The sequence below is a fragment of the Eretmochelys imbricata genome, chromosome 28 (genome assembly GCF_965152235.1).
Source record: "Eretmochelys imbricata isolate rEreImb1 chromosome 28, rEreImb1.hap1, whole genome shotgun sequence".
Lineage (NCBI taxonomy): Eukaryota > Metazoa > Chordata > Testudines > Cheloniidae > Eretmochelys > Eretmochelys imbricata.
Window position 1 is genome coordinate 2,311,253 of NC_135599.1, and position 116,379 is coordinate 2,427,631.

At 47.5% G+C, this 116,379-nt stretch overlaps 13 non-coding genes across 13 annotated transcripts; 8 read left to right on the top strand and 5 right to left on the bottom strand.

The window, feature by feature from the left end:
• The first annotated feature begins 8,596 nt into the window (after positions 1-8,596).
• Positions 8,597-8,678, top strand: TRNAS-GCU (transfer RNA serine (anticodon GCU)). The gene has a single exon. It is a non-coding gene; the product is annotated as a tRNA-Ser (tRNA).
• A 2,908-nt stretch (positions 8,679-11,586) lies between these two features.
• Positions 11,587-11,659, top strand: TRNAK-CUU (transfer RNA lysine (anticodon CUU)). Its single transcript has one exon. It is a non-coding gene; the product is annotated as a tRNA-Lys (tRNA).
• Positions 11,660-27,217: 15,558 nt separating this feature from the next.
• TRNAL-UAA (transfer RNA leucine (anticodon UAA)) lies at positions 27,218-27,303 on the top strand. Its single transcript has one exon. It is a non-coding gene; the product is annotated as a tRNA-Leu (tRNA).
• Positions 27,304-29,093: 1,790 nt separating this feature from the next.
• On the bottom strand, positions 29,094-29,167 carry TRNAT-UGU (transfer RNA threonine (anticodon UGU)). The gene has a single exon. It is a non-coding gene; the product is annotated as a tRNA-Thr (tRNA).
• Positions 29,168-33,790: 4,623 nt separating this feature from the next.
• Positions 33,791-33,863, top strand: TRNAV-CAC (transfer RNA valine (anticodon CAC)). The gene has a single exon. It is a non-coding gene; the product is annotated as a tRNA-Val (tRNA).
• A 10,482-nt stretch (positions 33,864-44,345) lies between these two features.
• Positions 44,346-44,427, top strand: TRNAS-GCU (transfer RNA serine (anticodon GCU)). The gene has a single exon. It is a non-coding gene; the product is annotated as a tRNA-Ser (tRNA).
• Positions 44,428-50,867: 6,440 nt separating this feature from the next.
• TRNAV-AAC (transfer RNA valine (anticodon AAC)) lies at positions 50,868-50,940 on the bottom strand. Its single transcript has one exon. It is a non-coding gene; the product is annotated as a tRNA-Val (tRNA).
• Positions 50,941-64,433: 13,493 nt separating this feature from the next.
• TRNAL-UAA (transfer RNA leucine (anticodon UAA)) lies at positions 64,434-64,519 on the top strand. The gene has a single exon. It is a non-coding gene; the product is annotated as a tRNA-Leu (tRNA).
• A 1,789-nt stretch (positions 64,520-66,308) lies between these two features.
• TRNAT-UGU (transfer RNA threonine (anticodon UGU)) lies at positions 66,309-66,382 on the bottom strand. Its single transcript has one exon. It is a non-coding gene; the product is annotated as a tRNA-Thr (tRNA).
• Positions 66,383-71,134: 4,752 nt separating this feature from the next.
• TRNAV-CAC (transfer RNA valine (anticodon CAC)) lies at positions 71,135-71,207 on the top strand. Its single transcript has one exon. It is a non-coding gene; the product is annotated as a tRNA-Val (tRNA).
• A 3,270-nt stretch (positions 71,208-74,477) lies between these two features.
• TRNAC-GCA (transfer RNA cysteine (anticodon GCA)) lies at positions 74,478-74,549 on the bottom strand. Its single transcript has one exon. It is a non-coding gene; the product is annotated as a tRNA-Cys (tRNA).
• Positions 74,550-85,170: 10,621 nt separating this feature from the next.
• TRNAS-GCU (transfer RNA serine (anticodon GCU)) lies at positions 85,171-85,252 on the top strand. Its single transcript has one exon. It is a non-coding gene; the product is annotated as a tRNA-Ser (tRNA).
• A 6,856-nt stretch (positions 85,253-92,108) lies between these two features.
• On the bottom strand, positions 92,109-92,181 carry TRNAV-AAC (transfer RNA valine (anticodon AAC)). The gene has a single exon. It is a non-coding gene; the product is annotated as a tRNA-Val (tRNA).
• Between the last annotated feature and the right edge of the window lie 24,198 nt (positions 92,182-116,379).

Genomic DNA, 116,379 nt, shown 5'->3' on the forward strand with positions numbered 1-116,379 from the left:
CAGCTCTGACACCACCGAGCCTTACACTTGTGTCCCTGTTCCCATTTCCCCCTTTAGCTAAATATGATTCCAATTTCCCCACCCGGGAGTTCTGCTTAGCTATACCTTAACCAATCATTTTCCTGAAATTTAACTAACCAATCCTAACATATTGTAACATGATTATGGAACCAATTATATCCCACCACCTTCATTAGTTTACACCCAGCAAAATTAATTATACAGCAGACAGAAACAATCACAGAACTAGACAGAGATGATACAGACAAACAATAGGGAAATGGGGACTACAGTGATAGAACAAAGACAGAAATGAGGATTTCACATCCCAGCTATTGATAAGTGAGCTCTTGCCAGACAGGATGCTATCAAACTAAGTTTCCTTTTACATCTTCTAGGCACTTCCCTTTCTCTGGAGGCGATAGGCATTATCAGGACAGGATTGTATTCCTATCAGCCCAATAGCACCTGATTTCAATGTGACTAGGTTGGAATGTGAGGAGCTGACCTTTCACTTCCCAGCTTATGGCTGCCTCTGCTGCTTAGCCAAAGGCCTTAGCCTGAAGCACAGGGCCTCAGACTGTCACAGTAAGAGAAGGCCCTTACACCGGCAGACAGTGATTTTGATTCTTTCTTTTATACCTCTAGAACTAGCCAAGTGATAAGAATACACCGAAATTCTTAGAGTACAGGCCTTTACAGACAGGCCTGAATATCTATATCCTAACAATAGCCCCTGGAGAACACGGATCTGCAAATGTGTATTCATATTATACCTTTCTTTAATTTATGAAAACATAAACTAGACACAGAAGACTGGAATGATTTCAGTTGATAGCCAGGTTTGCTATGTTTTTATGCATTTGCACAGTGAAACATTGAGGGTTTACATTCATTTCAAGAATCCTCATACAGTGGAATTCATGAACATAATGGAGAATGGAAATGAAAATGTTTTCCTTTTTTTTTAAAAAAAAGCGCTTATAAGAGGGCACTTGAATTTGAACCACAGACCACTTGATTTGCAGTCAAACACTACCACTGAGCTATACCCCCATAACAACAGTGGGCTGGAGTCATGATCTCCAGGACTTTCATAGAAGCACAGAATCATAGAATATCAGGGTTGGAAGGGACCTCAGGAGGTCATCTAGTCCAACCCCCTGCTCAAAGCAGGACCAATCCCCACTTTGAAGGACAGACCCTGCTTCAGTGAGCTCCTTTTCTACTCCCAGACCACAGGTGGTTTTAATAATGGGGTTTGATTAAACTTCATAAATGTAGTAAACACCACAACTTGCACACCCAATGACATAGCTTCTCCCACTGACATTGCTCCCACCTCCTGGGGAAGTGAATTAACTACACTGACAGGAAAACTCTCTCGCATGGTAAGGAAAAGTTAGCACATGTGACTCCATTTTGGTTTGGGGCCCACCATTGTCTAAAAGCAAGCACATCATGCACCAGGAGGAGTGTTCCTTAGATACTGCATTCCTGTGAAAATCCTCCTCCTTGTCTCCAGCCTGTCTTGACTCCTGGTATCTGTTCTTTGTCTGTCCCTAACTCCCTATCTCCTGGTCTTTGATGTGAGTCCTCCCATCCTGATAATAAAAGTTACTGATGCATGGCTTTAGGACCATGCTGTGTAATTAACATACTAGTTTAGCACGAGGAATGCACCAAGCAGGGATAGGTGGGAGATAAGAAAAGGGTTTGTTTATTGGCTAAGGTTTCCGATGCACGAGGGCAACATGCTTTGCTAAAAAGTATATAACCTTTGTACAATCTGTATTCGGGATCCCCTCCAGGCACCACGCTCGAGCGTAATAAACTTCGTGTTTTTTGGGAACTCTGCAGTTGTGGACTTTGTTTACGTGCCTCAGTCTAGATTCAAACTGTGCGTGTCCTATCAGGTGTAATTCGTAGCAGTTGTGTGCGTGTCCTATCAGGTGTAATTCGTAGCAGTTTTGTGCGTGTCCTGTCAGGTGTAATTTGTAACACCCATCAGCACAGAGCAGTGGTTTTCAAACTGTGGGACAAGATCCCAAGGTGTGTCGTGACCCTGTTTTAATGGGGTCACCAGGGCTGGCGTTAGACTTGTTGGGACTTGGGTCTGAAGCCAAAGGTCTGATTACCCGCCACCCAGAGCTGAATCCCTTAAGCTTTGCTTTTGCCCTCCCCTCAGTGGGGCAGGGCTTGGGCTTCAGCTTTAGCTCCCCCAGGCCCAGTGTGGAGGGGCTTGGTGTTTGGTCCCCCTTCCCGGGGTTATTTAGTAAGTTTCTTTGGCAGCAGGGGGTTACAGTGAAATGAAGTTTGAGAAACCCTGGCACAGAGCATCTTCATTACCGAGCTGCAGCAGTGTAGATTCAATGTTTGAAATGTAGACTTGTCCTTGGCCTGAGAGGAAGACTAGACTTGGCTCCCTGGGTGCTCAGGCACTGAAGGTACAGCCATGAAGATACCACACACTAGCCTTCCCTAGTTGGCAAGAACCAAACCTCCACAGAAAGACCCCCATGGTTTCCTAGGCCAGCTCCCTAAGCACTCAGCCACAACCACTTAATACAGGGGCTTTTCTACACTATGGTTCTGTTCTCATTGAAAGGTCATTTCCAATTGTTTGCTCAGACCAGCTTACCCAGCACACTCGCCGCTGTGCAGTTCTGTAAGTGTGGCCATGGCTGAACAGCGAGAATTTCTGCCCATTTCCCTTCTGGCTGGAGCAGGGTTAGAGTGTGATTTTGCTGTAGATTGTTCATTCCCTGCTTTGACAATTCAGACAGTCCCTTTTCCTTTTGTATCTCCAATAGCAGGGGTGGGTTTTCTTTGGGTCACTGAGATTTTTTGGGGAGTTGGTGGCTCCTTTCTTTCCTCAGCCTGGAGTAAACCTAGCTTTTTATTCCATCGGTCATGTTTCATGGAATAATAGCAGCAGCATGAAGAAAGAGGAGAGGGAATATCTCACTGTCAGGGCTGAAGGTGGCCACGTCCCCTCTGTCCGACAGTTGCCATTGCAGGAGAGAAGGTTTCAATGCAATTGAATGCCCTCGCTCAGACTAGAGACACAGAAAGGTTTGGTGTTCATGGATCTGTGCAAAGGAAATTGTGTCTCTGGGTGAAACTGAGGAGGGAAGTGAAATGGCCACGTGGTGACGCAATGCCCTACGGCATGACTGGAGTGGACTCACCTGGGATTGACATGACATTTCTTTCTGTCAAGTAGTGAGAAATGTGACATTAATTCAGATGCGGAATTGCGGCTTCTTTAGCTCCTTGTAAAAACGTGAACTTGATTTGCCAGAAGGGAGAGAGGGAAAGTCTGGAGCTGCCTTTAATCCCAGTCTGAAATACAAGGGAGAATTCTGGAATTAAAGGAATGGGAAAAAATGGAGAGGAAAGAGAGAGAGAAAACACCTCTTTTCTCTTCTTCCCCCTCCCAGCAAGAAATGTTACCAGTGGTGAAACTCCCTCCCAGGACCAGCCTTAGGGAAAATGGCACCATGGGCAAAACTTGTACTTTGGCACACCCATTGCCCCAGGCCCCTGTGAGCTCCCCACTCTCCCTTTGCCCCTAGTTCCTGCACTCCTAACCCTTGCACCTCCTTCACCCCAACCCCTGCCCCCTCCTGTGCCCGAACCCCTACACTGTGTCCCCTTTGCCCTTAACTCCCATACTCCCCTTCTACACCCCCTTCACCCCTAATTGCTGTACCCCTCCTGCACCCATGTGGGGAAACTGACCTGTGTGCATGGGGCAGCTGGCATTGCTGCCTTCTTCTCTCTGGAATGCTGCTCTTCTGGGTACCCCTAGGGGCTGCGGGGGTTGAGGGGGTGAGGAGTGACTTCAGAGCTCCCTGCACCCAGGTCACTTTCCTCCCCTGGGCTGTATAAGGGGAGGGCAGAGAGAAGCAGCTTCTGATGCTCGCCTCTGAGCACAGCCCAGGTGGGTAAAGTAACCAGGATGCATGGAACACTTCGTGTTGCTCCTCGCTCCCCCGCAACCCTCTATGGGGCCACGGAGGAACATTGTGGAAGGGGTTGAGCTGGGAAGAAGCAGGGAGAAATCTGGGAGCCCCCCCTAGGAAGCAGTTTCTGACACTACGCTGGCAGAGTGCAAAGCCTTCCCAAAGCTGTGTTGCCAAGGGGGCAGTGGCGGGTTGCCACATGGGCCAATGGGGCCCATGATTAGGGCCCCTGGCCAAATTAGGCCCCCTGGAAAAGTCTCCCCTATGTCAGCCCCAGGGCTGGAGGTGCTCTCGCTCCCTGCTATGGCCGGGGGCCTGCAGCCGGGGCACAGAGCTTCTCTGGTCTTAGGGCCACGGGGGGGTTAAGGAGCGAGCAGGGTGGGGCAGTGGGGGAAGGGGTGAAACAGAGATGAAGTAGTTGATGGGGCCATGGGTGGAAGGCGTGAAGAGGGTGGGGCTTCAGGCCGAAGGGGGGGCAGGGCCATGGTTCCAGTGCCGGGGTTCCTGTACTTGTTTTACCTTTCCCTGGGCTTTGGCATCATTAGTCCCTGCTTAGCGAGTTGGGTCAGTGGTCCCCAAAATGTGGGGTGTGCCTCCTAGGGAGGCACAGAGGTATGTTCATGGGGGCACCTCAGGGCCTGAGCAAGCCCCCATGGAGGGCAGGGAGGGAGCACCACTCAGCTCCACTCTGCCCCTGCTCTTCAGATTCGTGATGTGACGGAGAGACTGCTGAGACTCATCAAGCCCTCGGATCGCTACCCCTTCCTACTTCTCCATGTGGGCACCCATGATACTGCCAAGAATGACCTTGAGCAGATCACTGCGGACTACGTGGCTCTGGGAAGAAGGATGAAGGAGTTTGAGGAGCAAGTGGTCTTCTCGTCCATCCTCCCTGTGGAAGGTAAAGGCCTGGGTAGAGACGGTCGAATCGTGGAAGTCAACGAAGAGCTAAGCAGGTGGTGTCGGAGAGAAGGCTTTGGATTCTTTGACCATGGGATGATGTTCCATGAAGGAGGAGTGCTGGGCAGAGACGGGCTCCACCTAACGAAGAGAGGGAAGAGCATCTTTGCGAGCAGGCTGGCTAATCTAGTGAGGAGGGCTTTAAACTAGGTTCACCGGGGGAAGGAGACCAAAGCCCTGAGGTAAGTGGGCAAGCAGGATAGCGGGAGGAAGCACAGGCAGGAACGTCTGTCAGGGGAGGGCTCCTACCTCATACTGAGAATGAGGGACGATCAGCAGGTTATCTCAAGTGCCTATATACAAATGCACAAAGCCTTGGAAACAAGCAGGGAGAACTGGAGGTCCTGATGATGTTAAGGAATTATGACGTGATTGGAATAACAGAGACTTGGTGGGATAACTCACATGACTGGAGTACTGTCATGGATGGTTATAAACTGTTCAGGAAGGACAGGCAGGGCAGAAAAGGTGGGGGAATAGCACTGTATGTAAGGGAGCAGCATGACTGCTCAGAGCTCCGGTATGAAACTGCAGAGAAACCTGAGAGTCTCTGGATTAAGTTTAGAAGTGTGAGCAACAAGGGTGATGTCATAGTGGGAGTCTGTTATAGACCACCGGACCAGGGGGATGAGGTGGACGAGGCTTTTTTCCGGCAACTCGCAGAAGATACTAGATCTCATGCCCTGGTTCTCATGGGCGACTTTAATCATCCTGATATCTGCTGGGAGAGCACTACAGCGGTGCATAAACAATCCAAAAAGTTTTTGGAAACCGTAGGGGACAATTTCCTGGTGCAAGTGCTGGAGGAGCCAACTGGCGGGGAGCTTTTCTTGACCTGCTGCTCACAAACCGGGAAGAATTAGTAGAGGAAGCAAAAGTGGATGGGAATCTGGGAGGCACTGACCATGAGTTGGTCGAGTTCAGGATCCTGACACAGGGAAGAAAGGTAAGCAGCAGAATATGGACCCTGGACTTCAGGAAAGCAGACTTTGACTCCCTCAGAGAACTGATGGGTAGGATCCCCTGGGGGACTAACATGAAGGGGAAAGGAGTCCAGGAGAGCTGGATGTATTTCAAGGAATCCCTATTGAGGTTACAGGGACAAACCATCCCGATGTGTCGAAAGAATAGTAAATATGGCAGGCGACCAGCTTGGCTTAACGGTGAAATCCTTGCGGATCTTAAACATAAAAAGAAGCTGACAAGAAGTGGAAGATTGGACAGATGACCAGGGAAGAGTATAAAAATATTGCTCGGGCATGTAGGAATGAAATCAGGAGGGCCAAATCACACCTGGAGCTGCAGCTAGCACGAGATGTTAAGAGTAACAAGAAGGGTTTCATCAGGTATATTGGCAACAAGAAGAAAGCCAAGGAAAGTGTGGGCCCCTTACTGAATGAGGGAGGCAACCTAGTGAGAGAGGATGTGGAAAAACCTAATGTACTCAAGGCTTTCTTTGCCTCTGTCTTCACGAACAAGGTCAGCTCCCAGACTGCTGCGCTGGGCAACACAGCATGGGGAGTAGGTGCCCAGCCCTCTGTGGAGAAAGAGGTGGTTAGGGACTGTTTAGAAAAGCTGGACGTGCACAAGTCCATGGGGCCGGAGGAGTTGCATCCAAGAGTGCTAAAGGAATTGGCGGCTGTGATTGCAGAGCCATTGGCCATTATCTTTGAAAACTCGTGGTAAACGGGGGAAGTCCCGGATGACTGGAAAAAGGCTAATGTAGTTCCCATCTTTAAAAAAGGGAAGAAGGAGGATAATGGGAACTACAGGCCAGTCAGCCTCACCTCAGTCCCCGGAAAAATCATGGAGCAGGTCCTCAAGGAATCTATCCTGAACCACTTACATGAGAGGAAAGTGATCAGGAACACTCAGCATGGATTCACCAAGGGAAGGTCATGCCTGACTAATCGAATCGCCTTCTATGATGAGATTACTGGTTCTGTGGATGAAGGGAAAGCAGTGGATGTATTGTATCTTGACTTCAGCAAAGCTTTTGACACGGTCTCCCACAGTATTCTTGTCAGCAAGTTAAAGAAGTATGGGCTGGATGAATGCACTATAAGCTGGGTAGAAAGTTGGCTAGATTGTTGGGCTCAACGGGTAGTGATCAATGGCTCCATGTCTAGTTGGCAGGCGGTATCAAGTGGAGTGCCCCAAGGCTCGGTCCTGGAGCCTGTTTTGTTCAATATCTTCATAAATGATCTGGAGGATGGTGTGGATTGCACTCTCAGGAAATTTGCAGATGATATTAAACTAGGAGGAGTGGTAGATACGGTGGCAGGTAGGGATAGGATACAGAGGGACCTAGACAAATTGGAGGATTGGGCCACAAGAAATCTGATGAGGTTCAACAAGGATAAATGCAGGGTCCTGCACTTAGGACGGAAGAATCCAATGCACCGCTACAGACTAGGGAACGAATGGCTAGGCAGCAGTTCTGTGGAAAAGGACCTAGGGTTGAGAGTGGACGAGAAGCTGGATATGAGTCAACAGTGTGCCCTTGTTGCCAAGAAGGCCAATGGCATTTTGGGATGTATAAGTAGGGGCATAGCCAGCTGATCGAGGGAAGTGATTGTTCCCCTCTATTCCACATTGGTGAGGCCTCATCTGGAGTACTGTGTCCAGTTTTGGGCCCCACACTACAAGAAGGATGTGGATAAATTGGAGAGAGTCCAGCGAAGGGCAACAAAAACGATTAGGGGTCTGGAACACATGACTTATGAGGAGAGGCTGAGGGAACTGGGATTGTTTAGTCTGCAGAAGAGAAGAATGAGGGGGGATTTGACAGCTGCTTTCAACTACCTGAGAGGTGGTTCCAAAGAGGATGGTTCTAGACTATTCTCAGTGGTAGAAGAGGACAGGACAAGGAGTAATGGTCTCAAGTTGCAGTGGGGGAAGTTTAGGTTGGATATTAGGAAAAACTTTTTCACTAGGAGGGTGGTGAAACACTGGAATGCGCTAACTAGGGAGGTGGTGGAATCTCCTTCCTTAGAAGTTTTAAGGTCAGCCTTGACAAAGCCCTGGCTGGGATGATTTAATTGGGGATTGGTCCTGCTTTGAGCAGGGGGTTGGACTAGATGACCTCCTGAGGTCCCTTCCAACCCTGATATTCTATTCCCCAACCCCACCCTCAGCCTGGGCCCCTGGCTTCTGGCCCAGCCTTGTCGCCCTTACCCCCGTCCGCACCCCACTTCCCAGGAAACAAGAGCCCCACTCCCAGCCCTGGTTCTCGACTGCAGATTCCGAGGGGCCACAGACACGGATAAGAGGGCACAAGTTTGGGGACAACTGGTTTAGGTGAAGTCCTCAATCACTTCTATGCAGTCCAATAAAAAGTATTCCTCACCCACCTAGCCCCTCCATCAGGATAGACTAGGTATGTTTTGCTGCCTTTCACTCATACAGGAAGGATAATAACATTTCATTTCACTGAATGCAGCCAAAACGGGTGATTCTGGCAAAGCGGCTCCATCAAGCTGTGTACCTAGGCAGAGTAGGCGTGTCTATGCAAACAGTCTGTTCCTGAAGTCTTTCCTCCCAGCTCCTCACTAGATGTGAGGGGGGAGCTCATTCAGACCCTGCTTACGCTTAGTATTTAAAAACTCCTTATTGGCCCTATCTCTGCTGGCCTTAGATTTCTCCTCGTGCCCTTTCCTGACAGCTCAGATGAGGTGGCCGAGTGGTTAAGGTGATGGACTGCTAATCCATTGTGCTCTGCACGCATGGGTTCAAATCCCATCCTCATCGAAGGTGTTCAGTCTTCTCTCTTCCTTTACAAACAACCATATCCCCCTTTGGTACAATGACAGACCAAACCATGGTGCTTCCTGCAAACAAAAACCTTCTTAGGAACTCAGATCCCCCGCTTTAAATGAAATGTGGTGCTGAAAGAATTGTCTAGCTCGCTATATCTTATCTCAAAAGGTAATATGCTCATAATCTCCCCCAAACACCCTGGGACCTCCCCAAATTATTAAAATGCCCCCGTCCACAGCAAGACCACAACAGTGACCCACACCTAGAGTGTCCAGGCCAAGCTGTTCTGAAGGAGGCAACTCAAACATTTTCTCTCTGCTTCCCTTGGCAAGGTCTGACTGGGAAAACAAAATACCCCAAATTGAAAATTTTCTTCTGAAAAACCAATACTAGTCTTTTTGGGGACTTTGATTTGAATGAATTATTATTATTCTCTTCTGATCTCTGAATTATTTCAGTTCAGTCTTTGTCCTCCTGATGTGTTTCCAGGAGTTGAGTTGTGGGGGAGTGAGGCCAAGTCATGATGTCTCTTCCCCTCTTTCATAGTTTCTTCCAACTTTCTAGAAAGCTCCTTTGCTAGGATTTGAGTCAAGCAGTGTCCATTGTCTCTGTGCTATCTTGGAGAAGTCTGCATTATACACAGTTCCTGGGATAGACCTTGCGAGTGTGGATACCTTTAATGGGCCAGCAGCGAGCCTAGCTTTTCCATTGTCGCACCTGAAAGGCTGGTGGTGGGCACTTCCCAACCCCAGAACATATTTCAATAACGCACCCAGAGGAAAACTTCATCACTTCCCAGAAAAAAAGGATAGCACACACCATCCAACCAGGTATTAACATTCAACAGATCACAACTTTTACAATGAAACCTCACAAGACACGTGTTGTACAAACCATATCATTATATGACAGTGGTGACTATGGGGCTTCCTTCTGACACAATCGTTGTCTTCTACCTGAGAAACGGACTCATTTCTATCGTTTCTATGATTCTATGATTTCAACCTCTCCAGTAACATTACAAAACCAACTGCTTAGCATTTTATGGTAGAAGTTGGAGGGAATTCAAAGATCCTCCAAAGCTGTGCATTCAGGCCACCTAGTTGGGTAAATTCCATGCTCCTTATCCAGAAGAGACTTGACATGGCTTGAGGGGAGGCAGGCTTAGCTGTTCAATATACAGGTGGAGGGAGAAGGGCGCAGTACATTGACAATGTAGAACGTGAGACTCATAATCGGTGGGTTTGAGTCGTAAGTGGGTGCCCTACCTATTCTGGTTGTGTGCTCTGAGAGTCATCTCCTTGCTTTCCATTTAAGGTCAGGGTGGGATATTATAACCAAGTGTTCTGGCAAAACTTTTTCCCTGGCCTGCTCAGTGAACCCTTTGCTGAGAAACTTTCCATGTATTTGACTGCATGTCGGTTTCCTATATTGTTGGATGAGGCCCAAGGTGCTGGAAGGGAAATGTCCATGGAAAACTCAGATATTCCTGTTCTCCGAAAAAAAGGCAGGTATTAGTTAGACACCATTGCTTCTAGTATTCCTGTGGAATCCAAGGCTAGCTGAGGAATTTCTGTCTATACTAGAAAGAATCATTCCATTGTAAATACAAATGAAATCAGATCTGCAGCTCGAGTCAGTGCCCTTTAAAAATATTTGCTAAGAAAAAAGCCATTCTCTCCCTTGTTGATAAGGACAAGGAGCCCTCTTTTGCTCCCAATTTCAAACGCGGAATGAATGGAGATTTTTGTTTAAAAACTTTCATTGCCCTGTGGGAATCGAACCCACGACTCAGCTGTTAAAACCCCAGAGGCCACCACTTAAAGGACCAGGTAGCGCCATTTCTTTCTGACAACCAGCTTTGGCTTTCTCAGGCTCCTACTTCGCCAATCTCAGACGCTGCTCCAGTCTCCATTGCCCTGAAGGGACAAGAACAGAGAGTGAAGGATCCCCTGTGCTCAGTGTCACAAACCGAGCCCCAAAAATGGACGACATGGTCTCACAATCTCAAATTATACTTCCAGTTCCTCCATCAGCTTCACAGGAGCAAAACAAAGAAATCACCAGAGGAGCAATTTTCCTCTGCTTTCATTGACTCCAGTGCACTCCTCTCTGCTTCTTCTTCTGCTGAAAATCTGGAGCCTCTGTCAGGGGAAAAAAATATTGAGCTGAAAGTATTTCTGGGATAGAAACCGAGAGAGGGGAGTTGATGCCATCTGATGGAAGGCTGATTCATTTTCACAGGTCTCATGGCTTTAGCTGCCCCTTAGTGTAGCTCTCATTTTGTCAGCGCTGCGCTCTCAGGAAGATCACAAAGTGCTGAACCCTGCTTCTTTTGGGCCACTGGGAGCATGGGGATTGCACACCAGTTGCAAGCCCTTCTGTCCTCTCCTTGTCCTGCTCAGCTACCCCAGACTCTTTCCCACAAATGGTTTCATCAGATGCTGGAGGGGCCTAAGGACCTACAGGTTTCCCTCACCCACCTCGTAAGGCAAACTGTGATTCCCTTCTCTGACACTCCTGGGGCCACATATTCTTTGAGAAGCTTCTCCGCAGGAGGTCTGATGTCCTGCAAAAATGTGTGTGTGGCTTGGGGGGAACCTACTTGTCTACCCCCTCTCTGGGAGCTGAGAAGCTTTTTCTGACTCTCCCCCACTATGTGAGTCAAAGAGCATCTCCCCATGGTGGGAGAACACTAAATTCCCCCCTCCCGTGCTTGTTTCTCTGACCAGCGGGTAAATCAACCCCAGCTCTTTGATGTAGACACCAGCATCTAACCAGCCTTGTAATAGCCCCTGCTTGCTAGCTGGAGAGTGAAGGAATGAAGACAGAAGGCAAATGTCAGAAAAGGAATCTCAACTCACACTGTGACTGTGCCTTTGAAGAAGTGCTACAGACAGCCTGGCTAGCTCAGATGGTAGAACATGAGACTCTTAGTCTCAGGGTCATGGGTTTGAGCCCCATGTTGGGTACTTGATCTTACTACCTTAAGTGTACTTTTTTGTTTATATGGTGAGCCCAAAATGAAATGCACTTTCTTGCCTCTCAACAATCTTATGCAGGAAATGTCTCTTCCTCTTAGCTTAGATAGCACAGGAAGAGAGAACAAACTGACATTTCCACATATTCAAGGGACACCATCATAGGACCTAACCATATCAGCCACACCATCAGGGGCTTGTTCACTTGCACATCTACCAACATGATCATAGAATATCAGGGTTGGAAGGGACCTCAGGGAGGTCATCTAGCCCACCCCCCTGCTCAAAGCAGGACCCATCCCCAGTTTTGGCCCCAGATCCCTAAATGGCCCCCTCAAGAAGTGAACTCACAACCCTGGGTTTAGCAGGCCAATGCTCAAACTCTGACTTAACCCTCCCCATGAGAGATACCATCATGTGCCAGCAATGCCCCTCTGCCATGTACATTGGACAAACGAGACAGTCTCGATGCAAAAGAGTAAATGGACACAAATCAGACATCAAAAATTGTAACATTAAAAAACCAGGAGGAGAGCACTTCAATCTCCCTGGACACTCAATAATAGACTTAAAAGTGGCCATTCTTTAACAAAACAACCCTTCAAAAACAGAGTTCAATGAGAAACTGCAGAACTGGAATTAATTTGCAAACTTTACACCATCAAGTTAGGCCTGAATAAAGACTGGGAGTGGCCAAGTCACTACAAAAAATAATTTTCCCTCTGTTGATACTCACACCTCCTTGTCAACCATTGGAAATGGGCCACATCCACCCTAATTGAATTGGACTCGTTAGCATTGACCCCCCCCCACACACACACTCTGAAAGATAACTCCCAACTTTTCATGTGTTGTGTATTTATACCTGCCTACTGTATTTTCCACTCCATGCATCTGATGAAGTGGGTTATAGCCCACAAAATTTTATGCCCAAATAAATTTGCTAGTCTTTAAGGTGCCACAAGGACTCCTTGTTGTTTTTAAAAATATTAAGGGCGCAGTAAGGAAATTAGTATCTCAGAGCTTGTGGTAACATCGTTTGAAGAAGAACAAGAGGTTGATGTGAAAAAGGGCTAAGGAAATAATGGTATTTCAAAAGGGAAAAGTGTGTTGTGTGTGTTGAAAGGCTGGCTTAGAAATTTCCAATTGTTATTTTCTGATCCATCCTACCCTTCAGCAGCTAGACTTCACGAATGGAAGAGGCTACTGATCCTTCTCTCCAGCTGCTTAATTCTGAAGACTAGTCTATGGAGCTGGGTGAATAGTTTTTGGATGAATATTTTATTTACTGAAATATTTTGGTGGACCAAAAATGACTTTTTTAAATTTTGTTTCAATAGGAAAACTGAAAAAAATTAATCTTGGCTCAACCTGGATGATTATTAATTAGTATTATTATTATATAGGTTAGGCTAGCTAGCAAGCAAGGAAATAAATGATTTGCACAGCTCTACTTGTATGAAAGGTCCACAATCAGAACATGCCTAGGCCCTATTCTGAGGCCGTTTGAGTTTCACGTAGTATCCAAAACCCATCTGAGCATGATGAAGTACCAGTTGAGGGAACAACAAGTGAAGATATGTGTTGAAAAGCTTCATTTCCTGGCTGGAAATCAAACTCAGGTCTCGGTGGTGAAAGCACTGAAATTTAACCACTAGATTAGACCACCAGGGAGGGTGGTTTTTTATCACCTGTACTAGGCTTTCGCCGACTGCTCTGACTAATTTTGGAACCTGGTCCGTTCTCAATTTCCCTGAGGGGACAAGAACAGAGGGTGAAGGATCCACTGTGCTCAGGGTCACAAACTGAGCCTAACCAAAGGCATTGACACAAACTCAAATGATGCTTCAGCTTCCTCCACCAGGATCACAAGAGCAACACAAACAAACCCCAAGAAGTACACTCCTTGTCTGTTTCATTTAGGCCCATCGCAACCCTCTCTGCTTCTTCTTCCTCCTACCTCGAGGCTCTTCCAGGAAAACACATGGAGCCAATCCTAACTCTATCCTAGAAGCCCAGGGAGGGGTTTTGATAGCACCTCACACGAGCTGATAGGAGGTTCCGTGTAATGGGGCCCTTAGCTTTGCCTGCTCCCTAGCCTTGCTCTCTCAAGGCTCTGAGGCAGGAAATGTCTCCTCCCGTCTCTGAGCTTTAGTGGAACAGAAAGAGAGGACAAATTGACATTGCCATCATCCTCCGAGAGTGAGAGAGAATTTTCTCCTCTTCTATTCTAGCCTAGCTAAGAGAGGGAAACATAACCCTTCAGGGGCTCACTGTCCCCTTCAGCGATCTGTAGCTTCTCTACTTCTTCCTACATTGGTGCCAGCTCTGCATTGGGCATACAAGTACTTCCGTGTCAGATCCTTCCCAGCCCTCTTTATTGTCACAGAGATTGTTTCAGGCTGCGGATGGAGTCAGCTCTCTGTCTATCGACTGGGTCACACTGTATCCATTCCTTGTATATTTCTGTAACTCCTCATTACTGCATTTGTGATGATTTACAAAAAGCGGCCAGAGAGTAAAACGAGATGGCATTAAAACTTAAAAAAAAAAAAAAAAAAGACCTGTCGTCAATGTATAATATTGGAGATTGTTTTGTTTTCTGTTTCTTTTATATCAATTTACTGTACTAAAAATATCAAGGGAACAGGGAGGAAATTTGTAGCTCAGAGCTTGCGTTAACATGGTTTGAAGATGAGCAAGTTGTTGTGTGTTAAAAAATATTATGGGAAAAATGTTATTTAGAAAGGGAAAAGTGATGTTGTATAGCCAGCAGCTGTGAAGTTATCCTTATAGCGATCCATTTTAATGGCTTGGAGCCAATCCCCCATGTTAGGATATAGATAATCAGGCCTGTCTGCAAAGGTCTGTACTTTAAGAATTTAGTTGTGTTCTTATCACTTGGCTAGTTCCAGAGGTATAATAGAAAGAATCAAAATCACTGTCTGCTGGTGTAAGGGCCTTCTCTTACTGTGACAGTCTGAGGCCCTGTTCTTAGGCTAAGGCCTTTGGCTAAGCAGCAGAGGCAGCCATAAGCTGGGAAGCGACCAGTCACATCCTCACATTCCAAACTAGTCACACTGAAATAAGGTGCTATTCGGCTGTTAGGAATACAATCCTGTCCTGATAGTTCCTATCACCTCCAGAGAAAGGGAAGTGCCTAGAAAATGTAAAAGGAAACTTAGTTTGATAGCATCCTGTCTGGCAAGAACTCACTTATCAATAGCTGGGATGTGAAATCCTCACTTCTGTATTGTCTTGTCATTATAGTTCCCACTTCGCTGTTGTTTGTCTGTATAATCTCTGTCTGGTTCTGTGATTGTTCCTGTCTGCTGTATAATTAATTTTGCTGGGTGTAAACTAATTAAGGTGGTAGGATATAATTGGTTACATAATCATGTTACAATATGTTAGGATTGGTTAGTTAAATTTCAGGAAAATGATTGGTTAAGGTATAGCTAAGCAGAACTCAAGTTTTACTATATAATCTGTAGTCAATGAGGAAGTGAGGGGGCGTGGGTGGGGGTGAGCATGGGCATGTGGGTAAGGGAGATGGGAACAGGGAATGGGGGTAAGGAAATTGCAATCATGTTTTGCTAAAGGGGGAGATGGGAACAGGGAATGGGGGTAAGAAAACTGGAATCATGTTTTGCTAAAGGGGGAATGGGAACAGGGAATGGGAGTAAGGAAGTTGGAATCATGTTTGGCTAAGGGTAGGAATGGGAACAGGGACACAAGTGTAAGGCTCTGTGGTGTCAGAGCTGGGAAGGAGGATACTAAGGAAGGAAACTGGAATCATGCTTGCTGGAAGTTCACCCCAATAAACACCGAATTGTTTGCACCTTTGGACTTCGGGTATTGTTGCTCTCTGTTCATGTGAGAAGTACCAGGGAAGTAAGTGGGTGAAGGAATAAGCCCTCTAACACCCCACAGAAACAACGGCTGAGAATTCTGGAGAACTCGGATCCAACAGGGCAGTGTTTGGACTAGGAACAGAAAATACATGGGCAGATAACAGATATTAGCTGGATTACAGAACAAAGTTTAAGCTCCACAATGATTACGCTGTGACTACGCTAGCAATTTCCAAGTATTATGTTCTGAGTCCTCACACCACAATCCTGCCTAGCCAGGAAAGGAGGGGAAATGTGATCATCAGGAAATAGATTTTTCTGACATGGAAAGGGTACACGAGGCTGTTTGTGGCTAGCTCAAAATAAACAAAAGCGAGGGGGAACACTGCTGGCTGGGAGGTAACTAGGCAGGACAAAGGGTTGGGATTCTTCTATGCTCAGACTTGATATGTAGCTGGCAATCTCCCAAATGATGGTCTATTCTGCCCCTCAACATGCAGGCTAACGTTCTCCTTTGGAACTTCAAGTTTCATGAAAGAAAAAAAACAACGAGGAAGAAAGCATAGAAGCTATGGATGTATTTGAGAAAGGAGTTGGATGGAAAGAAGACAACAGGAGCCACAAGAGAGAAAGCAGCACTGTTTCTGCCTGGTTTTCAACCAGGGACCTTTTGTGCGTTAGGCAAATGTTATAACCACTACACTACAGAAACCGGTTACTGTCACTTTTGGGGCCCTTTTTGAAGGCTCTCTCAGTAGCCACTGCATCAGCTGGTGTCACTTTGAAGAACAGGGAAGCAAACGGCACCAAGAACTTCTGTTTTAACTCAAACAATCATCACAAATGCTGCAAGGGCACCTCCAATTTGCGCATCTCACAATGACACAAAACACAGACAAATCTCACAACCAACAAAGCTCACATCCACTCTACTTTTTCATGGACGTTTCCCTGACAGCTTCCAGTGACAACCATACAAAACACTGAAATGCAGTATAATAAAGATGAGTGAGGGAAACCTGCAGGTCCTTGGGTCACTACAGTTTCTGATCGAAGTATCTGTGGGAAAGGGCTCGCCTTACTGAGGAGGACAAGGAGGTGGAAGATGGACATGCAGATGCTGTACAAACACCATGATCCCGTAACCAATGCGCCGGGAAATCAGCACTTTGGCTGCTTCCTGCTTCAACAGAGTTGACAAACGGGGCAGCCAAAGCTGAGAAACCTGTTACAATGAATTGGGGGGGAAAGCAGATCTAGTTCTATAAAAGGGCATAGAGCCTGGGCTTTAAGGTACAGAGTTTTCCAGCAGCATTAAGAAGGATGGGGAGTTGGAGTGGGGGGAAGGGCCAGTTTTCCCATCACTTCACACCTTTTACATCCAAACATCATGAGTTTCTGAATGAACAGAATGGGGTGGCGGGAGGTATTTTTTCATGCTTTGTGTGCATAAAAAGATCTTCTACACTTTCCACAGTATGCATCCGATGAAGTCAGCTGTAGCTCACGAAAGCTTATGCTCAAATAAATGGGTTAGTCTCTAAGGTGCCACAAGTCCTCCTTCTCTTTTTGCAAATACAGACTAACACGGCTGTTACTCTGAAACCTTTCCCTCCTTTCTGTGCAAAGCGCTGGTATTTTGCACAGTAAAGGTATTTCCTGAGGAGGGAAAGGGAGCTGCATTCACTTAATGAGCAATCACTAGAAAATGAACATAATAACAGCCACGCTATATCAGATCAATGGTCCAGCTAACCAGTATCCTGTCTTCTGACAGTGGCCAATGCTAGGTACTTCTGAGGGAATGAACAGAACAGGGACTCATCAAGTGATCCATCCCCTGTTGCCCATTCCCAGCTTCTGGTGACAGATTAAACCCATTAGATGAGGCCTCCATCCCTCACAGAAATCATCTCCCTTCTTCAGGTAAAGGACATCCTGGATCTTTCCTTATCCTTGAAGAGACCAAGGGTTGGAATCTGCTGTATCCAGCCACTTCTGTACAAAGCAGGAATGAACACAAAGAGTTCCTTTAGAAGGAGCTGTCTCCTTCCTTCGCAGGTTAGATTTTTCTATGATTTTTCTTCCTCCCACACTTTTCATCACGCTTGGAGCCTGACTCAATTCAGAGCTGAAATGCTGCCTCCTTGAACACATTCAAGAAAATGTCTGTGCTATGGACAGAAATGGGATTCAGACCCCCTTCTCTACAGGAAGCTATAGCTTGAATACATTGAAATACATTGTGCGACCCTCTGGGTAGGTGGGAAAAGAGAAGCCAGCTCAGCACATGATGAAACTGGAGCCTAATTCCTCCGGGGAGAGGAAGACCTCTTTCTTCTCTTTGTCCTAAACAGCCCCCTTCCTTGGATAACCCTTTGCCGGGATCAGAATGGATGGGGAATAGCCGTTTCTGAGGATTAATTTCACATCATATTTGGTGTTGATTCATAGATTTTACTGCCAGACTAGATCACTATGTACATCCGGTCTAACCTCATTCGTAACAGAGTCCAGAGAATTTTCCCCAGTGACTCCTACATCCACCCCAACATCTTCTGTTTGAATGAGCACTGTTGTTTTGCAAATTGTATACAATTAACTTAGGCTTGAATAGAGATTGGGAGTGGCTAAGTCATTATACAAGGTAACGTATTTCCCCTTGTTTTTTCATTCCCCTGCCCCCCCACCCCAGACGTTCTTGTTAAACCCTGGATTTGTGCTGGAAATGGCCAAACTTGATTATCATACACATTGTAAGGAGATAAGCTATTACCAGCAGGAGAGTGGGTTTGTGTGTGGGAGGGGTTTTCATGCTTTGTGTGTATAAAAAGATCTTCTACACTTTCCACAGTATGCATCCGATGAAGTGAGCTGTAGCTCACGAAAGCTTATGCTCAGATAAAATGATTCGTCTCTAAGGTGCCAAAGGAGGGAAAGGAAATGGACACATGATGGTGCTGTAAACTAAGAAATGAAACACAACAGGATTGTGTGTACATTGATTCTGAACAGCAAACGAATCTGATTCCCATATCATGAAAATCCAAAAAGCCATTTCTTTCTATGGCCGGGAACACTAAGAGAAAAGAGTTCCAATAATTCCTGCCCGTTTACTTATGAATTCTTTTATGTTCTAAATAAATTTGCCACAAAATTTGTCTGAACGTGAGCTGCCTGTTATTAAAAGCTGGTTCCCCAATTCAGTGCCAACTCCTCTGCTAGAAACACCCCCAGGTCCCTGTTCACCCCAGTAGGGGCAAAAAGAGAAACTCCCACTGGGTGCTGCCCTTAACTCCAGGCTGCTGTCCCAGGGTGCGGGTGGGGACTGATTCTTTGCTGCTGGGGAGGGAGGCAGTATAGGCCTCTGGTGCTGAGCTCCTAGCACTTGCCAAGCCCAGGCTGTCCTCTGCGTCAGTGGCTGCTCCCCGTATGCTCTCGAGTCAGACATGCAGGGCCCGCAGGGGGACAGAGACTGGGACAGGGCAACAGCCTGGCTTGGGCTGGGATGATGCTGGGAGTTCTCATTCCCTGAGAACTGGCCTGGCTCCCTTCTCAACAGCAAACAAATCAGTTCCACGTCCCCTCCCAGGAATAATCAACCTGGAGCCAAGGGCAGCACTGGACAATTCCCTTTACTTCCCATCGAGGCGTGAGGGAACCCAGGGCGTTTCTAGAAGAACTTTTGGAACTGATGTGGGGAAACCAGCCTTTAATAACAGGCAGCTCTAATTTAAGCTAACTTGGTTTGTTTGTGTTTTACAATTCACTATCGCACTAAATAATCCTTCAATCCTAGCGTCACCACCAGGGCCATCCTTACCCATACACAAAGTACGCAGCTGCAAATTTCCTGGCACCCTGTGCAGCTGGGTGCTGCTCCAGCCTCTGCTCCACGTCCTCTCCATAGCCCCCACCCCACTCCACCCCTTCCCCAAATCCCCACCCCTTATCTGCCCACCCCGCCTCTTCCCAACCCCTGCTCCGTCCCAGGCCCTCCCCGACTCCCCTGAGGACTGTCGGGGTTACCAATCCCCCTTCAAGTCTGGCCTCCAGAGCCTCCTGGCTGAGGCATCTCCCTGTGCTGGGCCCACTGCCCAGGGTCCCACCTCGCTCTCCCCAGCTGCTCACCGCACCCGGCTCCGGACTGCTCCAGCTCCAGCTTCACTCTGCCTCAGCACAGCTGCTGCTCTGCCTCCAGCTCCCTGGGCTGCTTCTCTGGCCCCTCTGGCTCTGGTTGCTGCAGCTCTGCTCCCAGGACAGGTGTCACGGAGTCCCCGGGCGATGCTCTGGAACTGCTCCCCATGAAGCCAGTCAGGACTCTGGGGCAGTCACCTTCTTGTGAGCAGCCTGTCTTCAGGACACACAGCTCACACAGCTTCCACCTTGCAGGGGGGAAGGGCCAGGCCATCAGTTGCCAGGAAACAGGGTGTCGGCCATTGTCTGTGTCCAGACCCCTGCACACACCTGCCCTGTAGGGCTCTGTAATGATCATACACCCTTACCCCCCACCTAGAGACTTAAGAATTGCATAGGGGAAACTGAGGCACCCCCACAATAATCAGAGAAAACATTAAGAACAGTCCCACTTCGTCACAACAGGGTCTCCTCTCTCTGGGCTGTGCCTCTGGCTTTGGGGCTGCAGCTCTGCTCCAAGGACAGCGGCTGCTCTCTCTGGGCTGCTTTTCTGGTCCCTCTGGATCTGCCCCAGCTCTGCTCCCCACCTTAGCTTGGGCCCCTGCTTTCTCCTTAGCTCGGCCCCACTCTGTCTAACCCAGGCAATTCCAGCTCACATGGAGGATGGGACCTCCCTGGCCTCCTGATTCCCTGATTAGCCTGCCCGCCCTGCCACTCAGGCTGACCTGGAGTATTGGCCTCTCCCCATGGATCCTGGGGGCTGTCAGTCTCAGGGTCCTGATTCCCCATCGACCCTTCCCCTTTGAGTACTGGGAGCTAGCAACTAAAACACACCCACTGAATGTTAGTAAGGGGGCAACAGTCCCCTTACAGTAGGGTTGAATCATAGAATCATAGAATATCAGGGTTGGAAGGGACATCAGGAGATCATCTAGTCCAACCCCCTGCTCAAAGCAGGACCAATCCCCAACTAAATCATCCAAGCCAGGGCTTTGTCAAGCCTGACCTTAAAAACTTCTAAGGAAGGAGATTCCACCACCTCCCTAGCTAACGCATTCCAGTGTTTCACCACCCTCCTAGTGAAAAAGTTTTTCCTAATATGCAACCTAAACCTCCCCCACTGCAACTTGAGACCATTACTCCTTGTTCTGTCATCTGCTACCACTGAGAACAGTCTAGATCCATGCTCTTTGGAACCCCCTTTCAGGTAGTTGAAAGCAGCTATCAAATCCCCCTCATTCTTCCCTTCTGTAGACTAAACATCCCCACTTCTCTCAGCCTCTCCTCATAAGTCATGTGTTCCACTCCCCTAATCATTGGGTTTGGATTGGGCTGAAGGGGAAAAGGTTTTGTGTGACAGTGTGTGGGAATGGGGAGGGTGTGATTCTCTAGGATATAAATGATGGAACACACAGGGGTAGTGACAGTGAAGCCCCATGTCTGAGTGTTATGACCCTGTGTGGTGCTGCCATTCACCTTCCCCTCCTATGGTCTCATCTTTCATTGAATCCAGCATTTTTCAACCGATCATCATCACAGAGGTGTCCCACAGGCCTCAAATACAGTGTCCCTCTCTGAGATGCCGAGGACTGGAACGGACTTCAGCTGATGGACAGGTTTGCTAGGTTTTTATACATTTGCCTAGTAAAATGCTGAGTTTTTAAATTTATTACAAGCATCATTCCTGATCATACTGGAGAGGGGTAAGGAAATCAATTTTCATTCAAAAAAGTTTATAAACAGAAGCACTGGGATTTGAAGGAGGAACCCATTGCCAGGCAGGCAAAAGTTCGATCACTGAGCTACAGACTCAACAAAGAGCGACTTGGATAGCCCAGACAAGGGATGGGTTGGAACCTGGAGATTTAGTACACTTTATATATATAGAAACACCACGGCTTACAAAATCACCACACCTGCCCTCTGTTACCAGAGGACAACAACAACTTTCCTTGGAGCACACACTGCTCCCGAGCTCCACACTCTTCAATCTCTCCAGCGTTGCCCCAATCCCTTAGCGGTACAGGGCACAGGTAACTAGAACCCCTTCCTCCCGATAGAATTAATGGCCAAATAATTCCATTTAGACCAGAAACGCAGAGCTCCTTTGTCAGAGCAGATGTACATAGTGATCTAGTCTGGCTGTAAAATCTATATATCAACACCATATATGGTGTTAGATGAATCCTCAGAAACGGCTGTTCCCCATCCAGATCCCAGCAAAGGGTAATCCAAGGAAAGGGGCTGTTTAGGAAGGAAAGAAGAAAGATTTCCCTCTCTCCCTGGAGGAACTGAGCTCTGCACTTTGGACAGAAAGGAGGGGAAGGAAATGGCCACACGATGGCAGCAGAAATGAAATGAAACACAAGAAATGAAACACAAAAGGCTTCTTCTGTGCACATTGATTCTGAACAGTGAGGGAACCTGACTCCCACATCATGAAAAGTCACAAAGCCGTTTCATCCTATGGCAGGGAACACTAGCACAGAAGAGTTCCAATAATTGTTGCCCTTTTAGTTTTGATTTTTTTTACGTCATAAAGAAAATTATAACAAAATTAGTCTGAACCTGAGCTGCCCGTTATTAAAAGCTGGTTCCCCAATTCAGTTCCAACTGCTCTGCTAGAAACCCCCCCAGGTGCCTGCTCACTCCAGGAAGAGAAAAAAGAGAAACCCCCACTCGGCACTGCCCTTAGCTCCTGGCTGCTGTCCTGGGGTGGGGACGGGGACTGATTGTTTTCTCCTGAGCAGGGAGCCTCTGGTGCTGAGCTCCTAGCACTTGCTCTGTGTCAGCTGCTGCTCCCCGCATGCTCTCGAGTCAGACATGCAGGGCCCCCAGGGGAACAGAGGCTGGGACAGGGCAGCAGCCTGGGTTGGGCTGGGAATCATAGAATCATAGAATATCAGGGTTGGAAGGGACCTCAGGAGGTCATCTAGTCCAACCCCCTGCTCAAAGCAGGTCCAATCCCCAATTAAATCATCCCAGCCAGAGCTTTGTCAAGCCTGACCTTAAAAACTTCTAAGGAAGGCGATTCCACCACCTCCCTAGGAAATGCATTCCAGTGTTTCACCACCCTCCTAGTGAAAAAGTTTTTCCTAATATCCAACCTAAACCTCCCCCACTGAAACTTGAGACCATTACTCCTTCTCCTGCCATCTTCTGCCACTGAGAATAGTCTAGAACCATCCTCTTTGGAACCCCCTTTCAGGTAGTTGAAAGCAGCTATCAAATCCCACCTCATTCTTCCCTTCTGCATACTAAACAATCCCAGTTCCCTCAGCCTCTCCTCATAACTCATGTGTTCCAGATCCCTAATAATTTTTGTTGCCCTTCGCTGGACTCTCTCCAATTTATCCACATCCTTCTTGTAGTGTGGGGCCCAAAACTGGACACAGTACTCCAGATGAGGCCTCACCAATGTCCAATAGAGGGGAACGATCACATCCCTCCATCTGCTGGCTATGCCCCTACTTATACATCCCAAAATGCCATTGGCCTTCTTGGCAACAAGGGCACGCTGTTGACTCATATCCAGCTTCTCGTCCACTGTCACCCCTAGGTCCATTTCCGCAGAACTGCTGCCTAGCCATTCGGTCCCTAGTCTGTAGCGGTGCATTGGATTCTTCCATCCTAAGTGCAGAACCCTGCACTTATCCTTGTTGAACCTCATCAGATTTCTTGTGGCCCAATCCTCCAATTTGTCTAGGTCCCTCTGTATCCTATCCCTACCTGCCACCATATCTACCACTCCTCCTAGTTTAGTATCATCCGCGAATTTGCTGAGAGTGCAATCCACACCATCCTCCAGATCATTTCTGAAGATATTGAACAAAACCGGCTCCAGGACCGACCCTTGGGGTACTCCACTTGATACCAGCTGCCAAATAGACATGGAGCCATTGATCACTACCTGTTGAGCCCGACAATCTAGCCAACTTTCTACCCACCTTATAGTGCAATCATCCAGCCCATACTGCTTTAACTTGCTGACAAGAATACTGTGGGAGACCGTGTCGAAAGCTTTGCTAAAGATGCTGGGAGTTCTCGTTCCCTGAGAACTGGCCTGGCTCCCTTCTCAACAGCAAACAAATCAATTCCACATCCCCTTCCCGGATAAATCAGCCTGGAGCCAAGGGCAGCATGGGATGATTCCCTTTACTTCCCACCGAGGCATGAGACAACCCAGGGCAATACTAGAAGAGCTGATGGAACTGACGTGGGGAAATCAGTCTTTAATAACAGGCAGCTCAAGTTTAAGCTAAGTGTTTTTACCAATTTTTACAACATTAAATAACCCTTCAATCATGGTGTCACCATCCATAAAATTGCTTCAGCTTTGTAGTCTACCAAGTGCAAAACTAAACATCTCTTCAAATCCAAGGGCATGGAGATCAGTCAGTGTTCAGAGTCATCCCACGTGAAAGAACCATATTGTGGTTCAGACCGGCCCCATCATGTGGCCATCACCTTTCCCTCCTCTACCTTAAAAGTTTTAGTATTTTACATCAAAACTTTCTTCCCTCAAGAGAGACCTGGGAACCAGGGCTGCCAGCCAGACAAACACCTTTCAGAGGAGGCATCCCTCTCCCTGTCAAAAAATGATCTCCCTCCTTCAGTTTAGTGACAGCCTGAATTGTTCCTTGTCCCGGAAGAGCTGGAGGATTGAAAGCAGCAACATCAAACCCTTGTGTAGCTCGCAGGAATGAACACAAACACTCCCTTGTGTCTGAAGAGATGTTTAGTTTTTACCCTTGGTAAACGACAGGACTAAAGGGAAAGGCGGTGGCACAAGATATAGAGTGAAACACGACACAATCATCACAGGTTTCAGAGTAACAGCTGAACTTTGTGACTTTGTCCTTACCCATAACTATTTTACATTTGGGGACAATGTATACCTTCAGATCAGCGGCACTGCTATGGGTACCCGCATGGCCCCACAGTACGCCAACATTTTTATGGCTGATTTAGAACAACGCTTCCTCAGCTCTCATCCCCTAACGCCACTACTCTACTTGTGCTATATTGATGACATCTTCATCATCTGGACCCATGGAAAAGAAGCCCTTGAGGATCTCCACCATGATTTCAACAATTTCCATCCCACCATCAACCTCAGTCTGGTCCAGTCCACAAAAGAGATCCACTTCCTGGACACTACAGTGCTAATAAACGATGGTCATATAAACACCACCCTATACCGGAAACCTACTGACCGCTATTCCTACCTACATGCCTCCAGCTTTCACCCTGACCACACCACACGATCCATGGTCTACAGCCAAGCTCTGCGATACAACCGCATTTGCTCCAACCCCTCAGACAGAGACAGACACCTACAAGATTTCTATCAAGCATTCTTACACCTACAATACCCAACTGCGGAAGTAAAGAAACAGATTGATAGAGCCAGAAGAGTTCCTGGAAGTCACCTACTACAGGACAGGCCTAAAAAAGAAAATAACAGAACGCCACTAGCCGTCACCTTCAGCCCCCAACTAAAACCGCTCCTGAAGGATGACCCAACACTCTCACAAATCTTGGGAGACAGGCCAGTCCTTGCCTACAGACAGCCCCCCAACCTGAAGCAAATACTCACCAGCAACCACATACCACACAACAGAACCACTAACCCAGGAACCTATCCTTGCAACAAAGCCTGTTGCCAACTGTGCCCACATATCTATTCAGGGGACACCATCACAGGGCCTAAGAACATCAGCCACACTATCAGAGGCTCCTTCACCTGCACATCCACCAATGTGATATATGCCATCATGTGCCAGCAATGCCCCTCTGCCATGTACATTGGTCAAACTGGACAGTCTCTACGTAAAAGAGTAAATGGACACAAATCAGATGTCAAGAATTATAACATTCATAAACCAGTCGGAAAACACTTCAATCTCTCTGGTCACACGATTACAGACATTAAAATCGCTATTTTACAACAAAAAAACTTCAAATCCAAACTCGAGCGAGAAACTGCTGAATTGGAATTAATTTGCAAATTGGATACAATTAACTTAGGCTTGACTAGAGACTGGGAGTGGCTTCGTCATTATGCAAGGTAGCCTATTTCCCCTTGTTTTTTCCTACCCCCCCCTCAGACATTCTTGTTAAACCCTGGATTTGCGCTGGAAATGGCCCACCTTGATTATCATACACAATGTAAGGAGAGTGGTCGCTTTGGATAAGCTATTACCATCAGGAGAGTGAGTTTTTGTGTGTGGGGGGGTGAGAAAACCTGGATTTGTGTTGGAAATGGCCCACCTTGATTATCATACACATTGTAAGGAGAGTGGTCACTTTAGATAAGCTATTACCAGCAAGAGAGTGAGTTTTTGTGTTTGTGTGGGTGGGGGGGCGGGGCTGAGAAAACCTGGATTTGTGCTGGAAATGGCCCAACTTAATTATCATACACATTGTAAGGAGAGTGATCACTTTAGATAAGCTATTACCAGCAGGAGAGTGGGGTTGGAGGAGGTATTTTTTTATGCTTTGTGTGTATATAAGATCTTCTAAACTTTCCACAGTATGCATCCGATGAAGTGAGCTGTAGATCACGAAAGCTTATGCTCAGATAAATTGGTTAGTCTCTAAGGTGCCACAAGTACTCCTTTTCTTTTTACAATCATCACAGTTATGCCCATAGTGATTGCAAAATTTTTTCTATACTTATTATCATCAGTGTATTATTTTCTCTGGAATCTAGACCATGACTATACCTTGACCAAGAAATTTGGACCTTGATAAAATAATCGACTACCCCTGGTTAAGGCCATGGACTTGACACCCACCCGGGTGTCCCTACACAGGTAGCAGTACTAACAACAAAGGCTGCCTTTTAGCCATAGTTTTTAATCAGGGCAAGAAATTGATACAAACCCGTTAAATCATTTCTCAGCCCGAGTCCTTCACCCACATTCCTTTGGGCATTGGGCCGCCACGTGAATGTTTTATTTCCCTCCTCAATTTCACACAGAAACACAATTTCCTTTGCACAGATCCATGAACAGTTTCCACGGTATGTATCTGATGAAGTGAGCTGTAGCTCACGAAAGCTCATGCTCAAATAAATTGGTTAGTCTCTAAGGTGCCACAAGTACTCCTTTTCTTTTTGCGAATACAGACTAACACGGCTGTTACTCTGAAACCAGTAAAACCTCCCTGTGTCTCTTGTCTGAGCCAGGGCATTCAATTCCTTTGAAACCTTCTCTCTTGCAATGGCAGTGGTCAGACAGAGGGGATGTAGCTACCTGCATCCCTGACAGTGCCCCACAGAAATCCTGACCCCTGCTATTGAAGCGATGTGCTGGAGATTTGAATAGGAAAGGGACTGTCTGACTTGTCGAAGTGGGGAATGAACAACAATCTATTGCAAAGTCATAACCACAAACATACTCCGATCATGCTCCAGCCGGAAGAGAAATGGGCAGAAATTCTCTCTGTTTCGCCATGGACACACTTGTGCTGGGGAAGCTGGTCTGAGCAAGCAATTTGAACGGATAATTCTGTGAGAACAGAATCATAGTGTAGCTAAGCAGCTGTCCATCAAATAGTTGTGGCCGAGTGGTTAAGGTGATGGATTTAAAATCCCTTGTGGGGGTCCCCCCCACGCAGGTTCAAATCCTGTCAACTACAGAAACGTTAGCGTGTTGTCTTGCTGTTGTTTTTGTGTGTGAGCATCCACAGTGCGAACCGGAGCCAGCTCTGGCCTCGCTCCATCTACATGTGAGACTGCTATAGCACTTAGGTGTATTTTTATCACTTAACTAGTTACAGGGATATAAAAATGAATAATCAAAACCACAGTCCACCTGTGTATGGGCCTGCTCTCACTAGGATAGTCGGAGACCCTGTTCTTAGGCTAAGCTCTTTGGCTAAGCAGCAGGGGCAGCCATAAGCTGGGAAGCGTACGGTCACATTGTCACATCCCAAACCAGACACACTGAAATAAGGTGGTATTGAGCGGTTAGGAAGAAGATCCTGTCCAGAGAGTGCCCATCACCACTAGATAAAGGAACGGATCTTAAGATGGTTAAAGAAAACGTAGTTTGCCAGCATCCTGTCTGGCAAGAAATCACTTATCAATGGTTGTGGTTGTGAAACCCTCATTTCTGTATGTTTTATCTTTATGCCCCCCAGTTTTCTATTGTTAATCTGTCTGGTTCGCGAATTGTTTCTCTCTGCTGTATAATTAATTTGGTAGACGTAAGTTAATTAAGGTAGTGGGATATAGTTGGTTAGAGAATTATGTTACAGTATGTTAGGATTGGTGAGTTAAATTTCAGTAAAATGATTGGTTAAGGTATAGCTGAGAATATTATTATATAAACTGGGGTCAAACAGGAAGTGGAGGGGAAATTGGAATCATGCTTGCTAAGGGGGGAACGGGAAACAGGGAAAGAGACAAGGCTCTGCGGCGTCAGAGCTGGGAAGGGGGATACAGGGTAAATGCTCTGTGGCATGAGACCTTGGAAGGGAAAACTGGGGAACAGACTCTGTTGGCGTATAGAGATAAGCCCAACTGGTGTGAAGGGCTCCGAAATATGATTGCTTGGAAACTAACCCCAATAAACATTGCATTGTCTGTGCTTTGGACTTCTGGCCTTTTGCTGCTTGCCCGAAAAGAACCTGGGAAGCGGGAGGGTTGAGGGAAAGCTCTTTAACATGGACCATAGTGTGTCCATAGTGTGTCACGGCATGTTGTTGGCCAAGTGATCACAGCACCTGGAGGGGTTTTGCTACTTGTCACTAGCACAGTATTGTAAGAGGCAGCCCAGATTCAACAGCCGTGACTGCAAGATGAGTTACAGCAACCTGTACGTTGTTTCCATGTTCATCCGATGCCTCCTTTCAACACTTGTCAGCAAAAAGACCTGTTCCTTTTGCAAGCATGGGTATGGCTAGTCAAAGGTGGGTTTCTCTGTTAACAAAAAGGATTGACCAAAAGGTGACAAGAGGAGGCACGTTCAGCAAGGCAGCACTGGATGCTGGATCCTGAATTTGCTCTTTATCCAGCAGGTTTATTGGCAAGCTCTGCCACAGTGCCACTCTCTGGGACTTCTCCCGTAACTGCTCCATCTTTCATCAACAATAAAATGAAAGGTGAAAGGACAGTAATTCTCCATTTCCTGCAAGCCCTACAGGGAACCCTCTAGAAGGGTCTCTGTGCATAGACATTTCTAGTGAATTGCATGGGCATGGGACACAGGCTGTGGTGTCATAGCAATTGCAGTCAAAGCAACCTCCTTCCCAACACCAATAGCCTTTTCATCAACTCCAGGCTGGTGATTTGATTCTCTCCAACGCTCCTCTGCAAAGAAGCCTTTTCCTTAGGAAGCAATTACTTACATTGCCAAGGGAGGTCTCTTCTGTTTCCTAGGAAGACAGAGGAAAACATGAGCAGAGGAGACAAAAGCTGTACAACAAGGCACTACTGGGAGTTGAACCCAGGATCTCCTGTTTACAAGACAGGTGCTGTAACCTACTAAGCCATGGTGCCTTCCTCGACTATTTATTTGCAACTGTTCCCCTTGATGGTCCAAGACAACACCTTCCTATGCCAAAGTACAGACGTTCCCCATTTCCCACAAAACTTGCAGACCTTGAGTGGGCTGGCTTTCTGTGCATGGAAAGCCACAGCTGAGTTGACAGAAGGCTTCTAACATGCACTTCTCCCACAAGCTGCTGTGATCCTAGAGTGTTGAGTGCTCTGGGTTTCAGTCACAGCAACTTCAATTCAACTCTGAGTCATGGTAACTTTCCATCAGCTCCAGACTTACCATTTGCCACTTTCCAAGGCTTCGCCACAAGGAAGCTCTCTCCGTCCTGAACGAGCACTTACAAGGATTGTGCTGTGAGGTCTTTTCTTTTTATGAGAAGAGATACAAAAAGAGGAGCCTAGCAGACAAGCCAGGTTCAGCAAGGAAGAACTGGCAGGCCAAGCCATGATCTCCTGGTTCGTAGGAAGGCTCTTCAGCCAGCTCTTCCCAAAGATTATTATCTGGAGGCCACTTCCCACAGAGAATGATTATGGTTACAGACCCATCCTGAAATTAGAGCAGGATATTTTCAAGCTTTATCTCATCATAAAGTAACATAATTCAAACATGGCATCACAGAGGGGAAAGCAGTCCTTCATTTCATATTTATTGCTACTGATCTCACTGACAAACTTCCTTTTCTCGGTGCTGCTTTGAGCACTTCAGGGAGTTTTTCCTCTTCTCCCTTCCAGCTGTGGTTATGGGACTGCAGCAGCTCCCCAGGTGGCCAACTTTCTTCTTTTGCTTACATCCTTCACTTCTTTGGATGAAGCTGTGTGTGCCACCAGCTTACTTCATAGCTGAGACCTCAGGTACAAGCAGCTAGTTACAAAGGCTAAATTCCCGTTGCCATCAGTGGGAGGTTATCCTGGGCTGCCAGGGCTGCAGGATGTGGCCCATGATCAGTCAAGGTGCTATAGCAGCTGCACTCTTATGTGGTGAGTCCGGCAGCCTATTACCAAACTGCTCTGCCATCGCCTGCAGGGTGGCCGCACTGGCCAAGAATCTGGCAGAAGAGAGACCCAGGAGGAGAGAAGGAAAATGTCCTCAGCAGTCACAGCCGGCAGGAGCAGCAAAGGCTGAGTATCAGACACACTTTTTCACCAGGACAATAAATGTGTACAACCTCCTGATATGTTCTCAGTTTACTCCCCCTGCCAAGGAAACCCTATTCTGCTCTATTACGCTGTCATGGGATGAAAGGGGAGGTCCTCTCATGGATCAATAACTGGTTAAAAGGTAGGAATAAATGGTCAGTTTTCAAAATGGAGAAAGGTAAATAGTGGTGTCCCCCAGGGGGTCAGTACTGGGATCAGTACTCTTCAACATATTCAGAAATGATCTGGAAAAAGGGAGTAAACAGTGAGGGGGCAAAATTTGCAGATGATCCAAAATTACTCAAAGTCCAAAGCAGAATGCAAAGAGTTACAAAAAAACCTCACAAAACGGCGTGAAAGGGCAACAAAATGGCAGAGGAAACTCAATGTTGATAAATGCAAAGTCATGCACATTGGAAACCGTAATCCCAATTATACATATAAAATGATGAGGTCTAAAATAGCTGTTGCCACTCAAGAGAGGGATCTTGGAGTCACGGTGGATAGTTCTCTGAAAACATCCACTCAATGTGCAGCGGCCGTCAAAAAAGGAAAGAGAATCTTGGGAATCATTAAGAAAGGGATAGATAGTAAGACAGAAAAGATCATATTGCCTCTATATAAATCCATGGTACACCTACATCTTGAATACTGCATGCAGATGTGGTTGTCCCACCTCAAAGACATATGGGATTGGAAAAAGTTCAGAAAAGGGCAACAAAAATGATTAGGGGTATGGAGCATCTGCCATAGGAGGAGAGATTAATAAGACTGGGACTTTTTAGCTTGGAAAAAAGACGACCAAGCGGGGATATTCTAGAGGTCTATAAAATCATGACTGGTGTGAGTAAGTAAATAAGGCAGTGTTATTGACTCCCTCTCCTAAGACAAGAACTAGGGGCCACCAAATGAAATTAATAGGCAGCACGTTTAAAACAAACAAAAAGAAGTATTTTTTCACACAACCCACAGTCTACATGTGGAACTCCTTGCCAAAGGATATTGTGAAGGCCAAGACTATAACAAGGTTCAAAAAATGAACCAGATATATTCATGGAGGATAGGCCTACCAATGGGTATTAGCCAAGATGGATAGGGATGGTGTTCTTTCTCTCTGTTTGCCAGGAGCTGTGAATGGGCTACAAGGGATAGATCACTTGATGATTACATGTTCTCTTCATTCTTTCTGAAGCACTTGACATTGGCCACTATGGGAAGACAGGATACTGGGCTATTGGGACCTTTGGTCTGACCCAGTATGGCTGTTCTTACGTCCTTATGGTCCTATGCTCCTTTCATATATATTCCTGGGATTCTGCCTTACAATGTGTCCCTGAGATCTCACTCAAAATGCCCCAGACAGGCAAACACTCTGGGATCCTGTAGCCTCTGCCACCCATGTTGTACCTTGTCGCTCATCACTAACCCTTTATGCTGCTCCTTTCTATAGACTGTGAAAAGGGGAGAGGCAGTGCAGGAGCCTTCTGGGGATGCAGATCCAACACTTTGGGAGAGACAGATTGTTTGAGGCATCAGATTGCTGTAAGCCAGGGGCAGGCAACCTGTGGCTCCGGAACCACGTGCGGCTCTTCAGAAGTTAATATGCGGCTCCTTCTATAGGTGCTGACTCCGGGGTGGAGCTACAGATGCCAACTTTCCAATGTGCCGGGGGTGCTCACTGCTCAACCTCTGGCTCTTCCATAGGCCCTGCCTCCACTCCAACCCTTCCAGCCCACTCCCCTGAGCCTGCCGTGCCCTCGCTCCTCTCCCCTCCGCCCAGAGCCTCCTGCATGCCACGAAACAGCTGATCGGGCGGTGCGGGGAGGGAGGAGGAGACATTGATCGGCGGGGCACTCGGTGGGCGGGAGGCAGTGAGAGCTGGGGGAGTGGAGTTGATGCAGGGCTGCTGACATATTACTGTGGCTCTTTGGCAATGTACACTGCTGAATTCTGGCTCCTTCTCAGGCTCAGGTTGCCCACCCCTGCTCTAAACCATGCAGCCTCCCCCTAAAACAGGGGCTTGTTCCAGCCCTGAGTCTGGGCTACTGGCATCCCTCCCACAGGGCAGGGTGCCCACAGATTACAGCCTGAAAATAGGTATGTGAAACTAACTCCTGTTCTCCCTGACAGGCTTCCCCTAGATCAAAAGGCACACCAGGCAAGAAGCGTCTGCGGTGCCCCCCCTCACATGTTAAACTTCTGAATATTTTATTTTTATTGCATTTGCAACTCATTTCATGATTTTGATGCAGAATTTGTATGCATTATTTTCTCTGTCATATAAGGTAATATATTTGCAGGCTAGGATCTGTACATCTGTTTTTATTCATGCCAGAAATAATCAAATACAAAAGTTTATTTCCTTGAAGGATATAGAATTTTTTTTTTAATTTTAACAGTAACTGAAATGTACTAAGATCTAGAAATTGAATGGCGACCAACACAGGGTGGACCAGTCTTAACTAGTGTTACAGTGAGAAACAGCGTTTGACTGTTAACCCGAGTCCTTTAGTTCAAAGGTCACTTTCTCGACTTTGTCCTCATGAACTGAAGCGCAGCATTAGAGAGATCCAAAGACTGGCCAATGGCATTTTCAAGTGATAAAATAACAAGTGATGTCGGTCTCTCATTGGCCATCATAGACTGAACATATGTTTTAATGATCCTGAGCTTCAAGGCGAGGGTAGCTCTGTCCACCTCCTTCCTCTGTGCTGCTGGGCACCAAGTCCCTGGTGGCCAGTAGGTAAAGCCGGGAATACAGTTTGGGGTGCCAAGTGGCAGCAGGATTCTTGCCAGCAGGGTTCAGCTGCCCAACTTCCTCCCAGTGCCGCTAGGCCCCAGTCGCCTTCAGCCACTAAGTAACCCAGGAACTAAGACAGGAATGGGGTGAGAAAGCAAGTCAAGCTGAGCAAGGCAGGCAAAAATTCATCTTGCCTTCGTGGGCCACTCACAGTGAGGTTCTTTTTGTGTGCCATGGCTGACAAAAACATCCCAGACAGAGAAACAGCAGGCCAAACAGAAACCTAGTAACTCTCAAAGTAGCTCAGCCAGGAGCGCATTAGACTGAAGATTTAAAGGTCCCTGCTTCAATCCCAGGCTTTGGCATGTTGTTTTGTCCCTTTGTGTGCAGGGGTGGGCTGTTTTCTGGAAGTGCAGCGGTGCCTTTACCCACCATGAGTCCCTCATTTCGGGCTCTGCAGCAGGAAAAGACAGCGTGGGCTTGTGCACCCAGGTGGCCCACCTGAGCTTTCTTTCTTCTCTTGCTCTTTCTCATCAAGGGGAAGAAAAAGAAGCTCTCCTTCAAGCTGGAGTCACAAGGGAGACATAAAGACGACTTCCTGAGTGCCGGCTCCAGTCCTTTGCTCTCCCAGCTGACCTACCGAAGGGCTGCCGCCACTTTCTCCAGGTCTGCCCATCAGTGTGTGCCAGGGTGAGAGCCAGCCAAGTGGATGGAATTTGAAGGGAGGGGCAGAGCTCTGTGACAGAGTTTCTGTAGTGTAGTGGTTATCACGTTTGCCTCACACGCAAAAGGCCCCTGGTTCGAAACCAGGCAGAAACATGATGGCTTACTTTTTCTAGCTTCCAGCAAGGCGCTCCTACTTCTACCACTGGCCTGTCCCTGGGGTAACCCCGACCCCCGCAGGACAGAGGGTGGTGAAATGAGCTGAGAAATCTAGAGGGTCTGGGCCAGTCACCTTTTGGAGCCTTGTGGCTTGGTCTCGTCTGCCCTTGGTCGTTGGGCTATGGAGGCCGGCTCTTCCGGCTGCCCTCCTTTGCGTGACTTGCCAAAAGAGGGAGTGAGACAGGAATAGGACAAAAGAGGAAAGTCATGCTGAGGAAGACAGGGCAGAACCTAAGTGTCTCAGTGGGGTTAGCAGAGCGTCACCGTTCGTTCTACCAAAGCCAGGGGTGGTGCGGTTGGCTGCTGGGAGGTAGAATCCTGTGCCTGCCTCTTGGCATCCCAGGGATGGCTACTTGTAGCCCAGAAAAAGAAGCAGGGTTCTAGGTGGAAGGAAAAGAAGCAATGGTTAAGCCGAGTGGGATCCTTTCTCATCAAGATAGTGTGCTGTGATGGGCCTGGGAATTGCCTGTGAGCAGTGGGTGGACATGTTCCAGTGAGAACCGCTGCTCCTTTCTGGCCTTCACTGCTGTGCCAGTATACAGGGTGAATAAGCCTGGAGTTTTTTGAGCAGATGGTGTCGTTTCTTCTGGTAATCCTCAGTGGGATCAGAGGATAATGGCTTGTAGAATGTGGAGTTAGAGAGCTGCCTAGCAGCCTCTTGTTCATATTCCAACTTAGTCGTGATGACGACAGCACATCCTTTGTTAGCCTTTTTTAGTATGATGTCAGAGTTGTTCCAGAGGCTGTTGATTTCTATTTTGTGTATAGAGGAAGGTTTGAATGTGTAACAGGTACGTTTGGTAAAGCTTAGCTATTTTATGTTTGTAACAGGCTCTTGCCCACCTCCAGCAGAGTTTTCAATCACCTACTATGGCAACTTACCAAATGTCATGCAAACTAGTCCATTCCTCCCCATAGTCAATCTCTGACCAGAATGTTAGAATGAGGCAGAGAACTGGGAAAGTATCACAATAGGAATACATTAAAAAGTGGGATTAATCAAAGATGGGATGCAGACAGAGCCTGTTCTCTAGCTGGTGAAGTGACAGGGACACACTCCCACTCGTGCTGGTTCTGAAATAACAAGAGAAGCAGGTCAAAGAGAATGAGCTCATGTGGGAGCTCTAGGCAGCTGCCTTGTCAATGCATCACACACCTGGGAGGTGTTACACAAAACACAGCACTTCCCCTCTGGAAGAGAAACCCTTCCCCCCGCTGCCACCACTTCATGATACTATCCATGGGGCTGTTTGTTCTGCAGGACTTTGATCTCTCTGGGTGGTCCATGGTGAATCATAAAAGAGCCATTGGGGAGCAGGAGTCATCCCAATAGAAATCTCTTCAGTTCTTTCTCAGTGCACCTTCTTAGCCCTGGCTTTGGGTGCTTCGAAGTTGGCTCTCCAGTCTTGATGTTAGGTGCGATCTTGACCACCTTCTAGGGCTTGGCAGATAACACCTTTTGAGGGCTTTTCTCTGCCTTTTTGGTCCCCCCTGCAGTCACCGCATTCTGACGATTATTCCTAGACATGGGCGTGGTGGTCTTCCTGGGGATCTTGGCAGCTTTAGCCAGCGTCTTGGTGGCTATATTCCTGCTCAGAACCACTGTCTTCTTCTCATGCCATGTCCTTGTCCTAGCTGCTGGTTGAATGTGAAGGAGCCAAGGTTCTGGTGACTTTAGCCTGCACCAACTTGCCTTTGCTCATCAGACTCCTGAACCCCAACTGGATGTGGTTCTTCTTCTTCTGCACAGCATAGCTGTTAGGGGGCTTATTCCTTCCCCCACTTCCTTCCCTGGTCCTTCTCGCATGAACAGAGAGCAACAATACCCAAAGTCCAAAGGTGCAAACAATTCGATGTTTATTGGGGTGAACTTCGAGCATGCAGGATTCCAGTTTCCTTCCTTAGTGTCCCCCTTCCCAGCTCTGACACCACCGAGCCTTACACCTGTGTCCCTGTTCCCATTTCCCCCTTTAGCTAAATATGATTCCAATTTCCCCACCCGGGAGTTCGGCTTAGCTGTACCTCAACCAATCATTTTCCTGAAATTTAACTAACCAATCCTAACATATTGTCAGATGATTATTTAACCAATTATATCCCACCACCTTAATTAGTTTACACCCAGCAAAATTAATTATACAGCAGACAGAAACAATCACAGAACTAGACAGAGATGATAGAGACAAACAATAGGGAAATGGGGACTACAGTGATAGAACAAAGACAGAAATGAGGATTTCACAACCCAGCTATTGATAAGTGAGTTCTTGCCAGACAGGATGCTATCAAACTAAGTTTCCTTTTATATCTTCTAGGCACTTCCGTTTCTCTGGAGGCGATAGGCATTATCAGGACAGGATTGTATTACTATCAGCCCAATAGCACCTGGTTTCAATGTGACTAGGTTGGAATGTGAGGAGGTGACCTTTCACTTCCCAGCTTATGGCTGCCTCTGCTGCTTAGCCAAAGGCCTTAGCCCTAAGCACAGGGGCCTCAGACTGTCACAGTAAGAGAAGGCCCTTACACCGGCAGACAGTGATTTTGATTCTTTCTTTAATACCACTAGAACAAGCCAAGTGATAAGAATACACCTAAATTCTTAGAGTACAGGCCTTTACAGACAGGCCTGAATATCTATATCCTAACAATAGCCCCTGGAGAACAGGGATCTGCAAATGTGTATTCATATTATACCTTTGTTTAATTTATGAAAACATAAACTAGACACAGAGGACTGGAATGATTTCAGTTGATAGCCAGGTTTGCTACGTTTTTATGCATTTGCACAGTGAAACATTGAGGGTTTACATTCATTTCAAGAATCCTCATACAGTGGAATTCATGAACATAATGGAGAATGGAAATGAAAATGTTTTCCTTTTTTTTAAAAAAAAGCGCTTATAAGAGGGCACTTGAATTTGAACCACAGACCACTTGATTTGCAGTCAAACACTACCACTGAGCTATACCCCCATAACAACAGTGGGCTGGAGTCATGATCTCCAGGACTTTGAAGGACAGACCCTGCTTCAGGGAGCTCCTTTTCTACTCCCAGACCACAGGTGCTTTTAATAATGGGGTTTGATTAAACTTCATAAATGTGGTAAACACCACAACTTGCACACCCAATGACCCAGCTTCTCCCACTGACATTGCTCCCACCTCCTGGGGAAGTGAATTAACTACACTGACAGGAAAACTCTCTCGCATGGTAAGGAAAAGTTAGCACATGTGACTCCATTTTGGTTTGGGACCCACCATTGTGTAAAAGCAAGCACATCATTCACCAGAAGGAGTGTTCCTTAGATACTGCATTCCTGTGAAAATCCTCCTCCTTGTCTCCAGCCTGCCTTGACTGCCGGTATCTGTTCTTTGTCTGTCCCTAACTCCCTATCTCCTGGCCTTTGATGTGAGGCCTCCCATTCTGATAATAAAAGTTACTGATGCATGCTTTAGGACCATGCTGTGTAATTAACATACTACTTAGCACGAGGAATGCACCAAGCAGGTATAGGTGGTAGATAAGAAAAGGGTCTGTTTATTGGCTAAGGTTTCTGATGCACGAGGGCAACATGCTTTGATAAAAAGTATATAACCTTTGTATAATCTGTATTTGGGGTCCCCTCCTGGCTAGCAGGGGGGCGCCACAGTCAAGCGTAATAACCTTGGTGTTTTTTGGGAACTCTGCAGTTGTGGACTTTGTTTATGTGCCTCAGCCTAGATTTGAACTGTGCGTGTCCAACCAGGTGTAATTCGTAGCATTGGTGTGCATGTCCTATCAGGTGTAATTTGTAACACCCATCAGCACAGAGCAGTGGTTTTCAAACTGTGGGACAAGATCCCAAGGTGGGTCGTGACCCTGTTTTAATGGGGTCACCAGGGCTGGCGTTAGACTTGCTGGGGCTTGGGTCTGAAGCCAAAGGGCTGATTACCCGCCACCCAGAGCTGAATCCCTTAAGCTTTGCTTTTGCCCTCCCCCCAGTGGGGCAGGGCTTGGGCTTCAGCTTTAGCTCCCCCCAGCCCAGTGTGGAGGGGCTTGGTGTTTGGTCCCCCTTCCCGGGGTTATGTAGTAAGTTTCTTTGGCAGCAGGGGGTTGCAATGAAATGAAGTTTGAGAAACCCTGGCACACAGCATCTTCATTACCGAGCTGCAGCGGTGTAGATTTGTCCTTTGAAATGTAGATTTGTCCTTGGCCTGAGAGGAAGACAAGACTTGGCTCCCTGGGTGCTCAGGCACTGAAAGACACCATGCCATGAAGACACCACACACCAGCCTTCCCTAGTTGGCAAGAACCAAACCTCCACGGAAAGACCCCCATGGTTTCCTAGGCCAGCTCCCTAAGCACTCAGCCACAACCACTTAATACAGGGGCTTTTCTACACTATGGTTCTGTTCTCATTGAAAGGTCATTTCCAATTGTTTGGTCAGACCAGCTTACCCAGCACACTCACTGCTGTGCAGTTCTGTAAGTGTGGCCATGGCTGAACAGCGAGAATTTCTGCCCATTTCCCTACTGGCTAGAGTGTGTTTGTGGTAAATGATTTTGCTGTAGATTGTTCACTCCCTGCTTTGATAATTCAGACAGTCCCTTTTCTTCTTGTATCTCCAATAGCAGGGGTGGGTTTTCTTTGGGTCACTGAGATTTTTTGGGGAGTTGGTGGCTCCTTTCTTTCCTCACCCTGGAGTAAACCCTAGCTTTTTATTCCATCGGTCATGTTTCATGGAATAACAGCAGCAGCATGAAGAAAGAGGAGAGGGAATATCTCACTGTCAGGGCTGAAGGTGGCCACGTCCCCTCTGTCTGACAGTTGCCATTGCAGGAGAGAAGGTTTCAAAGCAATTGAATGCCCTCGCTCAGACTAGAGACACAGAAAGGTTTGGTGTTCATGGATCTGTGCAAAGGAAATTGTGTCTCTGGGTGAAACTGAGGAGGGAAGTGAAATGCCCACGTGGTGATGCAATGCCCTACGGCATGACTGGAGTGGACTCACCTGGGATTGACATGACACTTCTTTCTGTCAAGTAGTGAGAAATGTGACATTAATTCAGATGCGGAATTGAGGCTTCTTTAGCTCCTTGTAAAAACTTGAACTTGATTTCCCAGAAGGGAGAGAGGGAAAGCCTGGAGCTCCCTTTAATCCCAGTCTGAAATACAAGGGAGAATTCTGGAACTGAAGGAATGGGAAAAAATGGAGAGGAAAGAGAGAGCGAAAACACCTCTTTTCTCTTCTTCCCCCTCCCAGCAAGAAATGTTATCAATGGGGAAACTCCTCCCCAGGACCAGCCTTAGGGAAAATGGCACCCTGGGCAAAACTTGTACTTTGGCACACCCATTGCCCCAGGCCCCTGTGGGCTCCCCACTCCCCCTTTGCCCCTAGTTCCTGCACTCCCAACCCTTGCACCTCCTTCACCCCTAACCCCTGCCCCCTCCTGTGCCCTAACCCCTACACTGTATCCCCTTTGCTCTTAATTCCCATACTCCCCTCCTTCACCCATAATTGCTGCACCCATGTGGGGAAACTGACCTGTGTGCATGGGGAAGCTGGCATTCCTGCGTTCTTCTCTCTGGAATGCTGCTCTTCCAGGCACCCCTAGGGGCTGCGGGGGTTGAAGGGGGGTGAGAAGTGACTTCAGAGCTCATTGCACCCAGGTCACTTTCCTCCCCTGGGCTGTATAAGAGGAGGCCAGAGAGAAGCAGCTTCTGATGCTCGCCTCTGAGCACAGCCCAGGAGGAGAAAGTGACCAGGATGCATGGAACACTTCGTGTTGCTCCTCACTCCCCCGCAACCCTCTATGGGGCCACGGAGGAACATTGTGGGAGGGGTTGAGCTGGGAAGAAGCAGGGAGAAATCTGGGAGCCCCCACCAGGAAGCAGTTTCTGACACTACGCTGGCAGAATGCACAGCCTCCCCAAAGCTGTGTTGCCAAGGGGGCAGTGGCGGATTGACACATGGGCTAATGGGGCCCATGATTAGGGCCCCTGGCCAAATTAGGCCCCCTGGAAAAGTCTCCCCTATGTCAGCCCCAGGGTTGGAGGTGCTCTCGCTCCCTGCTATGGCCGGGGGACTGCAGCCAGGGCACACAGCTTCTCTGGTCTCAGGGCCACGGGGGGGGGGGGTTAAGAAGCGAGCAGGGTGGGGCAGTGGGGGAAGGGGTGGAACAGAGATAATGTAGTTGTTGGGGCCCTGGGTGGAGGGCATGAAGAGGGTGGGGCTTCAGGCAGTACGGGGGGCAGGGCCATGGTACCAGTGCCAGGGTCCCTGCACTTCTTCTACCTTTCCCTGGGCTTTGGCATCACTAGTCTCTGCTCAGCGAGTTGGGTCAGTGGTCCCCAAAATGTGGGGTATGCCTCCTAGGGAGGCAAAGAGGAATGTTCATGGGGGCACCTCAGGGCCTGAGCCAGCCCCCATGGAGGGCAGGGAGGGAGCACCACTCAGCTCCACTCTGCCCCTGCTCTTCAGATTCGTGATGTGACGGAGAGACTGCCGAGACTCATCAAACCCTCGGATAGCTACCCCTTCCTGCTTCTCCACGTGGGCACCAATGATACTGACAAGAATGACCTTGAGCGGATCACTGCGGACTACGTGGCTCTGGAAAGAAGGATAAAGGAGTTTGAGGCTCAAGTGATCTTCTCGTCCATCCTCCCTGTGGAAGGAAAAGGCCCGGGTAGAGACCGTCGAATCGTGGAAGTCAACGAATGGCTAAGCAGGTGGTGTCGGAGAGAAGGCTTTGGATTCTTTGACCATGGGATGATGCTCCATGAAGGAACTGGGCAGAGACGGGTGCTGGGCAGAGACGGGCTCCACCTAACGAAGAGAGGGAAGACCATCTTTGAGAGCAGGCTGGCTAACCTAGTGAGGAGGGCTTTAAACTAGGTTCAACGGGGGAAGGAGACCAAAGCCCTGAGGTAAGTGGGCAAGTGGGATACAAGGAGGAAGCACAGGCAGGAACGTCTGTGAGGGGAGGGCTTCTACCTCATACTGAGAATGAGGGGCGATCAGAAGGTTATCTAAAGTACATATATGCAAATGCACAAAGCCTTAGAAATGAGCAGGGAGAACTGGAGGTCCTGGTGATGTTAAGGAATTATGACGTCATTGGAATAACAGAGACTTGGTGGGATAACTCACATGACTGGAGTACTGTCATGGATGGTTATAAACTGTTCAGGAAGGACAGGCAGGGCAGAAAAGGTGGAGGAGTAGCACTGTATGTAAGGGAGCAGTACGACTGCTCAGAGGTCCGGTACGAAACTGCAAAAAACCTGAGTGTATCTGGATTAAGTTTAGAAGTGTGAGCAACAAGGGTGATGTCATGGTGGGAGTCTGCTGTAGACCACCAGACCAGGGGATGAGGTGGACGAGGCTTTCTTCCAGCAACTCGCAGAAGCTACTAGATCGCACGCCCTGGTTCTCATGGGCGACTTTAATCATCCTGATATCTGCTGGGAGAGCAATACAGCGGTGCACAGATAATCCAGGAAGTTTTTGGAAAGCGTAGGGGACAATTTACTGGTGCAAGTGCTGGAGGAGCCAACTAGGGGGGGAGCTTTTCTTGACCTGCTACTCACAAACCAGGAAGAATTAGTAGGGGAAGCAAAAGTGGATGGGAATCTGGGAGGCACTGACCATGAGTTGGTCGAGTTCAGGATCCTGACACAGGGAAGAAAGGTAAGCAGCAGAATAAGGACCCTGGACTTCAGGAAAGCAGACTTCGACTCCCTCAGGGAACTGATGGGTAGGATCCCCTGGGGGAATAACATGAGGGGGAAAGGAGTCCAAGAGAGCTGGCTGTATTTCAAGGAATCCCTATTGAGGTTACAGGGACAAACCATCTTGATGTGTCGAAAGAATAATAAATATGGCAGGCGATCAGCTTGGCTTAACGATGAAATCCTTGCGGATCTTAAACGTAAAAAAGAAGCTTACAAGAAGTGGAAGATTGGACAGATGACCAGGGAAGAGTATTAAAATATTGCTCGGGCATGTAGGAATGAAATCAGGAGGGCCAAATCACACCTGGAGCTGCAGCTAGCAAGAGATGTTAAGAGTAACAAGAAGGGTTTCTTCAGGTATGTTAGCAACAAGAAGAAAGCCAAGGAAAGTGTGGGCCCCTTACTGAATGAGGGAGGCAACCTAGTGACAGAGGATGTGGAAAAAGCTAATGTACTCAATGCTTTCTTTGCCTCTGTCTTCACGAACAAGGTCAGCTCCCAGACTGCTGCGCTGGGCAACACAGCATGGGGAGTAGGTGGCCAGCCATCTGTGGAGAAAGAGGTGGTTAGGGACTAGTTAGAAAAGCTGGACGTGCATAAGTCCATGGGGCCAGACCAGTTGCATCCGAGAGTGCTGAAGGAATTGGCGGCTGTGATTGCAGAGCCATTGGCCATTATCTTTGAAAACTCGTGGCGAACGGGGGAAGTCCCGGATGACTGGAAAAAGGCTAATGTAGTGCCAATCTTTAAAAAGGGAAGAAGGAGGATCCTGGGAACTCCGGGCCAGTGAGCCTCACCTCAGTCCCCAGAAAAATCATGGAGCAGGTCCTCAAGTAATCTATCCTGAAACACTTACACGAGAGGAAAGTGATCAGGAACAGTCAGCATGGATTCACCAAGGGAAGGTCATGCCTGACTAATCTAATCACCTTCTATGATGAGATTACTGGTTCTGTGGATGAAGGGCAAGCAGTGATGGATTGTTTCTTGATTTTAGCAAAGCTTTAGACACGGTCTCCCACAGTATTCTTGTCAGCAATTTAAAGAAGTATGGGCTGGATGAATGCACTATAAGGTGGGTAGAAAGTTGGCTAGATTGTCGGGCTCAACGGGTAGTGATCAATGGCTTCATGTCTAGTTGGCAGCCGGTATCAAGTGGAGTGCCCCAAGGGTCGGTCCTGGGGCCGGTTGTGTTCAATATCTTCATAAATGATCTGGAGGATGGTGTGGATTGCACTCTCAGCAAATTTGCTGATGATACTAAACTAGGAGGAGTGGTAGATACGGTGGCAGGTAGGGATAGGATACAGAGGGACCTAGACAAATTGGAGGATTGGGCCAAAGGACATCTGATGAGGTTCAACAAGGATAAATGCAGGGTCCTGCACTTAGGATGGAAGAACCCAATGCACCGCTACAGACTAGGGACCGAATGGCTAGGCAGCAGTTCTGCGGAAAAGGACCTAGGAGTGACAGTGGACGAGAAGCTGGATATGAGTCAACAGTGTGCCCTTGTTTCCAAGAAGGCCAATGGCATTTTGGGATGTATAAGTAGGGGCATAGCGAGCAGATCGAGGGATGTGATCGTTCCCCTCCATTCCACATTGGTGAGGCCTCATCTGGAGTACTGTGTCCAGTTTTGGGCCCACACTACAAGAAGGATGTGGATAAATTGGAGAGAGTCCAGCGAAGGGCAATAAAGATGATTAGGGGACTGGAACACATGACTTATGAGGAGAGGCTGAGGGAACTGGGATTGTTTAGTCTGCAGAAGAGAAGAATGAGGGGGGATTTCATAACTGCTTTCAACTACCTAAGAGGTGGTTCCAAAGAGGATGGTTCTAGACTATTCTCAGTGGTAGAAGAGGACAGGACAAGGAGTAATGGTCTCAAGTTGCAGTGGGGGAGGTTTAGGTTGGATAGTAGGAAAAACTTTTTCACTAGGAGGGTGGTGAAACACTGGAATGCGTTACCTAGGGAGGTGGTAGAATCTCCTTCCTTAGAGGTTTTTAAGGTCAGGTTTGACAAAGCCCTGGCTGGAATTATTTAATTGGAGATTGGTCCTGCTTTGAGCAGGGGGTTGGACTAGATGACCTCCTGAGGTCCCTTCCAACCCTGATATTCTATTCCCCAACCCCACCCTCAGCCTGGGCCCCTGGCTTCTGGCCCAGCCTCGTCACCCTTACCGCCGTCCACACCCCACTTCCCAGGAAACAAGAGCCCCACTCCCAGCCCTGGTTCTCGACTGCAGCTTCCGAGGGGCCGCAGACACGGATAAGAGGGCACAAGTTTGGGGACCACTGGTTTAGGTGAAGTCCTCAATCACTTCTATGCAGTCCAATGAAAAGTATTCCTCACCCATCTAGCCCCTCCATCAGGATGGACGAGGTATGTTCTGCTGCCCTTCACTCATACAGGAAGGATAATAACATTTCATTTCACTGAATGCTAAAGTGATTTGTAACCTGACACCAGCCAAAACGGGTCATTCTGGCAAAGCGGCTCCATCAAGCTGTGTACCTAGGCAGAGTAGGCGTGTCTATGCAAACAGTCTGTTCCTGAAGTCTTTCCTCCCAGCTCCTCACTAGATGTGAGGGGGGAGCTCATTCAGACCCTGCTTAGGCTTAGTATTTAAAAACCCCTTATTGGCCCTATCTCTGCTGGCCTTAGATTTCTCCTCCTGTCTTTTGTCTGACAGCTCAGATGAGGTGGCCGAGTGGTTAAGGTGATGGAATGCTTATCCACTGTGCTCTGCACGCGTGGGTTCGAATCCCATCCTCATCGAAGGCGTTTAGTCTTCTCTCTTCCTTTACAAACAACCATATCCCCCTTTGGCACAATGACAGACCAAACCATGGTGCTTCCTGCAAACAAAAACCTTCTCAGGAACTGAGATCCCCCGCTTAAAATGAAATGTGGTGCTGAAAGAATTGTCTAGCTCTCTATATCTTATCTCAAAAGGTAACATCCTCATAACCTCCCCCAAACACCCTGGGACCTCCCCAAATTATTAAAATGCCCCCTTCCACAGCAAGGCTACGACAGTGACCCACAGCTAGAGTGTCCAGGCCAAGCTGTTCTGAAGGAGGCAACTCAAACATTTTCTCTCTGCTTCCCTTGGCAAGGTCTGACTGGGAAAACAAAATCTCCCAAATTGAAAATTTTCTTCTGAAAAACCAATACTAGTCTCTTTGGGGACTTTGATTTGAGTGAATTATTATTATTCTCTTCTGATCTCTGAATTATTTCAGTTCAGTCTTTGTCCTCCTGATGTGTTTCCAGGTGTTGAGTTGTGGGGGAGCGAGGCCAAGTCATGATGTCTCTTCCCCTCTTTCATAGTTTCTTCCAACTTTCTAGAAAGCTCCTTTGCTAGGATTTGGGGGTTGGACTAGATGACCTTCAGGGGTCCCTTCCAACCCTGATATTCTATGATTCTATGATTTGAGTCAAGCAGTGTCCATTGTCTCTGTGCTATCTTGGAGAAGTCTGCATTATACACGGTTCCTGGGATAGACCTTGCGAGTGTGGATACCTTTAATGGGCCAGCAGCGAGCCGAGCTTTTCCATTGTCACACCTGAAAGGCTGGTGGTGGGCACTTCCCAACCTCAGAACATATTTCAATAACGCACCCAGAGGAAAACTTCATCACTTCCCAGACAAAAAGGATAGCACACACGATCCAACCAGGTATTAACGTTCAACAGATCACAACTTCTACAATGATACCTCACAAGACACATGTTGTACAAACGATATCATCATCATATGACAGTGGTAACAATGGGGCTTCCTCCTGACACAATTGTTGTCTTCTACCTGAGAAACGGCCTCATTTCTATCGTTTCTATGATTTAAACTCTCCAGTAACATTACAAAACCAACTGCTTAGTATTTTATGGTAGAAGTTGGAGGGAATTCAAAGATCCTCCAAAGCTGTGCATTCAGGCCACCTAGTTGGGTAAATTCCATGCTCCTTATCCAGAAGAGACTTGACATGGCTTGAGGGGAGGCAGGCTTAGCTGTTCAATATACAGGTGGAGGGAGAAGGGCATAGTACATTGACAATGTAGAACGTGAGACTCATAATTGGTGGTTTTGAGTCATAAGTGGGTGCCCTACCTACTCTGGTTGTGTGCTCTGAGAGTCATCTCCTTGCTTTCCATTTAAGGTCAGGGTGGGATATTATAACAAAGTGTTCTGGCAAAAATTTTTCCCTGGCCTACTCAGTGAACCCTTTGCTGAGAAACTTTCCATGTATTTGACTGCATGTCGGTTTCCTATATTGTTGGATGAGGCCCAAGGTGCTGGAAGGGAAATGTCCATGGAAAACTCAGATATTCCTGTTCTCCGAAAAAAAGGCAGGTATTAGTTAGACACCATTGCTTCTAGTATTCCTGTGGAATCCAAGGCTAGCTGAAGAATTTCTGTCTATACTAGAAAGAATCATTCCATTGTAAATACAAATGAAATGAGATCTGCAGCTCGAGTCAGTGCCCTTTAAAAATATTTGCTAAGAAAAAAGCCATTCTCTCCCTTGTTGATAAGGACAAGGAGCCCTCTTTTGCTCCCAATTTCAAATGCGCAATGAATGGAGATTTTTGTTGAAAAACTTTCATTGCCCTGTGGGAATCGAACCCACGACTCGGCTGTTAAAACACCAGAGCCCACCACTTAAAGGATCAGGTAGGGCCATTTCTTTCTGACAACCAGCTTTGGCTTTTTCAGGCTCCTACTTCGCCAATCTCAGACGCTGCTCCAGTCTCCACTGCCCTGAAGGGACAAGAACAGAGAGTGAAGGATCCCCTGTGCTCAGTGTCACAAACCGAGCCCCCAAAATGGACGACATCGTGTCACAACCTCAATTTATGCTTCCAGTTCCTACATCAGCATCACAGGAGCAAAACAAAGAAATCACCAGAGGAGCAATTTTCCTCTGCTTTCATTGACCCCAGTGCACTCCTCTCCGCTTCTTCTTCTGTTTATAATCTGGAGCCTCTGTCAGGGGAAAAAATCATTGAGCTGAAAGTATTTCTGGGATAGAAACCCAGAGAGGGGAGTTGACGCCACCTGATGGGAGGCTGATTCATTTTCACAGGTCTAATGGTTTTAGCTGCCCCTTAGTGTAGCTCTCATTTTGTCAGCGCTGCGCTCTCAGGAAGATGACAAAGTGCTGAACCCTGCTCCCTTTGGGCCACTGGGAGCATGGGGATTGCACACCAGTTGCAAGCCCTTCTGCCCTCTCCTTGTCCTGCTCGGCTACCCCAGACTCTTTCCCACAAATGGTTTCATCAGATGCTGGAGGGGCCTAAGGACCTACAGGTTTCCCTCACCCACCTCATAAGGCAAACTGTGATTCCCTTCTCTGACCTTCCTGGGGCCACATATTCTTTGAGAAGCTTCTCCGCAGGAGGTCTGATGTCCTGCAAAAATGTGTGTGTGGCTTGGGGGGAACCTACTTGTCTACCCCATCTCTGGGCGCTGAGAAGCTTTTGCTGACTCTCCCCCACTATGTGAGTCAAAGAGCATCTCCCCATGGTGGGAGAACACTAAATTCCCCCCTCCCGTGCTTGTTTCTCTGACCAGCTGGTAAATCAACCCCAGCTCTCTGATGTAGAAACCAGCATCTAACCAGCCTTGTAATAGCCCCTGCTTGCTAGCTGGAGAGTGAAGGAATGAAGACAGAAGGCAAATGTCAGAAAAGGAATCTCAACTCACACTGTGACTGTGCCTTTTGAAGAAGTGCTACAGACAGCCTGGCTAGCTCAGTTGTTAGAACATGAGACTCTTAGTCTCAGGGTCATGGGTTTGAGCCCCTTGTTGGGTGCTTGATCTTACTACCTTAAGAGTACTTTTTTGTTTATATGGTGAGCCCAAAATGAAATGCACTTTCTTGCCTCTCAACAATCTTATGCAGGAAATGTCTCTTCCTCTTAGCTTAGATAGCACAGGAAGAGAGAACAAACTGACATTTCCACATATTCAAGGGATACCATCATAGGACCAAACCACATCAGCCACACAATCAGGGACTTGTTCACTTGCACATCTACCAACATGGTCATAGAATATCAGGGTTGGAAGGGACCTCAGGGAGGTCATCTAGCCCACCCCCCTGCTCAAAGCAGGACCCATCCCCAATTTTGGCCCCAGATCCCTATATGGCACCCTCAAGAAGTGAACTCACAACCCTGGGTTTAGCAGGCCAATGCTCAAACCCTGACTTATCCCTCCCCCTGAGAGATACCATCATGTGCCAGCAATGCCCCTCTGCCATGTACATTGGACAAACCAGACAGTCTCGATGCAAAAGAGTAAATGGACACAAATCAGACATCAAAAATTGTAACATTAAAAAACCAGTAGGAGAGCACTTCAATCTCCCAGGACACTCAATAACAGACTTAAAAGTGGCCATTTTTAACCAAAAAACCCTTCAAAAACAGAGTTCAATGAGAAACTGCAGAACTGGAATTAATTTGCAAACTTTACATCATCAACTTAGGCCTGAATAAAGACTGGGAGTGGCCAAGTCACTACAAAAAATAATTTTCCCTCTGTTGATACTCACACCTCCTTGTCAACCATTGGAAATGGGCCACATCCACCCTAACTGAATTGGACTCGTTAGCATTGACCCCCCTCCACACACACTCTGTAAGGTACCTCCCATCTTTTCATGTGCTGTGTATTTATACCTGCCTATGGTATGTTCCACTCCATACATCTGATGAAGTGGGTTATAGCCCACAAAATTTTATGCCCAAATAAATTTGCTAGTCTTTAAGGTGCCACAAGGACTCCTTGTTGTTTTTAAAAATATTAATGGCGCAGTAAGGAAATTAGTATCTCAGAGCTTGTGGTAACATCGTTTGAAGAAGAACAAGAGGTTGATGTGAAAAAGGGCTAAGGAAATAATGGTATTTCAAAAGGGAAAAGTGTGTTGTGTGTGTTGAAAGGCTGGCTTAGAAATTTCCAATTGTTATTTTCTGATCCATCCCAGCCTTCAGCAGCTAGACTTCAGGAATGGAAGAGGCTACTGATCCTTCTCTCCAGCTGCTTAATTCTGAAGACTAGTCTATGGAGCTGGGTGAATAGTTTTTGGATGAATATTTTATTTACTGAAATATTTTGGTGGACCAAAAATGATTTTTTTAAATTTTGTTTCACCAAGACAACTGAAAAAAATTTATCTTGGGTCAAGCTGGATGATTATTAATTAGTATTATTATTATATAGGTTAGGCTAGCTAGCAAGCAAGGAAATAAATGATTTGCACAGCTCTACTTGTATGAAAGGTCCACAATCGGAACATGCCTAGGCTCTGTTCTGAGGCCGTTTGAGTTTCACGTAGTATCCAAAACCCATCTGAGCATGATGAAGTACCAGTTGAGGGAACAACAAGTGAAGATATGTGTTGAAAAGCTTCATTTCCTGGCTGGAAATCAAACTCAGGTCTCGGTGGTGAAAGCACTGAAATTTAACCACTAGATTAGACCACCAGGGAGGGTGGTTTTTTATCACCTGTACTAGGCTTTCGCCAACTGCTCTGACTAATTTTGGAACCTGGTCCGTTCTCAATTTCCCTGAGGGGACAAGAACAGAGGGTGAAGGATCCACTGTGCTCAGGGTCACAAACTGAGCCAAACCAAAGACATTGACACAAACTCAAATGATGCTTCAGCTTCCTCCACCAGGATCACAAGAACAACACAAACAAACCCCAAGAAGTACACTCCTTGTCTGTTTCATTTAGGCCCATCGCAACCCTCTCTGCTTCTTCTTCCTCCTACCTAGAGGCTCTTCCAGGAAAACACATGGAGCCAATCCTAACTCTATCCTAGAAGCCCAGGGAGGGGTTTTGATAGCACCTCACACGAGCTGATAGGAGGTTCCGTGTAATGGGGCCCTTAGCTTTGCCTGCTCCCTAGCCTTGCTCTCTCAAGGCTCTTAGGCAGGAATTGTCTCCTCCTGTCTCTGAGCTTTAGTGGAACAGAAAGAGAGGACAAATTGACATTGCCATCATCCTCCGAGAGTGAGAGAGAATTTTCTCCTCTTCTATTCTAGCCTAGCTAAGAGAGGGAAACATAACCCTTCAGGGGCTCACTGTCCCCTTCAGCGATCTGTAGCTTCTCTATTTCTTCCTACATTGGTGCCAGCTCTGCATTGGGCATATAAGTACTTCCGTGTCAGATCCTTCCCAGCCCTCTTTATTGTCACAGAGACTGTTTCAGGCTGCGGATAGAGTCAGCTCTCTGTCTATCGACTGGGTCACACTGTATCCATTCCTTGTATATTTCTGTAACTCCTCGTTACTGCATTTGTGATGATTTATAAAAACCGGACAGAGAGTAAAATGAGATGGCATTAAAACTTAAAAAAAAAAAAAAAAAAAGTCCTGTCCTCAATGTATAATATTGGAAATTGTTTTGTTTTCTGTTTCTTTTATATCAATTTACTGTGCTAAAAAAATCAAGGGAACAGGAAGGAAATTTGTAGCTCAGAGCTTGTGTTAACATGGTTTGAAGATGAGCAAGTTGTTGAGTGTTAAAAAATATTATGGGAAAAATATTATTTAGAAAGGGAAAACTGATGTTGTATACCCAGCAGCTGTGAAGTTATCCTTATAGCGATCCATTTAATGGCTTGGAGCCAATCCCCCACAGAAACAATGGCTGAGAATTCAGGAGAACTCGGATCCAACAGGGCAGTGTTTGGTCTAGGAACAGAAAATAGATGGGCAGATAACAGATATTAGCTGGATTACAGAACAAAGTTTAAGCTCCACAATGATTATGCTGTGACTATGCTAGCGATTTCCAATTATTATGTTCTGAGTCCTCACACCACAACCCTGCCTAGCCAGGAAAGGAGGGGAAATGTGATCATCAGGAAATAGATTTTTCTGACATGGAAAGGGTACATGAGGCTGTTTGTGGCTAGCTCAAAATCAACAAAAGCGAGGGGGAACACTGCTGGCTGGGAGGTAACTAGGCAGGACAAAGGGTTGGGATTCTTCTATGCTCAGATTTGATATGTAGCTGGCAATCTTCCAAATGATGGTCTATTCCGCCCCTCAACATGCAGGCTAATGTTTTCCTTTTGAACTTCAAGTTTCATGCAAGAAAAAAAACAACGAGGAAGAAAGCATAGAAGCTATGGATGTATTTGAGAAAGGAGTTGGATGAAAAGAAGACAACAGGAGCCACAAGAGAGAAAGCGGCACTGTTTCTGCCTGGTTTTGAACCAGGGACCTTTTGCGCGTTAGGCAAACGTGATAACCACTACACTACAGAAACCGGTTACTGTCACTTTTGGGGCCCTTTTTGAAGGCTCTCTCAGTAGCCACTGCATCAGCTGGTGTCACTTTGAAGAACAGGGAAGCAAACGGCACCAAGAACTTCTGTTTTAACTCAGACAATCCTCACAAATGCTGCAAGGGCACCTCCAATTTGCGCATCTCACAATGACACAAAACACAGACAAATCTCACAACCAACAAAGCTCATATCCACTCTACTTTTTCATGGACATTTCCCTGACAGCTTCCAGTGACAATCATACAAAACACTGAAATGCAGTATAATAAAGATGAGTGAGGGAAACCTGCAGGTCCTTGGGTCACTACAGTTTCTGATCGAAGTATCTATGGGAATGGGTTCGGCTTACTGAGGAGGACAAGGAGGTGAAAGATGGACATGCAGATGCTGTGCAAACACCATGATCCTGTAACCAATGTGCCGGGAAAACAGCACTTTGGCTGCTTCCTGCCTGCACAGAGTTGACAAACGGGGCAGCCAAAGCTGAGAAACCTGATACAATGAATCAGGGGGGAAAAGCAGATCTAGTTCTATAAAAGGGTGTAGAGCCTGGGCTTTAAGGTGCACAGTTTTCATGAAGAAGGATGGGGAGTTGGGGTGGGGGGAATACTGTATTTTTTGTTTGACTTGCAAGTGAAGAATGGAAAGTAAATTTTTGTTAGAAAAATCCTTCCCCAACTGGGAATTGAGAGTAAGAGCACAAAATTCTAACCACTGGGGAATGCATGCACACAGATTTTTGTCAGCCATACTAGGCTTTCTCCAGCTACTGTGTCTCCATGTGACGAAGCTGATTGAAATGAGCCAATGGAGTGTGATTTAAACAGACATCTCTATACAGAGACCAGAACACTGACTTGAGATATAGAGTCTTGTGCCTTAGACCACTCAACTGTGCTGACGGTACAGAAAAACCTCTTCGATCAACCCTAGTGAGACCTAGATGTAGGAGTTAAAGAATTTAAAGTAGGAGGAAGGGCCAGTTTTCCCATCACTTCACACCTTTTACATCCAAACCTCATGACTTTCTGAATGAACCATGCTCATTCAGCCAGAAGATCTTGGGGTGGATGTAGGAGTCACTGGGGAAAATTCTCTGGACTCTGTTACGAATGAGGTCAGATCGGATGTACATAGTGATCTAGTCTGGCTGTAAAATCTATGAATCAACATCAAATATGATGCGAAATTAATGCTCAGAAACGGCTGTTCCCCATCCATTCTGATCCCAGCAAAGGGTTATCCAAGAAAGGGGGCTGCTTAGGACAAAGAGAAGAAAGAGGTCTTCCTCTCCCCGGAGGAATTAGGCTCCAGTTTCATCATGTGCTGAGCTGGCTTCTCTTTTCTCACCTACCCAGATGGTTGCAGAATGTATTTCAATGTATTCAAGCTATAGCTTCCTGTAGAGAAGGGGGTCTGAATCCCATTTCTGTCCATAGCACAGACAGTTCCTTGAATGTGTTCAAGGAGGCAGCATTTCAGCTCTGAATTGAGTCAGGCTCCAAGCGTGATGAAAAGTGTGGGAGGAAGAAAAATCATAGAAAAATCTAACCTGGGAAGGAAGGAGACAGCTCCTTCTAAAGGAACTCTTTGTGTTCATTCCTGCTATGTACCGAAGTGGCTGGATACAGCAGATTCCAACCCTTGGTCTCTTCAAGGATAAGGAAAGATCCAGGATTTCCTTTACCTGAAGAAGGGAGTTGATTTCTGTGAGGGATGGAGGCCTCATCTAATGGGTTTAATCTGTCACCAGAAGCTGGGAATGGGCAACAGGGGATGGATCACTTGATGAGTCCCTGTTCTGTTCATTCCCTCAGAAGTACCTAGCATTGGCCACTGTCAGAAGACAGGATACTGGTTAGCTGGACCATTGGTCTGACATAGCGTGGCTGTTCTGATGTTCATTTTCTAGTGATTGTTCATTAAGTGAATGCAGCTCCCTTTCCCTTCACAGGAAATACCTTTACTGTGCAAAATACCAGTGCTTTGCACAGAAAGGAGGGAAAGGTTTCAGAGTAACAGCCGTGTTAGTCTGTATTTGAAAAAGAAAAAGATGGACTTGTGGCACCTTAGAGACTAACCAATTTATTTGAGCATAAGCTTTCGTGAGCTACAGCTCACTTCATCGGATGCATATTGTGGAAAGTGTAGAAGATCTTTTTATACACACAAAGCATGAAAAAATACCTCCCCCCACCCCACTCTCCTGCTGGTAATAGCTTATCTAAAGTGTTCACTCTCCTTACAATGTGTATGATAATCAAGTTGGGCCCTTTGGAGCACAAATCCAGGGTTTAACAAGAACGTCTGCGGGGGCGGGGGGGGAAGGGGGTAGGAAAAAAGAAGGGGCAATAGGTTACCTTGCATAATGACTTAGCCACTCCCAGTCTCTATTCAAGCTTAAGTTAATTGTATCCAATTTGCAAATGAATTCCAATTCAACAGTCTCTAGCAGGAGTCTGATTTGAAGTTTTTTTGTTGTTATATAGCAACTTTCATGTCCGTAATCGCGTGACCAGAGAGATTGAAGTGTTCTCCGACTGGTTTATGAATGTTATAATTCTTGATATCTGATTTGTGTCCATTTATTTTTTTACGCAGAGACTCCTTACAATGTGTATGATAATCAAGTTGGGCCATTTCCAGCACAAATCCAGGTTTTCTCCCCCCTCCCCAACAAACCCAGTCTCCTGCTGGTAATAGCTTATCTACCTCACAATGTGTATTCAATTCAAAGAGACTGTTGAATTGGAATTCATTTGCAAATTGGATACAATTAACTTAGGCTTGAATAGAGACTGGGAGTGGCTAAGTCATAATGCAAGGTAACCTATTTCCCCTTGTTTTTTCCTACCCCTGCCCCCCCCAGACATTCTTGTTAAACCCTGGATTTGTGCTAGAAATGGCCCACCTTGATTATCATACACATTGTAAGGAGAGTGGTCACTTTAGATAAGCTATTACCAGCAGGAGAGTGGGTTTGTGTGCGGGGCGGGGGAGGAGGGAGAAAACCTGGATTTGTGCTGGAAATGGCCCAACTTGATTATTGTACACATTGTAAGGAGATAAGCTATTACCAGCAGGAGAGTGGGTTTGTGTATGGGGAAGGTTTTCATGCTTTGTGTGTATAAAAAGATCTTCTACACTTTCCACAGTATGGATCCGATGAAGTGACCTGTAGCTCACGAAAGCTTATGCTCAAATAAATTGGTTAGTCTCAAAGGTGCCAAAGGAGGGAAAGGAAATGGACACATGATGGCGCTGTAAACTAAGAAATGAAACACAACAGGCTTGTGTGTACATTGATTCTGAACAGCAAACGAATCTGATTCCCATATCATGAAAAGCCAAAAAGCCATTTCTTTCTATGGCCAGGAACACTAAGAGAAAAGAGTTCCAATAATTCCTGCCCGTTTACTTATTCTTTTATGTTATAAATAAATTTCCCACAAGATTTGTCTGAACGTGAGCTGCCTGTTATTAAAAGCTGGTTCCCCAATTCAGTTCCAGCTCCTCTGCTAGAAACACCCCCAGGTCCCTGCTCAGCCCAGTAGGGGCAAAAAGAGAACCCCCCACTGGGTGCTGCCCTTAACTCCAGGCTGCTGTCCCAGGGAGGGGGTGGGGACTGATTGTTTGCTGCTGGGGAGGGAGGCAGTACAGGCCTCTGGCACTGAGCTCCTAGCACTTGCCCAGCCCAGGCTGTCCTCTGCGTCAGCGGCTGCTCCCCGCATGCTCTCGAGTCAGACATGCAGGGCCCCCAGGGGGACAGAGGCTGGACAGGGCAGCAGCCTGGCTTGGGCTGGGAAGATGCTGGGAGTTCTCGTTCCCTGAGAACTGGCCTGGCTCCCTTCTTAACAGCAAACAAATCAGTTCCACGTCCCCTCCCAGGAAAAATCAGCCTGGAGCCAAGGGCAGCACCGTACAATTCCCTTTACTTCCCACTGAGGTGTGAGGGAACCCAGGGCATTTCTAGAAGAACTTTTGGAACTGATGTGGGGAAAACAGCCTTTAATAACAGGCAGCTCTGATTTAAGCTAACTGAGTTTGTTTGTGTTTTACAATTTACTATCGCACTAAATAATCCTTCAATCCTAGCGTCACCACCAGGGCCATCCTTACCCATACACAAAGTACGCAGCTGCAAATTTCCTGGCGCCCTGTGCAGCTGGGTGCTGCTCCAGCCCCTGCTCCACGTCCTCTCCATAGCCCCCACCCCTGCTCTGTCCAAGCCCCACCCCACTCCACCCCTTCTCCAAATCCCCACCCCTTATCTGCCCCACCCCGCCTCTTCCCAACCCCTGCTCCGTCCCAGGCCCTCCCCCACTCCCCTGAGGACTGTCGGGGTTACCAATCCCCCTTTAAGTCTGGCCTCCAGAGCCTCCTGGCTGAGGCGTCTCCCTGTGCTGGGCCCACTGCCCAGGGTCCCACCTCGCTCTCCCCAGCTGCTCACCGCACCCAGCTCCGGACTGCTCCAGCTCCAGCTTCACTCTGCCTCAGCACAGCTGCTGCTCTGTCTCCAGCTCCCTGGGCTGCTTCTCTGCCCCTCTGGCTCTGGTTGCTGCAGCTCTGCTCCCAGGACAGGTGTCACGGAGTCCCCGGGTGATGCTCTGGAACTGCTCCCCATGAAGCCAGTCAGGACTCTGGGGCAGTCGCCTTCGTGTGAGCAGCCTGTCTTCAGGACACACAGCTCACACAGCTTCCACCTTGCAGGGGGGAAGGGCCAGGCCATCAGTTGCCAGGAAACAGGGTGTCGGCCATTGTCTGTGTCCAGACCCCTGCACACACCTGCCCTCTAGGGCTCTGCAATGATCATACACCCTTACCCCCCACCTAGAGACTTAAGAATTGCATAGGGGAAACTGAGGCACCCCCACAATAATCAGAGAAAACATTAAGAACAGTCCCACTTCGTCAAAACAGGGTCTCCTCTCTCTGGGCTGTGCCTCTGGCTTTGGGGCTGCAGCTCTGCTCCCAGGACAGGGTCTGCTCTCTCTGGGCTGCTTTTCTGGTCTCTCTGGATCTGGCCCAGCTCTGCTCCCCAGCTAAGCTTGGGCCCCTGCTTACTCCTTAGCTCAGCCCCACTCTGTCTGACCCTGGCAATTCCAGCTCACATGGAGGATGGGACCTCCCCGGCCTCCTGATTAGCCTGCCCGCCCTGTCACTCATGCTGACCTGGAGCACTGATCTCTCCCCATTGTTCCTGGGGACTGTCAGTCTCAGGGTCCTGATTCCCCATCGACCCTTCCCCTTTGAGTACTGGGAGCTAGCCACTAAAACACGCCCACTGAATGTTAGTAAGGGGGCAACAGTCCCCTTACAGGAGGGTTGAATCATAGAATCAAAGAATGTAAGGGTTGGAAGGGACCTCAGGAGGTCATCTAGTCCCACCCCCTGCTTGAAGCAGGACCAATTCCCAATTAAATCATGCCAGCCAGGCCTTTGTCAAGCCTGACCTTAAAAACTTCTGAGGAAGGAGATTCCACCACATCCCTAAGTAACGCATTCCAGTGTTTCACCAACCTACTAGTGAAAAAGTTTTTCTTAATATCCAACCTAAACCTCCCCAACTTCAACTTGAGACCATTACTCCTTGTTCTGTCATCTGCTACCACTAAGAACAGTCTAGATCCATCTAGATACTGAGGACTGGAACGGATTTCAGCTGATGGACAGGTTTGCTAGGTTTTTATACATTTGCCTAGTAAAATGCTGAGTTTTTAAATTTATTACAAGCATCATTCCTGATCATACTGGAGAGAGGTAAGGAAATCGATTTTCATTCAAAAACGTTTATAAACATAAGCACTGGGATTTGAAGGAGGAACCCATTGCCAGGCAGGCAAATGTTCAATCACTGAGCTATACACTCAACAAAGAGCGACTTGGATAGCCCAGACAAGGGATGGGTTGGAACCTGGAGATTTAGGACACTTTATATATATACAAACACCACTGCTTACAAAATCACCACACCTGCCCTCTGTTACCAGAGGACAGCAACAAGTTTCCTTGGAGCACACACTGCTCCCCAGCTCCACGCCCTTCAATCACTCCAGCGTTGCCCGAATCCCTTAGCAGTACAGGGCACAGATAACTACAACCCCTTCATCCCGATAGAATTAATGGCCAAATAATTCCATTTAGACGAGAAACGCAGAGCTCCTTTGTCAGAGCAGATGTACATAGTGATCTAGTCTGACTGTAAAATCTATATATCAACACCAAATATGGTGTTAGATGAATCCTCAGAAACGGCTGTTCCCCATCCAGATCCCAGCAAAGGGTAATCCAAGGAAAGGGGCTGTTTAGGAAGGAAAGAAGAAAGATGTCCCTGTCTCCCTGGAGGAACTGAGCTCTGCACTTTGGACAGAAAGGAGGGGAAGGAAATGGCCACACGATGGCAGCAGAAATGAAATGAAACACAAGAAATGAAACACAAAAGGCTTCTTCTGTGCACATTGATTCTGAGCAGTGAGGGAACCTGACTCCCACATCATGAAAAGTCACAAAGCCGTTTCGTTCTATGGCAGGGAACACTAGCAGAGAAGAATTCCAATAATTGTTGCCCGTTTACTTTTGGGTTTTTTTACATTATAGAGAAAATTGTAACAAAATTAGTCTGAACCTGAGCTGCCCGTTATTAAAAGCTGGTTCCCCAATTCAGTTCTAACTGCTCTGCTAGAAACCCCCCCAGGTGCCTGCTCACTCCAGGAAGAGAAAAAAGAGAAACCCCCACTTGGCACTGCCCTTAGCTCCCGGCTGCTGTCCTGGGGTGGGGAAGGGGACTGATTGTTTTCTCCTGAGCAGGGAGCCTCTGGTGCTGAGCTCCTAGCACTTGCCCAGCCCAGACTGTCCTCTGCGTCAGCTGCTGCTCCCCGCATGCTCTCAAGTCAGACATGCAGGGCCCCCAGGGGAACAGAGGCTGGGACAGGGCAGCAGCTTGGGTTCGGCTGGGAATCATAGAATCATAGAATATCAGGGTTGGAAGGGACCTCAGGAGGTCATCTAGTCCAACCTCCTGCTCAAAGCAGGACCAATCCCCAATTAAATCATCCCAGCCAGAGCTTTGTCAAGCCTGACCTTAAAAACTTCTAAGGAAGGAGATTCCACCACCTCCCTAGGTAACGCATTCCAGTGTTTCACCACCCTCCTAGTGAAAAAGTTTTTCCTAATATCCAACCTAATCCTCCCCCACTGCAACTTCAGACCATGACTCCTTGTCCTGCCATCTTGTGCCACTGAGAATAGTCTAGAACCATCCTCTTTGGAACCCCCTTTAAGGTAGTTGAAAGCAGCTATCAAATCCCCCCTCATTCTTCCCTTCTGTAGACTAAACAATCCCAGTTCCCTCAGCCTCTCCTCATAACTCATGTGTTCCAGACCCCTAATCATTTTTGTTGCCCTTCGCTGGACTCTCTCCAATTTATCCACATCCTTCTTGTAGTGTGGGGCCCAAAACTGGACACAGTACTCCAGATGAGGCCTCACCAATGTCCAATAGAGGGGAACGATCACATCCCTCCATCTGCTGGCTATGCCCCTACTTATACATCCCAAAATGCCATTGGCCTTCTTGGCAACAAGGGCACACTGTTGACTCATATCCAGTTTCTCGTCCACTGTCACCCCTAGCTCCTTTTCCACAGAACTGCTGCCTAGCCATTCGGTCCCTAGTCTGTAGCGGTGCATGGGATTCTTCCGTCCTAAGTGCTGGACCCTGCACTTATCCTTGTTGAACCTCATCAGATTTCTTGTGGCCAATCCTCCAATTTGTCTAGGTCCCTCTGTATCCTATCCCTACCTGCCACCCTATCTACCACTCCTCCTAGTTTAGTATCATCCGCAAATTTGCTGAGAGTGCAATCCACGCCATCCTCCAGATCATTTATGAAGATATAGAACAAAACTGGCTCCAGGACCGACCCTTGGGGTACTCCACTTGATACCAGCTGCCAACTAGACATGGAGCTACGCAGGTGGTGTCGGAGAGAAGGCTTTGGATTCTTTGACCATGGGATGGTGCTCCATGAAGGAGGAGTGCTGGGCAGAGACGGGCTCCATCTTACGAAGAGAGGGAAGAGCATCTTTGCCAGCAGGCTGGCTAACCTAGTGAGGAAGGCTTTAAACTAGGTTCACCGGGGGAAGGAGACCAAAGCCCTGAGGTAAGTGGGAAAGAGGGATACCGGGAGGAAGCACAGGCAGAAATGTCTGTGAGGGGAGGGCTCCTGCCTCATACTGGGAATGAGGGGCGATCAGCAGGTTATCTCAAGTGCTTATATACGAATGCACAAAACCTTGGAAACAAGCAGGGAGAACTGGAGGTCCTGGTGATGTCAAGGAACTATGATGTGATTGGAATCACAGAGACTTGGTGGGATAACTCACATGACTGGAGTACTGTCATGGATGGTTATAAACTGTTCAGGAAGGACAGGCAGGGCAGAAAAGGTGGGGGAGTAGCACTGTATGTAAGGGAGCAGTATGACTGCTCAGAGCTCCGGTACAAAACTGTAGAAAAACCTGAGTGTCTCTGGATTAAGTTTAGAAGTGTGTGCAACAAGAGTGATGTAGTGGTGGGAGTCTGCTATAGACCACCGGACCAGGGGGATGAGGTAGATGAGGCTTTCTTCCAGCAGCTCACGGAAGCTACTAGATCGCATGCCCTGATTCTCATGGGTGACTTTAATTTTCCTGATATCTGCTGGGAAAGCAATACTGCGGTGCATAGACAATCCAGGAAGTTTTTGGAAAGCGTAGGGGACAATTTCCTGGTGCAAGTGCTAGAGGAGCCAACTGGTGGGTGGGGGGGGCCCTTTTCTTGACCTGCTGCTCACAAACCGGGAAGCATTAGTGGGGGAAGCAAAAGTGGATGGGAATCTGGGAGGCAGTGACCATGAGTTGGTTGAGTTCAGGATCCTGATGCAGGGAAGAAAGGTAAGCAGCAGGATACGGACCCTGGACTTCAGGAAAGCAGACTTCGACTCCCTCAGGGAACGGATGGAGAGGATCCCCTGGGGGACTAACTTGAAGGGGAAAGGAGTCCAGGAGAGCTGGCTGTATTTCAAGGAATCCTTGTTGAGGTTACAGGGACAAACCATCCCAATGAGTCGAAAGAATAGTAAATATGGCAGGCGACCAGCTTGGCTTAATGGTGAAATCCTTGCGGATCTTAAACATAAAAAAGAAGCTTACAAGAAGTGGAAGGTTGGACATATGACCAGGGAAAAGTATAAAAATATTGCTCGGGCATGTAGGAATGAAATCAGGAGGGCCAAATCGCACCTGGAGCTGCAGCTAGCGAGAGATGTCAAGAGTAACAAGAAGGGTTTCTTCAGGTATGTTGGCAAGAAGAAGAAAGCCAAGGAAAGTGTGGGCCCCTTACTGAATGAGGGAGGCAACCAAGTGACAGAGGATGTGGAAAAAGCTAATGTACTCAATGCTTTTTTTGCCTCTGTTTTCACTAACAAGGACAGCTCCCAGACTGCTACGCTGGGCATCACAAAATGGGGAAGAGATGGCCAGCCCTCTGTGGAGATAGAGGTGGTTAGGGACTATTTAGAAAAGCTGGACGTGCACAAGTCCATGGGGCCAGATGAGTTGCATCCGAGAGTGCTGAAGGAATTGGCGGCTGTGATTGCAGAGCCATTGGCCATTATCTTTGAAAACTCGTGGCGAACCGGGGAAGTCCCGGATGACTGGAAAAAGGCTAATGTAGTGCCAATCTTTAAAAAAGGGAAGAAGGAGGATCCTGGGAACTACAGGCCAGTCAGCCTCACCTCAGTCCCTGGAAAAATCATGGAGAAGGTCCTCAAAGAATCAATCTTGAAGTACTTGCATGAGAGGAAAGTGATCAGGAACAGCCAGCATGGATTCACCAAGGGAAGGTCATGCCTGACTAATCTAATCGCCTTTTATCATGAGATTACTGGTTCTGTGGATGAAGGGAAAGCAGTGGATGTATTGTTTCTTGACTTTAGCAAAGCTTTTGACACGGTCTCCCACAGTATTCTTGTCAGCAAGTTAAGGAAGTATGGGCTGGATGAATGCACTATAGGGTGGGTAGAAAGCTGGCTAGATTGTCGGGCTCAACGGGTACTGATCAATGGCTCCATGTCTAGTTGGCAGCCGGTGTCAAGTGGAGTGCCCCAGGGGTCGGTCCTGGGGCCGGTTTTGTTCAATATCTTCATAAATGATCTGGAGGATGGTGTGGATTGCACTCTCAGCAAATTTGCGGATGATACTAAACTGGGAGGAGTGGTAGCTACGCTGGAGGGGAGGGATAGGATACAGAAGGACCTAGACAAATTGGAGGATTGGGCCAAAAGAAATCTGATGAGGTTCAATAAGGATAAGTGCAGAGTCCTGCACTTAGGATGGAAGAATCCAATGCACCGCTACAGGCTAGGGACCGAATGGCTAGGCAGCAGTTCTGTGGAAAAGGAGCTAGGGGTGACAGTGGACGAGAAGCTGGATATGAGCCAGCAGTGTGCCCTTGTTGCCAAGAAGGCCAATGGCAATTTGGGATGTATAAGTAGGGGCATAGCGAGCAGATGGAGGGATGTGATCGTTCCCCTCTATTCGACATTGGTGAGGCCTCATCTGGAGTACTGTGTCCAGTTTTGGGCCCCACACTACAAGAAGGATGTGGATAAATTGGAGAGAGTCCAGCGAAGGGCAACAAAAATGATTCGGGGTCTAGAACACATGACTTACGAGGAGAGGCTGAGGGAGCTGGGATTGTTTAGTCTGCGGAAGAGAAGAATGAGGGGGGATTTGATAGCTGCTTTCAACAACCTGAAAGGGGGTTCGAAAGAGGATGGCTCTAGACTGTTCTCAATGGTAGCAGGTGACAGAACGAGGAGTAATGGTCTCAAGTTGCAGTGGGGGAGGTTTAGATTGGATATTAGGAAAAACTTTTTCACTAGGAGGGTGGTGAAACACTGGAATGCGTTACCTAGGGAGGTCGTAGAATCTCCTTCCTTAGAAGTTTTTAAGGTCAGGCTTGACAAAGCCCTGGTTGGGATGATTTAACTGGGAATTGGTCCTGCTAGAAGCAGGGGGTCGGACTAGATGACCTTCTTGGGTCCCTTCCAACCCTGATATTCTATGAATCTATGATTCTATGGGTACCCGCATGGCCCACAGTATGCCAACATTTTTATGGCTGATTTAGAACAACGCTTCCTCAGCTCTCGTCCCCTAACGCCCCTACTCTACTTGCGCTATATTGATGACATCTTCATCATCTGGACCCATGGAAAAGAAGCCCTTGAGGAATTTCACCATGATTTCAACAATTTCCATCCCAACATCAACCTCAGCCTGGTCCAGTCCACATAAGAGATCCACTTCCTGGACACTACAGTGCTAATAAACGATGGTCATATAAACACCACCCTATACCAGAAACCTACTGACCGCTATTCCTACCTACATGCCTCCAGCTTTCACCCTGACCACACCACACGATCCATCGTCTACAGCCAAGCTCTGCGATACAACCGCATTTGCTCCAAGCCCTCAGACAGAGACAGACACCTACAAGATCTCTATCAAGCATTCTTACAACTACAGTACCCACCTGCCGAAGTGAAGAAACAGATTGATAGAGCCAGAAGAGTTCCCAGAAGTCACCTATTACAGGACAGGCCTAACAAAGAAAATAACAGAACGCCAATAGCCGTCACCTTCAGCCCCCAAATAAAACCCCTCCTGAAGGATGACCCAACACTCTCACAAATCTTGGGAGACAGGCCAGTCTTTGCCTTCAGACACCCCCCCAACCTGAAGCAAATACTCACCAGCAACCACATACCACACAACAGAACTACTAACCCAGGAACCTATCCTTGCAACAAAGCCCATTGCCAACTGTGCCCACATATCTATTCAGGGGACACCATCACAGGGCCTAAGAACATCAGCCACACTATCAGAGGCTCCTTCACCTGCACATCCACCAATGTGATATATGCCATCATGTGCCAGCAATGCCCCTCTGCCATGTACATTGGTCAAACTGGACAGTCTCTACGTAAAAGAGTAAATGGACACAAATCAGATGTCAAGAATTATAACATTCATAAACCAGTCGGAGAACACTTCAATCTCTCTGGTCACACGATTACAGACATGAAAGTCGCTATTTTATAAGAAAAAAACTTCAAATCCAGACTCGAGCGAGAAACTGCTGAATTGGAATTCATTTGCAAATTGGATACAATTAACTTAGGCTTGACTAGAGACTGGGAGTGGCTTAGTCATTATGCCAGGTAGCCTATTTCCCCTTGTTTTTTCCTACCCCCGCCCAGACATTCTTGTTAAACCCTGGATTTGCGCTGGAAATGGCCCACCTTGATTATCATACACAATGTAAGGACAGTGGTCACTTTGGATAAGCTATTACCATCAGGAGAGTGAGTTTTTGTGTGTGTGGGGGGGTGAGAAAACCTGGATTTGCGCTGGAAATGGCCCACCTTGATTATCATACACATTGTAAGGAGAGTGATCACTTTAGATAAGCTATTACCAGCAGGAGAGTGGGGTGGGAGGAGGTATTTTTTTATGCTTTGTGTGTATATAAGATCTTCTAAACTTTCCACAATATGCATTCGATGAAGTGAGCTGTAGCTCTCGAAAGCTTATGCTCAAATAAATTGGTTAGTCTCTAAGGTGCCACAAGTACTCCTTTTCTTTTTACAATCATCACAGTTATGCCCATAGTGATTGCAAAAATTTTTCTATACTTATTATCATCAGTGTATTATTTTCTCTGGAATCTAGACCATGACTATACCTTGACCAAGAAATTTGGACCTTGATAAAATAATCGACTACCCCTGGTTAAGGCCATGGACTTGACACCCACCCGGGTGTCCCTACACAGGTACCAGTACTAACAACAACGGCTGCCTTTTAGCCATAGTTTTTAATCAGGGCAAGAAATTGATACAAACCCGTTAAATCATTTCTCAGCCCGAGTCCTTCGCCCACATTCCTTAGGGCATTGGGCCACCACATGAATGTTTTATTTCCCTCCTCAATTTCACACAGAGACACAATTTCCTTTGCACAGATCCATGAACAGTAAAACCTCCCTGTGTCTCTTGTCTGAGCCAGGGCATTCAATTCCATTGAAACCTTCTCTCCCCTTGAATGGCAATGGTCAGACAGAGGGGATGTAGCTACCTGCATCCCTGACAGTGCCCCAGAGAAATCCTGACCCCTGCTCTTGAAGAGATGTGCTGGAGATTTGAATAGGAAAGGGACTGTCTGACTTGTCGAAGTGGGGAATGAACAACAATCTATTGCAAAGTCATTAACCACAAACATACTCCGATCATGCTCCAGCCGGAAGAGAAATGGGCAGAAATTCTGTCTGTTCCGCCATGGACACACTTGTGTTGGGGAAGCTGGTCCGAGCAAGCAATGTGAGAACAGAATCATAGTGTAGCTAAGCAGCTGTCCATCAAATAGTTGTGGCCGAGTGGTTAAGGTGATGGATTTAAAATCCCTTGTGGGGGTCCCCCACACGCAGGTTCAAATCCTGTCAACTACAGAAACGTTAGTGTGTTGTCATCGCTCTTGTTTTTGTGTGTGAGCATCCACAGTGCGAACCGGAGCCAGCTCTGGCCTCGCTCCGTCTACATGTGAGACTGCTATAGCACTTAGGTGTATTTTTATCACTTAGCTAGTTACAGGGGTATAAAAACGAAGAATCAAAATCACAGTCCACCTGTGTATGGGCCTGCTCTCACTAGGATAGTCGGAGGCCTTGTTCTTAGGCTAAGCTCTTTGGCTAAGCAGCAGGGGCAGCCATAAGCTGGGAAGCGTACGGTCACATTGTCACATCCCAAACCAGACACACTGAAATAAGGTGGTATTGAGCGGTTAGGAAGAAGATCCTGTCCAGAGAGTGCCCATCACCACTAGATAAAGGAACGGATCTTAAGATGGTTAAAGAAAACTTAGTTTGCCAGCATCCTGTCTGGCAAGAAATCACTTATCAATGGTTGTGGTTGTGAAACCCTCATTTCTGTATGTTTTATCTTTATGCCCCCCAGTTTTCTATTGTTAATCTGTCTGGTTCGCTATTTGTTTCTGTCTGCTGTATAATTAATTTTGCTAGATGTAAGTTAATTAAGGTAGTGGGATATAGTTGGTTAGAGAATTATGTTACGATATGTTAGGATTGGTTAGTTAAATTTCAGTAAAACGATTGGTTAAGGTATAGCTGAGAATATTATATAAACTGGGGTCAAACAGGAAGTGGAGGGGAAATTGGAATCATGCTTGCTAAGGGGGGGAACGGGAAACAGGGACACAGGCTAGGCTCTGCGGCGTCAGAGCTGGGAAGGGGGATACAGGGTAAATGCTCTGTGGCATGAGAGCTTGGAAGGGAACACTGGGGAACAGACTCTATTGGCGTATAGAGATAAGCCCAAGTGGTGTGAAGGGCTCCGAAATATGATTGCTTGGAAACTAACCCCAATAAACATTGCATTGTCTGTGCTTTGGACTTCTGGCCTTTTGCTGCTTGCCTGAGAAGAACCAGGGAAGCGGGAGGGTTGAGGGAAAGCTCTTTAACATGGACCATAGTGTGTCCATAGTGTGTCACGGCATGTTGTTGGCCAAGTGATCACAGCACCTGGAGGGGTTTTGCTACTTGTCACTGGCACAGTATTGTAAGAGGCAGCTCAGATTCAACAGCCGTGCCTGCCAGATGAGTTACAGCAACCTGTACGTTGTTTCCATGTTCATCTGATGCCTCCTTTCAACACTTGTCAGCAAAAAGACCTTTTCCTTTTGCAAGCATGTGTATGGCTAGTCAAAGGCGGATTTCTACGTGAACAAAAAAGATTGACCAAAAGGTGAGAAGAGGAGGCACGTTCAGCAAGGCAGCACTGGATGCTGGATCCTGAATTTGCTCTTTATCCAGCAGGTTTATTGGCAAGCTCTGCCACGGTGCCACTCTCTGGGACTCTCCCGTAACTGCTCCATCTTTCATCAACAATAAAATGAAAGGTGAAAGGACAGTAATTCTCCATTTCCTGCAAGCCCTACAGGGAACCCTCTAGAAAGGTCTCTGTGCATAGACATTTCTAGTGAATTGCATGGGCATGGGACACAAGCTCTGGTGTCATAGCAAATGCAGTCAAAGCAACCTCCTTCCCAAGACCAATAGCCTTTTCATCAACTCCAGGCTGGTGATTTGATTCTCTCCAATGCTCCTCTGCAAAGAAGCCTTTTCCTTAGGAAGCAATTACTTACATTGCCAAGGGAGGTCTCTTCTGTTTCCTAGGAAGACAGAGGAAAACATGAGCAGAGGAGACAAAAGCTATACAACAAGGCACCACTGGGAGTTGAACCCAGGATCTCCTGTTTACAAGACAGGTGTTTTAACCTACTAAGCCGTGGTGCCTTTCTCAACTATCTATTTTCAACTGTTCCCCTTGATGGTCCAAGACAACACCTTCCTATGCCAAAGTACAGACGTTCCCCATTTCCCACAAAACTTGCAGAGCTTGAGTGGGCTGGCTTTCTGTGTGTGGAAAGCCACAGCTGAGTTGACAGAGGGCTTCTAACATGCACTTCTCCCACAAGCTGCTGTGATCCTAGAGTGGTTAGTGCTCTGGGTTTCAGTCACAGCAACTTCAACTCAACTCTGAGTCATGGTACCTTTCCATCAGCTTCAGACTTAGCATTTGCCACTTTCCAAGTCTTCGCCACAAGGAAGCTCTCTCCGTCCTGAATGAGCACTTACAAGGATTGTGCTGTGAGGTCTTTCTTTTTATGAGAAGAGATACAAAAAGACGAGCCTAGCAGACAAGCCAGGTTCAGCAAGGAAGAACTGGCAGGCCAAGCCATGATCTCCTGGTTCGTAGGAAGGCTCTTCAGCCAGCTCTTCCCAAAGATCACTATCTAGAGGCCACTTCCCACAGAGAACGATTATGGTTACAGACCCATCCTGAAATTAGAGCAGGATATTTTCAAGCTTTATCTCATCATAAAGTAACATAATTCAAACATGGCATCACAGAGGGGAAAGCACTCCTTCATTTCATATCTATTGCTACTGATCTCACTGACAAACTTCCTTTTCTCAGTGCTGCTTTGAGCACTTCAGGGAGTTTTTCCTCTTCTCCCTTCCAGCTGTGCTTATGGGACTGCAGCAGCTCCCCAGGTGGCCAACTTTCTTCTTTCGCTTACATCCTTCACTTCGTTGGATGAAGCTGTGTGTGCCACCAGCTTACTTCATAGCTGAGACCTCAGGTACCAGCAGCTAGTTACAAAGACTAAATTCCCATTGCCATCAGTGGGAGGTTATCCTGGGCTGCCAGGGCTGCAGGATGTGGCCCATGATCAGTCAAGCTGCTATAGCAGCTGCGCTCTTATGTGGTGAGTCCGGCAGCGTATTACCAAAAAGCTCTGCCATCACCTGCAGGGCGGCCGCACTGGCCAAGAATTTGGCAGAAGAGAGACCCAGGAGGAGAGAAGGAAAATGTCCTCAGCAGTCACAGCCGGCAGGAGCAGCAAAGGCTGAGTATCAGACACACTTTTTCACCAGGACAATAAATGTGTACAACCTCCTGATATGTTCTCAGTTTACTCCCCCTTCCAAGGAAACCCTATGGTAAATAGTGGTGTCCCCCAGGGTGTCGGTACTGGGATCAGTAATCTTCAACATATTCATAAATGATCTGGAAAAAGGGGGTAAACAGTGAGGTGGCAAAATTTGCAGATGATCCAAAATTACTCAGGAGAGTTAAGTACAAAGCAGACTGCAAAGAGTTACAAAAAAAACCTCACAAAACTGGGTGAAAGGGCAACAAAATGGCAGAGGAAACTCAATGTTGATAAATGCAAAGTCATGCACATTGGAAACCATAATCCCAATTATACATATAAAATGATGAGGTCTAAAATAGCTGTTGCCGCTCAAGAGAGGGATCTTGGAGTCACGGTGGATAGTTCTCTGAAAACATCCACTCAATGTGCAGCGGCCGTCAAAAAAGCAAAGAGAATCTTGGGAATCATTAAGAAAGGGATAGATAGTAAGACAGAAAAGATCATATTGCCTCTATATAAATCCATGGTACACCTACATCTTGAATACTGCATGCAGATGTGGTCGCCCCACCTCAAAGACATATTGGACTGGAAAAAGTTCAGAAAAGGGCAACAAAAACGATTAGGGGTATGGAGCATCTGCCATAGGAGGAGAGATTAATAAGACTGGGACTTTTCAGCTTGGAAAAAAGATGACTAAGTGGGGATATTCTAGAGGTCTATAAAATCATGACTGGTGTGAGTAAGTAAATAATGCAGTGTTATTGACTCCCTCTCCTAAGACAAGAACTAGGGGCCACCAAATGAAATTAATAGGCAGCACGTTTAAAACAAACAAAAAGAAGTATTTTTTCACACAACCCACAGTCTACATGTGGAACTCCTTGCCAAAGGATATTGTGAAGGACAAGACTATAACAGGGTTCAAAAAATGCACCAGATATATTCCTGGAGGATAAGCCTATGATTGGGTATTAGCCAAGATGGATAGGGATGGTGTTCCTACCCTCTGTTTGCCAGGAGCTGTGAATGGGCGACAAGGGATAGATCACTTGATGATTAGGTATTCTGTTTATTCCTTCTGATGCACTTGACATTGGCCACTATGGGAAGACAGGATACTGGGCTACAGGAACCTTTGTTCTGACCCAGTATGGCCGTTCTTACGTCCTTATGGCCCTATGCTCCTTTCATATATGTTCCTGGGATTCTGCCTTACAATGTGTCCCTGAGATCTCATTCAAAATGCCCCAGACAGGCAAACCCCACTCTGGGATTCTGTAGCCTCTGCCACCCATGTTGTACCTTGTCGCTCATCACTAAGCCTTGATGCTGCTCCTTTCTATAGACCGTGAAAAGGGGGGAGGCAGTGCAGGAGCCTTCTGGGGATGCAGATCCAACACTTTGGGAGAGACAGATTCTTTGAGGCATCAGATTGCTGTAAGCCAGGGGAGGCCAACCTGTGGCTCCAGAGCCACGTGCGGCTCTTGAGAAGTTAATATGCGGCTCCTTCTATAGGTGCTGACTCCGGGGCTGGAGCTACAGATACCAACTTTCCAATATGCCGGGGGTGCTCACTGCTCAACCTCTGGCTCTTCCACAGGCCCTGCCTCCACTCCAAACCTTCCAGCCCACTCCCCTGAGCCTGCAGTGCCCTCGCTCCTCTCCCCTCCGCCCAGAGCCTAATGCATGCCACGAAACAGCTGATCAGGTGGTGCGGGAAGGGAGGAGGAGGCACTGATCGGCTGAGCACTTGGTAGGTGGGAGGCAGTGAGAGCTGGGGGGGTGGAGTTGATGCAGGGCTGCTGACATATTACTGTGGCTCTCTGGCAACGTATACTGGTAAATTCTGGCTCCTTCTCAGTTTCAAGTTGGCTACCCCTGCTCTAAACCATGCAGCCTCCCCATAAAACAGGGGCCTGTTCCAGCCCTGAGTCTGGGCTACCGGGATCCCTCCCACAGGGCAGGGTGCCCACAGATTACAGCCTGAAAATAGGTATGTGAAACTAACTCCTGTTCTCCCTGACAGGCTTCCCCTAGATCAAAAGGCACACCAGGCAAGAAGCGTCTGCGATGCCCCCCCTCACATGTTAAACTTTGGAATATTTTATTTTTATTGCATTTGCAACTCATTTCATGATTTTGATACAGAATTTGTATGCATGATTTTCTCTGTCATATAAGATGATACATTTGCAGGCTAGGATCTGTACATCTGTTTTTATTCATGCCAGAAATAATTAAATACAAAAGTTTATTTCCTTGAAGCATATAGAATTTTTTTTTTAATTTTAACAGTAACTGAAATGTACTAAGATCTAGAAACTGAATGGCCACCAACACAGGGTGGACCAGTCTTAACTAGTGTTACAGTGAGAAACAACGTTTGACTGTTAACCCGAGTCCTTTAGTTCAAAGGTCACTTTCTCCACTTTAAGAAAAGGAGTACTTTTGGCACCTTAGAGACTAACCAATTTATTTGAGCATGAGCTTTCATGAGCTACAGCTCTCTTCAGATGCATCTGATGAAGTGAGCTGTAGCTCACGAAAGCTCATACTCAAATAAATTGGTTAGTCTCTAAGGTGCCACAAGTACTCCTTTTCTTTTTGCGAATACAGACTAACACGGCTCTTACTCTGAAACCTTTCTCCACTTTGTCCTCATGAACTGAAGCGCAGCATTAGAGAGATGCAAAGACTGGCTAATGCATTTTCAAGTGATAAAATAACAAGTGATGTCGGTCTCTCATTGGCCATCATAGACTGAATATGTTTTAATGAGCCTGAGCTTCAAGGTGAGGGTAGCTCTGTCCACCTCCTTCCTCTGTGCTGCTGGGCACCAAGTCCCTGGCGGCCAGTAGGTAAAGCCGGGAATACAGGGTGGGGTGCCAAGTGGCAGCAGGATTCTTGCCAGCAGGGTTCAGCTGCCCAACTTCCTCCCCATGCCGCTAGGCCCCAGTCGCCTTCAGCCACCAGGTAACCCAGGAACTAAGGCAGGAATAGGGTGAGGAAGCAAGTCAAGCTGAGCAAGGCAGGCAAAAATTCATCTTGCCTTCGTGGGCCACTCACAGTGATGTCCTTTTTGTGTGCCATGGCTGACAAAAACATCCCAGACAGAGAAACAGCAGGCCAAAGAGAAACCTCGTAACTCTCAATTAGCTCAGCCAGGAGCACATTAGACTGAAGATTTAAAGGTCCCTGCTTCAATCCCAGGCTTCGGCATGTTGTTTTGTCCCTTTGTGTGCAGGGGTGGGCTATTTTCTGGAAGTGCCGCGGTGCCTTTACCCGCCGTGAGTCCCTCATTTCGGGCTCTGCAGCAGGAAAAAGCAGCGTGGGCTTGTGCACCCAGGTGGCCCACCTGAGCTTTCTTTCTTCTCTTGCTCTTTCTTGGCAAGGGGAAGAAAAAGAAGCTCTTCTTTCAAGCTGGAGTCACAAGGGAGACATAAAGACGACTTCCTGAGCGCCGGCTCCAGTCCTTTGCTCTCCCAGCTGACCTACCGAAGGGCTGCCGCCACTTTCTCCAGGTCTGCCCATCAGTGTGTGCCAGGGTGAGAGCCAGCCAAGTGGATGGAATTTGAAGGGAGGGGCAGAGCTCTGTGACAGAGTTTCTGTAGTGTAGTGGTTATCACGTTTGCCTCACACGCAAAAGGCCCCTGGATCGAAACCAGGCAGAAACATGATGGTTTACTTTTTCTAGCTCTCCAGCAAGGCGCTCCTAGTTCTACCCCTGGCCTGTCCCTGGGGTAACCCCGACCCCCGCAGGACAGAGGGTGGTGAAATGAGCTGAGAAATCTAGAGGGTCTAGACCAGTCACCTTTTGGAGCCTTGTGGCTTGGCCTCCTCTGCCCTTGGACGTTGGCCTATGGAGGCCGGCTCTTCCGGCTGCCCTCCTTTGAGTGACTTGCCAAAGGAGGGAGTGAGGCAAGAATAGGGCAAAAGAGGAAAGTCATGCTGAGGAAGACAGGGCAGAAGCTAAGTGCCTCAGTGGGGTTAGCAGAGCGTCACCATTCGTTCTGGCAAAGCCAGGGGCGGGGCGGTTGGCTGCTGGGAGACTTCTTCTCCTGTGCCTGCCTCCTGGTTTCCCAGGGATGGCTACTTGCAGTCCAGGAGAAGAAGGACGGTTCTGGGTGAAAGGAAGACAAGCAAAGCGGAGTCCGAGTTTGTGTGCGCCCGTGCTCTTTTCTGGCCAAGATGGGGGTGCGGTGATGGGCTTGAGAGGCTCCCTGCCACACATGGAGCAGCGAGAACCACTCCTCCTTTGTGGCCGACCCGGGGGCATGATTGACGCCTTTGGAGGCGGGGGTTGGGCTGGCTGTGAGCAACTGGGATCCCTTCTGAGGGCCGAACCCATGGTAGTGTGGTTGGCTGCTGGGAGGTAGAATCCTGTGCCTGCCTCTTGGCATCCCAGGGAGAGCTACCTGTAGCCCAGAAAAAGAAGTGGGATTCCGGGTGGAAGGAAAAGAAGCAATGGTTAAGCCGAGTGGGATCCTTTCTCATCAAGATAGTGTGCTGTGGTGGGCCTGGGAATTGCCTGTGAGCAGGGGGTGGACATATTCCAGTGAGAACCGCTGCTCCTTTCTGGCCTTCACTGCTGTGCCAGTATACAGGGTGAATAAGCCTGCAGTTTCTTGAGCAAATGGTGTCATTTCTTCTGGTAATCCTCAGTGGGATCAGAGGATAATGGCTTGTAGAATGTGAAGTTAGAGAGCTGCTGAGCAGCCTCTTGTTCATATTCCAACTTAGTCATGATGACGACAGCACATCCTTTGTTAGCCTTTTTTATTATGATGTCAGAGTTGTTCCAGAGGCTGTTGATTTCTATTGTGTGTATACAGGAAGGTTTGAAGGAGTAACAGGTACGTTTGATAAAGCTTAGCTATTTTATGTTTGTAACAGGCTCTTGCCCACCTCCAGCAGAGTTTTCAATCACATACTATGGCAACTTACCAAATGTCATGCAAACTAGTCCATTCCTCCCCATAGTCAATCTCTGACCAGAATGTTAGAATGAGGCAGAGAACTGGGAAAGTATCACAATAGGAATAGATTAAAAAGTGGGATTAATCAAAGATGGGATGCAGACAGAGCCTGTTCTATAGCTGGTGAAGTGACAGGGACACACTCCCACTCGTGCTGGTTCTGAAATAACAAGAGAAGCAGGTCAAAGAGAATGAGCTCATGTGGGAGCTCTAGGCAGCTGCCCTGTCAGTGCATCACACACAGCATTTCCCCTCTGGAAGAGAAACCCTTTCCCCCGCTGCCACCACTTCATGATACTATCCATGGGGCTGTTTGTTCTGCAGGACTTTGATCTCTCTGGGTGGTCCATGGTGATTCATAAAAGAGCCATTAGGGGAGCAGGAGTCATCCCAATAGAAATCTCTTCACTTCTTTCTCAGTGCACCTTCTTAGCCCTGGCTTTGGGTGCTTTGAAGATGGCTCTCCAGTCTTGATTTTAGCTGGGATCTTGACCACCTTCTGGGGCTTGGCAGATTACACCTTTTGAGGGCTTTTCTCTGCCTTTTTGGTCCCCCCTGCAGTCACCGCATTCTGATGATTATTCCTAGACATGGGCGTGGTTGCCTTCCTGGGGATCTTGGCAGCTTTAGCCAGCTTCTTGGTGGCTATATTCCTGCTCAGAGCCACTGTCTTCTTCTCATGCCATGTCCTTGTCCTAGCTGCTGGTTGAATGTGAAGGAGCAAAGGTGCTGGTGACTTTAGCCTGCACCAAGTTGCCTTTGCTCATCAGACTCCTGAACCCCAACTGGATGTGGTTCTTCTTCTTCTGCACAGCATAGCTGTTAGGGGGCTTATTCCTTCACCCACTTCCTTCCCTGGTCCTTCTCACATGAACAGAGAGCAACAATACCCAAAGTCCAAAGGTGCAAACAATTCAATGTTTATTGGGGTGAACTTCCAGCAAGCATGTTTCCAGTTTCCTTTCTTAGTGTCCCCCTTCTCAGTTCTGACACCACCGAGCCTTATACCTGTGTCCCTGTTCCCATTTCCCCCTTTAGCTAAATATGATTCCAATTTCTCCACCCGGGAGTTCTGCTTTGCTATAACTTAACCAAGCATTTTCCTGAAATTTAACTAACCAATCCTAACATATTGTAAGATGATTATTTAACCAATTATATCCCACCACCTTAATTAGTTTACACCCAGCAAAATTAATTATACAGCAGCCAGAAACAATCACAGAACTAGACAGAGATGATACAGACAAACAATAGGGAAATGGGGACTACAGTGATAGAACAAAGACAGAAATGAGGATTTCACATCCCAGCTATTGATAAGTGAGTTCTTGCCAGACAGGATGCTATCAAACTAAGTTTCCTTTTACATCTTCTGGGCACTTCCCTTTCTCTGGAGGCGATAGGCATTATCAGGACAGGATTGTATTCCTATCAGCCCAATAGCACCTGATTTCAATGTGACTAGGTTGGAATGTGAGGAGGTGACCTTTCACTTCCCAGCTTATGGCTGCCTCTGCTGCTTAGCCAAAGGCCTTAGCCCTAAGCACAGGGGCCTCAGACTGTCACTGTAAGAGAAGGCCCTTACACCGGCAGACAGTGATTCTGATTCTTTCTTTTATACTTCTAGAACTAGCCGAGTGATAAGAATACACCTAAATTCTTAGAGTACAGGCCTTTACAGACAGGCCTGAATATCTATATCCTAACAAAGCTCCTGGAGAACACGGATCTGCAAATGTGTATTCATATTGTACCTTTGTTTAATTTATGAAAACATAAACTAGACACAGAAGACTGGAATGATTTCAGTTGATAGCCAGGTTTGCTACGTTTTTATACATTTGCACCATGAAACATTGAGGGTTTACAGTCATTTCAAGAATCCTCATACAGTGGAATTCATGAACATAATGGAGAATGGAAATGAAAATGTTTTCCTTTTTTTTTTTAAAAAAAGCGCTTATAAGAGGGCACTTGAATTTGAACCACAGACCACTTGATTTGCAGTCAAACACTCTACCACTGAGCTATACCCCCATAACAACAGTGGGCTGGAGTCATGATCTCCAGGACTTTGAAGGACAGACCCTGCTTCAGGGAGCTCCTTTTCTACTCCCAGACCACAGGTGCTTTAATAATGGGGTTTGATTAAACTTCATAAATGTGGTAAACACCACAACTTGCACACCCAATGACCCAGCTTCTCCCACTGACATTGCTCCCAACTCCTGGGGAAGTGAATTAACTACACTGACAGGAAAACTCTCTCCCATGGTAAGGAAAAGTTAGCACATGTGACTCCATTTTGGTTTGGGACCCACCATTGTGTAAAAGCAAGCACATCATTCACCAGGAGGAGTGTTCCTTAGATAATACATTCCTGTGAAAATCCTCCTCCTTGTCTCCAGCCTGTCTTGACTCCCGGTATCTGTTCTTTGTCTGTCCCTAACTCCCTATCTCCTGGCCTTTGATGTGAGGCCTCCCATCCTGATAATAAAAGTTACTGATGCATAGCTTTAGGACCATGCTGTGTAATTAACATACTAGTTTAGCACGAGGAATGCACCAAGGAGGGATAGGTGGTAGATAAGAAAAGGGTTTGTTTATTGGCTAAGGTTTCTGATGCACGAGGGCAACATGCTTTGCTAAAAAGTATATAACCTTTGTACAATCTGTATTCGGGGTCCCCTTCTGGCTAGCAGGGGGGTACCACGCTTGAGCGTAATAAACTTGGTGTTTTTGGGGAACTCTGCAGTTGTGGACTTTGTTTATGTGCCTCAGGCTAGATTCAAACTGTGCGTGACCTATCAGGTATAATTTGTAGCATTTGTGTGCATGTCCTACGAGGTGTAATTTGTAGCATTTGTGTGCATGTCCTATCAGGTGTAATTCGCAGCAGTTTTGGCGACCACGAAGGGACGCTAGGCTCACCGCGACAAGCGAGACCACACTCCTCCTCTCGGACAGCTCCAGCCGGCACAGGGTGAGTTCACCTTTGAGAACCCCAAGGGGGGGAGGGTGTGAGCCATTGCATAGGCGATAAGGTGGCACATTTGGTGTCCTTTTGGTAGCCCATTATGGGTTCTGGGCAGCGTGTAAGTAAGGGGAGCCCTTTGGTTGAAATTCTCGAGAATTGGGAGAATATTTCTGGTACCCATGGGTTAGGTAAAAAAAACAAAAGTTGTAATCTTGTGCAAGTTTGAGTGGCCAGCACTAACAACTCAAACACCTTTTTAATGGCCACCGGATGGTTCCTTTGCTGGGGAAAAATTTACAGTGCTTAGGAAAAGGCTGGAGAACAAAGCTCCAGCCCAGATGGATTATTGGTATGTATGGGGAACTGGGTTTATGTACATGCAAAAGGATGTCCTCTTTCCTCCTCCTTTACTAATTCATCTCAGTGGTCTCCAGCCCCACTCTGTGCTATGCCTGCTTCTGCTGCTCCTCCGGCTTACCCTCGGCTTTCTGACTTATGCCCGTCACCTCCTTGCTTGCCAATTGGCCGTGCGTTCTGTCCAGGTGACAAGCCCCACGGGGGAGGACTTGGGTAGCCCTTGTGAGTGAGAATATTTAAGAGAAGAGACCAGGAGGGCTGGGGGGCTAGTTAAGAAGCCCAAGCTCCTTGTTAAATTGGTAGTGAGTGAAACAAAGCTGGTGCTCATGGAAGGGACAGTTTAGAGAGAAAACAGGATCGGGCCCAAGTGGGCAGGCAACAGAGAGAGATTGGAAAACAGGTTGAAAACGTGGAGGTCATAGTGGAAAAAGAGGAGTAAATAATTACAGGAATGGGAAACGTAAATCCCGGAATAATACTTGAAATGGTAAAATCTGAGTTAATTGGGTGTCGTTCTGGGAAATAAGCAAGTGATTTAAGAAAGAAAAGTGAGAAGTTAACTCTGTAGTTGCTGGAAAGAATTAAGCAGTTGAACTTTGTGAAATACTGGAAAGAAACAGAATTCTTGGTTTCTTTGCAGCCATTTTAAGGAAAATGGGCCCTTTTCCAAAGGAATGCAATTATACAGTGCTACTTAATTAATAGCCTACTAGGCTCCAAGGGGCTACAATAGGTGGTGTCTTCCTTTTCAGGTCGCTATGTGTTTAACAGCAGGAGTTAAAAGTAAAAGGCAATCAAAAGTCTGGAAAAGTTTATTGTGCCCTTTTTAAAGTAAGAATCTTTAAGCTGTGGATCCAAAAGCAAGCCGGAAAGCATTTGTTTTAATGGAAATTACCTAACTGATAAGGTAGAAGCCACTAAAACCTGGGCTGCCTATGAAACAAATACAAAAAAATATGTGTAATTCCTGTTTTGCCTGGAATTAACAAGGGTATTTGTATAAAAAGGAAATATTTTAAGCAATGACTGACTGCCCAGAAGGGGTAGATCTCTGTTCTTTTTTGTCTTTCAGAAAATCAGAGAAAACTGATGCCAGCTAAAAAGCAATTCAACATCTCATGAATTTACTGGCACAATAGGAATTCTATTCTGTGTTCTATGTCCTGTCTTGCGGTGTTTGTCTTGTGGCCAGAATTGCTGTGTTTAATTTCTCATAGGACAGTTTAGTTTAAAACTAAATAGAAGGGTTAAATCAAAATGCAGATACTTGTTTTATTCAACTTGGAATACAAAGTGTTTGGATAATATCAGAAAAATGTGATATACTCAAGTTTAATAAATTTGCTTAAGTAAAAAAAAAAAAAATTTCATTGGCCAGATCTTTTAATTGAAAAAAATTGTTGTTAAAATTCGCACACCAACAGTCTTTGGAAGCAATGACATGAAAGGGTAACCCACTCCCCATATTATACATGAGAGCCTTCTGGCTACCTCAAATTTCTAGCCAGAGGGCTGGGGAGGGAGGAAAGCTATTGGACACCAGAGGTTGTACCAAGTGGACTCCTCAAAAGTGGGTGTGCTTGTCCCGGCTTGTTGCTCCAAAGCTCTGTAATAAAGTCATTTTCCTAGAAGGGTGTATGTGGCACACATTGAACAATAAGACTAAAGTGCTGTATAATGGGGAATGTATATGTGTTCATTTTTAAACAAAGGTTTATAAGTAAAAAGTAAGTTTCCTTTGCAGGTTAATAAAAGCCAAGAAGGAAAGAAAAAAAAACCAAAACCAAAAAACGAGCTAATTCAACGCTGCAGCTGGCAGGCTCGGTCCAAAGATAAGACACTGGCCTGCCCAAGGACACTACTCACAGCTAGGATTTGGCTAACAGCCAAGAAAGAGGGGGGCTTGAATGTGCCCAAGCAGCTGTGAGATCTGCAACACACTGCCAGACATTAATGAAATGTGTTAGGTCTCTGTATTTACAGGTGAAAGAAGTCCTGCTTCAAGAATCCTGAGCAAACCTGCCATTTGTTAAAACCAGGTGACTGGGTCTACATAAAGGTCCATCAACAAAAGACTACTCTGGCCCCATGCTGGAAAGGCCCTTATTAAGTCCTGCTATCTACCAACACCGCTGTGAAGTGCCAAGGACTGACTGCCTGGACCCATGCTTCTTAGTGCAAAAAGACCCCTCCACCTCGAGATAACTTCACTTCGACTACTGATCAGCCTGTCCCTCCTTCTGGTTTTTTTTTTCTTTCCTCCTTTTGGACAGCAGGGAAAAGGACAAGGTGAAGTGCTAGTAACCTAGACAGAGCTAATCTGCATTCAGTATTTGCTAAAGAAACCAAAGCACTACAGGGTGACATGCTAGTAACCTCCCCACTGTATAATGCAAAACCATGACTCTTCCAAGAGAGAAGAAGGAACGCCTGCTCTGCTGAAACCACCAAGATCCAAGAATTCCTAACTGCAAGAGACACTGAGAATTGGCCTTGGTGGCAAAGACGGAGCATTGTACATTGTCAGGGAGGAAGTTGTGGGATGTATTCTTGGGAATGTGAAGTGAAGTGGTGGGGTGGGTTTATTCCAGGGGCTGGAATCTGTGCTTGTGGGCAAGTATGATATCAAAAACGCCTTACAGCCACGAACATTACTCCCACCATCTGCACCATTCCTTCGCAGGTAAAGGTTCCTGGATCCACCATAGCTACGTTAAGTTGGCGCTGGGACCCCCACCTGACCCTGACAAGCCATTGGACAAGCCACTTCACAAATGAACACCACGACCAACCCATGGACTAAGCTTTCCAGCTATTGGGACATTTATAGCCCACGAGGACTTCTTGTGTTCCTGTTTATCAGATTTACATTGGTGGTGTTTTTTTGTATGGTATAAAGGAGGATGCCGACATTGGTAGGGTTTGCCTGAGGGGTTCCTCTCCCTATTCCCAAGTCCAGTACAAGGATGGGAGGGCAATAGGTTCTTCAATTTAACCTGCGCTATCAAACAGGGTGTAAATCAAATGCAGTGTTGGATTTGTATTCATACCCCCACATATTTGGGTCAGGGGGTCCCGTTGGTAGGGGTACCTATCCGCCTTAATCGAACACTCCAAACTAAGCTATGGGCAAACACTACATTTAACTGGAATGTTACAATCCAAACATGGTCTATTGATATGGTGGCCCAGGGTAATTATGCTTTATGTGTGTCACGATGTAAGGGCATAGAAAAAACATTTTTTGTAGGAAATTTTGGATTTTCTACACTATGGTTCTGTTCTCATCGAAAGGTCATTTCCAATTGTTTGCTCAGAACAGCTTACCCAGCACACTCGCCGCTGTGCAGTTCTGTAAGTGTGGCCATGGCTGAAGAGCGAGAATTTCTGCCCGTTTCCCTACTGGCTGGAGCATGGTTAGAGTGTGTTTGTGGTTAATGATTTTGCTGTAGATTGTTCACTCCCTGCTTTGACAATTCAGACAGTCCCTTTTCTTGTTGTATCTCCAATAGCAGGGACGGGTTTTCTTTGGGTCACTGAGATTTTTTGGGGAGTTGGTGGCTCCTTTCTTTCCTCACGCTGGAGTAAACCCTAGCTTTTTATTTCATCAGTCATGTTTCATGGAATAACAGCAGCAGCATGAAGAAAGAGGAGAGGGAATATCTCACTGTCAGGGCTGAAGGTGGCCACGTCCCCTCTGTCTGACAGTTGCCATTGCAGGAGAGAAGGTTTCAATGCAATTGAATGCCCTCGCTCAGAGTAGAGACACAGAAAGGTTTTGCTGTTCATGGATCTGTGCAAAGGAAATTGTGTCTCTGGGTGAAACTGAGGAGGGAAGTGAAATGCCCACGTGGTGACGCAATGCCCTACGGCATGACTGGAGTGGACTCACCTGGGATTGACATGACATTTCTTTCTGTCAAGTAGTGAGAAATGTGACATTAATTCAGATGCAGAATTGAGGCTTCTTTCGCTCCTTGTAAAAACTTGAACTTGATTTCCCAGAAGGGAGAGAGGGAAAGCCTGGAGCTGCTTTTAATCCCAGTCTGAAATACAAGGGAGAATTCTGGAATTGAAGGAATGGGAAAAAATGGAGAGGAAAGAGAGAGAGAAAACACCTCTTTTCTCTTCTTCCCCCTCCCAGCAAGAAATGTTATCAATGGGGAAACTCCTCCCCAGGACCAGCCTTAGGGAAAATGGAACCCTGTGCAAAACTTGTACTTTGGCACACCCATTGCCCCAGGCCCCTGTGGGCTCCCCACTCCCCCTTTGCCCCTAGTTCCTGCACTCCCAACCCTTGCACCTCCTTCGCCCCTAACCCCTGCCCCCTCCTGTGCCCTAGCCCCTACACTGTGTCCCCTTTGCTCTTAATTCCCATACTCCCCTCCTTCACCAATAATTGCTGTACCCCTCCTGCACCCATGTGGGTAAACTGACCTGTGTGCATGGGGCAGCTGGCATTGCTGCCTTCTTCTCTCTGGAATGCTGCTCTTCCGGGCACCCCTAGGGGCTGCGGGGGTTGCGGGGGGTGAGAAGTGACTTCAGAGCTCCTTGCACCCAGGTCACTTTCCTGCCCTGGGCTGTATAAGAGGAGGGCAGAGAGAAGCAGCTTCTGATGCTCGCCTCTGAGCACAGCCCAGGTGGGGAAAGTGACCAGGATGCATGGAACACTTTGTGTTGCTCCTCGCTCCCCCGCAACCCTCTATGGGGCCATGGAGGAACATTGTGGGAGGGGTTGAGCTGGGAAGAAGGAGGGAGAAATCTGGGAGCCCCCCCCAGGAAGCAGTTTCTGAAACTATGCTGGCAGAGTGCACAGCCTCCCCAAAGTTGTGTTGCCAAGGGGGCAGTGGCCGATTGCCACATGGGCCAATGGGGCCCATGATTAGGGCCCCTGGCCAAATTAGGCCTCCTGGAAAAGTCTCCCCTATGTCAGCCCCAGGGCTGGAGGTGCTCTCGCTCCCTGCTATGGCCGGGGGACTGCAGCCAGAGCACACAGCTTCTCTGGTCTCAGGGCCACGGGGAGGGGGTTAAGGAGCGAGCAGGGTGGGGCAGTGGGGGAAGGGGTGGAACAGAGATGATGTAGTTGATGGGGCCATGGGTGGAAGGCGTGAAGAGGCTGGGGCTTCAGGCAGAAGGGGGGGGCAGGGCCATGGTTCCAGTGCCAGGGTCCCTGCACTTCTTCTACCTTTCCCTGGGCTTTGGCATCACTAGTCTCTGCTTGGCAAGTTGGGTCAGTGGTCCCCAAAATGTGGGGTATGCCTCCTAGGGAGGCACAGAGGAATGTTCATGGGGGCATCTCAGGGCCTGAGCCAGCCCCCATGGAGAGCAGGGAGGGAGCACCACTCAGCTCCACTCTGCCCCTTCTCTTCAGATTCGTGATGTGACGGAGAGACTGCCGAGACTCATCAAGCCCTTGGATCGCTACCCCTTCCTGCTTCTCCACGTGGGTACCAATGATACTGCCAAGAATGACCTTGAGCAGATCACTGCGGACTACGTGGCTCTGGAAAGAAGGATAAAGGAGTTTGAGGTGCAAGTGATCTTCTCGTCCATCCTCCCTGTGGAAGGAAAAGGACCGGGTAGAGACCGTCGAATCGTGGAAGTCAACGAATGGCTAAGCAGGTGGTGTCGGAGAGAAGGCTTTGGATTCTTTGACCATGGGATGATGTTCCATGAAGGAACTGGGCAGAGACGGGTGCTGGGCAGAGACGGGCTCCACCTAACGAAGAGAGGGAAGAGCATCTTTGAGAGCAGTAGGCTAACCTAGTGAGAAGGGCTTTAAACTAGGTTCACCGAGGGAAGGAGACCAAAGCCCTGAGGTAAGTGGGCAAGTGGGATACAAGGAGGAAGCACAGGCAGGAACGTCTGTGAGGGGAGGGCTCCTACCTCATACTGAGAATGAGGGGCGTTCAGAAGGTTATCTAAAGTACATATATGCAAATGCACAAAGCCTTGGAAACAAGCAGGGAGAACTGGAGGTCCTGGTGATGTCAAGGAATTATGTCGTGATTGGAATAACAGAGACTTGGTGGGATAACTCACATGACTGGAGTACTGTCATGGATGGTTATAAACTGTTCAGGAAGGACAGGCAGGGCAGAAAAGGTGGAGGAGTAGCACTGTATGTAAGGGAGCAGTAGGACTGCTCAGAGCTCCGGTATGAAACTGCAGAAAAACCTGAGTGTCTCTGGATTAAGTTTAGAAGTGTGAGCAAAAAGGGTGATGTCATGGTGGGAGTCTGCTATAGACCACCGGACTAGGGGATGAGGTGGACGAAACTTTCTTCCAGCAACTCACAGAAGCTACTAGATCGCACGCCCTGGTTCTCATGGGAGACTTTAATCATCCTGATATCTGCTGGGAGAGCAATACAGCGGTGCACAGATAATCCAGGAAGTTTTTGGAAAGCGTAGGGGACAATTTCCTGGTGCAAGTGCTGGAGGAGCCAACTGGGGGGGAGCTTTTCTTGACCTGCTGCTCACAAACCGGGAAGAATTAGAAGGGGAAGCAAAAGTGGATGGGAATCTGGGACGCACTGACCATGAGTTGGTCGAGTTCAGGATCCTGACACAGGGAAGAAAGGTAAGCAGCAGAATATGGACCCTGGACTTCAGGAAAGCAGACTTTGACTCCCTCAGAGAACTGATGGGTGGGATCCCCTGGGTGAATAACATGAGGGGGAAAGGAGTCCAGGAGAGCTGGCTGTATTTCAAGGAATCCCTATTGAGGTTACAGAGACAAACCATCCCGATGTGTCGAAAGAATAATAAATATGGCAGGCGATCAGCTTGGCTTAACGGTGAAATCCTTGCGGATCTTAAATGTAAAAAAGAAGCTTACAAGAAGTGGAAGGTTGGACAGATGACCAGAGTATAAAAATATTGCTCGAGCATTTAGGAATGAAATCAGGAGGGCCAAATCACACCTGGAGCTGCAGCTAGCAAGAGATGTTAAGAGTAACAAGAAGGGTTTCTTCAGGTATATTGGCAACAAGAAGAAAGCCAAGGAAAGTGTGGGCCCCTTACTGAATGAGGGAGGCAACCTAGTGACAGAGGATGTGGAAAAAGCAAATGTACTCAATGCTTTCTTTGCCTCTGTCTTCACGAACTAGGTCAGCTCCCAGACTGCTGCGCTGGGCAACACAGCATGGGGAGTAGGTGCCCAGCCCTCTGTGGAGAAAGAGGTGGTTAGGGACTATTTAGAAAAGCTGGACGTGAACAAGTCCATGGGGCCGGACGAGTTGCATCCGAGAGTGCTAAAGGAATTGGCGGCTGTGATTGCAGAGCCATTGGCCATTATCTTTGAAAATTCATGGCGAATGGGGGAAGTCCCGGATTACTGGACAAAGGCTAATATAGTGCCAATCTTTAAAAAAGGGAAGAAGGGGGATAATGGGGACTACAGGCCAGTCAGCCTCACCTCAGTCCCCAGAAAAATCATGGAGCAGGTCCTCAAGGAATCTATCCTGAAACATTTACACGAGAGGAAAGTGATCAGGAACAGTCAGCATGGATTCACCAAGGGAAGGTCATGCCTGACTAATCTAATCACCTTCTATGATGAGATTACTGGTTCTGTGGATGAAGGGCAAGCAGTGATGTATTGTTTCTTGATTTTATCAAAGCTTTTGACATGGTCTCCCACAGTATTCTTGTCAGCAAGTTAAAGAAGTATGGGATGGATGAATGCACTATAAGGTGGGTAGAAAGTTGGTTAGATTGTTGGGCTCAACGGGTAGTGATCAATGGCTCCATGTCTAGTTGGCAGGCGGGATCAAGTGGAGTGCCCCAAGGGTGGTCCTGGGGCCGGTTTTGTTCAATATCTTCATAAATGATCTGGAGGATGGTGTGGATTGCACTCTCAGCAAATTTGCGGATGATACTAAACTAGGAGGAGTGGTAGATATGGTGGCAGGTAGGGATAGGATACACAGGGACCTCGACAAATTGGAGGATTGGGCCAAAAGACATCTGATGAGGTTCAACAAGGATAAATGCAGGGTCCTGCACTTAGGACAGAAGAATCCAATGCACCGCTACAGACTAGGGACCGAATGGCTAGGCAGCAGTTCTGCGGAAAAGGATCTAGGAGTGACAGTGGATGAGAAGCTGGATATGAGTCAACAGTGTGCCCTTGTTGCCAAGAAGGCCAATGGCATTTTGGGATGTATAAGTAGGGGCATAGCCAGCAGATGGAGGGACGTGATCGTTCCCCTCTATAACACATTGGTGAGGCCTCATCTGGAGTACTGTGTCCAGTTTTGGGCCCCACACTACAAGAAGGATGTGGATAAATTGGAGAGAGTCCAGCGAAGGGCAACAAAGATGATTAGGGGACTGTAACACATGACTTATGAGGAGAGGCTGAGGGAACTGGGATTGTTTAGTCTGCAGAAGAGAAGAATGAGGGGGGATTTCATAACTGCTTTCAACTACCTAAGAGGTGGTTCCAAAGAGGATGGTTCTAGACTATTCTCAGTGGTAGAAGAGGACAGGACAAGGAGTAATCGTCTCAAGTTGCAGTGGGGGAGGTTTAGGTTGGATAGTAAGAAAAACTTATTCACTAGGACGGTGGTGAAACACTGGAATGCGTTACCTAGGGAGGTGGTAGAATCTGCTTCCTTAGAAGTTCTTAAGGTCAGGCTTGACAAAGCCCTGGCTGGAATGATTTAATTGGGGATTGGTCCTGCTTTGAGCAGGGGTTTGGACTAGATGACCTCCTGAGGTCCCTTCCAGCCCTGATATTCTATTCCCCAACCCCACCCTCAGTCTGGGCCCCTGGTTTCTGGCCCAGCCTCTTCGCCCTTACCCCAGTCCGCACCCCACTTCCCAGGAAACAAGAGCCCCACTCCCAGCCCTGGTTCTCGACTGCAGCTTCCGAGGGGCCGCAGACACGGATAAGAGGGCACAAGTTTGGGGACCACTGGTTTAGGTGAAGTCCTCAATCACTTCTATGCAGTCCAATGAAAATTATTCCTCACCCACCTAGCCCCTCCATCAGGATGGACTAGCTATGTTCTGCTGCCCTTCACTCATACAGGAAGGATAATAACATTTCATTTCACTGAATGCTAAAGTGATTTGTAACCTGACACCAGCCAAAACGGGTCATTCTGGCAAAGCGGCTCCATCACGCTGTGTAGGTAGGCAGAGTAGGCGTGTCTATGCAAACGGTCTGTTCCTGAAGTCTTTCCTCCCAGCTCCTCACGAGATGTGAGGGGGGAGCTCATTCAGACCCTGCTTACGCTTAGTATTTAAAAACTCCTTATTGGCCCTATCTCTGCTGGCTTTAGATTTCTCCTCCTGTCTTTTCCCTGACAGCTCAGATGAGGTGGCCGAGTGGTTAAGGTGATGGACTGCTAATCCATTGTGCTCTGCACGCATGGGTTCGAATCCCATCCTCATCGAAGGCGTTCAGTCTTCTCTCTTCCTTTACAAACAACCATATCCCCCTTTGGTACAATGACAGACCAAACCATGGTGTTTCCTGCAAACAAAAACCTTCTCAGGAACTCAGATCCCCCGCTTTAAATGAAATGTGGTGCTGAAAGAATTGTCTAGCTCTCTATATCTTATCTCAAAAGGTAACATCCTCCTCATAATCTCCCCCAAACACCCTGGGACCTCCCCAACTTATTAAAATGCCCCCGTCCCCAGCAAGACCACGACAGTGACCCACAACTAGATTGTCTAGGCCAAGCTGTTCTGAAGGAGGCAACTCAAACATTTTCTCTCTGCTTCCCTTGGCAAGGTCTGACTGGGAAAACAAAATCCCCCAAATTGAAAATTTTCTTCTGAAAAACCAATACTAGTCTGTTTGGGGACTTTGATTTGAATGAATTATTATTATTCTCTTCTGATCTCTGAATTATTTCAGTTCAGTCTTTGTCCTCCTGATTGTTTCCAGGTGTTGAGTTGTGGAGGAGCGAGGCCAAGTCATGATGTCTCTTCCCCTCTTTCACAGTTTCTTCCAACTTTCTAGAAAGCTCCTTTGCTAGGATGTGAGTCAAGCAGTCTCCATTGTCTCTATTCTATCTTGGAGAAGTCTGCATTATACACGGTTCCTGGGATAGACCTTGGGAGTGTGGATACCTTTAATGGGTCAGCAGCGAGCATAGCTTTTCCATTGTCGCACCTGAAAGGTGGTGGGCATTTCCCAACATCGGAACATATTTCAATAACGCACCCAGAGGAAAACTTCATCACTTCCCAGACAAGGCTAGAACACACCATCCAACCCGGTATTAACGTTCAACAGATCACAACTTTTACAATGATACCTCACAAGACACATGTTGTACAAACCATATCATCATTATATGACAGTGGTAACTATGGGGCTTCCTCCTGACACAATTGTTGTCCTCTACCTGAGAAACGGCCTCATTTCTATCGTTTCTATGATTCTATGATTTAAACTCTCCAGTAACATTACAAAACCAACTGCTTAGCATTTTATGGTAGAAGTTGGAGGGAATTCAAAGATTCTCCAAAGCTGTGCATTCAGGCCACCTAGTTGGGTAAATTCCATGCTCCTTATCCAGAAGAGACTTGACATGGCTTGAGGGGAGGCAGGCTAAGCTGTTCAATATACAGGTGGAGGGAGAAGGGAGCAGTACATTTACAATGTAGAACGTGAGACTCATAATCGGTGGTTTTGAGTCATAAGTGGGTGCCCTACCTACTCTGGTTGTGTTCTCTGAGAGTCATCTCCTTGCTTTCCATTTAAGGTCAGGGTGGGATATTATAACCAAGTGTTCTGGCAAAACTTTTCCCCTGGCCTGCTCAGTGAACCCTTTGCTGAGAAACTTTCCATGTATTTGACTGCATGTCGGTTTCCTATATTGTTGGATGAGGCCGAAGGTGCTGGACGGGAAATGTCCATGGAAAACTCATATATTCCTGTTCTCTGAAAAAAAGGCAGGTATTAGTTAGACACCATTGCTTCGAGTATTCCTGTGGAATCCAAGGCTAGCTGAAGAATTTCTGTCTATACTAGAAAGAATCATTCCATTGTAAATACAAATGAAATGAGATCTGCAGCTCGAGTCAGTGCCCTTTAAAAATATTTGCTAAGAAAAAAGCCATTCTCTCCCTTGTTGATAAGGACAAGGAGCCCTCTTTTCTCCCAATTTCAAATGCGCAATGAATGGAGATTTTTGTTTAAAAACTTTCATTGCCCTGTGGGAATCGAACCCACGACTCAGCTGTTAAAACACCAAAGCCCACCACTTAAAGGACCAGGAAGGGCCATTTCTTTCTGACAACCAGCTTTGGCTTTCTCAGGCTCCTAATTCGCCAATCTCAGATGCTGCTCCAGTCTCCACTGCCCTGAAGGGACAAGAACAGAGAGTGAAGGATCCCCTGTGCTCAGTGTCACAAACCGAGCCCCAAAAATGGACAATATGGTGTCACAGTCTCAAATTATGCTTCCAGTTCCTCCATCAGCATCACAGGAGCAAAACAAAGAAATCACCAGAGGAGCAATTTTCCTCTGCTTTCATTGACCCCAGTGCACTCCTCTCCGCTTCTTCTTCTGTTTATAATCTGGAGCCTCTGTTAGGGGAAAAAATCATTGAGCTGAAAGTATTTCTGGGATAGAAACCAAGAGAGGGGAGTTGATGCCACCTGATGGGAGGCTGATTCATTTTCACAGGTCTCATGGCTTTAGCTGCCCCTTAGTGTAGCTCTCATTTTGTCAGCGCTGCGCTCTCAGGAATCTGACAAAGTGCTGAACCCTGCTTCTTTTGGGCCACTGGGAGCGTGGGGATTGCACACCAGCTGCAAGCCCTTCTGTCCTCTCCTTGTCCTGCTCGGCTACCCCAGACTCTTTCCCACAAATGGTTTCATCAGATGCTGGAGGGCCCTAAGGACCTACAGGTTTCCCTCACCTACCTCGTGAGGCAAACTGTGATTCCCTCCTCTGACATTCCTGGGGCCACATATTCGTTGAGAAGCTTCTCCGCAGGAGGTCTGATGTTCTGCAAAAATGTGTGTGTGGCTTGGGGGGAACTACTTCCCTACCCCCTCTCTGGGAGCTGACAAGCTTTTTCTGACTCTCCCCCACTATGTGAGTCAAAGAGCATCTCCCCATGGTGGGAGAACACTAAATTTCCCCCTCCCGTGCTTGTTTCTCTGACCAGCTGGTAAATCAACCCCAGCTCTCTGATGTAGAAACCAGCATCTAACCAGCCTTGTAATAGCCCCTGCTTGCTAGCTGGAGAGTGAAGGAATGAAGACAGAAGGCAAATGTCAGAAAAGGAATCTCAACTCACACTGGGACTGTGCCTTTGAAGAAGTGCTGCAGACAGCCTGGCTAGCTCAGTTGGTAGAACATGAGAGTCTTAGTCTCAGGGTCATGGGTTTGAGCCCCATGTTGGGTGCTTGATCTTACTACCTTAAGTGTACTTTTTTGTTTGTATGGTGAGCCTAAAATGAAATGCACTTTCTTGCCTCTCAACAATCTTATGAAGGAAATGTCTCTTCCTCTTAGCTTAGATAGCACAGGAAGAGAGAACAAACTGACATTTCCACATATTCAAGGGACACCATCATAGGACCTAACCACATCAGCCACACCATCAGGGGCTTGTTCACTTGTACATCTACCAACATGATCATAGAATATCAGGGTTGGAAGGGACCTCAGGGAGGTCATCTAGTCCACCCCCCTGCTCAAAGCAGGACCCATCCCCAATTTTGCCCCAGATCCCTAAATGGCCCCCTCAAGGAGTGAACTCACAACCCTGGGTTTAGCAGGCCAATGCTCAAACCCTGACTTATCCCTCCCCCTGAGAGATACCATCATGTGCCAGCAATGCCCCTCTGCCATGGACAAACTAGACAGTCTCGATGCAAAAGAGTAAATGGACACAAATCAGACATCAAAAATTGTAACATTAAAAAAACAGGAGAAGAGCACTTCAATCTCCCTGGACACTCAATAACAGACTTAAAAGTGGCCATTTTTAACCAAAAAACCCTTCAAAAACAGAGTTCAATGAGAAACTGCAGAACTGGAATTAATTTGCAAACTTTACATCATCAACTTAGGCCTGAATAAAGACTGGGAGTGGCCAAGTCACTACAAAAAATCATTTTCCCTCTGTTGATACTCACACCTCCTTGTCAACCATTGGAAATGGGCCACATCCATCCTAACTGAATTGGACTCGTTAGCATTGACCCCCCTCCACACACACTCTGTAAGGTAACTCCCATCTTTTCATGTGCTGTGTATTTATACCTGCCTACTGTATTTTCCACCCCATGCATCTGATGAAGTGGGTTATAGCCCACAAAATTTTATGCCCAAATAAATTTGCTAGTCTTTAAGGTGCCACAAGGACTCCTTGTTGTTTTTAAAAATATTAAGGGCGCAGTAAGGAAATTAGTATCTCAGAGCTTGTGGTAACATCGTTTGAAGAAGAACAAGAGGTTGATGTGAAAAAGGGCTAAGGAAATAATGGTATTTCAAAAGGGAAAAGTGGTGTTGTGTGTGTTGAAAGGCTGGCTTAGAAATTTCCAATTGTTATTTTCTGATCCATCCCACCCTTCAGCAGCTAGACTTCAGAATGGAAGAGGCTACTGATCCTTCTCTCCAGCTGCTTAATTCTGAAGACTAGTCTATGGAGCTGGGTGAATAGTTTCTGGATGAATATTTTATTTACTGAAATATTTTGGTGGACCAAAAATGAATTTTTTAAATTTTGTTTCAACAAGACAACTGAAAAAAATTTATCTTGGGTCAAGCTGGATGATTATTAATTAGTATTATTATTATATAGGTTAGGCTAGCTAGCAAGCAAGGAAATAAATGATTTGCACAGCTCTACTTGTATGAAAGGTCCACAATCGGAACATGCCTATGCTCTGTTCTGAGGCCGTTTGAGTGTCACGTAGTATCCAAAACCCATCTGAGCATGATGAAGTACCAGTTGAGGGAACAACAGGTGAAGATATGTGTTGAAACCTCGTTGGCACCTGACGAAAATGACCAATGAGGAGACAAGATACTTTCAAAAGCTGGGAGGAGGGAGAGAAACAAAGAGTCTCTGTCTGTCTATATGCTGCTTTTGTCGGGGATAGACCAGGAATGGAGTCTTAGAACTTTTAGTAAGTAATCTAGCTAGGTATGTATTGGATTATGATTTCTTTAAATGGCTGAGAAAAGAATTGTGCTGAATAGAATAACTTTATCTGTCTGTGTCTCTTTTTCGTAACTTAAGGTTTTGCCTAGAGGGATTCTCTATGTTTTGAATCCAATTACCCTGTAAGGTATCTACCATCCTGATTTTACAGAGAGGATTTCTTTACTTCTATTTACTCCTATTTCTATTAAAATTCTTCTTGTAAGAAAACTGAATGCTTTTTCATCGTTCTCAGATCCAAGGGTTTGGGTCTGCCGTCACCTATGCAAATTGGTGAGGTTTTTTATCCAAGATGTCCCAGGAAAGGGGGGGTGCAAGTGTTGGGAGGATTGTTCATTGTTCTTAAGAGCCAAGGTTCTGGGCCTGTAGTCACCTCGGCAAATTGGTGAGGCTTTTTACCAAACCTTGTCGAGGAAGTGGGGTGCAAGGTTTTGGGAAGTATTTGGGGGGAAAGATGTTTCCAAACAGCTCTTCCCCAGTAACCAGTATTTGTTTGGTGGTAGTAACGGCCAATCCAAGGACAAAGGGTAGAATATTTTGTACCTTGGAGAAGTTTTGACCTAAGATGGTAAAGATAAGCAGAGGAGGTTTTCATGCAGGTCCCCACATCTGTACCCTAGCGTTCAGAGTGGGGGAGGAACCTTGACACAACCCTCTCTGCTTCTTCTTCCTCCTACCTCGAGGCTCTTCCAGGAAAACACATGTAGCCAATCCTAACTCTATCCTAGAACCCAGGGAGGGGTTTTGATAGCACCTCACATGAGCTGATAGGAGTTAGATTCCGTGTAATGGGGCCCTTAGCTTTGCCTGCTCCCTAGCCTTGCTCTCTCAAGGCTCTTAGGCAGGAAATGTCTCCTTCTGTCTTTGAGCTTTAGTGGAACAGAAAGAGAGGACAAATTGACATTTCCATCATCCTCCGAGAGTGAGAGAGAATTTTCTCCTCTTCTATTCTAGCCTAGCTAAGAGAGGGAAACATAACCCTTCAGGGGCTCACTGTCCCCTTCAGCGATCTGTAGCTTCTCTACTTTTTCCTACATTGGTGCCAGCTCTGCATTGGGCATATAAGTACTTCCGTGTCAGATCCTTCCCAGCCCTCTTTATTGTCACAGAGATTGCTTCAGGCTGCGGATGGAGTCAGCTCTCTGTCTATCGACTGGGTCACACTGTATCCATTCCTTGTATATTTCTGTAACTCCTCATTACTGCATTTGTGATGATTTACAAAAACCGGCCAGAGAGTAAAACGAGATGGCATTAAAACTTAAAAAAAATAAAAAAAAGTCCTGTCGTCAATGTATAATATTGGAAATTGTTTTGTTTTCTGTTTCTTTTATATCAATTTACTGTGCTAAAAAAATCAAGGGAACAGGGAGGAAATTTGTAGCTCAGAGCTTGTGTTAACATGGTTTGAAGATGAGCAAGTTGTTGAGCGTTAAAAAATATTATGGGAAAAATGTTATTTAGAAAGGGAAAAGTGATGTTGTATAGCCAGCAGCTGTGAAGTTATCCTTATAGCGATCCATTTTAATGTCCTGGAGCCAATCCCCCACAGAAACAACGGCTGAGAATTCCGGAGAACTCGGATCCAACAGGGCAGTGTTTGGTCTAGGAACAGAAAATACATGGGCAGATAACAGATATTAGCTGGATTACAGAACAAAGTTTAAGCTCCACAATGATTACGCTGTGACAACGCTAGCGATTTCCAATTATTATGTTCTGAGTCCTCACATCACAACCCTGCCTAGCCAGGAAAGGAGGGGAAATGTGATCATCAGGAAACAGATTTTTCTGACATGGAAAGGGTACACGAGGCTGTTTGTGGTTAGCTCAAAAAAAACAAAAGCGAGGGGGAACACTGCTGGCTGGGAGGTCACTAGGCAGGACAAAGGGTTGGGATTCTTCTATGCTCAGATTTGATATGTAGCTGGCAATCTCCCAAATGATGGTCTATTCCGTCCCTCAACATGCAGGCTAACGTTCTCCTTTGGAAGTTCAAGTTTCATGAAAGGAAAAAAAACAACGAGGAAGAAAGCATAGAAGCTATGGATGTATTTGAGAAAGGAGTTGGATGGAAAGAAGACAACAGGAGCCACAAGAGAGAAAGCAGCACTGTTTCTGCCTGGTTTGGAACCAGGGACCTTTTGCGCGTTAGGCAAATGTGATAACCACTACATTACAGAAACCGGCTACTCTCACTTTTGGGGCCCTTTTTGAAGGCTCTCTCAGTAGCCACTACATCAGCTGGTGTCCCTTTGAAGAACAGGGAAGCAAACGACTCCAAGAACTTCTGTTTTAACTCAAACAATCCTCACAAATGCTGCAAGGGCACCTCCAATTTGTGCATCTCACAATGACACAAAACACAGACAAATCTCACAACCAACAAAGCTCACATCCACTCTACTTTTTCATGGACGTTTCCCTGACAGCTTCCAGTGACAACCATACAAAACACTGAAATGCAGTATAATAAAGATGAGTGAGGGAAACCTGCAGGTCCTTGGGTCACTACAGTTTCTGATTGAAGTATCTGTGGGAAAGGGTTTGGCTTACTGAGGAGGACAAGGAAGTGAAAGATGGACATGCAGATGCTGTGCGAACACCATGATCCCGTAACCAATGCGCCGGTAAATCAGCACTTTGGCTGCTTCCTGCCTGCACAGTGTTGACAAACGGGGCAGCCAAAGCTGAGAAACCTGATACAATGAATCGGGAGGAAAAGGAGATCTAGTTCTATAAAAGGGCATAGAGCCTGGGCTTTAAGGTACAGAGTTTTCCAGCAGCATGAAGAAGGATGGGGAGTTGGGTGGGAGGAATATGGTATTTTTTCTTTGACTTGCAAGTGAAGAATGGAAAGTAAATTTTTGTTAGAAAAAGTCCTTCCCCAACTGTGAATCTAGAGTAAGAGCACAAAATTCTAACCACTGGGGAATGCACGCACACAGATTTTTGTCAGCCATACTAGGCTTTCTCCAGCTACTGTGTCTCCATGTGACAAAGCTGATCGAAATGAGCCAATGGAGTGTGATTTAAACAGACATCTCTATACAGAGACCAGAACACTGACTTGAGATATAGAGTCTTGTGCCTTAGACCACTCAACCGTGCTGACGGTACAGAAAAACCTCTTCGATCAACCCTAGCGGGACCTGGGTTTCATTTATGGCCAGTAAAAAGCTGAGTATTATTGTCTAGATGTAGGAGTTAAAGAATTTAAACTGGGAGGAAGGGCCAGTTTTCCCATCACTTCACACCTTTTACATCCAAACCTCATGACTTTCTGAATGAACCGTGCTCATTCAACCAGAAGACGTTGGGGTAGATGTAGGAGTCACTGGGGAAAATTCTCTGGACTCTGTTACGAATGAGGTCAGACCGGATGTACATAGTGATTTAGTCTGGCTGTAAAATCTAGGAATCGACACCAAATATGATGTGAAATTAATCCTCTGAAATGGCTGTTCCCCATCCATTCTGATCCCAGCAAAGGGTTATCCAAGGAAGGGGGCTGTTTAGGACAAAGAGAAGAAAGAGGTCTTCCTCTCCTCGGAGGAATTAGGCTCCAGTTTCATCATGTGCTGAGCTGGCTTCTCTTTTCCCACCTACCCAGAGGGTCGCACAATGTATTTCAATGTATTCAAGCTACAGCTTCCTGTAGAGAAGGGGGTCTGAATCCCATTTCTGTCCATAGCACAGACATTTTCTTGAATGTGTTCAAAGAGGCAGCATTTCAGCTCTGAACTGAGTCAGGCTCCAAGCGTGATGAAAAGTGTGGGAGGAAGAAAAATCTAACCTGCGAAGGAAGGAGACAGCTCCTTCTAAAGGAACTCTTTGTGTTCGTTCCTGCTATGTACAGAAGTGGCTGGATACAGCAGATTCCAACCATTGGTCTTTTCAAGGATAAGGAAAGATCCAGAATGTCCTTTACCTGAAGAAGGGAGATGATTTCTGTGAGGGATGGAGGCCTCATCTAATGGGTTTAATCTGTGACCAGAAGCTGGGAATGGGCAACAGGGGATGGATCACTTGATGAGTCCCTGTTCTGTTCATTCCCTCAGAAGTACCTAGCATTGGCCACTGTCAGAAGACAGGATACTGGTTAGCTGGACCATTGGTCTGACATAGCGTGGCTGTTCTGATGTTCATTTTCCAGTGATTGTTCATTAAGTGAATGCAGCTCCCTTTCCCTCCTCAGGAAATACCTTTACTGTGCAAAATACCAGCGCTTTGCACAGAAAGGAGGGAAAGGTTTCACAGTAACAGCCGTGAAAGTAACAAGAACGTCGGGGGGGGGGTAGGGGGTAGGAAAAAACAAGGGGAAATAGGTTACCTTGCATAATGACTTAGCCACTCCCAGTCTCTATTCAAGCCTAAGTTAATTGTATCCAGTTTGCAAATGAATTCCAATTCAGCAGTCTCTCGCTGGAGTCTGGATTTGAATTTTTTCTGTTGTAATATCGCAACTTTCATGTCTGTAATCGTGTGACCAGAGAGATTGAAGTGTTCTCCGACTGGTTTATGAATGTTATAATTCTTGACATCTGATTTGTGTCCATTTATTCTTTTACGTAGAGACTCCTTACAATGTGTATGATAATCAAGTTTGGCCATTTCCAGCACAAATCCAGGTTTTCTCCTCCCCCCAACCCCAAAACCCACTCTCCTGCTGGTAATAGCTTGTCTCCTTACAATGTGTATGATAATCAAGTTGGGCCATTTCCCGCACAAATCCGTGTTTTCTTCCCTCCCCCCCGCAACGCACTCTCCTGCTGGTAATAGCTGATCCACCTTACAATGTGTATTAAATTCAAAGATACTGTTGAATTGGAATTTATTTGCAAATTGGATATAATTAACTTAGGCTTGAATAGAGACTGGGAGTGGCTAAGTCATTATGCAAGGTAACCTATTTTCCCTTGATTTTTCCTACCCCCGCCCCCCTCCTGACATTCTTGTTAAACCCTGGATTTGTACTGGAAATGGCCCACCTTGATTACCATACAGATTGTAAAGAGAGTGGTCACTTTAGATAAGCTATTACCAGCAGGAGAGTGGGGTGGGGGGAGGAGAAAACGTGGATTTGTGCTGGAAATGGCCCAACTTGATTATCATACACATTGTAAGGAGATAAGCTATTACCAGCAGGAGAGTGGGTTTGTGTGTGGGAGGGGTTTTCATGCTTTGTGTGTATAAAAAGATCTTCTACACTTTCCACAGTATGCATCCGATGAAGTGAGCTGTAGCTCATGAAAACTTATGGTCAAATAAATTGGTTAATCTCTAAGGTGCCAAAGGAGGGGAAGGAAATGGACACATGATGGTGTTGTAAACTAAGAAATGAAACACAACAGGCTTGTGTGTACATTGATTCTGAACAGCAAATGAATCTGATTCCCATATCATGAAAAGTCAAAAGGCCATTTCTTTCTATGGCCGGGAACACTAAGAGAAAAGAGTTCCAATAATTCCTGCCCGTTTACTTATGAATTCTTTTATGTTATCAATAAATTTGCCACAAGATTTGTCTGAACGTGAGCTGCCTGTTATTAAAAGCTGGTTCCCCAATTCAGTGCCAACTCCTCTGCTAGAAACACCCCCAGGTCGCTGCTCACCCCAGTAGGGGCAAAAATAGAAACCCCCACTGGGTGCTGCCCTTAACTCCAGCCTGCTGTCCCAGGGTGGGGTTGGGGACTGATTCTTTGCTGCTGGGGAGGGAGGCAGTATAGGCCTCTGGTGCGGAGCTCCTAGCACTTGCCCAGCCCAGGCTGTCCTCTGCGTCAGCGGCTGCTCCCCGCATGCTCTCGAGTCAGACATGCAGGGCCCCCAGGGGGACAGAGGCTGGGACAGGGCAGCAGCCTGTGTTGGGCTGGGAAGACGCTGGGAGTTCTCATTCCCTGAGAACTGGCCTGGCTCCCTTCTCAACAGCAAACAAATCAGTTCCACGTCCCCTCCCAGGAAAAATCAGTCTGGAGCCAAGGGCAGCACTGGACATTTCCCTTTACTTCCCACTGAGGCGTGAGGGAACCCAGGGCGTTTCTAGAAGAACTTTTGGAACTGATGTGGGGAAACCAGCCTTTAATAACAGGCAGCTCTAATTTAAACTAACTGGGTTTGTTTGTGTTTTACAATTCACTATCGCACTAAACAATCCTTCAATCCTAGCGTCACCACCAGGGCCATCCTTACCCATACACAAAGTACGCAGCTGCAAATTTCCTGGCGCCCTGTGCAGCTGGGTGCTGCTCCAGCCACTGCTCCACGTCCTCTCCATAGCCCCCACCCCTGCTCTGTCCAAGCCCCACCCCACTCCACCCCTTCCCCAAATCCCCACCCCTTATCTGCCCCACCCCGCCTCTTCCCAACCCCTGCTCCGTCCCAGGCCCTCCCCCACTCCCCTGAGGACTGTCGGGGTTACCAATCCCCCTTCAAGTCTGGCCTCCAGAGCCTCCTGGCTGAGGCATCTCCCTGTGCTGGGCCCTCTGCCCAGGGTCCCCCTCGTTCCCCCCAGCTGCTCACCGCACCCAGCTCCGGACTGCTCCAGCTCCAGCCCCAGCCCCACCACTCGGTCTCTGCTGCTCTGCCTCCAGCTCCCTGGGCTGCTTCTCTGGCACCTCCGGCTCTGGTTGCTGCAGTTCTGCTCCCAGGACAGGTGTCACGGAGTCCCTGGGCGATGCTCTGGAACTGCTCCCCATGAAGCCAGTCAGGACTCTGGGGCAGTCGCCTTCGTGTGAGCAGCCTGTCTTCAGGACACACAGCTCACACAGCTTCCACCTTCAGGGGGGAAGGACCAGGCCATCAGTTGCCAAGAAACAGTGTGTCGGTCATTCTCTGTGTCCAGACCCCTCCACACACCTGCCCTCTAGGGCTCTGCAATGATCATACACCCTTACTCCACCACCTAGAGACTTAAGAATTGCACAGGGGAATCTGAGGCACCCCCACAATATTAAGAGGAAACATTAAGAATAGTCCCACTTCGTCACATCTGTCCCTCCTTCAAGATTGAACTGAGCGGGGTCACTTTAGCCGGTGACCTGGGGAAGTTCAAAGCCACCAAGACCTTCTCAAAGCTCTCCACACTGGATCTTTCAACAGGAAAGTCAGTGGATCCATTCACAACAGAAAATTTCTGGCTGTTAGGAACTGAAACTTGCTTGATTAAATCACTTTCACATCCTTCAGCTGCAGTAAACTGCTTGCAAAAACTCCCTGAGGATTCCTTTCCCTACGGCTTTTCTATGCAACAATTCACCCTTCACAGAAATTCTGGTCTTACCCTCTTCACCTAGGGCTTGCTCTAGAGGAACACTTTCCTGAGCAACAACAGACTCTTTCTGGGTCTCCCTTACATCCAGAATTACCTCTGGCCCATCCGGCGGATTCCTACACCATCCCCTTTCAGGCAAACTTACAGACTTCCTAGTTAAAAGGTTAGAAGCATTCTCCTTCCCTTTGCCACACACAAGTTCAGGAGTCTTTTCCTTCTTGCTACAGGTTTCCACACCCTCAGTAGGTAACACGATCAAATCACCTTTCTGCTCTCCTTGTGCCCTGGCTAGGATCTCACCCTGATTAGACAGAGTTGCTGCACTCTTTCCAACAACACACTAGCAACAGGCAAAATACAAGCACCAGAATTGTCTCGTCTCTGGGATTTTACATAGACACTAACTGGATGCGACCTAGTTACGGGGCCATTCTCCTGAGCAGACACAAACTTAGGATCCTTCCCTTCCTGGGCTTTAGCTGAATCCAGAAACAACTCTGATACAACTGCACGACCCTCATCCATCACAGGCTGAAAGGCCCCTTTAAGAGCCGGAGACACATTCTCCTTTCCCAGACACCCAGCTTGGGATCTCTTTCCCCTTGTCCAAGCACACAGGGCTGGTCACAGACAACTGCTTGGAGATCAGGGTAGCTCCCTCCATAGGCAAGTCAATACCCCTGGCAGTCACAGGCTCGTTTCCTTCCCTGTCCCAATCCTCCACCCAGCTAACAGGTAAGGTCCAGGGACACTCATCTTCCACTCTCCTCGCCTTCCCACCCTGCTGACTAGACACAGCCATCAGCTCACAAGGCTGCCTAGGCTCATCCAGACTTTCCTTACCAAGCAACTTGCCACTCCCAACAGATCCCCTGCCCTGCCTGTGTCTTCCCCCCCCCGCAGCTGGGGTCTCAGCTCCCACTGTGCTCAGCACTGCCCTTGCTGTCCCAGTAGGGGTAGGCAGTGAGCTCGCTGCTTTGCTTGCTGCATCAGAGGCAGCGTGAGCCCCCTAAGCCCCCCTCTCCAGTTTGCAATGGGGCAATAGGGCAAGGAGCGTCTCTCTGTCCCACCCAGCCCCAGGGGTCTGGTTACAGGCAGGCAGGTATCCTGAGCCTAGAAGCTCCTCCCTGCTGCCAGCCAGGTCATCTGCATTTTCACTGACCATTTCCCTCCCCATGGATTGATTCCCTGGATTCAAATTCAAACCCTCGGCAGTTACCGGAGCAGGGCCTGGATCCTATCCCAAAGAGACACAGTCACCCCTCAACAGGGTCTCACAGCCGATATCCCTGAGAACCCCAACGACTAGCAAGCCCGACCCCTTCTGTGTTCGCACAGGGATCTGCACCATAGGCAGGGCGAGGGGCTTCGTCCCTGGGACCCTCACCCAGCTCAAACAGCCCCTCAGCATCTGAGGCTCACCGCCCGGGGCCTGACAACAGTTCTCTCTGTCCCAGGATCTCGCCACCCCACAAATGTCTCCCCATGGATCATCACCTTCCGCTCCCACTGGAGGTTCGAGGGGCCTGGCCCCAGGGAACTCCACACAGACATACAGGTTGGGGTCAGGAGTGGGAGCTTGTCCACCTCCCCACCCATCTGGCTGACGGAGTCTATGGCCTTGGAACCCAGCAAGGGAGCTAGATACTGGGGCTTTTCCGCAGGGTCCCCCTGGTTCAAATCTCCAGCCTGCTCAAAGGCAGCGAGGTGGGCGTCCACATCCCCCACCCTCCTTAACCAGGGGCAGAAATTTAGTCTCGAGGTTCCCTGCGGAACTGGCCCCCCGGGGTCTATCCCCACTCACCCCTGGGAGGTCCCCTAGGCCTCTCCGCTCCCCCACCGCCAGTTCATGATGCTGCTTCTGCAGCTTTTTCTCGGGCTCTCACTGTCTCTCACAGTCCTCTGGCTCTCTCGGACTCAGCTCCAATCCCGTCCGTCTCCGATCCCCCGATGGGGAACCCGATTGTGAAGACCCCCGTCTGGTCGAGGACAGGAGTCTCAGCTATGCCTGGCTACTACTCCAGCTGCTCCCAGATCCTGCTATAGCCCAATTTGGGGTCAGGAATCTGCTCCTTAGAGGGATCATCCTCCTCCAGCTGCACGATTAACTGTGCTTTGGTGAACTTTCCAATGCTCAACCCTCTCTTTCTGCACCGGGTTACAATGTCCTTCTTAAGGAGATGGTGATATGCCGTCACTCCGCTCTTCCCAAGTTATTGTGGACTCACAGGCCTGTGTGCTCTCAGCTCCCCACGGTTTCCAAGGAGAACCCCTAGTGTGCCAGCCCTTCTCGAGGTCACCACCTCTTTGCCAGGGTCGAGCTGCAGCCTCCTCCGGTCCCAGCGCTCGATGCAATCCCCAGGGGAACCCTGTTACTGGAAAAGTCCTTTTCTCTCCCAGGGCCAAGCCGCAGGCTCCTCCACACCTGAGACTGCTCACCACAGTCCCCAGGGGGACCCCATTACTGCACAGTCTTTCTCGCTGGTCACACACTCCCAGGGGTAACCGTCCCCTGAAACCGCTCCTCTCTGAGCCTTCAGCACGCCTGGTCCTCATCAATCCCCCTTCGTTTTATTGCTCCCCAGTCACTTACTGCAGGAAGTGCCATCCATGGGGGGCAGTACATCCCACCCCTGCCACCAGCTGTCACGAAGTCCCTGGGCGATGTTCTGGAACTGCTCCCCATGAAGCCAGTCAGGACTCTGGGGAAGTCTCCTTTCTGTGAGCAGCCTGCCTTCAGGACACACAGCTCACACAGCTTCCACCTTCCTTGGTCTGACCTCGGAGCATTCAGCATCCTCTGCCCCTCCATGCGCTTCCCACAGCGCTCAGGTGGGGTTCCTGGGGAAGCCAGAGGGTCCTGCACCACAACTTCGCAGTCAGACGGGACTCTCAGTCAGCCAGCAAAAGAAAGGTCTATTAAATGACAGGAACACGGTCTAAAATAGAGCTTGTAGGTGCAGAGAATGGGACCCCTCAACTGGGTCCATTTTGGGGGGCAGTGAGCAAGACAACCATGTCTGCCCTTCACTCCATGTCCCAGCCAGCCCCAATCTGAAACTCTCTCCAGCCCCTCCTCCCCTGGGCTTTGTTCCTTTCCCAGGCCAGGAGGTCACCTGATTCTTTTGTTCTCCAACCTTTTAGCTCTCACCTTGCAGGGGGGAAGGGCCCAGGCCATCAGGAAACAGGGTGTAGGCCGTTCTCTGTGTCCAGACCCCTGCACACACCTGCCCTCTAGGGCTCTGTAATGATCACACACCCTTACCCCACCACCTAGAAACTTAAGAAATGCCTAGGGGAAACTGAGGCACCCCCACATTATTGAGAGGAACTGCTCCTCATGAAGCCAGTCAGGACTCTGGGGCAGTCGCCTTCCTGTGAGCAGCCTGTCTTCAGGACACAAAGCTCACACAGCTTCCACCTTGCAGGGGGGAAGGACCAGGCCATCAGTTGCCAGGAAACGGTGTCGGCCATTGTCTCTGTCCAGACCCCTGCACACACCTGCCCTCTAGGGCTCTGCAATGATCATACACCCTTACCCCACCACCTAGAGACTTAAGAATTGCATAGGGGAAACTGACGCCCCTTTCCCCCACAAAATTCAGAGGAAATATTAAGAACGGTCCCACTTCGTCACAACAGGGTCTCCTCTCTCTGGGCTGTGCCTCTGGCTTTGGGGCTGCAGCTCTGCTCCCAGAACAGGAGCTGCTCTCTCTGGGCTGCTTTTCTGGTCCCTCTGGATCTGCCCCAGCTCTGCTCCCCACCTAAGCTTGGGCCCCTGCTTTCTCCTTAGCTCGGCCCCACTCTGTCTGACCCAGGCAATTCCAGCTCACATGGAGGATGGGACCTCCCTGGCCTCCTGACTCCCTGATTAGCCTGCCCTACCTGTCACTCACGCTGACCTGGAGCATTGGCCTCTCCCCATTGTTCCTGGGGACTGTTACTCTCAGGGTCCTGATTCCCCATCGACCCTTCCCCTTTGAGTACTGGGAGCTAGCAACTAAAACACACCCACTGAATGTTATTAAGGGGGCAACAGTTCCCCTTACAGTAGGGTTGAATCATAGAATCATAGAATATCAGGGTTGGAAGGGACCTCAGGAGGTCATCTAGTCCCACCCCCTGCTCAAAGCAGGACTAATCCCCAACTAAATCATCCCAGCCAGGGGTTTGTCAAGCCTGACCTTAAAAACTTCTAAGGAAGGAGATTCCACCACCTCCCTAGGTAACGCATTCCAGTGTTTCACCACCCTCCTAGTGAAAAAGATTTTCCTAATATCCAACCTAAACCTCCCCCACTGAACTTGAGACCATTACTCCTTGTTCTGTCATCTGCTACCACTGAGAACAGTCTAGAGCCATCCTCTTTGGAACCCCCTTTCAGGTAGTTGAAAGCAGCTATCAAATCCCCCCTCATTCTTCTCTTCCGCAGACTAAACAATCCCAGTTCCCTCAGCCTCTCCTCATAAGTCATGTGTTTCAGACCCCTAATCATTTTTTTTGCCCTTCGCTGGACTATCTCCAATTTATCCACATCCTTCTTGTAGTGTGGGGCCCAAAACTGGACACAGTACTCCAGATGAGGCCTCACCAATGTCCAATAGAGGGGAACGATCACGTCCCTCGATCTGCTGGCTATGCACCTACTTATACATCCCAAAATGCCATTGGCCTTCTTGGCAACAGGGGCACGCTGTTGACTCATATCCAGCTTCTCGTCCACTGTCACCCCTAGCTCCTTTTCCGCAGAACTGCTGCCTAGCCATTCAGTCCCTAGTCTGTAGCGATGCATTGGATTCTCCGTCCCAAGTGCAGGACCCTGCACTTATACTTGTTGAACCTCATCAGATTTCTTTTGGCCCAATCCTCCAATTTGTCTAGGTCCCTCTGTATCCTATCCCTACCTGCCACCATATCTACCACTCCTCCTAGTTTAGTATCATCCGCAAATTTGCTGAGAGTGCAATCCAGACCACCCTCCAGATCATTTATGAAGATATTGAACAAAACCGGCCCCAGGACAAACCCTTGGGGTACTCCACTTGATACCGGCTGCCAACTAGACATGGAGCCGTTGATCACTACCCGTTGAGCCTGACAGTCTAGCCAACTTTCTACCCACCTTATAGTGCATTCATCCAGGCCATACTTCTTTAACTTGCTGACAAGAACACTGTGGGAGACCGTGTCGAAAGCTTTGCTAAAGATGCTGGGAGTTCTCGTTCCCTGAGAACTGGCCTGGCTCGCTTCTCAACAGCAAACAAATCAATTCCACGACCCCTTCCCGGATAAATCAGCCTGGAGCCAAGGACAGCATGGGACGATTCCCTTTACTTCCCACCGAGGCATGAGACAACCCAGGGCAATACTAGAAGTGCTGATGGAACTGACGTGGGGAAACCAGCCTTTAATAACAGGCAGCTCAAGTTTAAGCTAAGTGTTTTTAACAATTTTTACAACTTTAAATAACCCTTCAATCATAGTGTCACCATCCATAAAATTGCTTCAGCTTTGTAGTCTACCAAGTGCAAAACTAAACATCTCTTCAAATCCAAGGGCGTGGAGATCAGTCAGTGTTCAGAGTCATCCCACGTGAAAGAACTATGTTGTGGTTCAGACTGGCCCCATCATGTGGCCATCACCTTTCCCTCCTCTACCTTAAAAGTTTTAGTATTTTACATCAAAACTTTCTTCCCTCAGGAGAGACCTGGGAACCAGGGCTGCCAGCCAGACAAACACCTTTCAGAGGAGGCATCCCCTCTCCCTGTCAAAAAATGATCTCCCTCCTTCAGTTCAGTGACAGCCTGAACTGTTCCTTGTCCAGGAAGAGCCGGAGGATTGAAAGCAGCAACATCAAACCCTTGTGTAGCTCGCAGGAATGAACACAAACACTCCCTTGTGTCTGAAGAGATGTTTAGTTTTTACCCCTGGTAAATGACAAGGCTAAAGGGAAAGGCGGTTGCACAAGATATAGAGTGAAACACAACACAATCATCACAGGTTTCAGAGTAACAGCTGAACTTTGTGACTTTGTCCTTACCCATAACTATTTTACATTTGGGGACAATGTATACCTTCAAATCAGCGGCACTGAGATGGGTACCCGCATTGTCCCACAGTATGCCAACATTTTTGTGGCTGATTTAGAATAACGCTTCCTCAGCTCTCGTCCCCTAACACCCCTACTCTACTTGCACTATATTGATGACATCTTCATCATCTGGACCCATGGAAAAGAAGCCCTTGAGGAATTCCACCATGATTTCAACAATTTCCATCCCACTATCAACCTCAGCCTGGTCCAGTCCACAAAAGAGATCCACTTCCTGGACACTATAGTGCTAATAAACGATGGTCATATAAACACCACCCTATACCGGAAACCTACTGACCGCTATTCCTACCTACATGCCTCCAGCTTTCACCCTGACCACACCACACGATCCATCGTCTACAGCCAAGCTCTGCGATACAACATCATTTGCTCCAACCCCTCAGACAGAGACAAACACCTACAAGATCTCTATCAAGCATTCTTACAACTACAATACCCACCTGCGGAAGTGAAGAAACAGATTGATAGAGCCAGAAGAGTTCCCGGAAGTCACCTACTACAGGACAGGGCTAACAAAGAAAATAACAGAACGCCACTAGCCGTCACCGTCAGCCCCCAACTAAAACCCCTCTAACGCATTATTAAGGATCTACAACCTATCCTGAAGGATGACCCAAGACTCTCACAAATCTTGGGAGACAGGCCAGTCCTTGCCTACAGACAGCCCCACAACCTGAAGCAAATGCTCACCAGCAACCACATACCACACAACAGAACCACTAACTCAGGAACCTATCCTTGCAACAAAGCCAGTTGCCAACTGTGCCCACATATCTATTCAGGGGACACCATCACAGGGCCTAAGAACATCAGCCACACTATCAGAGACTCCTTCATCTGCACATTCACCAATGTGATATATGCCATCATGTGCCAGCAATGCCCCTCTGCCATGTACATTGGTCAAACTGGACAGTCTCTACGTAAAAGAGTAAATGGACACAAATCAGATGTCAAGAATTATAACATTCATAAACCAGTCGGAGAACACTTCAATCTCTCTGGTCACGCGATTACATACATGAAAGTCGCTATTTTACAAGAAAAAAACTTCAAATCCAGACTCGAGCGAGAAACTGCTGAATTGGAATTCATTTGCAAATTGGATACAATTAACTTAGGCTTGACTAGAGACCGGGAGTGGTTTAGCCATTATGCAATTTAGCCTATTTCCCCTTGTTTTTTCCTACCCCCCCCGCCCGCAGACGTTCTTGTTAAACCCTGGATTTGCGCTGGAAATTGCCCACCTTGATTACATACACAATGTAAGGAGAGTGGTCACTTTGGATAAGCTATTACCATCAGGAGAGTGAGTTTGTCTGTGTTGCGGGGGGGTGAGAAAACCTGGATTTGTGTTGGAAATGGCCCACCTTGATTATCATACACATTGTAAGGAGAGTGGACACTTCAGATAAGCTATTACCAGCAGGAGAGTGAGTTTTTCTGTGTGTGTGTGGGGGCGGGGGGGTGGTGAGAAAACCTGGATTTGTTCTGGAAATGGCCCAACTTGATTATCATACACATTGTAAAGAGAGTGATCACTTTAGATAAGCTATTACCAGCAGGAGAGTGGGTGGGGGGAGGCATTTTTTTATGCTTTGTGTGTATATAAGATCTGCTAAACTTTCCACAGTATGCATCCGATGAAGTGAGCTGTAGATCACGAGAGCTTATGTTCAAATAAATTGGTTAGTCTCTAAGGTGCCACAAGTACTCCTTTTCTTTTAACAATCATCAGTTATGCCCATAGTGACTGCACAATTTTTTCTATACTTATTATCATCAGTGTATTATTTTCTCTGGAATCTAGACCATGACTATACCTTGACCAAGAAATTTGGACCTTGAAAAAATAATCGACTACCCCTGGTCAAGGCAATGGACTTGACATCCACCCGGGTGTCCCTACACAGGTACAAGTACTAACAACTGCTGCCTTTTAGCCATAGTTTTTAATCAGGGGAAGAAATTGATACAAACCCATTAAATCATTTCTCAGCCCGAGTCCTTCACCCACATTACTTAGAGCATTGCACCACCACGTGAATGTTTCATTTCCCTCCTCAGTTTCACACAGAGACACAATTTCCTTTGCACAGATCCATGAACAGTAAAACCTCCCTGTGTCTCTTGTCTGAGCCAGGGAATTCAATTCCATTGAAACCTTCTCTCCCCTTGAATGGCAATAGTCAGACAGAGGGGATGTAGCTACCTGCATCCCTGACAGTGCCCCACAGAAATCCTGACCCCTGCTCTTGAAGCGATGTGCTGGAGATTTGAATAGGAAAGGGACTGTCTGACTTGTCGAAGTGGGGAATGAACAACAATCTATTGCAAAGTCATTAACCACAAACATACTCCGATCATGCTCCAGCCGGAAGAGAAATGGGCAGAAATTCTTGCTTTCTGCCATGGACACACTTGTGCTGGGGAAGCTGGTCTGAGCAAGGAATTTGAAGGGACAATTCTGTGAGAACAGAATCATAGTGTAGCTAAGCAGCTGTCCATCAAGTAGTTGTGGCCGAGTGATTAAGGTGATGGATTTGAAATCCCTTGTGGGGGTCCCCCCCACGCAGGTTCAAATCCTGTCAAGTACAGAAACGTTAGTGTGTTGTCATCGCTATTGTTTTTGTGTGTGAGCATCCACAGTGCGAACCGGAGCCAGCTCTGGCCTCGCTCCATCTACATGTGAGACTGCTATAGCACTTATGTGTATTTTTATCACTTAGCTAGTAACAGGGGTATAAAAACGAAGAATCAAAATCACAGTCCACCTGTGTATGGGCCTGCTCTCACTAGGATAGTCGGAGACCTTGTTCTTAGGCTAAGGCCTTTGGCCAAGCAACAGGGGCAGCTATAAGCTGGGAAGCGTATGGTCACATTGTCACATCCCAAACTGAAATAAGGTGGTATTGAGGGATTAGGAAGAAGATCCTGTCCAGAGAGTGCCCATCACCACCAGATAAAGAAACGGATCTTAAGATGGTTAAAGAAAACTTAGTTTGCCAGCATCCTGTCTGGCAAGAAATCACTTATCAATGGTTGTGGTTGTGAAACCCTCATTTCTGTATGTTTTATCTTTATGCCCCCCAGTTTTCTACTGTTAATCTGTCTGGTTCGCTAATTGTTTCTGTCTGCTGTATAATTAATTTGGTAGACGAAAGTTAATTAAGGTAGTGGGATATAGTTGGTTAGAGAATTATGTTACAATATGTTAGGATTGGTTAGTTAAATTTTAGTAAAATTATTGGTTAAGGTATAGCTGAGCATTATTTATATAAACTGGGTTCAAACAGGAAGTGGAGGGGAAATTGGAATCATGCTTGCTAAGGGGGGGGACGGGAAACAGGACACAGGCAAGGCTCTGCGGCATCAGAGCTGGGAAGGGGGATACAGGGTAAATGCTCTGTGGCATGAGAGCTTGGAAGGGAACACTGGGGAACAGACTCTATTGGTTTATAGAGATAAGCCCAAGTGGTGTGAAGGGCTCCGAAATATGCTTGCTTGGAAACTAACCCCAAGTAACATCACATTGTCTGTGCTTTGGACTTCTGGCCTTTTGCTGCTTGCCTGACAAGAACCAGGGAAGCGGGAGGGTTGAGGGAAAGCTCTTTAACATGGACCATAGTGTGTCCATAGTGTGTCACGGCATGTTGTTGGCCAAGTGATCACAGCACCTGGAGGGGTTTTGCTACTTGTCACTAGCACAGTATTGTAAGAGACAGCCCAGATTCAACAGCCGTGCCTGCAAGATGAGTTACAGCAACCTGTACGTTGTTCCCATGTTCATCTGATGCCTCCTTTCAACACTTGTCAGCAAAAAGACCTGTTCCTTTTGCAAGCATGGGTATGGTTAGTTAAAGGCGGGTTTCTCCGTGAACAAAAAACATTGACCAAAAGGTGACAAGAGGAGGCACGTTCAGCAAGGCAGCACTGGATGCTGGATCCTGAATTTTCTCTTTATCCAGCAGGTTTATTGGCAAGCTCTGCCACGGTGCCACTCTCTGGGACTTCTCCCATAACTGCTCCATCTTTAATCAACAATAAAATGAAAGGTGAAAGGACAGTAATTCTCCATTTCCTGCAAGCCCTACAGGGAACCCTCTAGAAGGGTCTCTGTGCATAGACATTTCTAGTGAATTGCATGGGCATGGGACACAAGCTCTGGTGTCATAGCAATTGCAGTCAAAGCAACCTCCTTCCCAACACCAATAGCCTTTTCATCAACTCCAGGCTGGTGATTTGATTCTCTCCAACGCTCCTCTGCAAAGAAGCCTTTTCCTTAGGAAGCAATTACTTACATTGCCAAGGGAGGTCTCTTCTGTTTTCTAGGAAGACAGAGGAAAACATGAGCAGAGGAGACAAAAGCTATACAACAAGGCACTACTGGGAGTTGAACCCAGGATCTCCCTTTTACAAGACAGGTGCTTTAACCTACTAAGCCATGGTGCCTTCCTCAACTATCCCTTTGCAACTGTTCCCCTTGATGGTCCAAGACAACACCTTCCTATGCCAAAGTACAGACGTTCCCCATTTCCCACAAAACTTGCAGAGCTTGAGCGGGCTAGCTTTCTGTGCATGGAAAGCCACAGCCGAGTTGACAGAGGGCTTCTAACATGCGCTTCTCCCATAAGCTGCTGTGATCCTAGAATGGTTAGTCCTCTGGGTTTCAGTCACAGCAACTTCAACTCAACTCTGAGTCATGGTACCTTTTCATCAGCTTCAGATTTAGCATTTGCCACTTTCCAAGGATTCGACACAAGGAAGCGCTCTCCATCCTGAACGAGCACTTACAAGGATTGTGCTGTGAGGTCAAGGATTGTGCTGTGATGGCTACTTGCAGTCCAGGAGAAGAAGCGGGGTTCCGGGTGGAAGGAAAAGGAGCAATGGTTAGGCCGAGTGGGATCCTTTCTCATCAAGATAGTGTGCTGTGGTGGGCCTGGGAATTGCCTGTGAGCAGGGGGTGGACATGTTCCAGTGAGAACCGCTGCTCCTTTCTGGCCTTCACTGCTGTGCCAGTATACAGGGTGAATAAGCCTGGAGTTTCTTGAGCAGATGGTGTCCTTTCTTCTGGTAATCCTCAGTGGGATCAGAGGATAATGGCTTGTAGAATGTGGAGTTAGAGAGCTGCCCAGCAGCCTCTTGTTCATATTCCAACTTAGTTATGATGACGACAGCACATCCTTTGTTAGCCTTTTTCATTATGATGTCAGAGTTGTTCCAGAGGCTGTTGATTTCTATTGTGTGTATACAGGAAGGTTTGAATGTGTAACAGGTACGTTTGGTAAAGCTTAGCTATTTTATGTTTGTAACAGGCTCTTGCCCACCTCCAGCAGAGTTTTCAATCACCTACTATGGCAACTTACCAAATGTCATGCAAACTAGTCCATTCCTCCCCATACTCAATCTCTGACCAGAATGGTAGAATGAGGCAGAGAACTGGGAAAGTATCACAGTAGGAATACATTAAAAAGTGGGATTAATCAAAGATGGGATGCAGACAGAGCCTGTTCTCTAGCTGGTGAAGTGACAGGGACACACTCCCACTCGTGCTGGTTCTGAAATAACAAGAGAAGCAGGTCAAAGAGAATGAGCTCATGTGGGAGCTCTAGGCAGCTGCCCTGTCAGTGCATCACACACCTGGGAGGTGTTACACAAAACACAGCATTTCCCCTCTGGAAGAGAAACCCTTCCCCCCACTGCCACCACTTCATGATACTATCCATGGGGCTGTTTGTTCTGCAGGACTTTGATCTCTCTGGGTGGTCCATGGTGATTCATAAAAGAGCCATTAGAGGAGCAGGAGTCATCCCAATAGAAATCTCTTCACTTCTTTCTCAGTGCACCTTCTTAGCCCTGGCTTTGGGTGCTTTGAAGTTGGCTCTCCAGTCTTGATGTTGGGTGGGATCTTGACCACCTTCTGGGGCTTGGCAGATTACACCTTTTGAGGGCTTTTCTCCGCCTTTTTGGTCCCCCCTGCAGTCACCGCATTCTGATGATTATTCCTAGACATGGGCGTGGTGGCCTTCCTGGGGATCTTGGCAGCTTTAGCCAGCTTCTTGGTGGCTATATTCCTGCTCAGAGCCACTGTCTTCTTCTCATGGCATGTCCTTGTCCTAGTTGCTGGTTGAATGTGAAGGAGCCAAGGTGCTGGTGACTTTAGCCTACACCAAGTTGCCTTTGCTCATCAGACTCCTGAACCCCAACTGGATGTGGTTCTTCTTCTTCTGCACAGCATAGCTTTTAGGGGGCTTATTCCTTCCCCCACTTCCTTCCCTGGTCCTTCTCCCATGAACAGAGAGCAACAATACCCAAAGTCCAAAGGTGCAAACAATTCGATGTTTATTGGGATGAACTTCCAGCAAGCATGATTCCAGTTTCCTTCCTTAGTGTCCCCCTTCCCAGCTCTGACACTAACGAGCCTTACACCTGTGTCCCTGTTTCCATTTCCCCCTTTAGCTAAATATGATTCCAATTTCCCCACCCGGGAGTTCTGCTTAGCTATACCTTAACCAAACATTTTCCTGAAATTTAACTAACCAATCCTAACATATTGTCAGATGATTATTTAACCATTTATATCCCACCACCTTAATTAGTTTACACCCAGCAAAATTAATTATACAGCAGACAGAAACAATCACAGAACTAGACAGAGATGATACAGACAAACAATAGGGAAATGGGGACTACAGTGATAGAACAAAGACAGAAATGAGGATTTCACATCCCAGCTATTGATAAGTGAGTTCTTGCCAGACAGGATGCTATCAAACTAAGTTTCCTTTTACATCTTCCAGGCACTTCCCTTTCTCTGGAGGCGATAGGCATTATCAGGACAGGATTGTATTCCTTTCAGCCGAATAGCACCTGATTTCAATGTGACTAGGTTGGAATGTGAGGAGGTGACCTTTCACTTCCCAGCTTATGGCTGCCTCTGCTGCTTAGCCAAAGGCCTTAGCCCTAAGCACAGGGGCCTCAGACTGTCACAGTAACAGAAGGCCCTTACACCGGCAGACAGTGATTTTGATTCTTTCTTTTATACCTCTAAAACTAGTCAAGTGATAAGAATACACCTAAATTCTTAGAGTACAGGCCTTTACAGACAGGCCTGAATATCTATATCCTAACAATAGCCCCTTGAGAACAGGGATCTCCAAATGTGTATTCATATTATACCTTTCTTTAATTTATGAAAACATAAACTAGACACAGAAGACTGGAATGATTTCAGTTGATAGCCAGGTTTGCTATGTTTTTATGCATTTGCACAGTGAAACATTGAGGGTTTACATTCATTTCAAGAATCCTCATACAGTGGAATTCATGAACATAATGGAGAATGGAAATGAAAATGTTTTCCTTTTTTTTTAAAAAAAAAGCGCTTATAAGAGGGCACTTGAATTTGAACCACAGACCACTTGATTTGCAGTCAAACACTACCACTGAGCTATACCCCCATAACAACAGTGGGCTGGAGTCATGATCTCCAGGACTTTCATAGAAGCATAGAATCATAGAATATCAGGGTTGGAAGGGACCTCAGGAGGTCATCTAGTCCAACCCCCTGCTCAAAGGAGGACCAATCCCCACTTTGAAGGACAGACCCTGCTTCACCGAGCTCCTTTTCTACTCCCAGACCACAGGTGCTTTTAATAATGGGGTTTGATTAAACTTCATAAAAGTGGTAAACACCACAACTTGCACACCCAATGACATAGCTTCTCCCACTGACATTGCTCCCACCTCCTGGGGAAGTGAATTAACTACACTGACAGGAAAACTCTCTGCCATGGTAAGGAAAAGTTAGCACATGTGACTCCATTTTGGTTTGGGGTCCACCATTGTCTAAAAGCAAGCACATCATGCACCACGAGGAGTATTCCTTAGATACTGCATTCCTGTGAAAATCCTATTCTTTGTCTCCAGCCTGCCTTGACTCCCAGTATCTGTTCTTTGTCTGTCCCTAAATCCCTATCTCCTGGCCTTTGATGTGAGGCCTCCCATCCTGATAATAAAAGTTACTGATGCATGGCTTTAGGACCATGCTGTGTAATTAACATACTAGTTTAGCAGGAGGAATGCACCAAGCAGGGATAGGTGGTAGATAAGAAAAGGGTTTGTTTATTGGCTAAGGTTTCCGATGCATGAGGGCAACATGCTTTGCTAAAAAGTATACAACCTTTGTACAATCTGTATTCGGGGTCCCCTCCAGGCACCACGCTCGAGCGTAATAAACGTGGTGTTTTTGGGGAACTCTGCAGTTGTGGACTCAGCCAAGATTCGAACTGTGCGTGTCCTATCAGGTGTAATTCGTAGCAGTTGTGTGCGTGTCCTATCAGGTGTAATTTGTAACACCCATCAGCACAGAGCAGTGGTTTTCAAACTGTGGGACAAGATCCCAAGGTGGGTCATGACCCTGCTTTAATGGGGTCACCAGGGCTGGCGTGAGACTTGTTGGGGCTTGGGTCTGAAGCCAAAAGTCTGATTACCTGCAACCCAGTGCTGAAGCCCTCAAGCTTTGCTTTTGCCCTCCCCTGAGTGGGGCAGGGCTTGGGCTTCAGCTTTATCTCCCCCCGGCCCAGTGTAGAGGGACTTGGTGTTTGGTCCCCCTTCCTGGGGTTATGTAGTAAGTTTCTTTGGCAGCGGGGGGTTGCAGTGAAATGAAGTTTGAGAAACCCTGGCACAGAGCATTTTCATTACCGAGCTGCAGCAGTGTAGACTCAATGTTTGAAATGTAGACTTGCTCTTGGCCTGAGAGGAAGACTAGTCTTGGCTCCCTGGGTGCTCAGGCACTGAAGGTACAGCCATGAAGACACCACACACCAGCCTTCCCTAGTTGGCAAGAACCAAACCTCCACAGAAAGACCCCCATGGTTTCCTAGGCCAGCTCCCTAAGCACTCAGCCACAACCACTTAATACAGGGGCTTTTCTACACTATGGTTCTGTTCTCATCGAAAGGTCATTTCCAATTGTTTGCTCAGACCAGCTTACCCAGCACACTCGCCGCTGTGCAGTTCTGTAAGTGTGGCCATGGCTGAACAGCGAGAATTTCTGCCCGTTTCCCTTCTGGCTGGAGCATGGTTAGAGTGTGTTTGTGGTTGATGATTTTGCTGTAGATTGTTCACTCCCTGCTTTGACAATTCAGACAGTCCCTTTTCCTGTTGTATCTCCAATAGCAGGGGCGGGTTTTCTGTGGGTCACTGAGATTTTTTGGGGAGTTCTTTTCTTTCCTCAGCCTGGAGTAAACCTAGCTTTTTATTCCATCGGTCATGCTTCATGGAATAACAGCAGCAGCATGAAGAAAGAGGAGAGGGAATATCTCACTGTCAGGGCTGAAGGTGGCCACGTCCCCTCTGTCTGACAGTTGCCATTGCAGGAGAGAAGGTTTCAAAGCAATTGAATGCCCTCGCTCAGAGTAGAGACACAGAAAGGTTTGGTGTTCATGGATCTGTGCAAAGGAAATTGTGTCTCTGGGTGAAACTGAGGAGGGAAGTGAAATGGCCACGTGGTGACGCAATGCCCTACGGCATGACTGGAGTGGACTCACCTGGGATTGACATGACATTTCTTTCTGTCAAGTAGTGAGAAATATGACATTAATTCAGATGTGGAATTGAGGCTTCTTTAGCTCCTTGTAAAACTTGAAATTTATTTCACAGAACGGAGAGTGGGAAAGCCTGGAGCTGCCTTTAATCCCAGTCTGAAATACAAGGGAGAATTCTGGAATTGAAGGAATGGGAAAAAATGGAGAGGAAAGAGAGAGAGAAAACACCTCTTTTCTCTTCTTCCCCCTCCCAGCAAGAAATGTTATCAATGGGGAAACTCCTCCCCAGGACCAGCCTTAGGGAAAATGGCACCCTGGGCAAAACTTGTACTTTGGCACACCCATTGCCCCAGGCCCCTGTGGGCTCCCCACTCCCCCTTTGCCCCTAGTTCCTGCACTCCCAACCCTTGCACCTCCTTTACCCCAACCCCTGCCCCCACCTGTGCCCTAACCCCAACACTGTGTCCCCTTTGCCCTTAACTCCCATACTCCCCTCCTGCACCCCCTTCACCCCTAATTGCTGTACCCCTCCTGCACCCATGTGGGGAAACTGACCTGTGTGCATGGGGCAGCTGGCATTGCTGCCTTCTTCTCTGTGGAATGCTGCTCTTCCGGGCACCCCTAGGGGCTGCGGGGGTTGAGGGGGATGAGGAGTGACTTCAGAGCTCCCTGCATCCAGGTCACTTTCCTCCCCTGGGCTGTATAAGGGGAGGGCAGAGAGAAGCAGCTTCTGATGCTCGCCTCTGAGCATAGCCCAGGTGGGGAAAGTGACCAGGATGCATGGAACACTTCGTGTTGCTCCTCGCTCCCCCGCAACCCTCTATGGGGCCATGGAGGAACATTGTGGGAGGGGTTGAGCTGGGAAGAAGCAGGGAGAAATCTGGGACCCCCACACCAGGAAGCAGTTTCTGACACTACACTGGCAGCATGCACCTTTGCACTGCTGCATGGTGCCCCTTTGATGACCGGGTGCCCTGGGTGCCTGCCTGGGTGGCCCACCCCGAAGGCCAGCACAAACAGCAGAGGACACAGAGATACTGGCCACACACTGAGCAGTGGTAGCCTGGGTGGCATGTAATGCAGGCTCGGGGAAGCTAAGCCTGCCCAAAGTTGTGTTGCCAAGGGGGCAGTGGTGGGTTTCCACATGGGCCAGTGGGGCCCATGATTAGGGCACCTGGTCAAATTAGGCCCCCTGGAAAAGTCTCCCCTATGTCAGCCCCAGGGCTGGAGGTGCTCTCACCCCCTGCTATGGCCGGGGCCCTGCAGCCGGGGCACAGAGCTTCTCTGGTCTCAGGGCCACGGGGGGGTGTTAAGGAGCGAGCAGGGTGGGGCAGTGGGGGAAGGGGTGGAACAGAGATGACGTAGTTGATGGGGCAATGGGTGGAAGGCGTGAAGAGGGTGGGGCTGCAGGCAGAAGGGGGGTGGGCAGGGCCATGGTTCCAGTGCCGGGGTCCCTGCACTTCTTCTACCTTTCCCTGGGCTTTGGCATCACTAGTCCCTGCTTAGCGAGTTGGGTCAGTGGTCCCCAAAATGTGGGGTATGCCTCCTAGGGAGGCACAGAGGAATGTTCATGGGGGCACCTCAGGGCCTGAGCCAGCCCCCATGGAGGGCAGGGATGGAGCACCACTCAGCTCCACTCTGCCCCTGCTCTTCAGACTCATGATGTGATGGAGAGACTGCCGAGACTCATCAAGCCCTCGGATCGCTACCCCTTCCTGCTTCTCCACGTGGGCACAAATGATACTGCCAAGGATGACCTTGAGCAGATCACTGCGGACTACGTGGCTCTGGGAAGAAGGATAAAGGAGTTTGAGGTGCAAGTGGTCTTCTCGTCCATCCTCCCCGTCGAAGGAAAAGGCCTGGGTAGAGACTGTCGAATCGTGGAAGTCAACGAATGGCTATGCAGGTGGTGTCGGAGAGAAGGCTTTGGATTCTTTGACCATGGGATGGTGTTCCGAGGAGGAGTGCTGGGCAGAGATGGGCTCCACCTAATGAAGAGAGGGAAGAGCATCTTCGCAAGCAGGCTGGCTAACCTAGTGACGAGGGCCTTAAACTAGGTTCACCGGGGGAAGGAGACCAAAGCCCTGAGGTAAGTGGGGAAGCAGGATACCGGAAAGAAGCACGAGCAGGAGCATGTGAGAGGGGAGGGCTCCTACCTCATACTGAGAATGAGGGGCGATCAGAAGATTACCTCAAGTGCCTATGTACAAATGCACAAAGCCTTGGAAACAAGCAGGGAGAACTGGAGGTCCTGGTTATGTCAAGGAATTATGACGTGATTGGAATAACAGAGACTTGGTGGGATAACTCACATGACTGGAGTACTGTCATGGATGGTTATAAACTGTTCAGGAAGGACAGGCAGGGCAGAAAAGGTGGGGGAGTAGCACTGTATGTAAGGGAGCAGTATGACTGCTCAGAGCTCCGGTACGAAACTGCAGAAAAACCTGAGAGTCTCTGGATTAAGTTTAGAAGTGTGAGCAACAAGGGTGATGTCGTTGTGGCAGTCTGCTATAGACCACCAGACCAGGGGGATGAGGTGGACGAGGCTTTCTTCCGCCAACTCGCAGAAGTTACTAGATCGCACGCCCTGGTTCTCATGGGGGACTTCAATCACCCTGATATCTGCTGGGAGAGCACTACAGCGGTGCATAGACAATCCAGGAAGTTTTAGGAAAGCGTAGGGGACACTTTCCTGGTGCAAGTGCTGGAGGAGCCAACTGGGGGGGGAGCTTTTCTTGACCTGCTGCTCACAAACCGGGAAGAATTAGTAGGGGAAGCAAAAGTGGATGGGATTCTGGGAGGCAGTGACCATGAGTTGGTCAAGTTCAGGATCCTGACACAGGGAAGAAAGGTAAGCAGCAGGATACGGACCCTGGACTTCAGGAAAGCAGACTTTGACTCCCTCAGGGAACTGATGGGTAGGATCCCCTGGGGGAATAACATGAGGGGAAAAGGAGTCCAGGAGAGCTGGCTGAATTTCAAGGAATCCCTATTGAGGTTACAGGGACAAACCATCCTGATGCGTAGAAAGAATAGTAAATATGGCAGGCGACCAGCTTGGCTTAACGGTGAAATCCTTGCGGATCTTAAACATAAAAAAGAAGCTTACAAGAAGTGGAAGATTGGACAGATGACCAGGGAAGAGTATAAAAATATTGCTCGGGCATGTAGGAATGAAATCAGGAGGGCCAAATCACACCTGGAGCTGCAGCTAGCAAGAGATTTTAAGAGTAACAAGAAGGGTTTGTTCAGGTATGTTGGCAAGAAGAAGAAAACCAAGGAAAGTGTGGGCCCCTTACTGAATGAGGGAGGCAACCAAGTGACAGAGGATGTGGAAAAAGCTAATGTACTCAATGCTTTCTTTGCCTCTGTCTTCACGAACAAGGTCAGCTCCCAGACTGCTGCGCTGGGCAACACAGCATGGGGAGTAGGTGCCCAGCCCTCTGTG